Here is a 144,179-nt window from a genome sequence, read left to right as displayed (position 1 = left end):
ATCTTTTTATGTCAATAAGGAGGAAAAAGTACCAATAGGAAGATTTTCAAAATATGTACTGCTAATAAAATGGCTTAAAACAACTTTCCCACCCTTATAAGCTCTGCTATCTCTAATATCAGAAGTATTACCAATGCTTATTAGCAATGGAGCCTACTATAAAATTTATAAATGATTAAGCTATTGTCTCTCTAGCTTTATTTATCAATAACAAAGCAGAAATGTTTTATAGTTAAATCTATGAACTGGTTAACTTATTCTATAGATAGCACACCAGAATGTTAATCTTCCCCAAAATGTGCATATTTAAAAATCAAGCTTACTCTGATTCTCTTATTTTTACCATAGTGAGTGACAGCTTTACAAGTTTTCATACATCATAAAAGTCATCATTTCCATGCAAAACAGATAGCTTTTAAAGCAGCAAACAGAACCTTAAACAAATAATATTCTCATAATGGAAATTCAAGAACTGAAAAGCTTTATACGTACAAAAATGTATCATCTCTTAAAGAACACACTACTATGTATTCTCTGAATAAATAAATGCTTATTAATATGGGACCTCCTTACCTAAAGCACAATTTTATACTTATTTTTTATTAAAATAGGTGTTCATCCAGTTTTGTGTTTCAAAACTATCTGTACACATAGACGTTGTAGTACCTATAATTATACGTGTCACAGACATTTGAGATGTAAATATATCAGGATACTTTAATGGAAATAAATACAAGTATTATTCATACATGCTCTTTGATGTTACCATAAAACCCATAAAAAAATACATCAATCTAGACACATTAAATTCTACTTTCTGAAATTGCCCAGGTACACATAAAATAAAAACTTTAACATCAAAACCACACTAGAGCCAAAAAACAAAAAACAAACAAATAAACAAACCCACTTAGAGCCTCCCTGTAGACTCAGTAAAATCCTTTATTAGTCAGGGCACTTAGGTGGCTCAGTTGGTTAAGCTTCCAACTCTTGATTTTAACTCAGGTCATGATCTCAGGGAGTCCTGGGTTGGGCTCCTCACTGGGCATGGATCCTGCTTAAGAATCTCTCTCTCCCTCCCTCAACTTCTCTCTCTAAAAAACAAACAAACAAAAACACCTATAACAGCCCTATTTTTCCCAAAGGGAGACACACCAACACACATACACATATTGATTCTCAAATGCACACCATACCATATCCCCCACTCATGCTACAAATTCAATTGAGTGAATAAACATCCTCATAGTAGGACAGCTCAGTGCTTATGATGTTAAAATACAAGCTGACTGTCTATTTAAACTAAATATCACCAATGAAAGTTTGCTACAAAAAATAGTCTCTGAGAAATTCTAGCTAGGAAGGCCACAGATATAGTCTCTTCAATTTTTAAAGCTCATATAATTTATTCACTTACTTGTTTAACCAAATATGTGCTGGATGGTGGGCTATATGACTAGGAAAAAAAATCAAAATGGCATCGATCCTGCTCTCAAGAAACTCAGACAAATATTACTAAGAATCTCAAAGATGTGCTTCATACAAGCTTCTTAGGGAATCTACACAATGTAAAAGAGAACAAATTGTTCAACACATAGTAATAATACCACTTCTCATGAAAATTTTCTGAGAAATATAATGTAAAATAACATATTAGCACAATGCCTATTAAACATTTAGAAATTTAATGTTCAATTTTGTGAATTACTCCTTGAAATGTGCTCATTTTTTTCTCTGCATCTCCCCGCTAGACATCATTTTCTTGTTCAAGTTAAATTTCAACCTGAGCACCAGACCAGATATCTCTCCTGGACAACCATTCACAGAGCTGGCGCCTATTAAATTTAGAAGCCAAAGGTTTTAATGCCAAAATTAATTAACAAATAAAGAAAGAAATTAAGAATGAGTAGATTGTGCATTCTGAACAGTAGCAATAAATTAAACCGGAGTTAATTTGAAATAAAATATGACCCCCTCTTTAAGTAATATGTATGGAAATGAATTCTTGTGTGGGCTCATATAAATATATCAACAAATAAAATATAATGACAAACATAGCCATTAGGTTATTACAGATGCTGACTAAAATAAAACAAACTTTAAAATAAAACTATTAGTAATTATTTTCTATTAATAATAATCATCATGACTAACATATGATAATCTTGCCATGAAACCAGATGTTTACATATTCACTCATCATAGAAACCTATGTGGTAGTTTCTATTACAGTGCAACTTTAAATATGGAAAATGGAGATGAAGAGGGGTAAAGTCTATTGCCTGACATTACAGTCAATATAGAATGACTGTAACATTTTTACCCATGTGTCATTTATTCCAAAGCCTTGACTTTATACTGTTATAAACTGAAGCAGTAAAAATTGAGCAAATTATCCAAGATCAAATGGATAACAACAGTGGTAGAGGGTAAATTTAGAGTAAAATGCCAAGTAAAGTAATTTTCAAAGTTAAAGTGTCAAGCAAGAAAAGACAATATCTTGGTAATAATTTCCATCGATAGAAAGATAAGATTATTGTAAATCTTTTTTGATGCAAATAGCATTTGATCAACATAGGTAGTTCTAAAACTACTGGAAATATCATGAAAAACTATATAAGTGCAATAGTAATGGGTGATTTAATGTAAGATCCCCTGTTACAAATGTGCATGTCTGCACACACACACATACACACATACAAGTGCATACAAGTTGTATATCCTTATATATATATATATTATAATATATATATATATATATATATTAGAGAAAAAATATTACAGCAAAGAACTAACAAACCTGGGCCCAGACAGGATAACACAGATCTGTTTCTCTCCACTCATCGTGCTAAACACAACTATACTCCCTGAAAATAATACAGGAGATAGCCAAGGAGGTCTCTGAAAGGCAGAAGAAGACAAATTGGCTTAAAGCAAAGTGGCAGGGCATTTTACATCTCCACTCAACCAAAGGAAGAGACCCAGACTGAAGGTAGAGTCCAATGTAAGCCCAGAACACAACCCAGACAAGCTTACTCCTCTCCTGGATTAAATGAGAGTCCCTATGACAACATCAGGACAGCTTGGTGTCGCTGACATGGAGATCAACAGGGAATCCACAGCAACAATTGGCTAGGAAACTATTTAGCCACATAACCTGAGACTCCCCGCTGCCACCCAGAGCCCCTGGAATGGGCAGATTCAGCCCCAACAAGCCACCTTGGAAGACTTCTGTACCTTCCCCACATGCGCAACAGGACAGAAAATGAAGAATTCATGTCAAAGTCATGGACTGTCTACAATAGGATATCCGGTAAAGGTTTAAGATATATTCTAATAATATAAGCTAATAGACAAATGGATTGTCAACTCCCCCATGTTCTGCATTCTCATGCAAATTTCATCTAATTACCTATACCACATATTAAAAATTGTAACATTTCCAAAGGTAATATTATTTAATATACACTAACTAGAGTAATACAAATTCTAACAGCATGAGAGACAGAGAGAGAGAGAGAGAGAGAGAGATAATAGGTAGACAGATGCTTCCTTTACTGGAGAAAGGTAGCAGAAGCCACATATGTATATAAAAACAATATATTTTATTTTGGGTATTATGTAAATGTGATATTTAGATAAGTGAACATCCAGAGAAGGATTTTATGTACTGAAGGCATTTAAGGGTGATGTGAGAAGAACAATTTTTAATGTCAAACTGTCTTTACAATAGGGAAATTGTGAAGTAAACTGGAAATCTTAATATCTAATGGAAACTTATTTCAGGTTCATCCTAAATAATATAACCCAATTATATAGTCACTACTAACATGTAAAGTCATCAGTCAGTCTTGTTTGTTTCAGTTCACTAAGGTGACTTTTTTAATATCAGTATAAAAAAAAAAATATATCAGTATAATAATTAAATGTATAAATATGACTTAATTCTATACCTTCAAGGCCAAATATATGTTATTTCTATGGTGGTTAATCATGTATATTTTATCAGTTTTAGATGTCTTATTGTTATGAATATATTTATAACTCTTCCTCTATTTAATATATTTTTAATATTTTATTTATTTATTTATTTATTTGTTTATTTATTTATTTATTTATGAGAGACACAGAGAGAGGGGCAGAGGCAAAGGCAGGAGAAGCATGCTCCATGCAGGGATCCTGATGTGGAACTCGATCCCGGATCTCCAGGATCACGCTCTGACCCTAAGGCAGATACTCAACCACTGAGCCTCCTAGGTGTTCCTCTATCTAATATTTAGATTTAAAGGACTTATCTATGCCACTGAATGAGTATCTAACATATTTGTAACTACTTTCCATTTATTATATTTACTCTTTGTTATTTTATATTTCTTGCCCACTCCTTTTGGCTTCACTGGTCTTATGTGAGCATTTTATGATTCAGTTTTCTTGCTTTTCTTAGCATGACAACTACACTTAAAAAAAAATTACACTACATTTAAGTGACTATGGGAGTGATAGATACATGTAACCCAGGGCATTCGATGATGCACAATTATTACCACTGGTCAATTTCCTTGTGGTTTCACAGAACACAGCATCTAATGTGGAGAAAATAAGCCTGTGCATTTCCTCTGGAGGAAACGATGAATCTCATTAGCTGTCCAGATACTGACTATGAAGAGTATCTTGATCATATAATTATAACTTTTATTATTATCATCTTACAAGTGTTAAGATATACCTATAAATACACATACTTTAAAGTCTGTTTTGACTATGGAAAAAATAAAGTTCAACATAAAGTATCCATACATATATAGCAGAAAAACAAAAATTGTGTTTGTGTCTTTAAGGCTACATTTCCAAATTCTTCTGATCAATTCCACCACATTATTTTCAAATGTAGTTTCTGTTCATACTTTCATGCCTATATTTCAAAAAGAATTATCATGGAGTCTTATTTCAAAAATAAATAGGGAGGGGTGCCTGGGTGACTCAATAGGTTACGCGTCTCAGGTCATGATCCCGGGGTCCTGGGATTGAGCACCTGCATCTATCCTGCTCAGTGGGGAGTTGGCTTCTCTCTCTGCCTCTGCCTGCCAGGTACTTTATCTCTCTTTTGCTGTCAAATAAATAAATAAAACCTTTTTAAAAAAAAAATAGAGAAATTTTTTCCTTATTTTTTATAGGGAAAATAGACCCAAATAAAACAAGGAAATAGTCCCAAATAAAAACATAAAGATGGTGAAAAACCTAAACTATTCTTAAAGTCTATCTAGGTCCATTGAAGAAAACTTTAAAATAGTTGATTAATTTCAGTCATTTTATATGTAAGCTGACTCACCCAGTTTCATAGAAATTAGTGGGTAATCACAGAAAATTTAAACAATCTTAAAATTGGAAGGGATAAAATTTGACAGAGACACAGCAGGAGTGATGTTCAGGGTTGGGTAAAGGAAACTTTCAAAAATAATTTAAGGGAAGGGCAGTGGAAATGAACAAACTCTCTATGTTCAATCAACCTGCTAACACTGTGATGCTGATGAAGCGTGTTTCCTTATAAAATTCCTTCATTAGTGAAAATCTCACCTTTAACAAAAGGAGGAAAAAAAAAAAGAGGAACTCCTGCCTCAGACTATTGTTGAGAGGATTAAATTAGAACATGTATGTCAAGTGCCAAGTGCAGCTATATGATAAATGAGGGCTGACAAAGGAGTGAAGAGATATATATCTTCCTAAACAGCTTATCATGTTCTGCCACAGTCTTCAGCTCAGAGAGTCTGGAGTAAAATATATGAATAGAAGACATCAGAAAAAGGCAAAATCTGAATTACTGTGAGTTTGAGCACAAAAAAACAGTGATAGGTGGCTGCTTTGGACATTAAAATCAGAGTAGGCTACAAACAGCCAAAAGAGCAGCCCAAAAGCAATAACAACAACCATAATAGTATTTAGGTGAGAGTTATAATTTTTATACATGCACACACAGACACACACACACACACTCATATGACTTGATATCTTTCTACTTATGTTATAAACACATAGGGTTTCAATTTAAAAACAGTATTTTTGAAAATATCCACTACTCATTTTTACTTGCATACTTATATATGTGCTGTACTATATTGCTCTGAGGTTTGTCATTTTAGTCTATAATGCTTTTGTTAACACACAAATGAGAGATTTATGCCCTTAGTACAAACTTTTAAAAATATACCTTTAAATAATCTAATCTCTCCTTCCCACACTACCTCTACCAATTTCCATGTCATCTTTCTTACAAAACAACTTTTATCTGTAAAACTTAAAACTGAGTCATGCCTTTTAATCTTGGATTTTCAAAAAGTACTTAACTTTCTGTCATTTCAATCCCAGCCATGATTTTTCAGTGAAAATACTCTCTGGTCATAATGATCCAAACAAAAAACAAAATCTCGACAATCTCAAAAAACAAAAAAATTTAATAAGATCTTAAAAAGGAAATTATTTGCAGAGAGCAACCTATCCATTCAACATGATATCATATAATGAAAAGGTTAAAAATATAGAGAAATAATCGCCTCGTAGAAAGATGGAAACATAGCGTGTAATTTTGCATACAGAGTATATACCTAGAAATAATAGATGTCAAGGAAATTATGTTACACCATTTGTAAGAAATGGCTTAGAATATTACGATTCTGTTACAATGTGCCACAAAAGGATGTTCTGTGGCAAATTGTGTATGCATTATTGTTCAAGGTGGGAGATAGCTCCCCTTAAGCGTAGACGTTATGACAATTATTCAGGAAATTATTTCGACTTCTCGTGATTTGTACAGTTGCAAACTGAATAATAAATCCTGGAACTGTAAATTCTATTACCACTCTATCTTGAGATAAACAGAGCATTCTTTAGCTTCCTCTAAGATGATTTCAAGATTCTTCATTTCTCCCTACTCTGTGTGATTCAATAACAAACTGATTTACCTGGTCATACTCTCATTATTTCTAGATGAGATATTCTAACGTTTTAATGTATCTCTAACTGTATGCAAATCTAATCTTGTATAATTTGAATAATCAAAAAATTTTACTTCCCAAAGTTTTCCTCATAATTGGTCCAGATCCCCCAAATTGCTAAGTGGTTTGACCACTAATAAAAGATTTTAAGTAGATAAGAATAGCTGAGACACACTTGGAAAGAGAATATAGACCTTACATGCAAAGTATCAAGACTTGCTATACAGCTATAATAATTATAAGGTAGTTTTGACAAAAAGCTATGTGTAATAGGCAAACAGAGCAGAGAAAAATGATCTTCATGTATCTGAACATCTGGTGTGTGACAAATGTGCTTTGGTAGGTCAGCGGATGTTATAGGCTGAAACGGGTCCCCCGCAAACTTCATATATTGAAATCCTCACGGCCATTCTGCCTAACTCAGAATGTGAATGTACTTGGATACAGTCTTTATAGAAATAATTAAGTTAAAATGAGGTCATGAGGGTGAGCTCTAATCCAGTGCAACTGGAGTCCCTATAAGAAGATGACATTTGGACACAGACACGTATAGAAGAAGGTATAGAAGAAATATGATGTGAAGACACGGAGAGAATGTAAATTATCTACCAGCCAAAGAGAGAGGTTTGAACAGATCTGACTTGACGGGCTCAGAAGGGACACTCCTGTTGTTACCTTCCTTTCTCCTGGACTTCCAGTCTCTAGGACGGTGGGAAAACAATTTGTTGAAGCTGCCAGTTTTGGGTACCTAGTTATGGCAGCCTTAGCAAACTAATTTAAGTACTCTCCAGTCATTTGGGAGATTAGAAAAGATACTTCTATCGAAGCAATCTGTGAAAATATAGGACAGGATTAAAGGTCTATGAAGGAATTTAGATTCATTTAACCCAACTCTGTAATTGTTGCAAGAATAAAACTGGCTTTTTTTAGAGTTTGACTTGTTCAGGAATACATAGCAAACTATTGGTGTGTTTAGTCTAAAGAACTAATCTTCTAGTCCATGCTCTCTCCCACTTTATATATTGTTCTCAGTTGTGGAGTTTGCCCAAATTCAATAGTAGGTATATATCTGTGTTTGGATTATAAGATAAGGATCCACATAGTTATAATCTTGGTTTCTTAATATTTACATGAACAAATGTGCCTGTAGATTCCCCTTTATATAACATGTAGATGAAAATTTTTGTGACAGATCATTTCAAGTAGAAAAAAAAGCAGGTGCAATCCTGGATGTTTTGTTTTGTTTTGTATATCTGGAACAATACAAATGGAGATACAAATTTGTCACGTGATTATATACAATTTTAACACGTTATATATATTCAATAAAAGTTGACAATATCAGGACTGTTAAGTAAAATGAACAGGTGAAATGAACCATACATTAATATGGGAATAATATGGGATTTAATGTGCTATATTTTATTATTTTAAAAAATATTTTATTTATTTATTCATGAAAGATACAGAGCAGGAGGCAGAGACACAAGAAGAGGGAGAAGCAGGCTCCCTGCAGGGATCCCAATGTGGCACTCAATCTTGGGACTCCAGGATCAATGCCCTGAGCCGAAAGCTCAACCACCGAGCCACCAATCATCCTTACTGTGCTATATTTTAAAAAGCATCAGTAAATATATGAATGGGTATCAAGACATTTCTTCCAGAAATTTTCATAGTAAAAAATATTGGAAACAACTTGAATTTTTCCCAGTAAAACTAAATTGAGTATCCATGGTAGGAATATTATGTGGCTATTAAAAGGGAAAACTTATCTTTTATTGTCTTAATGTTCATGAGATGTACAATAAAAATGAAACAAACTCAAGTAAATTTTTTTAGAGAGGAAGAGAGAAAGAGAGAGAGAGGCAGAGGGATAAAGAGAATCTCACAGGCTTCACACCCGTGCAGAGCAGGGCTTGATCCCATAAGCCTGAGACCATGACCTGAGCTGAAATCAAGAGTTGGACACTTAACCAGCTGAGCAACCTAGGCACTCCTAAGTATTTTAAATGTTTATTCCAACGTGCATTTACATATTTGTATGAGCATGGCAAACGTAGTTGAATGATCCACTCTTTGAAGACACAGTTAACAAATGACTAAATTCTTCATTCCTTTGGTACTTGGTGATACTGGGTCTATTATCTATAAATTGAAATAGCGAAAAATATAGAAGATAGATTAAATGATTAAGAAAAGACCTGGGTTTGCTAACAAGAATTCAACAAATATGTTCCTCTTTATCCTTTTCAAATCTTTCCTTCCAATGAGAATATATCTTTCTAAATTTTCTGAGCTTGGAAAATAAAATTTCCCTTTTATTATATTTTGCTTTGCATATAAACATTATCAGATTTGCTGCAGAAAGACAAATTAATATATCAATTGGGAGGATTTATTGGCCATATTAAAATTAGAAGAATGTTCAATACTTAATTTATTAAATAGAGGAGAGACGCTTGGCATTATTATATCCATGTTAAGATAAGCAATATTGCAAACACTTTTGAGATCCAAATTAGTTTTTAATCAAAAGTTAGGAGTAAAGGCGGATTTGAAATACAAAACAAGAAGTAACAAAATTGGATGAGAAACAAATCCTCTTCAGGAGAGAAAGGTAAACTATGATCTGATTATATGAGCACAATTAAAATTAAAATTTGTTATGAGGCAATAATTTTCTTTACAAAACTTAACTATTTGTGGCTGGAGTTTAGATACACACAGTGCACAAGGCTAATTCCAAGAACTTCACAGAGTTACCTTCTTGAAGGACAGAAACAGTAATGTGAATTTACTATGCATTTGCTAAATTCTCCATTCTCTTTCCTCTGGGGTTTAATGCATTGTGACTATCAAAATATAAAAATCTTATCCTTCTAAAGTATTTGGTTTTGATTTAGTAGTGGTTGATATATTTAACATAGTTTGTTTAAGTAATTATAAACTCATGATTGGACACCATTGGAAGCAATTTATAGGTATCTGTGGCTAATAGCAGATTTCTGGAAGCATATTAATTTGTCTATTCCAGAGATAGCCTCACAATCACTGTTCAAAATAGGTGGCATGTTGGAAAAATGCTAAAATCAATCCAATTGTTTTAAGTAAAAAGGTACTCAATGTGTCAAAAATTTTATATAAGGGTATTTCCTACCAATCAAAATGTATTAACAGTTATGGTTTTCATGTGATGACTTTCACAGCAGCAGAAACTCAAAGAAACATATTTAAGTGATTTCTACAGGTAGAAAAGAAGATGGGTCACTGGAGAGTCAGAAATCTCAGCTCTAAACTCTCATATCTTAGACAACAGAGACAATGTGAGGAGGTGTCTTCCTAGAAGCTAATTTGGTCCTCGGTATTACATCAAAATGGACTTGAAGTGCTACACAAATGCTGAGTAGTTTCAAAAGCCAGCTGTACACTTACCAGCAGTTTGACCTGGGACAAAACTCTGATTTTCTCAGGGCATCTGGGTGGCTGCATGTAAGCATCTGCCTTTGGTTCAGGTCATGATCTCAGGGTCCTGGGAATGAGCCCACGTGGTGTCATCAGGCTCACTGCTCAGTGGAGAGTCTGCTTGTCCCTCTCTCTCTCTCTGTACCTCCTCCCACTTGTGCTCTCTCTTCTCTAATAAATAAAATCTTTTAAAAAATCTCATATCTGCACATCAGTTCCTCAATTATTATATAAAGAAAATAAGAATACTCACCTACAGGGTGGTTATACACAGTGATTATTTGAAGTTTTCTTGAGGTAATCAGAGTAATCACCATTTTTTTAAAGATTTATTTATTTACATGAGAGAGAGAGAGAGCACAAGTGGGAGGGGCAGAAGGAAAAGGAGAATCTCAAGCAGACTCCACACTGACTGTGGACCTGACCCAGGGCTCAATTTCATGACTCTGAGATCAAGACTTGTGCTGAAACCAAGAGTGTGATGCTTAAACAACTGTGCATCATTTACGTGCCCCATCATTTTTTTATTAACACAGTTATAGGGAAGCCTGGGTAGCTCAGCGGTTTAGTGCTACCTTAGGCCCAGGTGTGATCCTGGGACTTAGGATTGAATCCCATGTGGGGCTCCCTCATGAAGCCTGTTTCTCCCTCTGCCTGTGTTTCTGCCTCTTTCTCTTTGCGTGTCTCTCATGAATAAATAAATAAAATCTTTTAAAAATCCCAGTTATATTTTTAAAATCAAGCTTTCTTAAATATATGCAAATAAATATTAAAAATATGCACATATATAGAATCTGTCCTACTTACTTAGAGGAAGAAGTAAGGTTGATAGTTCACAAACCCAAAGTAGCTAAAATTTGTAGGAGAAAGTATTGGAAGAGTCACAGAGAAAAAGCTCAGGAGTTCTAAAGAAGGGTGACCCTGAGCCCTGGTCACAGTGCTGAAATAACTGATTCTTGATATCCATATCCAAGGCTGTGTAAAAAAAAAAAACACTGGAAATGATGAAAAATAATGCCCACAGAAATCACACAAACCTATAAATACTCCCTGTCCCTGTCCTTCAGATAGAAACAAAAGACCCTGTAATCCTGTAATCCAGGGAACATTGGGTAGAGACATAAAAGTATCCATGTTAATGGTATAACAAAATTAACCTTATATTAAAGGCTGCTTTAAACTTCCCCCTAACAGATCATAAAAGCAATTTCAAAAAGAATATAACTGATTACTGCTAGTTTAACTGTCGTTGAGGTCAAAAGTCAAAAGTATATATAGGAATATAACAAAATCCATCACCTGATTATCTAAAAACACAAAATTTGACAACCAATAATATATTTCCAGGAACACAAAACAGTAGGAAAATACAACCCATAGAACAAAGAGGAAATAATCAATTCAAACAGACCATGAGTTGGTACAAAAAATAAAAATAGCAGGCATGAGAATTAAATGAGCATTGTCATCTGTTTGCTCCATATATACATGGAAGTAAAAGAAACCATGGGCTTGATGAGAACAATCAAATTTTTAAAAATCCAAATCACACTTCCAGAGATTAAAATGCAATACGTGACGTGAAAATTACCTTATCTGGGTCAATAGCAGATTTGATGACACAGAGGAAAGATCAATGAATTTGAATGTACAGCAATAGAAATTATCCAAAATGACTCAGAAAAAGTCTAGAAAAATCTGTGGACAAAATCAATGACCTGTGAGATGATATCAAATGGTATAATAAATGTGCAACTGAAGGTAAAGGAGGAAGAAGAAGGTGATTAGAAAGTATTGAAAACTCATTGGTCTTTAATTTTCCAAATTTGACAAAAAAATAAAAATGTAAAACCCCAAAGTGCCAAAAGCTCAATTGATTAGAGAAGCCCTTAAGGGCAAAACGAAAACAGGGGCACCTGGGTGTCTCAGTGGTTGAGCATCTGCTTTCGGCTCAGGGCAGGATCCCAGGGTCCTGGGATGGAGTCCCACACATTGGGCTTCCTGGAGGGAGCCTGCTTATCCATCTGCCTATGTCTCTGCCTCTCTCTGTGTGTCTCTCATGAATAAGTAAATCAAATCTTAAAAAAAAAAAAAAAAGGAAAAACAGCAACAACAACAAACTAAAGCACATTCTAATTCAACGGTGAATTGTCAAAAACCAATGATAAGGAGAATTTTAAGAGCACACAGAGAATAAACACATCATGTATACCAGAACGAGATGAGAGAGGAGCAGACAGGTTATATAAGCTAGATGACAATGGAAGCTCATGATTAAGCAAAAATAATAACAATGTGTTTTTGTTTGTTTAAAAGCCATGTACAGGTTTATTGCAAGCCATGTACAGGTTTAGTATAAAGGACAGGAGAAAGCCAATAGAATGCTGTTTTAAAAGTCTTTATATTTTAAATGGCATATTGTTAATTTTTTAAAGTTCAATTGTGATAAATTAAAGACATGTTACAATACTTACAGTAGTAACCCAAACAAATCAAGAGAGGTGTAAGTAATAAAGCAGACTCAAGATGAAAATAAATCACAAAACTACTCTAAAAAAATTGGGAAAAAAAGATTAAAAAGGAAGTAAGAACAAATGAGATAAACAAAAACTATGATGATATTGTATCAATAATAAAAAATAAAATGAAGAGATTTACATTTGGGGAAAAAAGCAATGCCCACTTTTATGGTGTCTTCAAGAAACCCACTTAAATAAGTTAAAAGCAAAAGGATGAAAAAAGGACAACTAAAATGTCCTTTAGTAGGTGAAGAGATTAACAACTATGGTCCATCCAGACCATGCAATACTAGAAATGAGCCATCAAGCCATGTTACGACATGGAGGAACCTTAAATGCATTGTACTAAGTGAAAGAGGTCAATCTGAAACGGCTACATACTGTATAATTCCAACTATATGACATTCTAGAAAAGACAAAACCACAAAGATAACTAAAAAAAATATGGTCATTAATGTCCTGGTGGAGGGAGTTGCAGAAGGAGAGAAATGAATACACACAGGACAAAGAACTTGGCGGGGTGGTGAAATGTTCTGTATGACATCACAATGATGGGTCCATGGCATTATATGTTTGCCCAAACCCATAGAATGTACAACACCAAGACTGAGCCCTAAGGTAAGCTACAGACTCTGGGTGATTATGATGTGTCCATGTAGGTTCATCCTTGGGTAAAGGGGGAAAAAAAAAACAAGAAGCACTGATCTGGTGAGAAATATTGATAATAAGAGGGAATGTATATGTGGGGATGGGGGTATATAGGAAATCTCTGCACGTTCCTCTCAATTTTGTTGTAAACCTAAAACTTCTCTAAAAAAGTGAAGTCTTAAAAACAGTAAGATGTTAGCATGCTAATTTATTTTCTTTAAGTTGGAGGGGCTATGTTAATCTCAACCCAGTAGACATTAGAGGAAAAGATATTGCTGAAAATAAAAAGTTTTTTTCTTTTTTTGAAAGCCTGTTTTTTGTTTTTACTGGAGGCTCAGGTGGCTCAGATGGTTCATAAAATGGCTTCAGAGACAGGGGCTGGGTGGGGTGGGGGTGGCAGGGGCTGGAGAGACAAAAAACAAACGGGTGGGAAAGAAAACAACCAGGAGGAGGTAAGAGTTGGCTGGTTCCTTAGGATGGATCCCTTCCTTCATCCCTTGAGAAATAAGGATAAATTTATTAGAAACACATAACAATTCCAAATATGTATGCACTTAATAATAGAAGGTCAAAATGCATGAATGATAAAAATGTATAGAAATATAGACAAATTAACAGTTACATTTGTTGGTTCAATGCACCTCTCTCATTAATTAATAGAACTAGCAGAAAAACCATTAAGGATATGGAAGACTTGAATAACACTATCAACCTACGTGACCTAATTAACATACACAAAACCTTCCATCCTTCAAGAATACATCCACATTCAAGTGTATAGGGAAGATTTACCAGGAGAAAATATTCTGCATCATAAAATAAACCTTAGTAAATTTAAAAGGATTCACATCATGCAAAGTGTGTCCTCTGACCATGTGGGATTAAATTAGAAACCAATAACAAGAAAATAGTTGGAAATTTTCCAAATATTTTGAAATAAAATAGAACACTTTCTAATTTTTTTTAAGAGAGAGAGACACAGGTGGGCCTGGGGGTGCAGCAGAGGGAGAGAATCATGTGCAGACTCCATACCCAGCATGGAGAGCCCCACCAGGGCTCTGAGGGCTCATCTCATGACCGTCTGAGCCAAAATCAATAGCTAGACACTCCACCAACTGAGCCACCCATGTGCCCCAAAAGAACACTTCTGAGTAATCCATGGGTCAAATAATAAAACTATTATTTGTAAACCCAGAATGTTTCATTCAAAAACCTGTTTCAAAATAGTTATTCTCTCCCCTCCTCCTTTCTTTCTTTCTTTCTTTCTTTCTTTCTTTCTTTCTTTCTTTCTTTCTTTCTTTCTTTCTTCTTTCTTTCTTCTTTCTTTCTTTTTCTTCTTTCTTCTTTCTTTCTTTCTTTCTTTCTTTTTCTTCTTTCGTCTCCTTTTCTTCTTTTCTTTCTCTTCCTCTTCTTTTTCAAGCTTAGTTCTCTAGTTTCTAATTGATTTTGTGAGCTCACAGATGTCTTTCCAAAATTCCTTTTTCTATTTAATTAGCCAGAATAAGTATCTTTTATTTTTTAGGAATCATGTTGGCACAAAAACTCATTAGTCTGAGAGCTTATTTAAATGAACTGTGTAAACAGCATCAAGGTATTGTCCTATATTATATAGAAATCCCATTAAATATTAAATTACAATTAAAGTATTAAACTAAATTATAGTAGAATATATGTTAAATATTATAATTTCAAGAGTTTGTAAGTAGCTCTGGGAAAATACAGCAAAGTATCTCTTCTTGTCAGCAATAAATTATTTCTAGTAAAATTACTAATTCAGGTACTACAGCAATATAAATGGTAAAAGCAATTGGATTTGGGAAAAAAATCTATTTAAACAAGAAATTTCACTTACATTCATTAGTGATAAAAATTTTCAATCCATTAAATACTTAACTTGCAAAAGCTTATCTAATGTATAGATATACCTTACAGTGACATAAAATATTTTTAAATACAAAATACCCCGCAATTTAAAGCCTTAATTTTTAACAGTTTTTGATCTGAATGCAATGTTGTATCTTTAGATCCCCAGTGTATAACTTCCACAAAAAATGAGAATTGTTTCTCTATGTTAAAATAGGAAAAAATAAATTTCTTTTGCAAATTCAACAGTGCATCCATTTGCATGCTGAAGACATTTCCAAGTGCTTTTTTATCTTTGATACAGTTGATGACAGCATGTTGGAAGATTAAAATAAAAACATACAGAAAATAAATTGAATCTTTTGAAATATTTGTGTGTGCATGGTTTTTATTTATACTCCTTTCAACGTACTTTTCTTTTGTGACTAAATATATCAATAATGGAGTACACTTTTGAGACACACCTCACAACAGAGGTGTAATGATTACTTAGCATTAAATAAGTGCTTCAGAAGAGAAAATAAATGGGTTTTCTATTGTGTGAAAGGTAGGTCCCTAAATGCAGTGACAAAATCAAACCAATTCCACAACGCTATTTAATTCATAAAAACTATGCTTTATATGCAGAGAAAAGAAGCCACATTTCAAGATATGATCTTAATTCAATGACAAATGGAATGTCATTACCTCTATAGATTGCAGTAATATTGGTTACTTCATTAGCATTATTTTATTCAATAGTCCTTAACATTTACTGACCTGAATGTTATCATGGTAAATCAATGCTATTAATGATTTTTACCTTAAACAGTGTACAACAATGTTTTCTGACTGGAACCTGTCAACAATGCAGGTTTTGGATTTTTGTTTCTTGGGGTTTTTTGTTATTGTTGTTTTTTATGTCTCTTTGCTAAATAAACCTAAGGTGTGAAGTAATAACACCTGTGTTCTATTAGTACCATTACTATACCCTGAGCAAATATTTTGAGTAAGCCTCCTCAGTTCTCAAATTATGTGAATAGAATTTTATATTCTCTAAATTTGGAAATATTAATATTTCCCATAAACAAAGGTTCTGAAGAACTCTATGAAAAATGAACACATTAAATAAATTATGTGTGACACTACCACTGAATTTTTGTAATGTTTTACAAACAACTGAAAAATACCACAATCCATATTTTGACAACATTTATTCTAAATATCAAGTTTGAAGGGAGATGTTATTTAGAATAAATTGAGAGTCTATTGAAAGTTAAATCTGAGGGCAGGAATTAATAAAACTTACCTGTAAAAGATCATGGTGGATCCAATTTTGATGTTTACACATATTGTGAAACTTGATGTATTCCTTATTATAATGGCTGCCTTACTATGTACAGTTACCAAAACTCAAGAAACTACCTGTTAAATTAGTATATTTGATTTAATGTAAATAAAATCTTAGCAAACTAAATGCATAAATTAATAGAAGAGCCAAGGAAATTTCGAGATTACTAGATCAGATCTCAAAGAGTTGCTCTCCTTCCCATTGGCATAGATTTCTTAATTGAGTTCAAAAGTAGTGAGACAGATAAACCAATAAAAAGACTAGCAAGTCAGATTCTCTGTCATGTTTCATATACTAAGGAATAAATCTCTGTCATTCATTTGACTTTGGAGATCATCAAAGGCTCAAACCATGACACAAAATTCTCATTATCTCATTAGCTGATGATAAATAAGGGAACCAGCAAAGTGTTATAATCAGTTCAACAAGAAAGGAAGAAGCTTGAGCATTAATAGAAAGATAGGATTGCTGGGTTGAGTGGGGAAAAAGCTAACTGATATCAACAGGGCTACAAACCATGGTTTCTGGAATTACTTGTCCCTCTGGACTAAAAACATTTGCATCATTACTGAATATACATCTCACACACACACATGCACAAGATGATTGGTGATGTCACTAAGCCTGGTACTTTAATCAACAGTGGATTGTGAATGAGCTAATTATACCTTCCAGATAATCTTCAAATAGTCTTTCTACTTATAGTATGTTATATTACATATTATGGGTATGATATTCCTGTCCAGGTTTAAATATGCCTCGAGTACAATTGTTATTTTAACTAACCAACAATACAAAGAAGCAAAACAAAAGAAAACAACAGTCCTTCACTCAGTTTTACAACTATATCCATCAAAAGTCAACATTATTATTTGAAACTGTTTAGTCACAATCTCTCCTGACCCCATTGCAGAAGGCCGTGAGTACTTTGATCGTTTCTTTTGCTCTTTAACAAATTTCCCAAATGTGCAATATCTCTTTTTCCCACACAATAATTATACCTAAATTATATAGGAATAAAAATGACCTGAAATTGTATAATCTGTCAACCAGGAAATGGGATCTCAGGAAATGTTTTCTTTTTTTGAATGTCTAATTTTAATTTCTGTTAAAATATCAAGTACTTTTAACTACATGCTTAATAGGAGAGAAGTAAAAGGATGATATCTTTCCTATATTTTTTTCTCTTTCAGCCATCTCTTTAATCTTAAGAAATTTTAAATTTTAGACTATATTAGTTTTAATATTCATAGAAAACTGAACATTCTTTCTGGTTTTTTTGTTTTGTTTTGTTTTTGTTTTTTTGTTTTTTAAAGATCTTATTTAGGGATCCCTGGGTGGCGCAGCGGTTTGGCGCCTGCCTTTGGCCCAGGGCGCGATCCTGGAGACCTAGGATCGAATCCCACGTCGGGCTCCCAGGGCATGGAGCCTGCTTCTCCCTCTGCCTGTGTCTCTGCCCCTCTCTCTCTCTCTCTCTCTCTCTCTCTCTCTCTCTCTGTGACTATCATAAAAAAAATAAAACTAAAGGTTCCTTTTAAAAAAAAAAATAAAAAATAAAAATAAAGATCTTATTTAGGGCAGCCCGGGTGGCTCAGTGGTTTAGCGCCTGCCTTCAGCCCAGGGCTTGATTCTGGAGACCAGGGATTGAGTCCCGCATCGGACTCCCTGCATGGAGCCTGCTTCTCCCTCTGCCTGTATCTCTGCCTCTATCTCTGCCTCTCTCTCTCTCAAAGGTAAAATATTTTTTCTCATTGTTTGGTAAGCCTTAAAAAACTCTTGTAAGCATCAATATTTTGTCATACACTTGAGATGGAGCACAGAAAGGCACACTAGTTCTCTCACACAGGGCTTTCAGTACATTAGCTTCAATATCAAATACCTCAAGTATGAAATGTAACATTAAGTTTTGTTTATACCTGTTTGGAGGAAATAACTAGAATTTGTGTTATGGTCTCCAGTACAGAATTCTACTAATTTAGTGAATTTGAGAATGCAGTGGGATATATATATATATGTGTGTGTGTATATATATATATATGTATATATATATTCATAGTTATATATGTTATAGTTAATATATATTGATATAGTTAGTTAATATATAGTTTATATATATATATATATATATATATATTCATAGTTAAACTGTGTAAAACAATTATTTTCTTTAAAATAGGAGTAATGATTATATCCAACTCCGGATGTTGTTATAATTAAATGAGTTAAGACCCTGACTGCAAGTGAACCATCAAATCTCCACAAAATCAGGAAGGTTAAAAGAAAACTCATCAGACCCTGTTGTTTGTTCCCATCGAGAAATATAAGGATAGATATGCTTCCTCCCATGAACAGAGAGAAAAATAGAAGGGTGGGGAAAAAGAGATGGGCAGACAAGCAAACTGGATAACAAACATTAAAAGGGTGGATAGGGTGACAAAGTGAAGACATTTTCTTAGTCCCTGGAAATTGTTCTATTTCCTTTTGAGACAAGTGGCACTTCTGGTATTAGATCTATAGGCTATTCCCTAGGTCCCTTTTGTGTTTAAGACACTTTAAATATGTTGTTTCACACACATTAATACATATTAAGTCCTATATAATGTATGTTGACAAACAATTTTATATTACATAATTAAATTTATTAATATTTTACATATCAGTTACATAATTGCATATCAATATAAAAGTACCTATATATAAGTGTAAATTATATATAAGTGTAAATTATATAAGTGTAAATTAAAGATAAAGATAAAATTTTGCAGTTTTAATTTATATTTAAGAAAAACAATATTTAATTCAAATATAAAGAATACTTCTACTAATAAAATGAATTATTTAGAAGTATAGTTAATCTTTTGGGATAATGAACTCTCACCATAAGAAAATAAGGAAATGGATACCTACTTTTTGTTTTCCTTTTAAATGATGTAGCATGCCATAGATATGTTGTTTGGTTTTATGCTGATGGGATGGAAAATAGTTTATTTGCAACTTCCTGACTATTATTGTGATATCTACCAAACTTCTTAATATGGAATGAGAATAGTACAGAGAAAGCTGAGAAATACTGACAAATGGGATTAGCCAATCTAATCTGAAGACAGACTAATTACTTGTCATGCTTAAATAAGATTTACATATTAAACATCTTCCATGTTTTTCTTTCTTCTTGACTTCACTTAAACATATTTATCTGATTTTTATATCATTAGAGATATTTAAAAATACCCCTACTGCCCAGTAGATACTAAAATAAAACAGAACTCAGAAGCAATAGTATATCAATAAAAAATTATATATAAGATATTAAACCACATTAAAAAGAGTGAAATATCACATACTTGACTTTCTTATGATCCTTCTTTTTCTCAGAAATGATGACTAGAAGAAAAGAGGGGACTGATTTTGGACATTTTAGGCAGATGAGGAAAGTTTTAGCAAATTGGGCAATGTTGCATTGTTATGAGAAATCACAGCAAGAAAAGAGGCGTTAAGTAAAAGAAAAAATAAGTGGTAATGAAGGAGTAGGGGAAAAAGAGAAGTTATGTTAGGAAAGACATGATAATCTCCTTAACAGGAAGTAAATATGGTTTTTCATATATATGGAGAATTTGTAGCTGTGTGAAATATAAATTCATGCTTCTTTGCTGAATTTCTTCACAGCTTTATTGTTCTATTGTTTTGACAACAATCAAAGTTTGTCATATAACACAGTTCATATGTAACCTTGCAAGTATATGTTCTTTAGGGTCTCTGTAGTATTTTTAGTCACTAATGTGAAAAATATTCAGGTGTCAGTAACACTGTCATTGACTCCATAATCACCTGTTCATATTGCAAAGAGATGTCGATTACCCAAGAGCTAACATAATGAGGATAGAGTGTCATTTACCTTTTTGTTATTTTTTACTATGATTTTTAAGTTCTCAGCCTTTCTGTAGACACATGCATAAATAAAAACATGTGGATCAACACATTTTTGATGTTAGAGAATATAAATCTTATCCTCCTCTGATTTTAAGCTTTCCGACATCAGTGTGTATGGTAGTAGAAAAGATTATTTGACTAAAATGGTGAGCTCTAACATCAAATTGTTACTTGATGACCATCATATATGATTGAAAAAATGACAATATTTATGTCATTGGCAAATGTATTATGGCAGTGGCAAATTGTATTAAATTGATTTGTTAAATGTGTGTTTTACTATTCTGGTTCTTAGAACTGATTTCCTTCTCAACATTTGTTACCATCTAATATCAATACACCATTTTGTAGTTGAAAAGGACTATAATGCCTAATAAGTGTTTTTATATCCTTTAACAATATGCAAAGCAAAGCATTTATATGTCCTCCATGATGTCATTTGATCTGCACCTGTTTTCGAAGGAACAGAGAGTAGATGAATTGGGAGTTCAACTAGGGTTCTTTCCCAAAATTATAGACAATATACTTCATAAATACTGAAATCAAAGTCAAACCTATTGTGTAGAACTTTTGGAAATAACATCATGGTGCCTGACAATAAAAGGCCAACTTGGAATGGAATATATTAAGAAACCAATGGAAGAGCAAAGCATGATAATCATCAAAAAAAAAAAAAAAGTATGAAGAAAACAGAAAAGGGTCCAAGGAAGTAAGCAGAATAGGAAATGCCTTGTTTGAGTTTTACTACATAAAGCAACAAATATTAGTAACTGACATGGTACTATTTGTCAAGAAGACCAACCAGACACTTTAGTGTTGATTATACAAGATAGTTCCACCTAAAAAGGGGCAGTTGTATTTACTGATAAAGATTGCCACCTATTTCTGATATGGCTTGATTTACTCAGAACCTTTGACAGCACCATCATTCAAGAGGTCACAGTTTCTAAATCAGCAACATGGGCTACTATATAATATTTTCTTTGACCTAAAAGCCAACAGAGCAATCCCATGACCATGTGATCCACTGGTCCTACCAATATTATGTCATCCAGAAAGTGGTAATCTTACGGAATGGCCTTTTAAATTAGAACACCAGCACACAGATCTTGACTTCTAAATACTTTGTTCCACCAGAGCTCCCTGGGGAGAAGGCTGATTCTCAGTCAGGGAACTGGAAAGTAGAAGATGATCCAAAACTTTCTTTTTTGGCATAAAGGAAAATAATTGTACAAAAAAAGATGAGTATATGTCAAAAGACTCAGGAGCCCAGCTTGGGGTTGCTGGTCCAACTAGATCAATTCAAGTATAAAAATGAATAATGAGAGCTTTGGATTATAACATACTGAATATAAGTCCATTTAAACAACCATAATATAAATAAATAAATTTTAAAATTAACGGGGTCAAGGGGTCACAAATCTTCCTTGAAGTTAATGCCTATGAATGAATAGAAGATTAGACAGATGGCACATTGATGCTAAGTACAACGGCATACTTTTAGAATACCGTCTTCCATACCAAAGAGGGTAAAGGAGGAACATGGCAAATTTATATTGACGACAATGTGGCAGACACCAACTTGCTCCGGTAATTTAAAAATCAGCAAAGATAGGTCAAAATAGTGTGCCTACTGATGTGATATGCTGAGAAGAGCACCACATCATTTGAGCATAGGTTCCTTCCAAGAACAAATGATCTGAGTCCAATCAAGAGAAAATTTCATATGAGTAAATTTGAGGACCATCCCACAGAATGAAAGATCCATACTCTTAACGACCATCAAAGATAAGAGAAGGATGGAAAGACTGTTCCCGACTTAGGGCCACTGATAGAAAAGACAACTGAAATATCTGTTCCTGGATAAAGTCCATAAAAGAAAATGAAATGTTGTCGGCAAAGTCAGCAAAACTTGAGTGAGAAATGTTGGTTGAACTGTAGCATTTTATCACTTTATTTTCTGCACGAGTGGGTTGTGTAATGTTAGTAAGAGTTCATGTTTGGGGAGATACATATTGGAGGAGTTAGGGCTGATGGGGCAGTGTGGTATGTGTGTCTAAGCACACACAGGAAGAGAAACAGTGATGGAGCAATGTGATAAACTGTTAACAGTTGGGAATGTTGGTGAAGAAAATGTGGTCTTTTTTTGTACTGTTCTTGCAACTTTTTTTATAGGTTTGAAACAAAAAAAATTTTTAAAGTAAAATAAATTGTTTTATACCAAGAGGTCAAACCAAAATTAAATTCACAAAAAGAATTAAAAGAAGGGAAGGAAGAAAAGGAGAGAGGGAAGGAAACATGGAAAAACATTGTCTAGTTAGATAATGATGATCTGCGTCCTGGAGTTTTGACACTAGAGCATCATTAATGATTCTATTAAAAGTAGTATCACCGTGCTTGTGATAGCAAAACCCAGGGGTGATGGGAGGTAAGGAAGAAGAGCACATGAAATATTTCTTCTGTGACTTGAGAGTAGCTACAGGGTTAGAGGAAATGCTGGTCTGTTTGTGAAAGAGTTTATACGGAGGATAATGCAAATATAGATGAGACAAGATATATATTTGGGTTAGGGATAGCATGATAATTATAACTGTCTTCTAAATGATATATAGAGAAAGGGTCCTAAGAAATACAACAGTTAAAAGTTATCAACATGTTAAAAAGAGCTCATTCATTACCCAAAGTATTATGCTACCTTTATTTGGAAACTGAAGAAACTAAGTGTAAAGACAAAAAATAAAGAGACTAAAGATTATCATTCTGGGAAACAGTGATGTAAACAATGTGCATTATTTATTTAGTTTGTGCATAATTTCCTAGTATTAGTTTCAAGATAATTACCTCTAAATTTGAAGAATGTGTACAAAGCTACTTGATTTATGACCTCTAAACAAATAATTTACAAATACATCAAAACTTCCCAGATCACCCATTCAGGCTAAATATGGATTTCTATTTTCTCAATCACTTGTTGGTTTTTAGATAATCAAACCCTAGGATGCATGACTTCGAGAGAAGTCTGAAGAACTCAATTCCATATTTTGTGCTTTCAAGGGACTAATAATAAAATGAGAGGACATATGACCAAATAATCACAAAAATCATATGTAAGAGAGGGAGGCAAATGGAGTGCCCAGTGGATTAGATACTAATCATTTCACATGCAGCTCAGGATCAGAGCAGACTTTTCAAGATAATACATCTGGTCATCTGGAGGAAGGAATGAGTTTTGAAATAGAAACCATCAGGGAAAATATTTGATATGGAAAAGAAATTATATGAATGTGATACCGACAAGAGAAACAAGAACCAAAGGCTGTGTTTTAGGAGCGGTCAGTGAAACGTTTGAGAGTTTAGAAGAAGAATGGGAGATGGTTTTGGAAATGCAGATTAGGGCCACGTGGTGGAGGACAGAACACAGTGAAGGAAGTTTCCAGCAGCAGCAGAGAGCCAGGGAATCAAAGCAGTGGTCTCCATCTGTGCAAGGGCTCAGAGAAAGTTCCCACCCTGTTACCATTCACACCGGCTGGCCCTCAGCCTTTGCTCTCAGGTGCACAAGCAAGCAACCCTTCCAGGCAATCAAGATCTGGAGGATTTACTTGGCTTGCCCTTCACAGCCACTCACCCTATCCTCCACATATGCCCCTACCACCCCTGCCCTGACCTACTACTCGTCTCTTTCAGTGAAGCACCACCCACTAGGGTTGGGGGGGGCTTGGAAAGGGCAGAGCATCGCCTCCCCGCCCCCCACCCAGGAAGCCACTGCTGTCCCATTGTTCTTTGTGCTTTCTCTTCTCTCTTGACCATTTCTGATGTTTTTGTTCCTGCTCTCAATTATTCGCTTCTAATCAATATGTGCACAGTTCCTTGTCATCATCTAGGTGCCTGTTAGCCTTTCTGGTGTTTGCATCTCTCTCCTTTTTCTTGCGTCTCTTTTTCTTAAACTCTTGGCATGCCCAATTTTTGCTGCTGTTGTTGTTTTTAGCACTGACCTGTGCCACTGGTCTGTGCACGAATTTCTTTCTTTAAGGCTGAAAAAGTCACCAGTCACATTCATTTCCTGTAATTTCTGAGGTTTAGATTAGATCTCTTTGTGTGGCTGAGGGAAGCTTTTGAGTTATTTCCAGGTTTGGGGCTGCTCCAGCTGATTGGAGCTATTATGTAAGTGGGTACTTTCTGAAATTGCCAGGGAACCTCAGGAAGTTGTAATTCACCTGAGTGAGAGTAGGAACTTCTTTTACATTGTCTCCAACTTCTGTTGCTGCTTGTTTACTGGATTTTAGCTCTCCATTAAACTATTCTTCCTTTTGCCAACTCCCAATCTTCCATAATGATCTTTCACTGACTCCCTTTGAGATAATCTATTAGGAGAATACAGATATGCATATCAAATACGATGTCTCTGAGTAATCTAACTGTGCCTGAGAAGAGCTATGCATCAGCAGCTTCCCAAAGACCTTACCAATGACCTTCCCTTCTCAGTGTAGCTCTGCTTACACTGAGAGCCATGTAGGATTCTTTCAGATATCCTTCAAAAACCTTTCTCTTTAAAAATGAGAGATTCACATCCAGTTATTTTATTAAATACATATTTGCAAAGTTTATATAGTATAACAGGCACTTTTGTAAGTACTTAGGATGCATTGGTGAATAAAACAAATATCCCTATTGTCATGGAACCTACATTCTATACAGGTGAAGGCAGATCACTGAAATTAAGAAAGGATGAATCAGTTGTACATCATAATATAATCATTGTAGAAAAAAAAAAGAAAAAAATATAGATCTGATTAAGTCTCTACAGAGCCCAGATATTGTAGCTTTCTAAATGAAGAATAATCAGACAAATCATGTTTGAGGACAACTTATTTTGGCAAGTGATGCTAAGAACAGCAACAGGAAGGATAAAGCATGGAGGGAAGGAAATCCAATGGAGATGCAAGTACCTTCCAAATAGTCCTATGGAGTATGTCTCGGCACTGTCCACTCAAGAAGCCAGTGGAGGGAATGCTTCCACACTGGCTCTCATCAGACATTAGAAAGGGACAATCCCTGAGATGTAATGTCCTACACCTGTAAGTCTATGCTACAGGTGAGCTGGGTTCTGCCGGCATCTCAGGATGAAGTGAGGGTCAAGCACCAGAGTGAACGTGGCAGATACATGGTGCTATCAGAATATACAGCTGAGGGGAAAAAAAAAAAAAAAAAGAATATACAGCTGCACAGAATTGGGTTGCCACAGCAACGGCTGGAGTAAAAGGAGGAGGGGGCACAAGAATCTGAGGTCACGCCCAACACACAAGGGCTGTGGAGGCTGGGATTTAAATATGATGGTTTTATGTATGTCTCACTGAACAATGAGATGTGATCAAAGGCTTCGATTAGGTAAGAGAGAGAGTTATATGCACATGCAGAGTAAGAGCATTCCAGTTGGAGATAAGAGGCTGCACAAATGTTTTAACCTTTTTGACCAAGAGCAGAGGGTCTAGTGAGGTTGGACTTATGATTTGTGAAGCCAGAATAGGGCCCTACAAATAGGGTCCTGATCAAATAGGGCTCTTGTAAGAATTTAGACTTGCATTCCAAGCGAAATAGGAAAACACTTAAGGCTTTTTCAGGCAAAACGTAACATGTTTTGCTTATTTTAGAAGTTAAATTTTTATTTTTAAATAAGAGCTGATTCACATGCAATTATTAGTAATAATGCAAGAGATCTTGTCAGCCCTTCACCTAAGTCTTCCACTATTAACATTCTGCAAAACTTTAATATAGTATCACATGCAAGATAATATCCTACTTAAAAGCCACTGATCTTATTCCTATTTTCCTACTTCTCCAGTTTAATTGTCATTTATATGTGTGCATAAATCTGTGTGGGTTTGTGCATTTACAAGTGCCACCAAGATACAGAATGACTCTATCATTGCAAAAATCCCTTCTATCACCCTTCAGTCACCACACCAATCTCCCTTGCTCCCTGTCTATCCCTCTTCCTCACCCCTGGCAACCACTCAATCTGTTCTCTACTTCTGTAGTTTAGTGATTTCAGGAATGCTGTGGAAGTGGAGTCATACTGTAACCTTTTGAGATAGTGTTTTTTACTGAGCATCATTTTCTTGAGAGCTATCCAACACTACATTTCCCTGTATGGCTGTATCCTGGTTGGTTTACCCATTCACCTACTAGAGGATATATGGGTGTTTTCTGGTTCAGAACTATTATGAATAAAGCCACCATAAACATTCATTTACAGGTTATTTCATGAACCTGAGTTTCCATTTCCCTGGGATAAAGGCCCAAGAGTGCTTGGACATATGGTTACATGTATGTTTATTTTGTGAGAAGCTTCCAAACTACTTCCAAAGAGGCTGTACCATTTTCTTACCACTATCAATGTACGAGTTAAACAGTTTTCCCCAACTTTTAGTGTGGTCACTGTTTTTATTTTATCCATTCTGATTGGTGTACAGTAATATGTTGCTATGTTTTTAAAAGCAGGGTTATTGAGACATAATTCAGAGGTTTTTGTCACTGCTGCTTTATTAAAAAAATCCTTATAAATATTATAAAACCAATCATTTTAAAATGAAACTATTTGTGAAATATTGTCACCTATATCAGTACATACTGTCCTACTTGCCTCTGAAATATCCTATAGATATCACCTAAAAGAATAAAACTGCATATAGAAAACAAATGCATGAACACAACTCTCCAGCGAGACTGATATTTCTTTATTTTAAAAGTTTTAATTAAAAGTCTGTATAGATTATGGCAGGGACTTATATTTCTTTAAATGACTTTGATTTATAGACACAGGTTGGGAGCTGAAATGAGACGAGATCAGGAGAGGCAATTCACTGAAGCATCTGGTCATCTACTTCTATTCCAGCCTCAGGACCTTTAATTGCAGTCTAATTGTGCAAATGGGGATTGGACTGACTTCATGTCAGATTTTCTGCAGGTGACAGAGGAACAGATACATTCTTTACCTGAGAACTGTGAGAACAGTTCACTCTCAGATATATAAAATCTCTTACAGAGCTTATTTTATCTGATTACATTCTACCCTATGCGAGAAAATATGATGAAACCACACTTGTGGTTTGCATTTCTACTAACAAAGCCCAGGCTTGAAGGCAAACATTTTTCTCACTTTAAAATTTCCTGGTTGTCATTTAATGAGGGAACCAATGCAAGGTTTCCACAACAGAGCTGCTTTCAAATGTATTTTCACAATTTTGTATTCTATCTTATGAAGAAACAATGGCTTAAGAAAACACTGCTGATGCATTTTTTGTGTGTACATTATACTTCTGAGATAAGACGGTATTTAGCATTTTACTGGCTACTTCTTTATTTTTACCTTGTGTAAATATGCATTAAGAAAGTGAACAAATATCCCAAAATACACTTGAAAGAGCCCTGACTGGCAGGAGCTTTAGGATTTTATCTAATCCTAAAACATTAGTAATCACATAAATTTGACCAAGAGAAATGGCACTGATGGAATGTCTTTTATATGTTAAGTACTGTCAGTAGATTTTCTACCTAAAAGTAGAAACTCATTTTAACTCTTAGGACCAATGTGATGATGAATTGCAGGGAAGCAAGTATGTTAATGAGAATAATAAATAGACTCTAAACGTAAGGAACTAGAACCATTTTCCCAGTTTTAAACTTGGAAATAGCAGGTGCTATTCTGGGAAGTTCTGTAAAACCATATGTAAAGTCTAAATAAGCGTAAACAAAACTCTGAAAAAGCAAAACATATTTTTTTTTTTACATTTAAAATAGATCAAAGGGAGTCAGGTGCATTAGAATCCTCCCGTAAGCCTTTTCATTACAAATGTTTTCTTAGACAGTTGCACACAAGGGCTAGGTTTTCACTTTTGAACTCAGCCTCCTACTGCTACTTCACTGAATAGTGATGCGTATCTACTAGACCAATCAAGTGATTTCTCCAAGTGTTTGTGAATAGAGTACAGCCTGCTGATTGCTTGAATGAGAAAACTTCTGGGTGGTTTCCTTCTAACCAGTGACGGAAATTGGAAGGTAAACCGCTTAGGACAGATAAGATTTTATTATTATTTTGCTGTTTTACTATTGTTTTTTTTTTCATTTTTAAGGACCTGACTTTCTAGGATATCATAACCTACTTTTCTTAAATATATATATACATATAATCAAGAGTATGTGTCTTAAGTCTAATCCACTGATTCTCAATACTCATTTTAAATTAGAATCACCTGGTGATAAAATCTATCAGCACCTGGGCACACTGGTTTCCAAGTTTAATCTCTGAGATGCCCAGATACCAGTAAACTATAAAATATCTTCACATAATTCCTCTTTGAGCACCAGTGGTCTAACCATTGATTTAATGATCATTTGCAGAGTGAACAGTGTGTGAACATCCCTTTTTGTGCCATCAAATACATGTTGGCCTTTCAGAAAAGGTATAAGGAAATACTTAACGCAGGTTACAGTGAAAGAATGGACCAGAAGATAAGTCTAGCAAGCAGCTATGGAAGGACAGAAGGATCACACACTAAGGAAGAGGAAAAAACAAAACCTTTTAAAACACAACACAACAAAACAAGAAAAACTATATCCCAGAAGTTAAATGTAGAAGAAAGGGTTGATTTTACTGTTAGGTCAGAGGACATGAGAGCAACATTCTATGCTGACTGAACTGACTCACTTAAGTCAAAAACAATCTCATTATGCAGACAGGACCTCCTTGAATACTTGGGCAAGAGGGCACCGGCACCGAGATCCATGCTCTGAAGAGTCCATACATTACAAACATACTTACACAAAGTGGATTCGAAACCACATGAGCATATCTGTCCCTCAGAAGGGGTTGGATTCCAGCATAGATGAGGCCCTGGGTAGGACAGCAGTGCATTCACCCATTATAACAGGGACCGTGGAGAATACATGGCTAAATATGTGCATAGGTTAGCATATGTAGCAGTTAAAAACCCATGGAGGGGGATTCCTGGGTGGCTCAGCGGTTTAACGCCTGCCTTTGGCCCAGGGTGTGATCCTGGAGTCCCAGGATCGAGTCCCACATCAGGCTCCCTGCATGGAGCCTGTTTCTCCCTATGCCTGTGTCTTTGCCTCTGTGTGTGTGTATGTGTCATGAATAAATAAATAAAATCTTAAAAAAAAACCTGTGGAGGTTTGTTTTCTCATTATTTCAGCTATTTTCCAATGCAATAACGATTAGTAAAGGAAGTAATAATGAATGAATAAAAAAGTACTGAATTTCTCAGAGCTTTCTTAACAAACTAAAATTTGCTTCAATTCTCCTTGTTCTATTAGTATAGTCACTTAAGAATAGAGAATGACTGAAAAGTCACATATGTACCTTGGAGAAGTAGAACCCAAAAACAGAGTGAGACTGATAGGGAATTAAGATATGACCAGGAGAACATCTCTCCTCTCACAGGCCATTCCAACCAGCACTTCCTAGGTGATGCTTGGCCTTATCTGTTACTCATTTGTATAAGGATCATTAAGTTTCACTTAAAAGGTAAACACCAAAAGGTAGGACATATAACTGTCATGAGGCAGGCCTAAGTTAGTCTGAGTATATTATCAGATGAATAGTACTCCAATGGGGCAGAATTCTGGAAGGAATAAAGACACTGAAGAGTAAATTTCAACAATACCTATAAAGAGGGATCATTATCACTGGGAAGAAGACATTGGGTTGAAGGAGGAAGAGGAAGAGGGGGAGAAAGAAAGAAGCCTGGGTCTCTGAATGACTGCAGAAAGCAAAGCCCACCTTTCACACTATGACATCCACTTTGCACCGTTATTTGAGAGAACAACAGGCTTGTGTTTGAGCAGGAACACAATTGAGACCATTGTTAGAGCAGGGCACGCCCTGTGACACTACAGCAGTGAACATTCAGTGAGTGATTCTTTTGTTCCAAGTGCTATGTTAAAATCTTAATATGCATCATCTCGTTCCCAAAACAAAATTATGTGTTTGGTATTACTCTGATGTCCATTTTACAGATGGACATTCAAGAGCTGGAATATTTTCCCAAGGTTACATGGTTGAGGAACAGAGCTTAGAATCATCAACTACTTAAGGCCAAGTAACCGTAGGATGCCATCCCTTCCTACCTAACCACAGACCGGTCCTGCAGCTGACACAGAGAGAAACTGGAAGAAGGAAAGTAAGTAAGAACCGGGCTTTTTGACAACTAAATTCTGCAAAGGACATAAGAACTGACAAAATAAGGAGAATTAAATACTGAAGACAAATTCTGCCTCCTTTACACTGTGCCTGAGACCAATGATTGTACTTAATGCGGCTCTCTACCCGGATGCTTATACAAATAACCACAGGCCAATTAAAGACACTTGTGAACAAGTGATTTTATTAAAATGTATTCACCTGATGAAATCTTCTAATGCCTGAAGAAAATGAGAGCTGAGTAGAATATGCAATTGGGAACAATGAAAATGAAATTGACTATTTTGAAGCATAATTACTTATGATAATTTAGTTTAACACAATATGCTCTATCAGCAAATATTTTCATAGTAATATTATTATTTACTTCTCTGAAATGCCTGTCTTATTATAATAAGTATAAAATAGTCAGATATATGGACTGAATTTAAAGATTAGCAGTTAGATGTCCTTGAAAATTATAGATTGTAGACTATTGGAGGTATATTTTAATTTATATCAAACATGAAGTACTTAAGACACCTCTAAAGACAGTCATTTCTCACATACAATCTTACTATTCGAAGGAAAAATGTGAATAATAGGTGTTTAATGAATATGACACTCTTAATACTTAATATTCATAGGTATATGTTACATATATAACAATTTATATTAAGTCAAATAAATTTTTCTACTCCCTTAACTGGGTGACACTAATAGCAAGACATATTAAAGTGAGTGCCCTCAGAGAAAGAACATAACAGAGGAGGTACTGAAAATATTAGGGAAATTCATTTTCATTTACAGGATACCTCTTAAATTTGTCTTCTCACTTACGTATAAAATGGAACATTTCGTTGAGTATGGAAATAAATTACTTTCTATTAAGTAATATTTCATTGTCTAGTAAATAAAATTTTCTATATCAATTTTGCAGGTATCATAATGTTCAAATATGCAATGTAAACAAGAAGAAAGCCAAAATAAGATATTCTAAACCCTTAAAATAATGTGAAAATAATCTTAAATAAGATGTAAAATTTAACACGGTCAAATACAAAGTCCTCATTGTCTCCTCCTTTCTCCCAATTTGTTCTAAAATTCTGAAACATCACACACTGTTTTGTATAGTCTGGATAACCTTGCATGTTCTGACCTCCTGTCACTATATCAAGAATGGAATGGGGAGCCATATGGGGCCAACCAGAGGCTAACCTAGATGTTACAGACACCAATTTTGATTAGTTGGTGGCGACTACTGAACCTGAAATGTCCTCATGACTTTGGGTCAGTTTTGGTCATTTTCACTGCAATACTCTTTGACTACTGCATGCCTACTAAGTCTGGCAAACCTGTGAGTGTGCAGAGAGATTGGAGGTGCACTTACAAAGCAACTGGACTCAAACAGCTAAGCTGAGAAGTAACTATCAGAGAGTAACTGAGCTGAAAGTCATCCGTTCCAGTGACCCACTTCTCCCAATCTCTGCCCTTTTAGATTCAAGGTAGTCAGGGCAGGTTTCTATATTTGCAACTTACTCTACACCATTTAAGAAATTATTATTTAAAGAAAATAAAACAAAAGACCCCACAAAATTAAATTTGATAGCAGTCACTGTGAACAAAATCTGTAAGATTCAGGTCATAAATTTTGTGAGATAACATCTAAAAATTAGGGCAGGTCTAAGTTGAGCTACTGGAAGCACAGAGTAATTTAATATGAATGTGAATAATAAAAAAATACTCCATCTCCAGAGGACTAGGCTAAGTCAAGGATATATTTTATAATCTCTTATAGAATGTAAATGTATTTATATGTACAGAATTAGTATTGAGGAAAATAGCAAAATAAAAAAGTGGTTAATAAAGAGACAGAAACACAAAATACACAAAACAGAGTAAGAAACAATATAAAACTAATAATAAGGTAGATAATTTTGATCCCTATGATTATCAGGGTCATTTAAAAAACATAGCTCACATACTTTTCGAGAGCATATGTAACTTTCTCCATAATTGGCCACAATTTAGTTAATAAAGCTTCAGTAAATTAGAAAGGATTGCCATTATTCAGTGTTTGCTCGCTGACCCTGATAGAATAATTAGTTACAAAAAGGGTGGGGGGTGGATCTCAAAGCACTTTAGAAACAAAGTAAGTTAGTTCTAAATGACCAAAAGAACAAAATTAAATGAGTCACAAATAAAACTAGAAATATATTTTTTAAACATTTTTTTAAAGATTTTATTTAATCATGGGAGACAGAGAGAGAGAGAGAGAGGAAGACACACAGGCAGAGGGAGAAGCAGGCTCCATGCAGGAAGCCCGACGTGGGACTCCATCCCGGGTTTCCAGGGTCATGCCCTGAGCCAAAGACAGCGCTAAACCACTGAGCCACCCATACTGCCCCTAGAAATATATTTTTTAACCTGGATGTTAATAAAAATACATTAAAACCTATAATATGCAGGTAAAGGGTTGCTTACAGAGAAATTTATAGCCTTGTCAAAAAATTTTAAGAGCAATGATCTAAAATTTCATTTTAAGAAACTCAAGGAGAGTAGCATCTAAGCCTTATTACTTAAATACTAACAAAATAATAACATAATAATTGCAAAATAATAACAGAAATAAATAAAATTTACATCATAAAATAGGAGAAAATTAAGAATAGTGTTTGTAAATATTAATTAACTTGATAAACCCAACTAATACTGTTCAAGTATAAAATCAAAAGAAACCAAGAGCACTCAGCTAGCTCAGCTGGAAGAGCCTGAGACTCAATAGAGAAGAAAACCCAAACATCAGGCATCACTACATATGCAAAGAAAATACAATGATCAACTTTCAATTAACAAGTTTGAAAGTGAAAATAAAATGAAAAATGCCTTGAAAAACATAATTTATAACTTGATAAAAGAATAAATAGAATTCGAAATAATTTAATATCTATTAATGAAATAAAATTGGTTATTAAAAACTTTCTTATGGTGAAAAGTTCATGCTCGGGTAATTTCATCAGTAATTTTACTAATTTTCAAAAAGTAATCCAATATCAGTTAAATATCTGAAGAGAACAGAAGAAGAGGATATTTTCTAATTCATTTTGTATCACAAGTTTTAACTTTAATATCAAATCCTGACAAGGATATTGCAACAAAAACAAAGGGCAAATCCCTCCTTGTTATAAACATAGATGTAAAATCTTGACCAAAATATTAGCAAATCAAATCCAGTGATGTAGAAACTCAAAATCCATCATGACAAATTGGGAGTATTTTACAGGAATAGAAAAATATTTTAACATTTGAAAATCAATTGATAAATTCTCCACATTACTAGGAAAAAAGGAAAAAAAATATATTCTTATCTTAACAGAAGTGCTGCTGTTAGTATTCACCATAGGGAACTTCTTTAATAAATAAGCCTCTGAAAAAGAAAAACAAAAAAATTAATTCAATGATCCATAATAAAAGATTATTTAAATTATTTTCCCTTAGGGAAAAAACGAAAAACAAAACACAAAACCCCTGCATCCTATTGCTGTTTCTATTTAGCATGGTATTGGCTATCTTGGCCAGTGAAATAAAGATAAAAGAAATAGAAGAAAAGCACAGGAAGGAAGAAACAATATATTCGGTGTGGTTATGATTGGATACAGAGAAAATCCAAACAAATTATATAACAATAATTAGTGAACTAAAACGGTCTTGATATATCATATCTAAATTATCTTTGAATTGTCCAAAGTTAAAGACAGAGAATTTTTATGAAATATCATGGCAATCATGAAGAAAAAACTATAGTTGATATGTTTGTTGTTTTTTTTTAAATAAAGCTAAGAATATTACTACCAAAAAAAAATCAAATTTGCTATGAAGTGAATGTTTGTGTCCCCCAAAATTATATGTTGAAACCCAATGTTCTCAATGCAATAGCATTAGGAAGGGAAGTCTCTGACAAGTGCTTAGGTCATGAGGTTGGAGCTTTCATGAATGGGATGGTAATCTTAAAAAGATCCTACAGAGCTCCCCTAGTCCTATATCCTCACTAGACATTGAATCTGGCAGCACTTTGGACATCCCAGTCTTGAGAACTGTGAGAAATAAACGCTTATTGTTGCTTAAACATCCAGTTTATGGTATTTTTGTTATAGCAGTCTTAATAGATGAAGATAGAATTTTTCAAAATCATGACATCATATGGAGTATCAGTCTACCTTCCTTAAAGCTTCTTTAGGCAGATGAATATTTAGATATGATTTTTAAGGAAGATATCACTAAAAAATTCTGTGAATCATTGATTAGTGAATTAATTGGGACAAATTTAAGAATTGGTATATATAGATGGTAGTTTAAGACATGGAAGTGAATGAGATTAATCCAAGAAAAGTATGTAAGTGAGAAAAATAAAAGCACAAGAGTAAAAGAGCATCTTAACTGCTCTCTGCCCAAAAGAGGCAATACAGTTTTTTACATGTAGTATTTCATGATACAAAGGTAAAACGGCTAGTAGGCTAAATTGTTGTCCACCAAAAATTACTCAGATAAACATGACTTTTGCATTTTGTTCAAAGTTCACTAGGAAAGGTGACTCAGAATTTGTTTTGTTGTTGTTTTTAAAGATTTTTATTTTTTTATTCATGAGAGACACAGAGAGGCAGAGACATAGGCAGAGGGAGAAGCAGGCTTGCCTAATGCAGGACTTGATCTCAGGATCCTGGGATCAATGCTCTGAACTATAGGGAAAGGCTCAACCACTGAACCCCCAGGTGCCCCGGAATTTGGGTTTTCTAATCTATTCAAAGATCTGTGTAAGATCTTTTGTTTTCTATTAATTTTTTTGTACCAGATTTAACTATGACAAAATTTTATGTATATATATAAATATATATGTATATATATATATATATAGTATACAACATGATGTTTTGATACATGTATACATAATGAAAGGGTTGAGCTAATTAATATATCTACTACCTCATAGTTTTATATATGTGTGTGTGGGTGTATAAAAAATATGTGAGTGTGTATATATATGTGTGTGAGAACACTTGATATCTACTCTCATTAAATTTCAAGTATACATTATTAAATATAGCAAACTTCAAGTATACATTAAGTACAGTCACTTTGCTACACATTAGATCTCTAAAACTTCTATATCTTATAATTGAAAGTCTGTACCCTTTTGCCAAATTCTCCACCCCACCCCACCCCACTCAAACTCTTACAACCACCACATATAGGTGGGATCATACAGTATTTGTCTTTCTGTGTCTGGCTTATTTCAATTAGCATAACATACTCCAGATTCATTCATAAATGACAAGATTTCCTTCTTTTACGTAGCATGGTAACATCTGTGCTGGGTTCTATCTATTATCTCTCAGCTTTACGTTCTCCTTCTGCATATGATTCTCCATAACATCAAGATTATAAGTCTACCAAAAAGCAAAACCCAACGCACAAGCAAACAAAACGAAGAGCAACAATAACCAAACTCTTTCTCCATACTCCCTCCCATGAGTGAGCTGCCTCTCTAACACATCCTGCCAATGGAAGTCAACAAAAGGAAGGAGTAAGAAAGAAAGCATCATTTGTTTTTTGGTTCCTAGTGATTCCTGTGTTAATAACAGAAGCACTAAGGGACCTGAGGGTGACTCCAGGGATCTGGGCTCTCAGCAGGAGAGCGGACCCCCATTCTTCTGATCACGGGTGATGCTCTTCTAATAGCAACTATGCTGGCAACTGGGACCTCCAGCAGTTAAATGGTCTGTGTGGGCTGTTTCCATTCAAGCTATAAAAGCCTCATGATTTTTGATAACAACTTTCTCTTCTCTTTAGCTCCTCCAGCCTTTCCAACCCAGCTGCAACCAATTCCTATGTGAAAATTCCCTGGATTAGAAGAATCTAAAGTAGTTTTTGTTTTCCTGACAGGACTCCAACCAATATAAGAATATTGAAGCAGAATGACAGGGATTCTGATCAGTTATTTTACAGCAGGGACTCAAATGCTGAATTAAATTAGAAAATGCATAATTCACATATGATATGAATTCAGTAAATACTATTTCCACTATTAGTGGTCATTATCCTCATCATCCTAGTTACAGGAACTAGCTTAAAATGACCAATTTTTAATTCATATAATTTTTCTCTTTCTTTTGTCTATTATCATTTTTAAATCAACAATATTGGAATGGTTACTCTTTCCAAATGATATATTCCTAAATAAACTTTGTTTCCTGAAAATTGTCGTAGATCCTATATCATGTAGTTTTATAGATTTCTGGATGTAGGAGTTTTCTGGGGATTAAAGAGCTTTAATCTAAATCCTAATATTTTCCTCAATTGAGGTGAGAAAGATAAACTCTGTATTTCCTACATGTGTATGTAGAACAATTTAAAAGCACTCTGTAGTTAAAAATTAACATATCCATTCATTAACTCCTTCCTCCCAAGAAACATCAAGGCAAGGAAACTGATGTATTGTTTTCGGTGCATCTAAAATAAATATTTACTTTAAAAAAATGTTTAAATTTCTGGAGTTCCCCTAAAAATAATTAGTTCAAATCAACTATTTTCATATTGTTTATGTAGACACATCTATAGATATAGATACTCACCTCACTCTAAAATAGTTCAAGTGATTAAAAATCCAGATATCTAGTTTCCCAGGACAACAAAAATAATCAAGAAGCAATATGTTGAAGAAAACTCAAATGAGAATGTTGTTGTTTATAAAAAGAGTAATTAAATGACAAACTCAATATAAGTCTCACAAGATTTCAGAGTTGGACTTTCATTCTGTCACACAGACAATATTTTTAAAAAGTTGCTGAGGTCAGAAAGTGTTTGCTACATAAATTCAGAAAAAGGCGAAAACCTAGCCCAACTTTATAGAAAATATGCCTCGCAAATTTCATAATGGGTATTCTTTAGGGGCCAGGCCCAAGACATACTTGATACAAGAGTGTTGTCAGAGCTAGCTATTAATGGGGATATTTAGGTTTCCAAAGGAAGAAAAGCTAAAACCAGTGTTCCAGATGGCAAGTTATTGTGAATGCTTGTTTCTGTTATAAAACACACCTGACCGCAAGGCTAAAAAGCTAATAAAAATGGCCATATGAACCTTCATAAATCAAAACATATTTATTTCTCTTGCAAGGTTTGTTTTTTAGGGCAGGAATACCATAAGTGAAACCCATTAAAATCTGGGGCATGTTAGTACTAGACCATATATAGTAAGAACATTGTACATAGCGTGTGAGAAAGTTCTCCTGCTGATTTAAATGTCTCATATGCTTATACAAACATTTTATTACTGAGAATTGCCAAATGTGGACATTTATTACTGCAGATGTAACAAATGGACTAGAAAATACATTTATGGACAACTTGCTTAGTCCTGAAACCTAAGACATTTTTGGGTCTCAAAAAAAAAAAAAAAAAAAAAGGCCAACTGCTAATGCTATTGTATCCTTGAAGGCAGAAAGTGGAGTTTATGGAGGGTGAAATAAGAGTTACTAAATGATGCAGCTCAACTGCTTTTACTATTTAAATGAAATGCAAAAGAGGTTGATGGGGAACTCAAGAGTGAAAAAAGGTGCCTAGGCTATAAGAAGTTTTCAGGAATTCAAGGCATTGATCTCAAATAGGTCATGACATTTCATAAATCAAAATAAATTGATTTCTTTCCTTTTGCCATTTTAGCAAGTGGAAATAAGAATTTAAAAAAGATCATCGACTCTATACATTTGGTACTTGTAAAATTAATGTATTGCCAAGCTTTGTTCATAGAATTTCCGAGGACATCTAATGAAGATACCTGACTATATTTCTAAAACAGGAGTATTTATTTAAAGAATTATAAACGATATTCAAAGTACTATTAAAAAATCGAAGCACATGGGTGGCTTAGTGGTTGAGCCTTAGGCTGAGGGTGTGCACTGGAGTCCTGGGATGGAGTCCCACATCAGGCTCCCTGTGGGGAGCTTGCTTCTCCCTTTGCCTATGTCTCTGCCTCTCTCTCTGTGTCTCTCATGAATAAATATAATATGTTTTAAAGAGATATATAAAATCTTAAATATAAAATCATTTTATTTGAGTCAAATAATATATTTCCAGGTGTTCCTTTGATGTGCAATTTTAAGACTTTACTCGCTAGAATCAGGATTATACCAGATTTGTAGAGCTGCTTTTATCACCAAAGAAGCTCAGTTCTCCACAAATGCATTTCCATTATCAAGAGTAATTCTTCTTCCATGCCACTGTATCCTTCACAATATAAATGACACACCCTTAATCTCCTGTACCTACATTTCTATCGTTAGTTACAGAAGTAGAGCCTGTCCTCCTACATGTATCCTAACAACCATTATTGATTTTGGTACTAACCCTCTTTGAACAGAATTAACTATAACAGATAAAATTATGGTAAAAAATTTTGAGCATGAAAATAAAGTAAATTAATTCATGAATTATATAGAATAAAAGGAAAATACTTATATTTTCAGGCAGTTTTTCACAGTATATATATACACAGGTGGGTTGGACTTTAGAAGTGACCCTTTAATATAGTGTGATTTAATTTTACTCAGTTTTCGTGATCTTCCAAGTGAGATTTCTTTTCAACAGTTCCTTCATGGAGGAAGGAGGAATTATGGTTTAATGAGCACAGGGTCTCAATTTGGAAAGATGATAAAGTTCTGGAGATGGACTGTGATGATAGTTGCTCAGTAATGTGGATGCACTTAAGGCCACTGGACTGTACACTTAAAAAAGTTAAAATGGTAAATTTTATGTTATATAAATTTTATCACAATCTTGAAAAACAGATAAAAGTATAGCTTTTTATTAAAACAGAGTCTGTAGCTTTTGGAACCATTTCATTTTGCTCCTCACATCAGTCTTGTGACAATAAAAGATTCTTCTTGTCTACTGTTTCCCCTTGGTTATGAAAAAGAGTCATTAGAAAAAGAGCTATTATCAATTCAAGAGCTGTGGGAGTCAAGTCCAAGTATTTACATTCAGAGACATTTTGAAAAAGTCATACTCAATGACACAACATGTGTGCATCATCACACTGGATGATGCCATCTGCAGGAAGGCTGGCTTAGCCATGAACAGGGTATAATGATTTTTTTTTCCTACTCATTAGCAGAGAGAGGTCGTTTGACTCTACATGTGATGGTACACTAAAATAAAATAGATGTATCCTGAAGCAAAACCAACATTGTTGGGAATTATGCTTTCATTCATTCATTCATACAGAATTTACTAGGAGCCAACATTAAGTGATGGTAAACAAGATAAAATAAGACACAATCATAAAGTTCACCACTTACTGAATGAATGTACTTTTCATATAAGTAGCTTTTTTAGCACCAAGTCTCCTGTGTTTAACACCAATCCTGTAGAGATCCTCCATTTATTGTCTCCAGTTTGTGAAATAGGAATAATAGTTGGATTTGTCTACCATTTGTCTACCATAATGTATGCATTATGGTGAGGATTAAGTGAGATAATCCATATAAATGTCTCATTATCTGGCACAAATTTACAGCCAACAAATATTAGCTGTTATTTTCATTATTTGCAGTATTATTTAACACAGGATAAAATATCTAGCCATTTACAGAAAGAACAGAATCACTAAACTTAAATATTTTTAGCTGACTTATGACACAAGAAATATCTGGCAGAGAATTTCAACATGGATATTTGCATTTTAGGTAAAAACCTCTCTAATCAGTAAGCATAGTTAAAGAGAGCACACTAAAGCCATTATAAGAATAAGATCAAAAAGAAGATAAATTATTTCAGAATATATTTGTGAATAAGATAGGAATATATGGGATAAATGGTAATTTGATTAGTGAATGTGTACCTAATTATGTAGCTATACCCAAAGGATAACGATTAATGAATTAATATCAACTGGAGGAAATTTGCTAATGACCTGAGTCAATTGTCCATCTTACATGTTTTATTAATCCTGCTGTTTAGCATATCCTATGGGGCTTACCTACTGAATAAGCCATTGCTATCAAATGATTTAATTATATACAACAGAAACAAGAAAAATCTGAAAATAAATAACTTCCAATCATGGCACAAATCTATTAAGATGAAATTATGTAGATAAAAATGCATATTGCTGGACTTGTATCTAAATATTCCAATAAAGAAGTTCAAGGATCCTCGAGGGAGGAAAGATTTACTCTCTGACAAATTATTTATCCCCTGTTAGAATGAGTAACAATATTCTTCTTGGGTTATTTTGAGAAATAAAGGAGATATATTCTATAAAATACTTTGTGAGGGGTGCCTGGGTGGCACAGTTGGTTAAGCGTTGGACTCTTGGTCTTGGCTCAGGTCATGATCTCATAGTCTTGAGATCAAGCCCCACGTGGGTCTCCTCACTCAGCATGGAGTCTGCTTGAGATTCTCTCTCCTTCTCCCTCTGCTCCTTCTGTTTGTGCTCTCTAGATCTAAAATAAATAAATCTTAAAAAAATGCTTTGTGAGATCCCAGGCAATAGAAATTATTAAATAATTGTTAAATATTTTACATAGCAGAATGTGAGGGGGGAAAAGAGTACACTTCTTAGTTTTATAGCTCAATATAAGCCAATGATATAAAGATACAAAAAATAAAATTCTTTTTTTTAACTGCATAAGATAGAACAGACAGGTAAGGTGATAAACACAATTTCTTCTGTAGCATACAACCCATTATGTAGTGCCATTTTTTGAGGAAGAAATTGAAAAGCTGGCACATATTTGAAAAAAGTATCATCAAAATGGTTATAGGTTTGTACCCATGAAGTAAAGTAAAAGTTGAAAGATGCACAGAACAAAATTTGGAGAAGACAGAATTTCAAAATAAAAATATGATTTTTTAAAAATACTTTTCTATAAAAATTTCTTTTTGACTATGCACTGATTTCTTTTGTTTCTCTCTAAAGTAAACAAATTAAGTAAAGGTAGTACAGATGAACATTTACAGTTTACAACAAGTAACTTTTTAAAGAGATCCCAGTTATCTCATTGAGGTTGTATAGAATTTTGAATGTACCATATTATGATTTATTTATACTATAAAAAATGATACAAACTACTGGGAGATACAGAGCCCCCTGAGATACAATGGAAACTATTTTTGCAAACCATGAAAGAAAAAAAACACCCAATACATAGTATGCTTTATGCTTAGACCCTGTAAAATTCTATAGAATTCAATAAATCCAGTTTAAGAATCTTTCACTCTGGTCATCTTTATTATTTTATTAATTCTGATTTTAAAATTTTCCAATATGACCAAGACATGATGTAGCAAACAGCATTTAAAGTGTTTTGATTGAGTTTTATTCTGTTGCTTATTTTTCTAGGGGATAATTCCATGATCACAATAAATAATATGGTTTTACATGACATACTTGTATTACTATAGTAACAACAATTTTCCCAACATTCCATATCTAATGAAAATATAAAAAATATATCCAAGCTTACAGAAATTTTAATTCTCAAACAACCTCTCTGAAAAGATTGTTTGAAGAATTAAAACAATAATGTGAGACAAAGTGGGATATTTGAGCCAGAAAATAATGGTACTTACTAACCTACTTAAAGTAAGAAGAATTCCCAGGCAATAGCTATTCAGTGGAACTGTATCTCCAAATCAGATATTTCTAATAAAACCAGTTAAAATTATGCATATTTTAATATTTATAAGTTATTCAGCCAAAATTATTTGTGTATGTGTATATATTTATGTATTTTTAATGTTTCAAGGTTTTATTTAAATTCTAATTAGTAAAAAAAAAATAAAAAATAAATAAATTCTAATTAGTTAACATATGGTGTAATATTAGTCTCAGGAGTAGAATTTAGTGATTCATCACTCACATAGGTGTTGACCTAGTGCTCATCCCAACAAATGCCCTCCTTCATCCCCAGCCCCCCCACCTCATCTCCAGCAACCCTCAGGTTGTTCTCTAGTTGAGTCTGTTATGGTTTGCCTTTCTCTCTCTCTCTCTCTCTCTCTCTCTCTCTCTCTCTCTCCCTCTCTCTCTCTTTCCTTTCTCCTATGTTCATCTGTTTTATTTCTTAAATTTCACCTATAAGTGAAATCATATGGTATTTGTCTTCCTCTGACTGACTCTACTTGGCATAATACACTCTAGCTGCATCCATGTCTTTGCAAATGGCAAGATTTCATTCCTTTTGATAGCTGAGTCATATGCCTCTGTGTGAGTGTGTGTGTGTGTGTGTGTGTGTGTGTTTAACCATATATAAATACACCACCTCTTCTTTATCCATTCATTAGTCAATGGGCACCTGGGCTCCCTCCATAATTTGGCTACTGTTAATGTTATAAACATTAAGGGTGCATGTACCCCTTCAAATTATTTTTTAAATATCCTTTGGGTAAATACCTAGTAGTACAATTGCTGGATCATACGGTAGTTCTATTTCTAACTTTTTTTTAAAGATTTATTTATGTATTTATTTATGATAGACATAGAGAGAGAGGCAGAGACACAGGAGGAGGGAGAAGCAGGCTCCATGCCACGAGCCTGATGTGGGACTTGATCCCAGGACTTCAGGATCGTGCCCCGGGCCAAAGGCAGGTGCCAAACCGCTGAGCCACGCAGGGATCCCTATTTCTAACTTTTTGAGAAACCTCCACGCTGTTTTTGGCAGTGGCTGTACCAGTTTGCATTCCCATTAATGGTATAAGAGGGTTCCCTTTTCTCCACATCCACACCAACATCTGTTGTTTTCTGTGTTATTAACTTTAACCATTCTAACAAATGGATATCAGAAACTGCAGAAATACCTCAAACTCTATAAAAATAATTCTTATTCTTTTTTTTTTTTAATAATTCTTATTCTTAAGCAAATTAAAATTATGGTTTGTGGAAAAATTTTTAACTCATTTTTTCTTATGTATTTATTCTTCTAAATGTTGGTTTATGTTAGCTTGTCATGGTACAAATGTTTTTTTTTGTTTGTTTGTTTCACTCATTTATATATTTTTCAGCTGGTTTCAATTAATATGTGGTGATGTTTGCTTGTGCGTGGAGTGTATATATGGAGAGTGGGGTGGGTCAGACATTCTTACGAAAGCAAATTGTGCTTATTCATATGCCAGTTTCTAACATCTACAATAGAACAAGAAGAGAGCACACAATGTTTATGTTTGTTGGTGAGGACAGGAATGGAGATGATGAAGAACACTCTTTTTCTGCCTCTTCCTTTTACCTCCCAGATCAGCCTAGGGTATAGTACTCTAGGAATATGATTTTCATTATTTTCTTGCCCTATTCAACTTCAAATGTGGTTCCTAGAGGGTTATGATAAAATTTTAGAAGATGAGATAGCTCACTCATCTTAGAGATACAAACCTTTATAAACAGGCACAATTTCCTTTTATATATATCTGTTTTTGTGCATGTGAATGCATGCGTACCTAGAACTTTTTTTGTGAAGGAAAAAAATAGAAAACAATGTTTCTCCTGTTTCCAGATTCTTATATCCATGCAAGGAAAATTTAGGTATAAATTTTCTCCATGACTCTAGCTACTTTTTTCCAGTCATTCAATTTTTTAAATTACATATCTGATACCTTGCATGATCTCATCTCAAAATGCAAACCTATATTTTCTACTCTGAGCACAAGGAATTTGGCAACTGAGCCAGAGTGCTTCTATTACCAGTACTTATTATTTATACTTTGACTAATAATGATGGTGGACTAGAGCAAGCTGGGATCTTTCTATCCAATATAAAGCCTTTGATTCAGAAAAAAGACAAAAGAATATAATTACATGGTCTGTATTCCAAGAAAACTAGATATTTTTAAACATAAGCAGAAATTAGCTTAAATAATGATATGTCAGGATACAAAGCTTCTTGAAATTTTTGTTTAGTCTTTTGCTTCAAATTTCTTGGTCATGATGTGCCAGAATTTTTTTTTTTTTAAAACACAAAGTGCAGACATGCTACTTGTTGAGATTTTTCTCTTTCGGCATATCTTCAGGTCCTGTGATAAAAATTTAAATCATCACAGATAATATATTTAAAGTTGGTTTTTTAAACTACAACTTTCCAGGTTTTTATAAGGAGAAAATGATTATTTCAATGCACATTGTGATTACTTCTTTAGTCAATGATTGAGTGGTTATATATTGATTTACTATACATACTGAGCAATCTCTCTTTTTTTATTTATTTATTTGAGAGAGAGAGAGAGAAAAGAGAGAGGGGGATCAGAGGGAAGAGCAGAGGGAGAGGTACAAGCAGATCCTGAGATCAGGACCTGAGCGGAAATCAAAAGTTGGTGGTTTAACCAACTGAGCCACTCAGGTACACATATGTACTAGGTGCACGTAGAAACGGATGCGAGGTATTTTCTGGCAACCAGGATTTCACAAATAAGTGAAAAGAGAAATGTACAATTGAGTGTTTTAAGTAGTTTACTACAATAATGCTATGAGTGGAGAGTCATTTCACAAAGGAGGGTGTATATCTCTTTCCAAATTTGCCTGGAAATGTCCAACAAAGGGAAAAAATGAAACAAAAGAAAAATTGGGTTTTGCTAACTATGGAAACACTAGGCAGCTGAGTGATAAGGCATTCAGGTCAAATGGTTAACATGGATTTTTTTAAATATTTTATTTATTTATTCATGGGAGGCACGGACTGAGAGAGAGAGAGGCAGAGACACAGGCAGAGGGAGAAGCAGGCTCCATTCAGGGAGCCTGACGTGGGACTCAATCCCAGGACTCCAGGATCACGCCCTAACATGGATTTTTTTGAGAGAGAGTGACAATTTCAGTACAGTTTCAAAACAACATTCAAGTAAAGTGAGATTTAACAGGTAGATTTGGGAAGTCTATGAAAGGCGCCCTACTGAATATGCAGAGGAACTTAAATTGTGTGAAATTAGTTGAAGCTTACACTAGTGTACTGATAAGTGGGGCATGATATGAGCTACAATTCCACAGGGTATTGGACTCAGAACATTCACAGACTTGAGAGAATGCTGATGTTGGTTCTCATTTGTCTTAATCTAGTAACTGGAAACTTCCTAAGTAAAGCCACTGACATTTATCTACAACCTCTCCTACTTGCAGAACTCATCAGAGAACTATGGTAAATGATAAACCTTACATACCCTCTTTAAAATTCACGGGATCCCTGGGTGGAGCAGCGGTTTGGCGCCTGCCTTTGGCCCAGGGCGCGATCCTGGAGACCCGGGATCGAGTCCCACATCGGGCTCCCGGTGCATGGAGCCTGCTTCTCCCTCCGCCTGTGTCTCTGCCTCTCTCTCTCTGTGACTATCATAAATAAATAAAAATTAAAAAATAAAAATAAAAAAAAATAAAATTCACATATGGGCTTCAGGTGTCCCACACTAAAACATTTGATCAATTTATAACAAGGAAAAATACAGATTAACTAACCTTGTTACTGGAAATTATGAAGTTTTATTTCAGTTAAAATGCTTTGTCATAGCTATGAAGAATGTCTATTCCTTAAGGGGAAGTGAAGATTAAGGTTTTCCTCCTCTGGGTTCTCTGAGGTAAATGAGGCCAGAGAAAAATAAATTGTAGAACTTGAAAAGACTTTCTTCCTTAGGTCTATTTGGTTTGCCTCTTAGAGCTTGGTTGAAGAAAAGCTATACATACATTTCTTTCAAATATAAAAATAAATTCATACTGTAATTAGCAAAACACTACTGAAGTATATGTCATATATATATAAATATATATATCCTATGTTCTGTGTAAATTATGTAACTATGAGTCTTTCTCAACTTTAATATGTGTAAATTTGTTTCTTTATAATCATACAACATGTCTTTTTCTTCAAGTTCTCTATTGATAAACTTTCCCTTTTTTCTTCTTTTTAGAAATAGTTTCTCTTTTTTCCTCTCCCTTCTCTTCTTTCTTTTCCTCTTTTTTTGGCCAAATTAATTTTTTTTCACTTGTCTGTGTAGTTTCCTTTGGTTCGTTTCATTGATTTGTTTGTTGTCAGTCACACAAACAACACTAAAATAAATTTCCATATACAAATTCACTTACATACGGGGGCTATTATTTTTGTACAAGGCAGTCACAAAACTTTGATCACAACATGAAGTTTATTTTACAAGATGAGCTTTTAATTTTAAAAGAATTGCAATGCAATTTTCCCAAATAGCAGTAGTAATTCACACTTCCTTTAGAAAGAATATGAGAAGCAATGGATGCTACAAAATTTTTCCTTATTGATCAATTTGATATATTCTGATTTGCTTTTGCTGAATTACTAAATCACTTGAATGTTTTACTCATTTTGACTGGGCATTTAAATTTATTGAACAGTGATTTGCCAATTCATGGACATTGTTCATCTTACTTTATGGTTGATCTACCCCCACTATCTTTGTATCATAAATATTAACTTCTCATCAGTTGGGAAGTTTTTTTTTTTTTCCTTAAATAAGTTTGGAGAAATTTTAGCTCTCATTTATGACGCCTTGAATATATATACTGAACTGTAAGTCTTTAACTCGTCGGCCGTGTGGTATCCTATCCTTATTGTTGTAGGCTCCATGAATAAATAAATAAATATATATATTCATTATATATATATCATATATTCATTATATATATAAATAATACTGATTTTTTTGCTTCTGTTTTTTTTTAACTCTCACTCTCTTGATTTCTCTCACAATTTGTCCCACCCATACTGCTTTTCAAGTCAGTGAACTGATCATTATTCAATACTTTTTAGATTTTATTTATTTATTTGAGAGAGAGAGAGAGAAGGGCAGAGTGGGAGGGAGAGATAAGGAGAAAATCCTGAACAGACTTTCCCACTGAGCACAGAGCTTCAGGCAGGGCTCAATCTCAAGACCCTGAGATTATGACTTGAGTTGAAACCAAGGGTTGGATGCTTAACTAACTGAGCCACTGAGGTGCCCCATTACTTGGTACACTTAGGTCAAGTAGAATACTGAAGACTTCCCTTTGTTTGACACATCTCTTTCCTCACCCCATACACCATCAGCTGACTCTAAAATATAGTCTGACTACATCCATGCTCTCAGCTCAGATGTCACCTACCTGGTGGAGCTTCCCATGCCAGCCAATACCACCCAACCTGCCTTCTCATTCCCACACCCAACAACAGCATTCTCATAATCACTTCCAAATGCCCTGTTATTTATTTTTCCTTTTAATGTCACAATGTAAGATGATCACAGATAACTAATATGTTTAATGGAACTATTAATTCCTACTGTTGAAAATAATATTTAGCTATAATAAGTACTCATTAAATATTTACTGAATGGATTCCCTAAGGTTTCTACATAGAAGATCATGAATCTACTGTATGTGTACATGTATGTATGTGTATGTATAGAGAAATGGCATGGCTTCAGAAAATAGTAATTTGAGTTTTAAAAAATCCTTTCATCTATGCATTTTAAATCTGAGCAACTATCTTTCTTTAAGATAATTTATATCCACTAACTATTAATATAGTGCTGGCCTCCAAATTACCGTTATATGCATATTGGACCTCTTCTTTCTGATCATCATGTATATAAGTTGAATTATGTACATTTAATTTCATATATAATTCAATACATATTATATAAATTATATATGATAAATACATTGAAGATAATTTTTATCTCTTAATCTGATACTATACTAAATCTTTTTCACTGGTGATAATATCATGAGTTCCACCATCCAAAATATTAATTATCTCTTTAGCTGTATCTAATCTATGTTGAATTCTTGACTGGAGATTTATTCTACTTAAATGCTATTGCCAGAGATGAATCAGCCTTCAGAGATTCTCCCAAACCATTTCATGTTTATCCTTCCTCTTGTGGTCCAAAGAGACAACTATCCTGTTTTTGATTTTGCTATCCCATTTTCCTTTTGTGTTTTATCATTTTGCTGTTATTTTGATAATGAATATATTATTACTTAGTGACTAGGTCAGAGAGGGATCCTCAAAGTGTTAACTCACAACAACACCTTGACCAGAAATTTAATGAGAAGAGACTCTGACACATCAACATGTGTTATGAGTTGAACTGTATCCCCAAAACACGTTGAAGTCCTATCCCTCAGTGTTTATGTGTGGGACCTTATTTAGATATAGGGTTTTTGCAGATGGTCACATTAAGCTGAAATCATTAGGGCAGGCCCTAATCCAAACTGACTATGTCATTATAAAAAGCGGGAAATTTAAACATATGGAGAGATAAGCATATAACAATATTGATATAGATACATATTAATATCACTAAGCCACTATTTACCATGAGCCATTTGTGATTATAATATTTTTTAACTGGTCTGTCAAAATGCTTCCTATAAGCTTTGCATATATTTAAAATATATATACACTGTATTAATACAGCTTACATAAAAAATAAAAGTTCTATTTGCAACAGCCAGGTTTAACTAACAAATCATTTAAGGAGCTCTAAATACTATCTTGGGAATACTTCCTACTTTCTGGAAAATACTTTTGAGATGATAGGTTATCACAGTTTTACCTTGATATGCCTTCCACTTCTTCCTCAACTTGATTCTCACTACAGGCTAAAATAAAAGGAAACCAGAGAAACAGGAAAACAAAAATAGTTGTGATGACATCTGAGAACTCAATCATATTTTGTCCAAGCTACTTTCTTTAGCCTTCCAGATTTTTTATCTATAACAGAAAATAGACATTAAATTCTATCTTAAGTTCACAGCTCTCTCCTGAAACTGAGTGACACAGAGCATCAACCACTTGATAAATCTTGAGCTTCCAGCTTAATTCCCCTCCTGTTACCCCCAGTCCTACTTTTTTCCTGACATGACAAGTAAAGCAAAAGCCGAAGATTTAAAAAATCTTCCAGAGAAAAATAAAAGGCATTTACCTTTGTTATTAGAAGTAAATTACTATCCTGAATCATAATGTAGAAATATAGGGCAGATTTTTATTCCTTTTTATTATCGGTGCTGAATTATTCAGTGGTATCCATTAGCAATATGATAACATGGCAATTTTATATTTAGACTTCTTTGTAGACACCACCAGCAGCTTGCTTTGAACACCTGACAAGTTGACTGTGCACTGACTTTGTAATGATTAAAATTAGTGACCAGGATAAATTGGTAAAACCTAGTTTTACATTTCAAAAATCCATGCCTAGAAAAATATTCTCTCTTAACAGTGTCCATATTTTGTCTTCGTTTTCTTTTCTTCTTTTTCCTTCCCCTCCTCCTATTTTATTGTTATCATAATTACTATGATGATCACCAGTATCATCAAATAACCAAGAGTCAAGAATGTCTCAATTAAGTTTAAGAATCAAACCGTGTCTTAAAATGCTATTTTTTTCTCATAAAGTATTTTTTAAAAATCTGAGATGGCCATTTTTCCTGTTTAGTTTCTGATTTTTTTAAAGGAAGTATACATTTTTCTTCATACACCTGCACTATAATTCATAAACTGTCAAGCAAATCCTTTTGCACTTTTTAAAAAGCTGTTGCTTTTTCTGGTTGCTTTATTGCAAAGGTACCAAATTTAATCTTGCAGATATGAAATCATTTCCATCTGTCTGACAAAAAGTAAGTTTTCTTCCTAAGTTTTACCAGAAGGTTTTCTCTAACTTACTTTGCTCCTATAAGTAGAGATTTTTAAAAAATGCTAAATGGAAGATTTACAGGCTACCTCAGAATACTGCGGGTTCAGTTCTGGACACCACAATAAAGCAAATATCACAATAAAGCCAGTCAAATGAATTTTTTGATTTCCCAGTGCATGTAAAGATTATGTTTACACTATACTTTATTAAGCATGCAAGAGCATTATGTTTAAACATGTACAGAGCTTAATTTAAAGATATTTGATTGGAAAAAAAAAACTACCCATAATCTGAGTTTTCAGCAAGTCTTTTGCTGGTGGAGGGTCTTGTCTAGATGTTGATGGCTCCTGATAACTGGTCAGGATGGTGGTTGTTGAAGGTTGGGGGTTATCTATGACAATTTCTTAAAATAAGGCAATAATGAAATTTACTGCATTAAGTCTTCCTTTTATGAATATTTGTCTGTAGCATGTGATGCTGTTTGATAGCATTTTACCCACAGTAGAACTTCTTTTAAAATCGGAAGTCAATTCTCTTAAACCTTGCTGCTACTTTACCAACTAAGTATATAGGGAATCCTTTGTTGTCATTTCAACAATTTTTACCAGGAGTATATTCCATGTCAAGAAATTTCTTTGCTCATCCATAGGAAGCAACTCCTCATCTGTTCAAGTTTTATCATGAGCTTACAGTAATTCAGTCCCATCTTAAGCATCACTTCTGATTCTAGTTCTCTTTCTATCCCCACCACATCTGGAGTGATTTCCTCCACTGAAGTCTTAAATCCCTTAGTCATTCATGAAGGATGGAATCAACTTCTTCTAAACTCCTGCTAATGTTGATAGTTTGGCTTCTTCCCATGAATCATGAGTGCTCTTATGACATCTAGAAAGGTGAATCTTTTCCAGAAGGTTTTTAATTTACTTTACCCAGATCTAGCAGAGGAATCACTATCTATGGCAGCTATCACTGAAATTACTCCTTGATCCATGGGCTGCAGAATGGATGTTGTGTTAGCAGCCATGAAAACAACATTAATCTCATTGTACATCTCCATTAGAACTCGGGTGACCAAGTATATTGTCAATTGTCAGTAATATTTTAAAAGGAATCTTATTTTCTGAGCATTGAGTCTCAATAGTGGGCTTAAAATACTCAGTAAACCATATTGTAAACAGATGTGCCATCATCCAGGCTTTATGGTACCATGTATAGAGCACAGGAAGAGTAGATCTAGCATAATTCCTAAGGGCCCTGGATTTTCAAATAGTAAATGAGCACTGGTTTCAACTTAAAGTCACCAGCTGAACTAGCCCCAACAAGAAAGTCAGCCTGTTTTTTGAAGCTTTGTAGACACGCATTGCTTTCTCTTTTCTAGGTATGAGAGTCTCAGATAGCAACTTCTTCCAATATAAAGATGTTTCATCTACACTGAAAATCTGCTATTTAGCGTAGCTGCATTCATTTATTATATCAGCTAGATCTTCTAAGATGACATGTGATAGCTTCTGCATCAGCACTTACTGCTTCACCTTGTGCTTTTTTATGTTACGGAGACAGCTTCTTTCCTTCTTCATGGACCAACTTCTGCTAGCTTCAAAATTTTCTCCTGCAGCTACTTCACCTGTCAGCCTTCACAGAATTGAAGAAATTTAGGGCCTCCTCTGGACTAGGTTTTGGCTTAAGGAGTGTTGTGGCAGGCTGATATTCTATCCAGACCACTACAACTTTCTCCCTATCAACAATAAGCCTGTTTCATTTTCTTCTCTTTCATGTGTTCATGGTACTAGCATTCTTAATTTCCTTCAAGGACTTTCCATTTGCATCACAACTCTACTAACTGTTTGGCATGAAAGGTCTAATTTGGGGGCTATCTCCACTTTTGACATACCTTTCTCACTAAGTTTAATCATTTCTAGCTTTTGATTTAAAGTGAGAGACATGTGATTCTTCCTTTCACATGAACACTTAGAAACCAAAATAAGATTATTAGCTGGCCTATTTTCAATATTGTACTTCAGGGAACAGGGAGACCTGAGGGAAGAGAGATAGATGGGGCAAGGCCAGTCGATGAAGCAGTCAGAACACACATAACACTTGTCCATTAAATTTGTGTTCTTCTACGCTGTCTTCTATGTCCTATATGAGAGCTGTTCCTGGTGCCCCAAAATAATTACAATAGTGACGTCAAAGATCATAGATGACCATAACAAATATAAAAGCAATAAAAAAGTCTGAAATATTTCAAGAATTAACAAAATGTGACAGGGACACAAAGTGAGCAAATGCTACCAGAAAAATGACACTTACAGACTTTCTCCGCTCAGGGTTGCTACAAACCTTCAGTTTGTAAAAAAATAAATAAATAAAGTATCTGTGAAGCAGAGTCAACAAAGAGCAATAAAACGAGGTATACCTAAATGTTTTTATATATAGATAGATTTTTAAATTTATATAGTGGAAATAAAAAGGAATATAGTATAAATTCTACATAAATCTATGGATACAATGCATCCAAATTATACAAATATGAAATATTTCACTATATAATCTCTGTGTCTGTCTCTTTCAGTAATTGGAATATTAACAGTGATTATTTTTGATTTGTGAAATAGTAGAGTTTTAAGTTCTTCAATAAATTTGCTACTGTGCTTTTTAAACTTTCCACACATACATTTCTTTTATATTATTAAATAATATGTATTAAGATTGTGATATAAGTGAATATTCTACATCTTTTGAATTAAAAATTTAAAATGATTTTCCTAAGAAGTGCAATGAATAAGTACATATTTTCACATAAAGATCGTGAGAAATGAAACACAATATTTACTTTCTTATATTACAGTATTTAATTTTCATATTTTATTTAATGTGTCATGCCATTATTAATTTCAAAAATTGCCATTGTTCAAATTTGCAAAATATTTAGGTACATTCTATAAAACCCTTGGGGATTTAACTTAAAATAATTCTATAATTGCTAGAATGATTTTACTTTCTTCAAAGTCAAGTCAAAGCAGTCCAAGAATCTTTTTTTAAATGGTTTGTTGTTCTACTTACTTTTCTCATTGCAAATTAGCATGATTTCTCTATTTGCTTTTATTGAAAGAAAAGTTCAATTTAATGAGGATTATGTTGTTGATAATAATAATTTTAATAATACTTTTAAGAACTCATTAATTGAGAAGTGTCCTGGAAGTGCTCTTTTAATCTTTATTTTATAAATAAGGAATTTGAAAGACTTCATTATTTGCATATCAAATTATTTTTGGAAGCCTCTTCTTTTTTCCTAAATCAGTGTGCATCCATGGGAGGTTTTAATTCATCTTTCAGTATGGAATGTAATCAACATTTTTCTGACCATTGCATTAAAAGTGTATTTAGAGGAATTTATTTGAGGCAAAGCAAAAAAGCCTTGTTTAGATACCCTTTATTTTGCTTTCATTTTGACCTAGGTACAGAACATGCTCAAAAGTCTATAATTATACAATGACCTTGAATTTATTTCAGTTGATACATAGTTCATGTATGTTTTATTGGTCACACATCTAACAGATATTACTTTCTAAGCAATATTTGGGCAAAATGCATTATACCTCATAAAACTTAGTGTTCTGAAATCCCAGGAATATATTTCATAATTCAAAAAAAAGTTAAAATACTATAGTGTTTAAAGACATGCTGAAATTCTTGGATTATTCATCACAATCAATCCTAGATTATAGACTAAATTTCATAATTCCTATAGCACTGTTTGTCTAACAAATATTTAGAAACTTTTTCGTTTTTTTTATTTTTAAATGCTTTTTAGAGATAGTCCCTAGTATGTTCGATGACTCTGAATAGCAGTCTTGAAATATCTGAGGAGCAGCACGGAGGCCAATATGGGCATAGCAGAATAAACAGGGAGGGAAGTGGTAACATATGAATGGGGAGCAATTGTGAAGAGTAGTGATGTCCAGTAGATATGTGAGTAATATGCATTAAGTTTAAACTTCTAGTGTCGACATTAAGTAATCAAAATAAGATCAATTAATTTTAATAATACATTTTATTAAGCATAATGTAGCACAAAGAAAATTTCAACATGTAATTGAGTAAAAATATTATTAATGAGATACTTTATATATATTTTATATACTTCTTATATTTTTTATATTTTTTTTCACTAAATTTTCAACACTTTGCTATTTGGACTAGCTGTGTTGTAAAAGACATAGATTCCTAACCCCTATTCTGAGTGAAATAGAAAGCCTAAGAAGACTTCAGGGCAGAGATGTGGCCAATTGAAAGGCATGTGTCTTCATGGATTGGAACTAATATTGTTAAAATGTCCATACTACCCAAAGCCATCTACAAATTCAAAGTCACCCTCATCAAATTCCCAATGGCATTTTTTTACATATGTATGAATATAACCCTAAAATTTATATGGAACCACAAAAGACCTCATAGCTAATACAATCTTGAGATAGAGCAAAGCTGGAAGCATCATACCCCTTGATTTCAAAATACGTAACAAAGCTTCAGTAATTAAAACAGTATGGTACAGGCTTAAAGAGAGAGAGCAATGGAACCGAAAGAAAGCCAAGAAACAAACCATTCATATACAGACCTTTGACAAGGGTGCCAAGAATATACACAACAGAAAAAGCATATTTCTTTGACAATTGGTCTTGGTATGCGCATGCAAAAAAATAAAAACAGATCCCTACCTTTCACTATTCACAAAAACTTACCTCAAAATATATGAAGGACTTAAATATGAGCCCTTAAACTGTAAAACTTCTGGAGAAAACAGAGAAAAGCTTCTTGATGTCTACTCTTTTAAGTTAAGGAGTTAAAAATCACAAGTTTGAGTGGAAATTTTGCACATGTGTGTTGTGTTTATCTTGCAGTTAGAGTACAACACTGTAAAAGCCAAGATTCCAGAACCAGCTGACCCTGGAAATCAACCTCCTGTTTAAATCCTCCCCTTTCATTTATCCCTCTGTACCTAGTAATTACCTCACGGGCCATTCTGGATAAAGGTCAGTCACCATTACAATTCCTTTCTCAGACAGGGGAGTTTTTCTTACTTTAGAAAGCACTTCAAAAGAAAAGCTTGAGCTATAAGATAAGAAGAGGAGAACCTCAGGAAATCTAATACAAAGCCTGTTTTTTTATAATAAATACATAATAAAAGGATAATAACAGGGTGGAGACAGAAAGCCTAGCTATGTTTGTTAGAAAAGCTTTTCTGAAAAGATATAAATTATGGGAAATTTGAAACCAGAAGAGGTTTAAGTTATATGAAGATTTCTGGGAATAACTTTCCAATTAGAGAGAACGGTATGTGTGACAGCATAGTTAGGAAAAGCTTGACAGTTTTCAAGGCTCAGGGCTCACAATAGCTCTAGAAGTAGAAATTATGGCCCCAAATGTATATATAATATAAAGATGCAAATTTTCCAAAAAATAATTTAAATACCTTATTTTTCTAACATAAATATATCTAGTCTGAATAATAATACTTTATTTGTGAGGCACTGGGTGGTTCAGTCAGTTAAGGGTCTGCCTTGGGCTCAGATCATGATCTCAGTGTCCTGGGATTGAGCACCAAATCAGGCTCTCTGCACAGTGGGAAGTCTGCTTCTCCCTTTCCCTCTACCTTACCCTCCTGACTTGTTCTCTTAAATAAATAAATAAATAAATAAATAAATAAATAAATAAATAAAAAAAAACTTAAAAAATACTTTATTCATATTCATTTATTCATCAGTAAATGTTAACATTGGATGAAGATATGTAAAACATCCTCAAGAAAAGGCAATATGTGATAATTTTTAAAATTTTCATACAAATTAGATCATACAATAATTGGTTACACTTGTATCTAAAAGATAAATATTAGTACCTGCACTTTTTAGCTTTTGATGATGATTTTAGAATTTCTACAGTGTAAACTATGTTTCTACAACTACATGTGAATTCTAAAAATAAATACTATAAATATCCCATACATATTTAAATGTTGCTAAATAAAATACATATTAGCATATAAATGAATGAAAAACTGAATATGAGACTATGCTAACTTTTTAAAATTTCTTGAAAGACATATTAATTCTAACTAACATTTGTCAATAAAAATACATATAAGGCGCCTTTAAAAAACTGAGTTTGACTCTCCTTCTCTTCACAATGAAAGATGATACAAGGATTTAAAGATGGGTGTCCAAAGAAGACAGTTGACTGATGAAAATATAAAGGCAGGTATGAAAAAAGTCACAGAGTAGACAAGTAGGCTCCAAAAAGTGTCATTATCTGAAGATAATATACCCAGAAAAATTCAAGAAAAGAAATGCAAACTTTGAGAACTATAGGTGCTGTAAAGTGTAAGGATACACAAGAAACAGAAAAAGTATTTTTCCCTGCATACTAATATAAAAATATCTTTAAATAAAACATGAAAACAAGAAAATCCCCCTTAAAATCACAATAGATTCAAAATTTTATTCTTTTATAAAATGCACTCAAATCTTAAAATACTAGAGATTTTAATGGTCAGTTTTATACCTCATTATTTTGCTCCCCAACAAAACCAAATGTAAATTTTATTTTCTTTTTTAATTTTTTTAAAAAAGATTTATTTATTTTAGAGAGACAGTGCAGGGGAGCACAGGGGTCAAAGCAGAGCGAAGAGAAAACGTCTCAAGCAGACTCTGTGAGCTCAGAGCCCCATGCTCGGCTTGATCCCATCATGGCCCTAGGATCCTGACCTGAGCCAAAACCAAGAGTCCCACGCTTAACAGAATGCACCACCCAAGTGCCCCAAGATACAAATTCTAAAACTTAAAAGTAAAAACTTAAATTTTAAAACTCGAAACTTTATTTATCTACAGCAAACTTAAGTGTATAAATTATAAGTTTTGGTTATGTTTTTGCTCCTCTTGGGAGCACAAGTTATTGCATGAAGCTGTGGCCTGCTTATTTTCTTTGGTCATTTCAATAAATGATCCTGGAACAATTGGTTATATGAAAAAAATGTATTGGGCCTTTATTTCAAACTACATATAAACCCCGTTTCCTAGAATAATAGAGTGAAATATGAAACCCGTATTTATTTGAATAAACTTTAATAAATTTATTAAGCTCTAAAATAAGCAAATCTTTTATCAAAAGACAGCCTCCCACAATACAAACTGCAGACTGAGAAAAGATATTTGCTACATATACAATCAAAAATACTTGGATCCAGAATATTTAAAGAACTCCTACTATTCAAAAACAAGATGACAGACAGTCTCAGAGAAATATACACAAATATTTAGACACATACTTCACAAAAGAAGAAATCCAAATGGGCAATACATTATGAACAGATGCTCAGTTTTCTGAGAATCAGAGTGGTGAATCCCCAAGGATATATCTTTGCACACCCTGTAGATTGGCAAAATTTAAGAGTCTGAATAAAAAGGAAATGTTTTTGAGGATGTAAATAAAAATTCTCACGTATTGCTGTGAAATGAAACTACTTCAGAAAATAATTTTATTTTCTTTTTTGTTCAGAAAATAATTTTAAACAAAATCAAAGATATTTATAGCCTATAACCAATTTATTTTGTTTATAGATACATACTTTAGAGAAATTTGTATAAAGGAGCATGGAGCTGCATGATTTTTAAAGACCCCATATTGATAATTATTCAAATGTTCACCAAAATTAGAATAGATTTTGCCATATTCAAGACAGTAGAATCTTGTTTTATAAATGTTAAGGTAGCTAATAATATAGAGTATTTACTGAGTTCTTTCTAAGTATCCTACTAAGGACTTGCATTTATTAGCTCATTGGGATCTACAGCAAGTATAAAAGGAAAGTGATATTATCCCCGTTTGATGCATAATCCAAATCAAGGTATACAGTGCTTAAGCAACTTTCTAAGGTTATAAAACTAACAAATATGATAAGAATGCAGGAAGTCTAACTTTAGAGCCCTTGCTTTTAATTGCTATGCCTTACAACCAAATTGCATGCACACATGTAATGAGACTGGGACTCTCAGTACCAATCAATGTACTTTTCTGAATTAAAATTTGACTGTGTTAAAGAATGTTCAAGTGTGCATGCCATTTAACATAATAAGCCTTATCTAAAAAGCAAGCATAACAAATATTCAGAGCTCTAGTTAAGTGTATATGTATAGTGTATGCTTATTGCGGAAAGAATGTAGCAGGCTTTCAGATCATTGGTTTCAACATATTTTCACAAGGAACAAAATCATAGATAAGGATATATTGTTTCTATTTTGTGGCTATACTTTAATACCTTATGTAGTAAAGCCTTCTATAATAGATTGTGGGATAAATGGCTATGTGTATATTGGATGGAAGAAAGTTTCATAACAGGTGATTATTTCCAATTCCAACATTTCATCAGTAATAATAAAATAATAATAATAATAACAATAATAATAATAATATAATAATATAAAGTGAATGTCAATCTGCATGGTTCTGACCTTGGCATTTATCTATGATATTTTTATCAGGTATTTAATGAGAGATGAATACCATCAAATTTAGGTTTTACAAACTTGAAGAGATTGTGAAAATTCTAGATGACAAAAATCAAAATTCAAAAATATTTTGAGGGGCACCTGGGTGGTTCCATCAGTTAGGTGTCTGACTCTTGATGTCAGCTCAGGTATGATCTCAGGGTTGGGGTGGAGCCTTAGGCTCTGTGCTCTGGCTCAGTGGGAGTCTGCTTCGGGATTCTCTCTTTCTCTCTTTCTGCCCCTCCCTACAGCTTACACTCATGTTCTCTCTCTCTCTTTCAAATAAATAAATAAATATTTTGACAGGATGGATAGTTAAGTTGAATCTCATGAGAAGAAAGCTAAAAAGAATCAGTGTCTGGTTATTACTCTTATTCCATCCCTACCTCTACCCCCACATCATTTTCCTCCCAAAAGGAAAAAAAAAGTATATGTCAAGTGAAATTGATCTTCTTTTGAAAAATATATAAGAAGATTTTAGCTAACATCCTGGTCAAATGAGCCAATAAAATTATATATCACATTCTATCTTTAATGTTGTCTTGCATATATTTTTGGAGTGTTGTCATCTAGTTCTTGCCTTCAACCTTAATCGCATGTTGATATGTCCCACACATAATGGCTTGAAATTGTATCTGATTTTCAGACCTCAGCATACAAATGCTTAAGGATTACAGTGGGATTTATTTCAGGCACTTCAAATACCAAATGTCTATCCAAATAGTGTCAACTACATCTGCTCCTCTTTAATTTCTATTCTGGTCATATAGCATCAGCTAATATCACATATGCTATAAACTCAATCACCTTTATAGTCTCAATTTCCCTTCTCATGCACTCCATCCATCACCAAATGCTGAACAGCTTCTTTGAAAACCACCCTTCTTCTTTATCCCACATTAATTTAAACCCTCAGGAACTCTAGTGTCTCTGCTTTCATCAACCCCCCATGTTCAACCCAGTCTATGATTTAAGCCATCATAGGAGTGAACTTTCATAAATATAAAACCTAAGGATGACAGTTCCCTGATAAAAAATATTTTCACCGCCTGGTCCATTCTCCCCTCCTTCCATTTGCTTTAACTTCAGTTGACCTTCCTCCAGGGATCGCCTCAGCTGCAGAGAGACAACTCTCAAAATCACACCCTTCTTGGAATGTCCTAAATCCTATGTCCTATATTTGGAATAATTTTAAGGGATCAATTTATATACAGAGCTCCTCTAGCTGGCTAGGATAGAGAACCTACATGACATCTTGTCTTCCCCCACTGCCCACTCTTGCTTACTTTCCCTTTCTTTGCCCAGATACTGATCCCAAGGGTCCTCCCTAATACTATCTTACACATATATCAATGTGTTTCAAATTCTACTTCTAGGGACTCCAACCTGTGGCAGTATGGGATTGATATAATGGATGCAACGCTTCCAAAATTCTCTGCAATGATTATTCCAACCTTCCATGTGTTTGCAATTGTTAGCGTCTCATTTAAGGAAGTATATTAACAAATACGAATTCATTTACCACAAAATTATAGTCATGCTAAACCAAGACGTGAGTCCTAGAGGAAAGGAAGCCAAAAATAGCTGTCTTCAATACTGGAAATATAATATATATTTGATATATAATTATATATATATATATATACACACACACAATATATATATGTTATATCTACTCAGGAAACAGAATTATGTTAACAGAGAAAATTTAGGGACACCTGGATGGTTCAGCAGTTGAGTATCTATCTTTGGCTCAGGGCGTAATCCTGGGGTCCAGGAATGAGTCCCACATCATGCTCCTTGTGGGGAGCCTGCTTCTCCCTCTACTTGTGTTTCTGCCTCTCTCTATGTGTCTCTCATGAATAAATAAATAAAATCTTCAAAACAATACAGAAAATTTAACTTAAAGAATTATCAAGGATAAAATGTATTAGCTAGGAAACTAAGAAGGAGAAATGAGAACATGAAGATAATAGCATAGGAGCAAAGGGGAAAACAGCTACCACACTTAGAGTCAGGTTGAAACTGTTAAAACTTAGAGCTCAGATAAGGCATCAAGGACTCACAGGGACTCTGAAAAGGGGGCTACTCAGCTGACACAGGAGGCTCTGTAGAGGAGGTGAAGCAGGTGGGACTGAGGAGGGTTTGCCAGTGACCAGACTGGTGCTGAAAATACTGGCTCTGGGAATGCTGGAGAAATTATGGAGTGGGTTCCAATACCTTCACCTGAATCTTTGCTGCCTTGGCGGAAAAGGAGCACTGGATGGTGACAGCAAGAAAGTCAGGGAGACCAAACTGCCAGAAGCAATTTCCTTTTCTGCTTCAGTTTGCTTCTCCTTTCATCAAATCCTATGGACAGACCATACCCTCAACTGGCGATGCCAAAGTCTGACATCACAAAGCCAATTTTAGAAGGAGGGCTTTGAAGTCAGAAGAATAGTTTAATAATTGTCCGCTCCCAGGCTGTTCCAGAAATGCAGCCTAAGAAAAACTCATTTTAAGGGAAAAGTGTCTTTTCCCCTTTCCTCATGTTTCTTCTATGGGAAGAAGTTGAAATATAGTTCCATTCTTCATCTTTCAACTACTCAACTCTCAGAGAAGAACTGTCACCACTCTGGCAGGTGAATCTCAGAGAAGGAAAGGAACATGATTGACCAAACCATTCTGGGTGTCTCACAGTAAATGTGTCCTTTGAATGCATTCTCAGCTAACTCATGAGGGAAACTCACCAGGACAGGCAATGCCTCTGCAGGGAGGACAGAGTCTGCGTGGATCTCCTGTGATTAAGTGAATGAGTTTAATGCAGTGGACGAGTTATTAGAAAATCTGTGTGATCGCATCAAATTCAAGCAATATCCTCCAATCTAGTTTTATCTTCAACATAGCTAACTTATTTTGTCTGACTCCTGTATCTTGTATCCCAAATGTCTCAGACCTCAGATGGGCACAGGAGGACCAAGGAGATTATTCACTGGCCTTTTAAATATCCATTCTTATTCACAGCTATACATTTTCAAAGACTAAATTGGCCATGGAGGCCAAGAACTCCTTTTTCTTTAGAGTGCTCCTATGAATTCTCTGCTTTGATAGAGTTCTTTCTTTCCTGTGGAAAGTTTCTATACCTCAAATCATAGTAAAGTACATTGTACCCATGGTTCACCCAAAGAATAAAGATACTATAGTGAAATCATATACATTCCTTAGGAAGTAAAAATCTGGAATTTTTAATTAAGAAAACTAGGGAGAAAAACATGCAAATATATATTGAAATTGCTTTTCCTCTCTGCTAAAAGACTACCTTCAGAGCAATAACAACCTCTCATAATGTATCCATAGTGTTCTTATAACTAATTGGTATTTCAAAATTTCAAAACCCACAATTTGTAATGGAACATCCAAACGAACAGTAGTCACAGTAATAGTTTATAAATGGTGAGTTGATATGAAGTTGGTTCATTTTAATAAGTAGTCTTTTGCTATCCTACCTTGAGTTTGACTCTTTCTTGGTCATTAATATTAGCAAGATCAACATGATTAAATCTCTGTATGCTTCTCTCTATAGTAACCCTATAAAGAGATTAAAGATTTTTTAACCACAGACATGAATCATTGAATTGCTCCATATTCATTTCTACCACAAAAGCGCAATAATCAAAGTGATCTGAGATCAGTGATCTCAAAGCAATTGAAAATATTAGATAATTAAGCTTTGCCTCTGAACCATGTAAATACTCTCTCTCTCATTTTGGTGAATTACATCAGGCAGAAAAATGAGAAATTTAACATGATCTATTTAAAAATACAAAAATAATATGAATTTTAATGCAATTAAATTTCTATAGCCCTGCTATGCTTTCCCTCCTTGTGTTTTTATGCGTGGAGCTATTATTTCCATTTCAATGACAGATATGAGTCCAACTAGTAAATTGAACGTCTCTCTTTTATTAGAGCATCTTTGTTATTATAAGTAAAATTGAGCTGGTTCTCATTCAAATCTACTGTGTCTATGAAACAAGGTTTAGTCATGCATTAAATGAAGGTTTCAAATAACATTATGCTGGGAATTTGTTACATGTTAAACACCAATAGTTTTCTTACAATATGTTTATTGGCATAACAGTATATGCAATAATAAAATATAATAAAATTTTATAAGGCTTCATTCATACCAATGGCTCCCACAGCCAGAGTTCTTCACATGGTGAGTATAAAATTAATAAAGAGAATGAATCTGTGGAAGTAGCATATAAAAGATGTGAAAGGCTCAACATATTAAGCAGTAAGGTATGCCAGATCTGATTCTTTTGGCAAAATTATAGTACTAGTGTTTTAAAAATAGCTTTGAAAAAGCAAACTTTCAGTGATTTGGAAACAACTATGTGCAGGTGACCAAGAGGAAGGGGAAAAAAAAAAGTACAAACAAAAGATTTGAATTACTCTTTCAGATGGTACACACAAAAGTTGTTTGGATAATAAGATCAGAGCTTTTCTGCCCAAATGCAAAGCCCTGAAGGGTGTTGTTCCCTAAGAGGAATCCCTTTGGGCCTGGAAGGCTTTGGGGAATTTACATTATCTCATAGAAACTAAATCATCCTTGATCACACAATTAGAAGAATCAATTCAGAAGATATTGAAAGCAAAGTCACTCTCAAAAGCACACCCAGGAAATGTCTGAATGGGTAATTGGTAAAAATATCAACAAAGGGAGAAGAGGATGCAAATTAGTCAAAGATAAACTTCATGATAATACCTGGATCTAGGTGTCTGAATAAGATTAACTATAGCTATAACTACCAAATGGCACAGTAGCATTATAAAAAGCTTAAAGAATATTCTCTTCTTAAATCTTTGTATCAATGTACTGTAACTAATATGTTTTTTCTAATACTGACTTCACAGCTGTACTGGTAACATTGTAGGCCCTGATGGTCTGAGCAATTACTGTAAAGCTAGATCTAGTTATTTGCAAACATTCTATTTTCAGATTTCTCTGGAGGGAATCAGCCTTTTTGAAAGCTTGAATTTTTCAGCTGTTAATAAGTCTCATATTCAATAATACTGTGGTAGGGATGTTATATTTACTAATTCTAGGATCATCTGTTTTCTCACACATAGGCATTGTTTTCCTGTTAATCTGATGTAGGGGTTATGGCAGTTCGGTTGAAAATAATAATAATAATAATAAACCTGGTTGCCATAAAATAGCCCAATACTCCTCAGAGTCAGCAAAGGAAAGAGAGAGAGAAACAATTTGCTAAACTGATCATAGAATAATTTACTAGTCAATTAAAGAACACTTTACTGCAATGCAAAGGGATTTCAAATGCTGATGAATTACACTAAGATTGCTTTCTTTATTTGCATTGCAAAAAAAGGCAGATCACAGTTTTCTATAAGGAGCTTCATAATTTTGTAATTTTCTAAAGCCTGAACTTTTATTTTGACACAAGGGCCATGTTCATCTGAAGACAGTCACTCTGGTACTTTCCAAGTGTGCCACTGAGAAATTGAAATTAGAAATAATATATTGCCAGATGCTACAATCTAAGGAGCCTTGTAAAAAGCAGTACTCAGGTATCACTTTGAAGAACACCTGTTAGACGTTGCATTTGAAATGAAATGCTATTTGAACATTTTAACTTTTAAGCACGATTTTTGATTTATTATAATTCACAACTATTCCACATAGGAACTTTTCATAGCAAGCTAAAGACATGTCAGTTTCTGATGTTCACTTTGTAGAAATAGTGACCGATCGTAGCTGCCAATTACATTTGATCGGTGTTGAAATATGCCTAGTCAATCTCTCATGTTTGGTTTCTGCTCTAGAAGTTTGATGCATGAAAATATGGAAATAAATAATCTTCTAAAAATATTTAACTTTAATATTGTAATGCTCTAGTGTTGAGATCTTAGAAGAAAGCAGGGCTTTTTGATCTAGTACCAATACTATGCTGTGTCAGTTCTAAGGGAGGATATGTAGCTTGAGAAAAACTTGCAGAGATTGTAATCCTAAATTTTTACCTAAATGGAACTGTATGATCATATAATAAAAGTAGATATATAATGCTGTCTAACTTGAGTATCAAACAATGTAACTAGGTCAGTTTTTGAGGTTGAAGATGAAAGTGTCTTAAGTCTTTTGATTGGCAATTGTCTCAACTGTATGGACTTTAGCTTTTTTTTTTTTCCATTTTTTTAAGATTTATTTATTTGAGAGGCAGAGAGAGCAGGAGGAGGGGCAGAAGGAGAGGGAGAGAGAATCTCAAGCAGACTGTCTGCTGAGTGGGCTGAGCAGGAGCCAGCTGCAGGGCTTGATCTCACAACTCTGAAATCATGATCTGAGCCAGAATCAAGAGTCGGATGTTCAACCCACTGAGCTACCCACATGACCTGCTCCTCATTTTTTTTTTTAAGTGCTGTACTGACCTAATTTTTGAGGCACTGGCTAGGCTAGAGACTGGTCCCTTCCTCTCCTCAAATAGCTGATTAAATCTACAATCCAAGCACCTCCTTGCTGTCCTTTAACTTGCATACACCACCCCAAGCCACTCTGAGACCAGGGAACACACAACTAGTGACAGCAGCCCCTATGCTCTTGGAGTCCTCAAAATTATTCAGATTACTAAAACCTAGCAAACTCCACGCTGTTTGCCACACTTAGGATGCCCCTAGAGCTGCAGCTTGCTGTTCTCTTGTCCTCGTCCAGCCCCACGGATGCTGCGCAGCAGCCTCCTCTCCTTCGGAGCTATAAGAGAGCTCTGCCTTTCATCTGGGAGTCAGTGTGCTGCATCTCACCATCAAAAGAATCTTTGATTCTTATAAAACACTAGGCAATTCCAACTACTCCATTAGGGTAGTGTATTTCTTCTCAAATGAAACCCGAAGTTCTATTAACTAAACCTTGCAGGTCTCTATGGGAAGAACGAATTGAAAAGGGAGAAAGTAAATCACCAACAGTTTTGTGTTTGTGTCTTTTGTCATCAAGGTCTATTGTATAAGAAAAACAGGAAGCAATGTTTTTATTTTCTTTTTAAAATTCTAGTGCCACTTCTCATGGTCCTTCCTAAGGCCCATACTCAGGCACTAAATTCTTTAGACCATTAAAATGGAATCTATTTTCTGGCTGCATTTATTTTTGTCTAGAACTACTCCATTGTAGTTATTTCAATATCTAACCATCAATTTTCCAATATCACCATCCCTCAGAGGGTTGATGTATCATCCATTATACCTCACCACCACCTCCAGTGGCATGCCCTAGACCTCAGTCATTTCTGAAAGCCATGTCCCCTCCATAATTACAATGTAATGTCTTCCACCCTATGACCACCATTTCCAGTTTTTCCAGGTGACTACCTCCGACCTTCACTTCATTTTAAAAAAGATTTTATTTGCTTATCCATGAGAGACACAGAGAGAGGCAGAGACACAGGCAGAGGGAGAAGCAGGCTCTTTGTGGGGAGCCTGATGTGGGACTCAATCCCAGGATTCCAGGATCACAACCTAAGGTGAAGACAGAAGCTCAACCACTGAGCCACCCAGGTGCCCCTCCTACCCTTCAACACCCTTTCAATTTAAGTAAGACCCGCAGTCCATTCATTTTACCTCCTTTTCAAAGTTCTCCTCCACTCTTATGACCACACTTTCCTTCTAGCCCAGTGTAGACTCCATGTTCACCAAGTCAATGACTGCAGTGCATATATTCACTCTCTTGCTTGCCAATTTTATCATCCTATTTGCCTAGCAAAGCAATAGCCGTAGTTGGGACTAATTTTTCTCCAACTCTGTGCCTAAAACAGCACAGCTGAATTTATTCAGAGAAAACACACAGAAAAATGCAGGTTCATATTATCTGTAATCTCTAATTTTCTGTATTGACCTCTTAATGCTGCCCACTATCCTACTCCATTTCTCTAGTCCATTTATTCTCCATTCATGGAAGATCACTTTGTTATCTTCTCTCTACTCCACAATTCAAGACCTCTGCTCCTGGCATTCTCTGCTTTATATTCCATGTGGAAAATAAAAGCTTTCAGAAATAGACTAAGCCACATTTCCACCACCACACATCCTCATCTAACTGTACCTTTGCTTTTAACTGCTCTTGATTTAGAAAAGTGGTCCCAGTTCCTATATAATAACCCTCCCCTTGTGTACTAAACACTGTTTCATGTGGCCTCAGCAAGAGAAATTCTCTTTTGCTGTCCCCTCTCCATCATATAAAACAGAAATATGATTCGAGAGTTCCCTGGTCTCCTTGTCTACAGCCCCTTCCCTACTCTTCTCTCTTGAACCCTGCTCAACTGGTTTTTCACCATCATCATTCTACTGACTTTGGTCTTCTCAAAGTCCACCAATGGCCTGAACTGCTAACTATAGCAATTGTGTGATCTTCATTTCATAACATCCCTAAAAGCATTTGAACAAATTAATCAATTTCTTTTCTCTAGAAATACCTTCCTTACTTGCATTCTAAGCTAACACATTTTCCTGATTTTCTTCTCTTTGTGCTTTTTTTCATGTTCAATTTCCTTTGGTGTTCCTACCTCATCACTGCAAGCTCTAAAGTTAGATAAGTAGGCCAATCTATACCCATCTTCTTTACCTTCTGTCCACTCCTTCCCTCTGTGAGTTCATCTCTTACCATCAGTTTAAAGGTGCTACAGGTTTCCCAATTATAACTCCAGCTTGAAACTACTTGGACTCTATTTTCAATACACTTTTAACATTACCTCTTGGATATATAGCAGATCTTTCAAAATCAAATTCTCTACCTACCATGCCAAGTTTTTGTCTTGCTTTCTAATTTTCTCCATCTCAGTCCAGGACTGCTGCACCTCATTAACTGCTCAGATGAAGAAACTTCACCTCTAAAGAATTCTTTCTGTTCTGATCCACATCCAGTCCATATGAAGTTCTATTTCCATAATACTCACAGACCTTCACCATTCTACTATCAATACTTCTCACCTTGATTATTTCAAATGCCTTCTAAATGGTCTCTTTGCTTCTGCCTGCCTTTTCTCCCTGTTTCTTCTCTCCAGTTACTCTATACACACCAGCCAGGGAGGTGTTTTTGTTGTTGTTGTTGTTGTTGTTGTTGTTGTTTTTATTGTACAACTGATCACAACACTCCTTTTTTATAAACACTCCAAAATTTTCTCACTTCATGTAAAATAAAAGGTCAATTTCTTGCAATGTTTTTCCAAAGTTTCCACTACTCTGTCCTTCTACCTCTCTCCTCCCTCACTCTACCCCAGGCATGTTGGCCTGTGTTGTATGTTCACCATAGGAGGCATGCTGTCACCTCAATGCTCTACTCACAGATGGCTGCGTGTTTCACTTCATTTCCTTTGGTTCTTTGCTCAAATATAGCATCTGCAGCAAGACCTTTCCTAATCCCCAAGTCAACTTTAAATTACTAACCTCTCACCATTAGACTCAAATATCACCATTTCTTTTCCTGATTTATTATTAGCATTACATCCTGAGAAGCATACATTTTACTTGTTTAATTATTTTCTGTTAATCCTTCTTCCACATTTCCCCTAACCTCTGACATACATCAACAGAAAGAGGATTTTGCTCTTTGAGTTAACTCTGACAACCCCAGTGCTTAGAAAATGCAAGGCACTCAATAAATATTTCAGGATCTCCATGACATAACTCTAATTTGGCTTCCCATTTTGATCCAATATTGTTCTAGACAAGGTTTAAATTCCAGTATATTTTATATTTTTAAATATTTTATTTATTTATTTATTTGAGGGTGGGTGGGAGCAGAAAGAGAGGGAGAGAGAGAGAATCCCAAGCAGACTCTGTGCTGAAATCAGAGCCTGAGACAGGGCTTGATCTCACAACCTTGAGATCATGACCTAAGCAAAACCAAGAGTCATGTGCTCAGCCAACTGCACTATCCAGGTGCCCCTCGTCTATTTCAATATTGACTGAGTAGTCAGTCAAAATTCTGTTTTTTCCTTTTGTCTAAAAGCAACACTAAACCTCACTCTCAGTTGCTTTATTTCTAATTGATACTTCTATCTTTTAGATTTTATCTGCTTCATAAATATTTGTTTCTTTCACTAAATTTAACTACTTTTTAAACTTTCATAATTTTTAACATTTTCTACAGCATTTTAATATTTGCATAGTATATCCCTTTTTCATCTTAATTTTTTTCTGATCTTTCCTAAAGTGACTATTTAAGACAATATATTTATTATAATCTATTTTTATACATTTTAATGTAGATGCATTGATTCAAAAGAATATCCTCAAGTACTTTTAGAAGTTAGGAAATAATCTATATCTGATACTGATGAATGCATAATATAGAAAAGAAAAATATATAACTCTCTCTCAAGGATGCAAACTGACATATAGAACAGTAAATAATTTTATTTATTTTATGGCACAAAGGAGGTGGTAGTAAATTTTCTCCTTTGTGCTATCCTATCTATCTTTATGATTTGAAGAGAAGGATTCTACATGAAATGTAAAAGTTTTCCATCTTTCACTTATAGTAGCTCTGAATTGTTAATTCCAACCTATTTTAAAACAAAAATCATGATCAATAACAATAATGAGGATATTACTAGTAAATATATGCACAATATTATACATGCCTTTATATAATATTTTAGCAAGTTTATGTTATTGGTAAATCATTTAATAGCAATTGTGCTCTGTTTAGTATTTTATAAAACAAAGAAAAATCTCCAGTTTTAATAACAGCTCATATCAATTTTCTTTTCTTTTTTTTTTTAAGATTTTATTTATTCATGAGAGAGAGAGAGGCAGAGACACAGGCAGAAGGAGAAGCACGATCCATGCAGGGAGCCCGACGTGGGACTCGATCCCAGGATTCCAGGATCACACCCTGGGCTGAAGGCAGGTGCCAAACCACTCACTGAGCCACCCAGGGATCCCCTCATATCAATTTTCAAAGTATTTCTTGCAGTGTGTCACTTCCTTATCACCCATAGATAATGTTAAAATAGGAGTGAATCATGGCAGTTCTCATATATGAATGTACTAAATGTCAAAGTGTAGGTTTTAATTTAGAGTGATGGATTTATGTAAACCCCTTGCTAAGAATTTTTAACAACCATATTGAAAAGACCATATTAAAGTGAAAAAATAATATAGAATTATCTGATAAGGTTTCACAATGAACTTTCTAGATGCACCATGAAGTCTTGGAAAAACAATACAATAATCAAAGAAGAACGTAAATTTTTCTATGTTGTCTAGTATTTACTTTATGGCATAGAAGCCACTTGTAATAGTTGACATCCTGTGACAATTTATAAAATGAAATAAAGCTTGCTACTTCAGGTGTTGAACAAAATGACTGTGCTATTTTCACCTGAATTCTTATGAAACAAAATATCATTTCATCATAGAATGACCCCCATACCCTGCAACTTTTCAAACTTCACTTTTACTTTGATTACCAATTTGTGTCAGAAATTATAGAAACACATCACCATCCACATCCTCCTCTCCCATTCCTAAACTTACTTTGCCAGTAGGATCATTATGTAACTAGACCTGTTCCCTCAAATATGAAAGAGAAATCTCTGGCTTTTCTCTAATAAAGATGCCAATAGCTTCAAAGGCCATTCTGTTCATCCCACGTAAACTGGGGTGCTGTGAACTACCACAAAACCGAAGCAACTGAGACATTGTTTAAAGCAATGACTCACCCTTTACATTGATGGCAATTTGAATAATAAATCTTTGCTTTGCTATGCCACTGAGATTTTGTTTTTATTGTTACAGAAATTAACATTAAGTACTCTCTCTGGCTAACATAGCAGTTAAGCAGTTTATTCATGCAGACCTAATATGAGATGGGTTTTGCATAGACAAAAATAACTCATTCTATTTTGATGCCCACAATTGAGATTCTTCGTTGGAAAATATCTTATAGTTATATTCTTATATGCTGATATTCAAGAAACTCCATAGTTAATTTTAACTGTTACCAGAATGGAAATAAAAGTTATAAGGATAAGGCAATCAAGGTCAAATAATGAAATGTTAACTGTGAAAAACTCTACTTTTAATGAAGGTATTATTTGAATAAGTTAACTTTTCCAAAGCAAAAAACAAAAACAAAAACAAACAAAACAACAACAACAACAACAAAACCACCAAGAAACAAAAAACCTCAGTATGAATGTGTTGACATTTGCTTGGCTAAAAATCCAAAATACCAGATCCTGTGAAGCAATAGACTTACCCACAAATTGCAAAGTACACAAAGACACTAATTGCAGTAACCGCTCTTTAAACAATCACGTAGAAACGTATCAGTGGATAAGCTGTCAAAGAAGTTCCATTTAAGGTTTTCATGAAAACAAAACAGAAAAAGAAAGCCTCTTTTTCCAAGGAAGTAGACAATATAGACTCTGTCTAATTATTTTCGGTGTACTGGCTGTTTACTGAAGGAAAATGTTTATCTAGAGAACAGGTGAGATGTGAACTATTTAAATGCTCACATTTTGTTTTTTAATTCTAATTTCAGTAGTTTATGGGCACACAAACAGGGATTTAAAAAAGAGAGCACCAACGATTTTAATTTCAAAAGCAGACTCATGGAAGCACAGTGAACAGCCACTGCTCTCTCAGTTCTACCGGGCACAGCCCATTATTTCTCCATTTCAGACATCCTGGCAGGCACAAGTGATGAACCAGATGATAGGTCATTGACATTTGCATAAAATAAGGGTGACTAGAAGTGTCATGTATGTCATTCAATGCAGATTTTTAAGAATGGCAACTAGAGTTACAAATGGGAAATGTGTAAAAAAAAAAAAGGGAAATGTGTTACAAGTCTGTGTATCTAATTTAAATTGGGATACAATACAGAAAAAATTGTTAGGTGCTGACAATTCCGTATCTTTCAGATTTTGATTTTAAGAAAATAACATACAGCCCTCTGCCTTCAGTTAAGATCTAGACATCACAAGCGGTGGCCCTACGTACCCTAAGAACAAGAGTCAGATGGAACACCAGCCTTTTCTACCCACCACAGAGCTGAGGATAACAAGAAACATAATAAAAACAAATTCCAGAAAGTGTGAAGGCTTTGCTAGGAGAGAAGAGTCCACACATGCTTTCTTTCCTGCTGAAATGGCAGGTGTGGGAAAATATTCTCAAGACAAAGGTAAAGCTAAAGTATCCTAAATTTTAATAAATTTGTACTATCCAGGTGTAGGCTGATACGGGAGATTAGAATCCTGAGGAGTTACAGCCAAAGACTGAGTCTGTTCAACACACCATGTTTTCTTGTGTCCTCAACAGACAGAATCACACATAACCCTCCACAGGCTGGATCAGGGCAGAAGGGCCGAGAGATTTCCTCCTCCTCTCCCTCCTTCACTTTGCTTTATATGCACACAGCAAAGGCCAAAGGCCCGTATAAAAAGCAAAGAGAAGTCTGGGGTGTTGCCAGTGCTCATAGCCTAAGCCTTGATAAACAAGTATTGGTCAGAGAATATGTGAAGATAGTGATAAATGCAATAAAGCCAATTCCACATTAGGTCAATCCACTCCACATTGATGCTTCAAGACAGAAAAGACATGCTTTTTGGAGGGGGGGAGGGGGCTAAATAATACTTATATTAGTCTATAATGTTCTTTCACATACCATGTCTTTTATTTTTTTTAAAGATTTATTTATTTATTCATTCAGAGAGAGCGAAGAGAGAGGCAGAGACACAGGCAGATGGAGAAGCAGGCTCCATGCAGGAAGCCCGATGTGGGACTTGATCCCGGGTCTCCAGGATCACACCCCAGGCTGCAGGCGGCGCTAAACCACTGCACCACCGGGGCTGCCCCATACCATGTCTTGAATAAAACTGAGACACATGAGACACAGATACACACAAAGATGACCTATATTAAAAAAAAAAAAGTTTGTATCAGATACAAAAATCATCATTTTCTGTCTCATATATCTAAATTTTATTCAATACATCTGTGTAATATATTATATATATTGTTATAGAGGCTATTGATGTTTACAGGGAAAATGAAACCATATATTATGAAGTCCCTGACATACGTAGAAATAAAATATATAAGTTCTTTAAAAGGTTCAACTAAAAATGAATTATTTTCAGATTGACAAATAAATGTTACAACTCTCCTTTTTATATTCAATTTTTGTATTGAAATAAAATATAAATATACTCTATGAAAGGATGGTATATGTTTCAAGGAAAAATTTTGGAAATCAAACAAGTTTTTATTTTTGAAGGCAAAGAGCCTCACTCATATCTTGTACATTCACTAATACCTTAAAACTAGAAATGATAAGGCAATTTGATTTAAATATTATGTGACATCTTTATTTTATGTTACTACAAATGCTGTTTTCAAGTTTTATTATAATAATATATTTTATCTTAATAATAATAAGAGCTGTCAGTGTAAATGACATAGTTTAGCACTGCATACATATTTCTTTACTCCTGTAAAAGCAAACAACATACACCAGCATGTATATTTTTTCAGCTTCAATATCAAAATTTCATTTGTCCTGAACACAATACTAATATCAAACAAAGGTAACAGGGGTTGTTCTGATTTGTGTGAAGAATTAAGCAAAGATTTCTTAGATAGGACATAAAAAACTCACAACATAAAAGGGACTATTGATAAATTGTGTTTCATCAAAATGTAAACTTCTGTTGTTCAAAAGACAACATGATGAAAATGGAAAGCCAAAGGCTGGGAGGTAATATTTGCAAAATATATCTGATTAAAGACTTGTATTCAGAACATGTAAAGGACTCTCAGGGCTCAATAAGAAAACTCTTGAAAAGGCATTTACCAAAGAAGAGCTATGAGTAATAAGTAAACACATGAAAAAGGTTCAACATTATTAGTCATTAAGCTAACAAAAATTAAAACAAAGATAACACCACACATGTATGAGGAAAACTAACTTTAATAAAATTGGATAATACCAAATACTAGCAACTCAAACTCTCATAACATTTTTATTCTAGAAAATGAAAAATGGTATAGCTGGTTGGGAAAGCAGTTTGGCAGTTTCTTTTATAGGCAAATAAAAATGTGCCATAGGATTCAGGAATCCCAAACCTAGGTTACTCACCCAAAAGAAGTGGTAACATATGTCTACACCAAGACCCATTGTGATTATTATAGTTAATAGCCAATAATTGTGGTTAATAGCCACAAGCTGAAAATAGCATGTATGCTGTTAATCAGTAAATGGAACAAATGTCATAGTACAGCCAGAAAGTGAAATATGACTCAGTAATCCATAGTATTGAACTGCCTAAAAATGCAAAAACATAGATAAATTTTTGAAAGTATTACTTTAAGTGAAAATAATCAGACATAAAAGGTTACACAGGCTATAATCCTTATTCTATGACAGTCTGGGAAAACGAAACTACAGAGATAGAACAATAGCCAGGTTTTACCAAAAGTGGAAGAGGGTGGGTAGGGTAGGGAGATTGAGTACAAAGAGACATGAGAGAACTTTTGGGGGAGATAGAAATATTCTATATTTTGACATCAGTGGTGGTTACGTGAATACATATATATATATATGCATATACATATATATATGCCAAAACACAAAACTGTAAGACAACAGACTGTATGGATTATACTGTGTGGAAATTATACATTAATAAACATCATAAAAATGTATATATTAGATTTTTAGTTTGTTTGGGTTGTCTTCAGAAGCTATTCAAAATGTTTTGGGCCGAATCCCAACAATAAACAGAGAAAAGGAGGTTGTTCTCAATGAAATGGGATGGAATATCTGGTTTGTTCAATGTGATTTTGCTGCTATGAAACTCACACTGGTTTAGTTACACAAAAATGTCAGATGTAGGTTAACAGGTTTAATCAAGAAAAAATTCAAATCATTCAAGTATAATTTGGAATCAAAAATTGGCTTCTGCTTTGGTCATAAGAGCCCAGATTTGTAAACTTTTATATTTCTGAATAATAGTTATTTATAAAGCTTTTTCTAGAACACTCTCAATATTCCACCCATATTTTGGAAAACCTAATTATTTCGAGTCTATATTGTGTTCTTGAAAATACACAACCACATATATGTGCATGATCTCTTTTTCTCATAAACACATGCACAATAAGAATAGTTTAAACTGTGCTATTCTATTAAACAAATCTTATATGTCTGAAATTCTATGCATATATCACCACTGAATTATAGATTTTTTATTTATTTATTCATTAGAGGGGGGGTTGCAGAGACACAGGCAAAGGGAGAAGCAGGCTCCATGCAGGTTGCCCGAGGTGGGACTCGATCCCAGGTCACCAGGACCACACCCTGGGCTGAAGGCAGTGCTAAACCGCTGAGCTACCTCGGCTGCCCACCACTGAATTATAAAATAAGGTTTTCACACAAGTTTTAATTTGTTTGTCAAACCATTTGATTAAGGCCTATCTAATATAAATTCTGTTTGGTTTTTTTTTTTTTTTTTTTTTTGGCTGGGTACAGTATACTTTCTTTTTTTTTTTTTAATTTTTATTTATTTATGATAGTCACAGAGAGAGAGAGAGGCAGAGACACAGGCAGAGGGAGAAGCAGGCTCCATGCACCGGGAGCCTGACGTGGGATTCGATCCCGGGTCTCCAGGATCGCGCCCTGGGCCAAAAGCAGGCGCCAAACCGCTGCGCCACCCAGGGATCCCACAGTATACTTTTTTGATGGTACATGACAAGGTAAGGCTCCCCAAGCCCCTCCCCTTCCTTGGGGTCTGGGATGTAAATTGGAGGTCAGGAGATTCTCAGTGTGTTGGGGGATTAAGTTGGGGCAGGGACTCCCCAGCAGCTGAGGGCCTCTCTCTTCCTCTTGTTCTTGCTGAGGCTGGTGGTTCAGGAGGCTCTTACTCCTCAGAGGCCACGTGGACCATGAGGTCCACCACCCTGTTGCTGTAGCCTCATTCATTGTCATACCAGGAAATGAGCTTGACAAAGTGGTCATTGAAGGCAATGCCAGCACCAGCGTCGAAGGTGGAAGAGTGGGTGTCACTGTTGAAGCCACAGGAGACAACCTGGTCCTCAGTGTAGCCCAGGATACCCTTGAGGGGGCCCTCCAGTGCCTGCTTCACTACCTTCTTGATGTCATCATATTTGGCAGCTTTCTCCAGGTGGCAGGTCAGATCCACAACTGACACGCTGGGGGTGGGGATATGGTAGGCCATGCCAGTGAGCTTCCCAGTGAGCTTCCCATTCAGCTCAGGGATGACCTTGCCCACAGCCTTGGCGGTGCCAGTAGAAGCAGGGATGATGTTCTGGGCAGCCCCTCAGCTGTCACGCCACAGCTTCCCAGAGGGGCTGTCCACGGTCTTCTGGGTGGCAGTGATGGCATGGACGGTGGTCACGAGGCCCTCCACAATGCCAAAGTGGTCATGGATGACTTTGGCTAGAGAAGCCAAGCAGTTGGTGGTACAGGAGGCATTGCTGACAATCTTGAGGGAGTTGTCATACTTCTCGTGGTTCACGCACATCACAAACATGGGGGCATCAGCAGAAGGAACAGAAATGACCCTCTTGGCCCCGCCCTTCAAGTGAGCCCCAGCCTTCTCCATGGTGTTGAAGACCCCAGTGGACTCCACAACATACTCAGCACCAGCATCATCACCCCATTTGATGTTGGTGGGATCTCACTCCTGGAAGATGGAGATGGACAAGTTTCCTGTTCTCAGCCTTGACCGTGCTGTGGAATTTGCCATTGGTAGAATCATACTGGAACATGTACACCATGTAGTTGAGATCAATGAAGGGGTCATGATGGTGACAATATCCACTTTGCCAGAGTTAAAAGCAGCCCTGCTGACCACGCGCCCAATACGGCCAAATCCATTCGCTCCGACCTTCACCATCGCGTCTGGGGGATGTGGCTGGCACTGCAACCAGAAGATGCGGCTGTCTGTTGAATGGGGAGGAGCAGAGAGCCAATTCTGCTGTTTTCATTTTAAAGTAAATGAAAGAGTAAAACAACTAAGATTTTGGTAGAAAGCATACCAGCTCAGTTCTACTTTTTGTTTTGTTGATGTTATCTCTTGGTTTTTGTTCATGAGATTCTATTTTTTGGTATTCTTCTTAATTTCAATTAAAAGTCATACATGTTATATATAAAAATGTAGGAGTTATAGATGGCATCAAACTTCTCTAAGGGTTCACCTTTCTTCTGCTAGACAGACAAATGGAGTGGAACATTAAAACAAGGAATGAGCAGTTGGACAGAGCTGAATTTATGGAAAGCCTGAGACCCCCTTATACCTGATAGACTTTTTGGATTTTCATAAATAGCCACGTTTATTCAACTTGGATCTTCTGCATAATCCCAATTCTAATTTCTGGTTTCTTACCACTGTGAGATGCCAGAAAACTCTGCTATACATCATAGAAAATTAGTATTTTACTCCCTCTCCCACCAGGTACAACTTAATAATTTCATACAATCTCTTGGGGAGGAATTTGGTGTTTTGATTCCCCTTATATCACTGTGGGGTTTTTTGTTTGTTTTGGTTTTAGTTTGGCCCTTAGAGACCCCTAAGACTCCTTAGTTTTTCTCCATTTCCCAGAAGGGGTTATCTGTCTAGGTAAACCCCAATTCTCCAAGTTTGAGGTCAGAAATGGTAAACATATGTAGAAATCAAAATAGCAGTAGGTCATCAGAAAACTTCTCTGAAGTCTTCTCTTCAAAATTTTATCCATTATACTCTTTATTTATTGCTTCAACTTATACTGCCTTAAATAGATTGGTTTTTAATATGTCAATTTTCAAATGGTTTGCAGGGAGATCAGTTGTCTGTCATGTTATTATAACCTACAGGAAGGTAAATATCTAAGGATCTTTTAACTAAAAAATTCCACAAATTCCATTCCAAAATATGTTTATTTAGTTGTCTTAATATGCACACAGCATCCACATGAAAGTAACTAAACAACTAAAATCTTCAAAGTAAATTCTACTGTACAAAGAATTTTAAACTGTATGTACATTTTCTGGTCTCTAGATAAATTGCCTACCTGCTCATGTTGCTTAAATGAGACCTCTCCCTCATTTAAATAGAATATAAATCAAAACACCACAGGTAGGTAGACAGATGATAGGTAGGTAAGTAGGTATGTAGATAGATAAATCATGAAAGAGAGATAAAAGATGATTGAAGGAAGTAAAATACAGAAAGCTTAACTATATTAAAATAGGATACTTTAGTAAGAGAGTCCAAACCAGGACCCAGGCAACTGGGTTTCAAAGACTGAGTTTTTCACTTTATCAAATGTTTCATGAGAAAAAGGCAATATAGTAATTTTTAAAAACTTTATTAATTTTTTTAAACTTTATTAATTTTAGAGACAGTGTGTGAGTAGGGGCTGGGAAGGCAAAGGGAGAGAGAGAGAGAGAGAGAGAGAGAGAGAGAGAATCCTCAAGCAGATTCCCCAGGGAGCAAAGAGCCCAAGTAGGGCTTGTTCCCAGGACCCTGAGATCATGACCTGAGCCAAAATCTAAAGTCAGCTGCTTAACTGGATGAGCCACTCAGGAGTCCCTAGATATTAATTTTTATTAGAGATAAGCATTAGAATATGCAAATATAGAAAAGATTAAAAAAAAAACCTAAGGTCCTTTTAAAATATTTTGGTACAAAATCAGTATCTTATCTATGGTGAATAATGTTCATTGGGCTTTATCCACAAAACCCAAGATATGAAACCACCAAAGAATTCATCAATCCATCATCCCTAGACACATGTGAATGTGTAAGGGAGTAAAATTCACCACCCCAAAATATGTCTCTTTGGCATAAGGATTATTGTATGCTGATTATTTTTTATTTAAATTGTATTTAATTTTTAACTACAAACACAGGAGAAGCTCTGAAAATCAAAGGTTGTTAAATAACCAATATAAATATGTACCGATATAAAATTATGTACCTTAGGTTAATCATTTAATTCTTCAAAATAAGCTCAATATTCAGGAAGATAGCATTAATCATTAACTTCATTTTGAGACTAAGTCATCTTAGAATATTACTTCATATAGCAATAGAATAGAAATATGGCTGTCAGATTTTTTTTTTTTTGCAAATATAGGTCAGTGTATTGCACATATAGGTCAGCTCCTCTCCTTTTTTCTTTTTCTTTTTTTTTTAAGATTTTATTTATTTATCATGAGAGATACACAGAGAGAGGCAGAGACATAGGCAGAGGGAAAAGCAGGCTCCCTGTAGGGAGCCTGACATGGGACTCTATCCCAGGACCCTGGGATCACTCCCTGAGCAGAAGGCATACGCTCAACCACTGAGCCACCCAGGTCTATGGCTTCTTCTTGTTCCATTTGTAATTTTTCTAGAATTGGGTTGCCTTAAGGAAATTCAATGAGAATAATTATATATTATGTAATGGTTAGAAAGGCAGTCAAGTTTAGGATTACTACCCAGTGACTACTCAGATGAGACCATTCACCTTTCAGTAGTTATTTAAATGGCTCTAGAAGGCTTCATGGATGTATCAATGTCTTCCTCTCTAAGTTTACAAGCAGATCATGTCGACCTTTCCTATCCAGCTATAAAGATATATTTTTGCATGGAGAAAAACGCAAAAGCTTCAAATGCAATGGAGTAGTAAAGGGAAAGCTGTTTTGCTTGCTTAAAAGTACAGGTCATCACCTTTCTGCCTGTGATGAGGAATCATAACATCCTGAAAGTTGCTACTTGCCATTGCTACTATTCTGACTCATCCTGGGCATGTTGCCTCATTAAAATAATTAATCTACTTGTATTCAGGTGGAGGCCAAATTCTTAAGAAACAAAACAAAGCAAAAAAACGAAAACAACAACGTGTGGGGTTCTTTATATTTTTCCCCTAGCTAAATTAGATGTTTTAGTGGAAGAAAATAATTAGATAATTTTTAGTAATATCTGATTTGCAACTCCCTGCAAGTGTAGTCAAAGTGGTTCAGTACAGAGAAAAAAGGGAATCATTTTAATGGGGGCTATTGATCTATGTAAAGCAATAATTAAGATAGACCTTCTGAGTTTTAGTTGCAAAGACTTACTATGTTTCTAATTGCTATAACCTTCAGGGAACATCAGAAGGATAATAGCGCCATACAAAGGTTAGGACAGATTTTAGGAATTTGCTGTTTAACAGAATATGATGTGGCAAAAGAAATAGCATCCTAACACAAAATAAATCACCTATTTTTATTTTTTAACAATGACAGCTAAAAAAAGTGAAATGAAATTTGGATTTAAATTTTAATTATAAATTAAGAAAAGGCAAGCTTCTTTAATACTATCACAACTATCACTGGAGACAGCAAAGTCTTAGAAAACCATTAATATTAAAGTCTCATAGCTTCCTTTTTTTTAGATTTTATTTATTTATTTATTCATGAGAGACACGAGAGAGAGGCAGAGACATAGGCAGAGGGAGAAACAGACTCTTCACAGGGAGCCTGACATGGGACTCGATCCCCAGATCGAGATCATGCCCTGAGCCACCCAGGTGTCCCAGTCTGGTAGCTTCCTAAATGCATATTGATGGGGAAACTTTTTTTCACAAAGTTAAAGATATTTAATGCATGGACATGCTTTTTATATTTTGGAATATTAGTAAATAATTTTCAAATACAAAATACCCCACAGATGTCTCTAATACTGTTATTCATCAAAATTTCAAGATTATTAATCTAAGGTCAGTGCTTGAAGGTGTCAAGGAAAAGCACTAAAAAGAGTTAAATGGGCCAGGAACACTTCATTCAAAACTATTGTAATAGAGATTAAAGTCAACTCCACTGAAAGAAAAAGCTAGAGAGATTTTAGATTCAAGGATGTGTCAGTAGAACATTACTGGAGGAGGGAAATATGGTGAATGTGATTAGATCCTCTGAGTTTGTAACTGGTGAGGACTGTAATAATTGTAATAATTGGTGAGTTGGGCTCCCACCCTCCAGAAAGACAGGGAGGTGGGGATACTATCATTATAGATTCCACTTCAAAGAGATGGCTTCCAGGTGTTTGAGAAAGACAATCCTGGGTTATAAAATTTACCTGAGCCTGGAGAAGATTTACATCAAAAAGGGACAGAGACTTTGCATTACAAGAGTTTTGTAGGGATTCTTGGGTAGCTCAGTGGTTGAGCATCTGCCTTCCCTTCCACTCAGGGCATGATCCCTGGGGTCCTTGGGTTAAGTTCCTCATCAGACTCCCTGCAGGGAGCCTGCTTCCCCCTCTGCCTATGTCTATGCCTCTCTAGGTGTCTCTCATGAATAAATAAATAAAATCTTAAAAAAAAAGTTTTCTAAAGCAAATGCTCTAGTTAAGTAAGATGAGAATATTAAGGCCATCTTGGTAAAAATAAAGACTTCTAAGTTACTTATTAAAAAATCAGTCAAATGGGTAAAGGGTAGTTCTTTTCTCTATTTTTTTAAAGTTTTCTTTTTTAATTTTAGGAAGAGAGGCATGCATACCCATTTGGGGAAGGGGGTAGAGAGAGGGAATCTTCAAGTAGACACCCCATTAAACTTGAATTCTAATACTGGGCTAGATCCCATGATCCATGATGTTATGACTTGAGCTGAAACTAAGAGTCAGACACTTAACCAACTGAGCCACACCCTAAGTGTAGTTATTGTCTATCAGTTTGTATTCTGAATATGAACTAGAATGGAATTTGTTTACTATAAATCTTTATGAGTAGATATTCTAAGATAATTTTTGCTATTCATCCATCCTAAATGATAGCAAAAGAGTTAATTCAAAATGAATGAGATTTATTGAAGTGTATTAAATCTCATAAACAAACTTAGAACTCAGATATGAGGCTACTGACTTGCATCTTTTGTGAAATTTAATTTTGGGATAACTGACTTACTAAAATGTTGTTGTAGAGAGAGACATCATGGGATGTACCCATAAGGGTACACTATTGATATCACATGCTCTAAGCAAAGTATTTGCATTTTAATACCTGCCCCCAGCCTTTGTTTCCATTGCTCCAGTCACTGAGCCCCTTGAAACAAGAGCCTCTTGAAGCAAGGCAGTCAAAGAACATATTCTTAAATACTCTGCTGTGTGAAGAGAATAATTTTCATTCTAGAGATAAGGATGGAAGATCCTGAGTCCAATGCCACAATTATATGAAGAGGCACATTTCATATTGTTTTTACTGTGTCAATTATATTCATGCAGGTTGATATTTCATTATTCAGAGTTTTTAAGCAGCCAATTATTTTTAAGTTTTATAGCTTTCATTTTTCACCTCTTGGATTTTTTTTTATTGAAGTATAATTAACATACAATATTATATTACTTTCAAGTGTACAACATATTGATTCAACAATTCTGTATACTATTCATTTCACTGCAATAAGTGTAGTCACCATCTGTCACCATACATTATTACAGTATTATTGACTATATTCCCTATGCTGTACTTTTCATTTTTGTGACTTTTTATTTTATAAACAGAAATTTGTACCTCTTAATCCCCTTTATCTATTTTGCCCACCCCCCTGCCCACCTCTCCTTAGGCAAAAAACAGCAGTTCGTTCTCTGTATTTAAGAATCTGTTTTTTAGATTCCATATATAAATGAAATGATACGGCTTTTCTGTGACTTGTTTCATGTAAGCATTGTACCCTCTACATCCATCCATGTTGTCCCAAATGGCAAAGTTTAATTCTTCTTAATGGTTGAGTAACATTCCATTAGACACACACAAGTCTCCCGCATCTTTATCCATTCATCTCTCAATGGACAGTTGGATTGTTCTCATGAAATCTTTCTTGAAGTATTTATTCACTCTCTGGGAAGGAATATAAAAACTATGAAGATGATGAAGAATAATTCAAAGAGGATGAGGTGGAGGAGCAAGAGAATAAAAAGACAACTTCTGTTATGGGTACATTCCTGTTTTCCAAACTTTCTCTAGATTGTTGAGAAATCAATGTATTTACAACTTATTTTTCCATCACTATTTGTTCTTCCTTCTTTGTCCTCCCTTGCATGTTGTCTGGCTGATTAGATGTTAGATGTTGTGGTTTTAACTTTGACAAGTGATTGTAAAATTTCCATTGTAGATAATTGTTTCATTTCTTTATTTTTAGTGGCCATGAACCAAACTATATCCATATCAATCTATACAGCACCAAGGCAATTAAAGCTATGAAATAATAGGCAAAAATGATCAGGTAATTATTATTAGCCCTAAATCTTAATAGTTATTCAAAAAAAACACCTATAGCATCTTAAAAATACTTATCCCTATGTGAAATTAAAACCAGAAATTATCTGCAGAATTTTAAACCATGATAAATCTTTAGGGTTCTTATTCACAGCTTCACCCTCTAACCAAAATTCTCCAGTTCATTTGCTAATCACAAAGTCATTTCTGCCTTAAAAAAATTATTCAACATGTACACAAGTGAAGCTGATTGTCATGGGAATTTTTGAGCAAATTATTATTTGTCGCCCCTCTTACCCACTCAACAAAGCCTCCAGATAAACAGTGCCCCTGAAATTTGCCAAGACTAACATGAAAATCTTTCTATATCACTTGCTTAACCTAAACTTTGATATCTTTAAAAGATGAGTTTTTCTGGGTAAATTCTTATCTCAGGTTTTAAAAGAAAGAAAATGCACTTTACTTCAGTTAGTGGAGGAAAAGAATCAGAAACCAAAAGTTACCAAATTGGTTAATGGAGAAAGTATACATATTTGATATATTTAATAATAAATTTTAATCACAAATAAAATAAGTGTAAATTGACACACACAAGTTAAATCAGCTTGATTATTAAGTTAAACCAAGATATTTTTATGCCAATAATCTCTGGTATTGGAAGTCATTTATCAGAGGGCATGAAAATTATAAGATATATTAAAGGGTCTTCTTCACTTCAGCAGTTAAAACTCTATGATTTATTAGTATGTTTTAAATGAAAAGTAGAATAACTAGATAATTATTAAGGCTTCTGTGGAATCTATTAAAAGTATAAATATTAGAAAAGAATGCTATATACTCTAAAAGAACTCCTAAATGCCACATCATGTTCTTGTAGAGTGCAAGGCCAGACTTTTAATAGCCGGATGGTGACAGTGCATATGCATCTAAGGGCAAAGCACATGCAGAAGAAGCTAATTAACATCAAACACTAATTAGTCCCTCAGTATTTAGCAATGAAGTATCAGCAGCTGTCTTAGATGCCATATGCTAATTAGCATTAATAAACTTCAGAAATAATTGTCTCCATTGTTCTATGTCATAATACTCCCTCTAATTGTACTTTGGAGAGCATTGCCTATAAATGGTAGCAAGCATTCCATTGCATTGCTTGAAGTTTAATGAGCAATTTACTGTGACTTGTGGCATTAGAAGAGAATATATACAGGAATGAGAAAAGATTAATGCCAATTTTTAAATCCATAATTAAGTTGTTGGCTGGTACTTGTGTGTCTGACTATTCAAATATTCAGACAGGGGAGATTGCGACTCTGGCTCCAGATTATCTTCAGGGCAATAAAATGTGAAGTTTAATAGAGGTAACCGGAGTCCCTACCTCAGCCAGCAGACTGTCATTGTTTCCAAGACCAGTTTAGTTTCTCACTGGAAATTGTGCCATCACATTTGAACAATGTAAAATGTCCAAGAAAGATACTCTTTCTTTGGAAAGAAAACTACTCTAATTTTCCTAATTTCAGCAAAAATCAGCAGAATGTATCCTGGATAGTATGATATGTAGGAAATACAGAAGATAGCCATTATATATCTTGGAAAATATTTAACACTACAATAGTTTTCACTGGTTATTGTTCCAGGAAGTGGTCTTCAAAGTAAAACATCATGGGAGTGAGGTGAGTACCTACAAATATGTAGATACCAAAGACTATTGGATATGATTCTTGACCTTAGGAAGTCTGTGCTGTAAACAGAGGAATTAACATGTAGTATGCAATAACATTCTAAAAAATTTAGAATTATTTTGTATAAATATATACCTGGACCATTTTTAATAATTGAGCAAATAGAGTGGGACTATAGAAACTATGGGTTATACACAAATCCAGGCAATGGTATGACCTTTACATCAATTTCTATAGGCCTTTTTATTTGAAATTAAAAAGCAATAATTGGGGGCAAATTATTTAAAGTTTCCAGAAATTAAATGAATTATTTCTTTAATAAATGCCATGAAGAATTATAATGTATATTTTTAAGTATGTTATTTAACAGTTATGTAAGACAAAAAAGTCTATGTTAAACCCCCTGATAAGTTATTAAAATCAAGTTTTTATTTTCATTGATCCTCTAATTGCCAGTATATACTTAGATTATTTACCTAAAACTGTATTTTGGTATATGTGCAGCCAAAAGCAAGAACACTCTAAAACTGCATTTTACAAGAACCATAGCCTTTATTACTGTATGACCTTTTCCGATAACCACTAATAACTTTAAAACATTTAATTTGCTCTTTTAAATTTCAGCTAATGATCATTTAAAATAATAAAAGAAAAAAATTTGGTCACTAAGAAATACCAAGAATATCTCCTTGTATGATATCCACCTAAAATCTCAAGAATTTTATATTGGTTGTTTCTTTATATTATAGATGCAATAACTTTTAGAACAGATTATGTTCTGTCTTTGATCTGGCCACTAGAAGCTTAGAGCCAAATACTGTATCTTCATTTATCATATGGGATCATGTTTTGCATTTACCTGGGTTAATGGTATCTCTGATTATTTCTTCATCCATAGGTTTATTGCCCTGACTTATTAATTTTGTCCTTTGGAGTTTTAAGTAAACATTTAAACTGCATTCTAATTCTTTGTGTAAATTAAGTGACCCATCATTAAATGCAAACAGTAAAAACTGCTATTAATTTCAAAATGAGATATAATTTGCAGCATTTTTATAATTTATGTTGATTCATAAAGGATCCTTGTAAATTGACCCTGTAAAGCTTGCCCTTAATTCATAAATGCTGAAAAAGAATTTTGAGAATTCTTTTTAAAGGCTTAACAGGGTTAACTGCCATTGATTAAATTCAAATATTAAGAGTAAGATATTTTATAGAAAAAGTTCTGAGACAATGTATCATTGGATATTATGAAAAATTTTTCCAAAGGGACAAACGTGTGCATGCACATTCACACACATTCCTAAATATACAGTTCATATTTTACATCTACTACTGAAATAGGCCAGTTCTAGATTAGAAAGAAGGGGCAGGGTTGGGGGAGGGGAGAGGGAGAGAGAGAGAGAGAGAGGAAGGAAGGAAGCAGGGAAAAAGAAGAGGAGGAAAGAGAGAGACAAGGAAGGAAGGAGGGGGGAGAAGCCATTGGTTTGGTTGCTGGTATAAATAATAAAATGCTCCCAAGAGCCTCTGTTCTCAGACTTGTTCTTTTAGAGTGGCTTGGGAAGCTTGACTAGACATTGCAGTATGCTCTCTGTTGTCTTGATCAATCGAAGCTTTCAGGCAGGTAGCTACCTGACAGTGGTTGATCTTGGAATGTGGGTACTTACTAATCAATATTAGCAAATCCTGTTTTGTAAGATCCTTCTGGACTACTGAGTCATAGGGTTAAGGAGTGAGATAATCATATCCAAATTACATGCTGATTCCTAGTTTTATTAATCTAGTTGACTGAGGTTCTGCAAGCTCACCTGTATCTTTTTTGGGATGTAATTAGTGTCTCTGTGCTATCACTATCATTACTATTAACAGTAATGCTTCAAATTTATTCAATTCTTTCTATGAATTGGACAACACATTAGCAATTTTAAATAATGTATCTCTTTCTATTTTTAGAACCACCTCATTCAGTAGATATCCCTGCTATTATTTTCATAATCCAGATGATAAAGTATAGGATGTGAAGGCAGAAAATTCACTCAGGGCTTTGCAACTAGCTTGACCTTGGACTCAGAACTAACTCAGGAAGTGGGTTCATTAAATTCATTTTATAAACAATCTTATATAAACACTATATTTGGCTGTTTTACTCTAATATTTTTGGATAACTGTAAATAGTGCATAAAATCCAGGTGGTTTTCAATCTTTTTATTTATAATTTACCCATCCTATTCTTCTACTAACTTGATTTGACAACTAGCAAAAGTTATTTTTAGTTCTAAATAATTATCAGTTTTTTTTTTACATTAAAAACCTCTATTTATGTCTTCAGATAAATAATACATGCCACTCTGATAGGTCAGGCTTCACTATTAGTTGTTCTTCTATATGGCTAGCAATTATTATGATGGAAGTCATTATTTATTGCCAAAAGTGCTTCATACTATTATCCACAAATTCATTTAAATTTCTATCTGTGCATTTTAATTAATAGCATAGCATATAGGAGTCTCCTTGTTAATCAAGTTTGAAAGAATGTAAACAAGTAAATAGCTGCATGTCTTTACGAATTACAAAATAAATATGCCTCTTCATCAAGATTGGTTTTCTCAAGGTTAGTAAATATGGAAAGGTGTGCTTATATACTCCTTCTTATAAGTGAGAAACAGATGATTCAGAAATGCAGAGTAACTGCAGAGTAAAAATCCCCAGATCTTTCTGGATAACAATTAGTGCTTATGATAGCAGATTGATACTATGTGTCAGTTTCTCTCTCTATCCCATCACATTATATACACTATCAGCAAGTTCCTTGATGGCAGGACCTATATGAGTTATTTATCCTGGCAGTTCCAGGGCTGCAGCAGTCACCATCACAGGGACTCAAAATATAATTGGGCCCTAAACTTAAAAGTGCCAAGTAGTAGAAAAATAAAGTACCTTTTACTTAGAAAAGATATTTACTTCCTTGAGAGAATATACTGAAATTCCCAAACATAAAGAAGTGAAATGACTATGAAAACATTGTGGGTAGTTTATTGGTAGAAATAATTTCTCAATTTTAAAATACTTAATCTCATGTAAATAATGCAGGTAACTTTGAGTTTCATATGAAGGCTGTTATAAGGATTTTGGAATAGAATTTGCTGGTTTTCTTAGATTAATGATTAAAATCACATAAAAATGAAAGAGTCAAGAGATTTTTTTCTTGACAAGGAGAATATGTCTTATTTAATAGGCAGAGGGGAAAAACATTTTACTCTACCTTACAAGAAAGTAAAATGTACAAATCCTTTTTCCCAAAATACATAAGCTATTCTGTAAAAATACCTTATTCCTTCAGCATTTAAACAAGAGCAGAGATTTTCAAGGTTACTTGTGCAGTTATAATTTATTTCCTAAGAAAAGGAAATGTAATCGGCCTTATTTATAAATGCTACCATATATCCAGGAATTATCAGCAGATTATTTAGATTCCAGTTATTAGAGTCTTACATTATTTAACTGAGAACTGTTTTTTTTCCTAGTTGAATATGTTTCAATTTTAAAAATATTATCAATCATGTGATATTTTGCTTGATTTGAAACAAAATGAAGCAAATAAAGCTATCTGCAGGTAGCTGAATGAGCAGCATATTTAAAGAAATAAAAATCAAACATCAATACTATAGTTCTTTTGCAAAATACCAGATCTACATTTGTTATTGTCATGTGTTTCTTCTTCCTAATATTAGAATAAATAATTCAAAATTTTTAGAAAAAGTATTTCCCATAAAATAACTAAGGATTTTTTGGATTTAATAGAGATTTATAAAATCATTTCTCATATTTATGGTAATTTCACAGTTTAAAAAAATTATTTATTTATTCATGAGAGACACACAGAGAGAGAGGCACAGACACAGGCAGAGGGAGAAACAGGCTCCATGCAGGGACTTGATTCTGGGTCTCCAGGATCACACCCTGGGTCAAAGGTGGCCCTAAGCCACTGAGCCACCTGGGCTGCCCTAATTTCAGTTTTTATGGCATATCATCTGTAAGCATATAGCAAGATACTGATGATTGTCAATGTTTGACATAATTGTTTCCATCTATTAAGATCTGAATTAAATATTTAGCATTATGTTGGGGTATCTGTGGTAAATATTATTAGCATTCAGAGAACTTGTGAGTTCTCTTATCATTGTGACACTTCAGATTATATTTTCAGAGGAATAAATTATGTGGATGTAACATAAACCATAGTGATGATAGTTAGCAATACTGTATTGTACATGCAAGTTATTAAGACAGTAAATCTTAAAAATTATCACCACCAAAATAAAAGCTTTGTAACTGAGGTGATAAAACTGTTAATTAGCCTTAGTGTGGTAATCACTCCATAATATATACAAATATCAAACCATTACATTGTACATCTTAGACCTGCACAATATTATGTCAATTAAACCTCTATAAAGCTGAGAAAGCAAACAAACAAACATATATTTTCCCTCAACTTTGAAGGTAGGGATGGTCATGTGGCTTGCCCTAGCTAATGAAGTTTCAAACTATAATGTGCTACTTCTAGGTGGAAGTACTTAAGAGCTTTTAAGCATATTAATCTACATGTTCCCTTTCCCTATGTTGGTAACGTCTAATATCTTCATGTGAAAAGGTAGTATAATAAGATATTACAATCCCTGCTAGCCTGGATATTTGAGTAACAGCAATGAGCAGGGACCCTGTGATGATATATGTAATATATGTGGCTTTTTTAATAACTGAAGTATTTCAAGTCCTTTATCAAGTGCTTCTCACAACATCGTCACGCCTAGCTTTATTAGTACTACTATGTTTTAAGTGCCTGAATTTGCTTTAAAATATTTTTTAAAATTACAGATTTTGTGTAAACGTAACATGTCCTCTTGCCTAAGACAGTATTTATTTAGCATGCTCATGAAAGATACTTGCTTTCTTATTGCTTAATATGCTCTGTTTCTTTTTTAAAAATTCCCTATTAGTGCACATTTTACAAGTGATTATCAAAAATAGATCATAAGCTGAACATAAAAAGAAAACAAAAAGTGCTTATGGAAGAGGAATGCTCTATATCTTCACTGAGTATATATTCGTCAAAACAGTATATATTCATCAAAACTTACTAAACAGTATGCTTAAAATAAAATTTATTTTTGCATTAATTTATTATATTAAAATTATTTAAAATAATCATATTTCAGTGAATGTGAAAAATAAGTTTAAGAAATGCATCCTGTATCAATTAGGATAAAATAATTATCCACCTTTAAGAGAAAAACACAAGTTTCCTGAACTTAATAATTTATTTATGAATTTTTTTCTTTTTTTCTTTAAATAGCACCATAGAAACTTTTTGGTTGCAGCACGTAGTATTTCTTCCTGATATATTCATTTTGAAGGACTCAGTCTGATTATTACTATTGTTTAGTGTAATTAAGAGTGGAACTCAGGCTGGGTATTTTAAAAAAATTCATTTTTTATTCCAAACAATTTGTCCTAATCTTAAGTAGGTTTATAATATATCTGAATTTGCAAGTGTTTACATTTGGAAGCTCTGAACTCAAGGCCACTTTGACAGCCACTTTTAGTGAATTAAAAAAATAAAATTACAATGACAAAAATAAATGTGTAATATTTTTCCATTCTTATAATGGATAAGAAATTTGGCAATCCAGCTATTCTACATGTTCCACTGAAATTTTAATTAACTTAAGGCATCTACAAAGAATTCTTGGCAAAATTCTCATCTTTTTAACATTCCTTCTCATATTGTAGTAGAGACACCAGAGACTTCCCACAACCACCTTGCAATTCTTTCAAACAGATAGGATTATAATCACCTCCTAACTCACAAGGAGTCTGATTAGTGCTAGCCAGTGAGTTCTGGGAAGTTAGGAGTGTCACTTTCAGGTTAAAGCATTGATTTTCCAATGGGTTCTCCAGTTCTCTACTAACACTTTAACCAAAGGAGCCTAATTGCTCCATAATGCTGGTGCCTTTATTGCAGTTTTATACACTAACAACAAACTATCAGAAAAAGAAACTAAGAAAACAGTTTTAAAAAATAGAACTACCCTTATAATCCAGCATTGGACTAGATATTTATTCAAAGGATACCAAAATACTGATTTGAAGGGATACATGTGTCCCATTGTTTTTAACAGTATTATCAGCAATAGCCAAATTATGGAAAGGGCCCAAATGCCCATCAACTGATGAATGGAAAAGGAGATGTGGTATATATACAATGGAATATCACTCTGCCATCAAAAAGAATGAAGTCTTGCCGTTTGCAATGACATAGATAGAGCTAAGAGTACTATGCTAAGCAAAATAAGTCAGTTAGAGAAAGACAAGTAACACATGATTTCACTCATATGCAGATTTAAGAATCAAATCAAATTAATATAGTGGGGGAAAAAGAGAGGCAAATCAAGAAACTGTCTCTAAACTTTGGAGAACAAAGTGATCATTACTGGAGGGGAGGCAAGTGAAATGGAGGGAATGGGTTAAATAGTTGATGGTTATTAAGGAGTACACTTAAGTGATGAACACTAACTGCTGTCTGTAAGTGACAAATCACTAAATTCTATGCCCAAAACTAATATTGCACTGTATGCCAAAACTTGGGGGGGGGGGATAAAAAATTAACCTGGAAATTAACCCAAAACTTGGGGGAAAAATGAAAAAATAAACCAACAGAAAATAGTTCCATTTACAACTGCAGCAAAGAGCAAAATACCTAGGAATAAATTTAACCAAGGAGGTGAGAGACCTGTATACTTCAACGTCTTTGAAGTATACATTGAAGAAATAAATTGAAGGAAACACAACTAAATGTTGTTAGAAAGTGGAGGAGGGACAGTAAAGAGTCTCCAGATTGAAAAGACACTTTCAGACCGAAAAACAAAGCAAGCCACTCCATACCAGTTACACAGAGTTTTATTCAGGCAGTACTCAGTCATTCTCCTCCCTCCATTCTCTACAGCTATTCTCTACCCTGTTCAGGCCTTATCCTACAGCTTGTATAAAGCAAGGAGCATGGTAGTGAGGTCCCAAGGTAATTATCTACAGGGGCCTTCTGTACACTGGCCATCTCTACTAGCTATCTAAAGTGGAGCCTTTTTATGGAACCACAAAAGGTCTTAAATGGCTGAAATTATCTTGAGGAAGAAGAATGAAAGTGGAGGTAACACTCTCCCCGATTTCAAACAATATTAAAAGGTATAGTATCTAAACAGTATGCTATGGGCATAAAAATAGAGACATAGATCAATGAAACAGAACAGAGAGTCCAGAAAACAAAACAAAACAAAATAAAAAATAGCTAAGCATGTGTGGTCAATTAATTTACAATGAAGGAGGTAAGAATATACATACACTGGGGAAAGGACAATCTGTTTAACAAATGGTATCAGGAGACCTAGACAACCATATGCAAAAGAGTGAAACTGTATCATTATCATGAACCAGATACAAAAATTAATTTGAAATGGATTAAAGGCTTGAATGTAAGACTTGAAAACATAAAACTCCTAGAAGTTCTCTGTAAAGATTTAAAAAAATGATAAATCTTTAACCAGACGCGAGAGAGAGAGAGAAAGAGAGAGAGAGGACTCACACAAAATCACAAATGAGAAAAAAATAACCGACTCTATAGAAATACAAACAATTGTAAGACAATATTATGAAGAATTATATGCCAACATATTGGACAACCTAGAAGAAATGGATAAATTCCTAGAAGCCTATAATCTACCAAAACTGAAGCAAAAAGAAATAGAAAATTTGACCAGACCAATTACCAGCAAAGATACTGCATTAGTAATCAAAAAATTCCCCCCCCAAAAAACTCTGGGACCAGATGGCTTCCTAGGCAAACTCTACCAAATATTTAAAGAAAAGTTAATACTTACTCTTCTCAAACTATTCCAAAAAATAGAAGAATAAAATCTTCCAAATTCATTCATTAAATCAACATTATCCTGACACTAAAACCAGATGAAAATGCCACACAAAAAAAGAGAATTATAGACCAATATCTCTGATGAACATAGATGGAAAAATCCTCAACAAAAACTAACAAACCAAATCAAACAATACATTAAAAAAAATCATTCACCACCATCAAGTGGGATTTATTCCCAGGATGTAAGGGTGGTTCAATTTTCACAAATCCCATATGTACATGACATCAACATCAATAAGAGAAAGGATAAAAACCATATGGTCATTTCAATAGATGCAGAAAAAGCATTTGAGAAAGTACACCATCCATTCATGATAAAACCTCTCAACAAAATTAGGTTTAGAGGGAACATACCTCAACTTAATAAAGGCCTTGAATGAAAAAAACACAGGAAACATTATACTCAAGGGGAAAACACTGATAGTTTTTCCTCTAAGGTTAGGGACAACACAAGTATGTCCATTCTCATCACTTTTATTCAACATAGTACTGGAAGTCCTAGACTAATTAGACAACAGAAGGAGAAAAAGTCATCCAAACTGGTAAGGAAGAAGTAAAACTTTCACTCTGTGCAGAGGACATAATACTATATGGAAAACCCTAAAGACACCACTAAAAAACTAGTAGGACTGATAAATGAATTCAGTAAAGTCACAAGATACAAAATCAATGTACAGAGGGCCTAAAACAATAAAATATCTAAGAATCAACTTAAAGAGGTGAAAAGCCTATACTCTGAAAAGTATAAAATATTGATGAAGTAAAGTGAATGAGACGCAAAGAAATGGAAAAACATTCCATGTTCATGGTTTGGAAGAACAAATATTGTTAAAATATCTATACTACCCAAAGCCACCTACAGATTTAATGCACTCTCTATGAAAATAACAGCATTTTTCACAGAACTAAGATAAATAATTCGAAAATTTGTATAGAATTTTTTTTCCTTACAATCGCACTTCACGCTTTTATTGTTAATTTTCTTCACATGGCAGATACAGAACCGCTCTCCTCCGCGATCCACACCCACACCCGAAAACCACCCCTGACCGGGAAACACCACTCTCTAGAAGACAACCCCGGCTCTGTGACTAGGACATTCCTGGCCCTTTCCGCTAGTCTGAGCGGGATGAAGGCTGACCGGCACGTTCACACATGCAAACAGGAGCATCCCCCCCAGCCCCCACGACATTTTCTGGGATTCACCATCGGTTGAAGTTGACTTTCAAAGCTTTGGGTTCGGGAGCCTTCCTTGCTGCTGAAAGAGAGAATCCTCAAGAACTGAGAGGCTGGGGTACAGTTTATGAGTGTCAACATCTAGAGGACGGAAGTGTCTGGTTAGGATGAGGAACAGCCACAGCCTCTCATGCTTGTGAGGGTTGAGACCTCAGAGGACCTCAATTACCCAAAGGGAACTTGAAAAAGAAACAAAACAAAACAAAAACAAAGAAACAAACAAAAACAAAACAAAAAACAAAACAAAACTTAAACTATCAGAATTCCAGACTTCAAGTTGTATTACAAAGCTGTAGTAATCAAAACAGAATGGCACTGATGCAAAAATATATACATAGATCAATGGAAATAAATTCAGCCTTCAAATAGAATGCTCAGAAATAAACCCACAATTACATGGTCAATTCACCTTTGACAAGGAAGCAAGAATATTTGGTGGGGAAAAGATAGTCTCTTCAAAAATGGTGTTGGGAAAACTGGATAGCTATAATCAAAAGAAACTGGATCACTTTCTGATACCATACACAAAAATAAACTCAAAATGAATTAAGAATCTAAATGTGGGATATGAAACCATAAAAGTCCTAGAAGAGAGCACAAGCAGTAATTTCTCTGACATCAGTTGAAATAGTATCTTTCCAGATGTCTCCTGAGGCAAGGGAAACACAAACAAAAATAACTATCGGGACTACACCAAAACAAAAACCTCTGTACAGCAAACAATCAACAAAACTAAAAGACTGTTAGTTTTTCTTTTTTTAATCTTCTCCTACTGAATGGGAGGAGATACTTACAACTGACATACACAATAAAGGGTTAGTATCCAATATGCATAAAGAACTAATAAAAACCAACAGCTACAAACAAAACAAAACAAAAAAACCCACAATACAATTAAAAAATTTGTAGAAGATATAAACAGACACTTCTCCAAAGAAGACATACAAATGGCCAACAGACACATGGAAAGGTGCTCCACAAACTCGTAGACACACATGCGCATGCACACACAGTAGAATATGAAAAAAAGAATGAAATCTTGCCATTTGTAATGACATAGATGGAGCTAGAGAGTATTGTGTTAAGTGAAATCAGTCAGAGGAAGACAGATACTAAACAATGTTACTCACACATGGAATTTAAGAAACAAAACAAATGAACAGAGAGGAAAAAAAAAGAGACAAACCAATAAACAAACTCTTAACTACAGAGAACAAAGTGATGATTATCAGAGGGGAGGTGGGTGGGGGATGGGTGAAATAGATGATGGGGACTAAAGATTACACTCATGATAGGCACTGAGTAATGTGCAATGTATAGAAATGTTAAATCACTATATTGTATAACTGAAGCTAATATAACACTGTTTACTGGAATTAAAAAAACTTAAAAATATATAAATAAAGTAAAAAAAATGGGCAGAGAATCTGAAAAGACATTTTTCTGAAGGAGACATACAGATGGGTGACAGACACATGGAAAGATATTTAACAATACTCATCATCAGGGAAATGCAAATCAAAAGCACAATGAGATATTCCCTCATATCTTGCTTTTTATAATAACGAGCAGTTTTCTTTTTATTATCTAAAACATATGTTTTAGCCATTCTAGTCAGAATGGCTAGCATCACAAAGATAAGAAATAACAAGTGTTGGCAAGGATGTGAAGGTAACGAAACTGTTATGCACTATAGGTGGAAATGTAAATTGGGCAATCACTATAGAAAATAGTATGATGGTTCCCCTCCAAAAATTAAAAACAGGACTACTATATGATCCCCAGTTCCAATTTTGGGTAATTATCTGAAGAAAACTAAAACACCAATTCAAAAGAATATCTGTACCCCTATGCTCACTGAAGCAGTATTTATAGCATTATTTACAAGACATAGAAACAAGAAGTGTCCATCTATTTATCAATGGATGAAAAAGATTTGAGATACATACATGCACACACAAATACACACAATGTAATATTATCCATAAAATGAATGAATCCTTGCCATTTGGAACAACATGATGGACCTTATGATTATTACACTAAGTGAAATAAGTCAGATAGAGAAAGATAAATATTGTGTGATTTCACTTATATGTAGAATCTAAAAAACAGAAAACAAAACTCATAGATACAGAGAATAGACTGGTAGTAGCCAAGGAGAGGGGGCTGGGATGATGGGAAAAATGGATGAAGGGGATCAAGAGGTACAAAGTTCCAGTTACAAAATAAGTTATGGGGATGTAATATACAATATGATGACTACATTCAATAATAGTGTATAAGAAATTTGGAAGTTTCTGAGGAATTAATCTTAAAATGTCTCATTACAAGGAAAAATTGTAACTTTGTATGGTGATAGTAAACTAGACTTAATTGTGGTGATCATTTTGCAACATATGCAAATGTGGAATCATTATGTTGAATACCTGAAACTAATATAATCATGTATGTATGTTAATTATTCTTCAATAAAAATAAATAATATTTAAAAATTTAAACATTCAATTTACCATGTTTCATAAGTTATATTTATTTTAAAGGTTTATTTATTTATGAGAGAGAGAGAGAGAGAGAGAGCACACAGGGTATGGAGTGGCAGAGGGAGAGAGAAATGCAAGCAGACTCCACACTGAGTGCAGAGCCCATCTCGGGGCTCCATCTTAAAATCCTGAGATCAGGACCTGAGCCAAAACCAAGAATTGGATGTTCAACTGACTGTGCCACCCACGTGCCCCATGTTCTGTAAAGTTATCTTTAAAAGTACCCCAATATCTCAGTTGTAATGACATGACCCTGAAAATAGGAAGAAAATTCTGGTTTCTGAAGGCAAATAACTAAAATAAAATAGACTTCCAATTTCTTTGAATGCCAAACTCCAAAACAACAATAACAACAAAACCCACTCCTAATTAAAACAAAAACAAAACAAAATAAAACAAAACAAAAAAAACCGTGATTTACTTTTTGTTGAAATCTGCCATTAATTTCTTCTAATACACACTTAAGTTCCAAATATACCTCAACTAAAATTTGGAATATTGTAAACACTAGTCCTAGAACAAGAGTAAAGACCTTGTGAGATATACTCCTCAAGACTTATTGAATATGTTAAATAAATTGAATCTTATGGACTCTGATAAGTCATTTATACCTATAACATAATGCAATGTTATTTATCTTTATTTGCATTTAATAATGTGCATGTAATAAAAAACATAGTTGGTGTTATAATTTTTCCAGCATTAGTTTTGTTGTAATTAAGAGGACCAAAATATTATATATCCATTTTCTGGGATTAGGAAAAGTATTTTCAAATTTATAATATATATAAGCAAGTGATTAAATCCATATATTCTAAACCTAAAGCAAGGTTTTAAAGACTAATACAAACCAAACGCTGGGTTGTACCCTAAAATTGAAAAACTAGACAGTAGATGATAAGAAAAGCAACCTCTGAATTGCTGGCAGTTATCCTTGCAAATTCACTCGATGTTAACCTGAAAAAAGTGACCTGCTATGTTCTATAGTTTTATTATTTTTTAAAGGGAATCAAAAAACAAAAATAAATAAATAAAGGGAATCAAACATATTCTATGTGTTAAACCACTGATCCACTCAACAATTTTAACTTTATTTAAAAATAAATTACAGAGTTCACTATTAAGTTATCCTAAGAAAATATCATGAATAAATCCATCTTTATATGTTTTTGAATATTTTTGAAAACTTGGTGCAGTTCATGAGTAAGAAAATAAAACTTGCTATTGTTACATACATGAACCATTGTAGTAGATACATCTCAGGAGGTATGTACCATTTTTACTATATTCTTTTATTGCTACTGTTCCTGTTGCCACAATTGTCACCTAAGGTCCCATGTATAAGCCATGGCTATTCAGATAAGCTTGGGTATAGGATTGCATCTTTTAGGTGCAAATATTTTTTTTTCTATCTTGATATACTTCCTCAATGAAACTAAGATGAACCAATATGTGACTAACTTTTTACTGCCAAAAAAAAAAACCCCTGAGTAAAAAATACTTTCATGTTGTTAAAAGTTAGGATGAGCCAACATCATTTTTCCATCATAATTTATTAAATTAAAACAAATTCTTTTCCAGGGTGGAAACTGAAAGAACTCCCAATGGCCAAAGCTGGAATAATTTGAGCTATGAAATAATTAAGGATAGTTTAGGATTATAATTTAAAGAGTAAAATAAATTCCATGAGTCCACAGTGATATAAATAATGTATTAAGAAGTAATTGAGAGAGGAGCACCTGGTTGGCTCAGTCATTGGAAAGCACAACTCTTCATCTCAGGGCTTGAGCCCCTCATTGTGGGGAGTATTTATCTACTATTTAAATTAGATTAAAAAGAAAGAAAGAAAGAAAGAAAGAAAGAAAGAAAGAAAGAAAGAAAGAAAGAAAGAAATGGGAGATAAGGGACAAAATCTTCCTTTCAGAAAATGTCTAAATAATAAGTGTAAAAGAAGAGATCTAGAAAAATCACTATCCGAACATTGCAGTAATAGTTGCTATAGGTAAGTAAGAAAAAAGTGCATATTTACATATTGTCAACATATCCCCCACCAAATATTTATTAATTGCTGTGATACATATGCCTACAAATTCCATGATACTCCTTTCTTCTTCAACATGACCTAAGTTTAGCAACTGACTTGTAAGAAATAGAGCATGGTAAAGGAGAAATACTAAGTTTACAGTGGCAGGCACCCCCTTAACCAAGTGATCATGATTTGTATGTCAACCATAACAAGTGAAGTTATCTTGTTCTTCCTCATAGTATAAGAACACTTACATCCGTGCTATTTTTCAAAAAAAAAATTCAAAACCCCAGCTCACCCACACACACACACAAAAATCAGAAAGACCCATGTTGAGGGACAAATACTACGAAGTACTAGAGCAATACTTCTCAAAAGTTTCAAGGTTATAAAACACATGGAAAGACCAAGAAACCAACTTATACTAGAAATAAGTACATGTGTTGAAAAAGATGTAATGTTGTATCCTAAATTGAATCTTGGATCAGAAAGACATTTGTGAAAAACCTGGTGGAATGTAAATAAACTCTGCACCACTATCAAATCCATTTTAATATGTGTATGATGGCTTTTAAAAATAAGATTAATTGAAGCTGGGAGGAGGATATACAGAAACTCTGAACTATCTTTACAACTCTTCTGTAAATCTAAAGTTACTCTGAAAGAAAAGTCATTTTTGTTTGTTTTAAAGAGTGAGCTATTAACTATACACAGATATTAAAATACATATGACAAATTGTATACAGGGGCTCTTGCATGGAGATATGACTTAACAACTCTTAAAGAATGTTATTGGTTGAGAATTTTAAATCATATTTTTTCATGAAAAATGTTTTCCTGATGTCTCAGAAGTTACAGACATAGCATGACATTGCTTGATACAGATTATAGACTTTTACATGCTTTTGTGTCTAAATGGATGGAAGTAGGATGGCTAAATATTTTAAGAAAACATATATACCTTACCAATTAAAGACAATATTAACTATGTCTCCTGGCAATATTTATTATTTCAAAAGCTCATCACTTCTCCTCCTCATAAATCTTACCATATTTATATTTTATTGGAATATTATCTACTTTCTTTCTCCAAAAGTTTTGGTTTTGTTTTCCTTTTTCTCATCCTGCTTTAAACAAACCCTCTCTACGTTTTCTTACAGACACCACTCTCTCATAAATCATTGAACTCAAGGCTATAAAACTGGTTTACCTTAACCAGATTAATCATCTCAATCTTATCACCTTGCTCACAATCCCTGACAGGCAGCTTATCATTCTTTAACCTCACAGTGTAGTGCTATCCATTTAGTTCTGTCTAGAGGCCAACCATGGGAATGACCTTGCCCATGGTACATTTTTACAAATCTAAAGGTAACCTAAGTTTTTAATTATAAAAAATGTAAAAAAAATAAACAGAAATAAACACACAGCTATTTATACACACACATATAGAAACATATGAATAAGGCTATTATTTATTTATTTGTGAGAGTATATATATCATAGCTCTGGGTAAAAGACTGTATCAGTGCTCAAAAACTACCCTACATATTTTTATCTCAATTATTAATTACACTTCTAATGATTAGTATCATCAGTAGAGTTATTGATTCTACACTTTTAACAGAGGACAAATACTTTCAAAATATGCTAATAAACCAACTGTTTGCTATAGTCTTGGTTGATGTAATTGTGCATTATGTATAGTTCATCATTTTATAGAGCTCTAAGGTCAAGAGTTATAACCTATTTTAGTACAAATGACCATTTATTTCTATTATTTCCACGTATGGCTTCATCTAATTTGAGAGTCAGATAATGAGACAGTGGAGGAAGAAGAGGAAGAGGAGGGTGCGGCAGAAAGTGGGAGCACAGAGGTCCAAGAGGAGTCAGAAGGTGGAGAGAAAAAGGGAGAACAGTCAAGAAAAGAGGTGGAACAACAGAACAATGGGAGTCTGATTTCATAATATGCCAAGCTCTGGTGCTTTGAAAATAATTTTTCAAATCTCACTAAACAAATAGGTTGGAGAAAGGGGGCACTAAAGATTCTAAGTGGGTAACTGGACTTTTGTAGTAAAAGATAACAGTTTTTGAAATGCTATTATTCTGAGATCAGAAAATTCACCCATTTTCAAATCAATAAGAGAAACCTATTACAAGGCAAATATACATTCTGGATTTTCCTTGTCCTGGGATATAAACTGCCTAACAATTTTTTTTTTACACTTTAGATATATTAGTTTTATATATGTCTGTGTGAAAAACTACCACAAAATTTAGGATCTTACAATAATACACATTTGTTATCCCATGGTTTCCATGGGGAAGGAGTCCCAGCAAAGCTTAACTTGGTTCTCTGCTTGGAGTCTTATTACAAGGCTGCAATCCAGGGGTCACCAGGCTAAATTTTCATCTGGATACTCAACTGGGAAAGGTAAGCTCCCATATTTACTCAGGATGTCAACAAGACCTTCTCTTAGAGGCTGATAGAGGATCCCACTTCCTCAATGACTGTTGGCGGGCACCACTCTCAGCTCCAGGCACCTGCAACTCTCCATAAGTTACAACATGGCTATTTGTGTCTTCAAGGCTAGAAGGAGAATTTCCTTGCTCCAATCTACTAGATGGAGTCTTAGAACAATAGCAGGAGTGGCTTTCCTGTCAATGTGGCCATATTCTATTGGCTTAAAGCAGTTACTGGTCCCACTCACACTCTAGGAGAGGGGATTATAGAAGAGTATGACTCATCAGGGGTCAGGGGTCACCCTAATCTGTGTCCTCAACACCTGAATATAATAGAATCCTACCTTAAAACTCTCATTCTGAATTTCATACATGTTTTTATTAAACTATATTGCTGAGCATATTGACATGGAACTACTTAAAAAACACACAAATATATTTACTGTTTGTTAGGGCTAAACTTTGTTTATTCAATGAAAATAAGCTACTTCATTTCTATGGTATTTTAGTGCACTTATTAGCATCAGATGTCTACAGTATTTCAAAGAAAATCTTCAGAAAGGGGGATTGCATTTTGCTTTTTCACTTTACATTCACTCTGCATATTTGGAAACATTCTGCAGGCACCCTTACTAGGAAAGCACAGGACACCGAGCTTCACTTCATCTTCTGCTTCTCTGAATCAGGTTTCATATGTTCTAGGGCTTTCAGGAATATTTCCATCACACTGATTCCTTCTATTTTTTCTTGTTTTGTTTTCTGTTTTATTTAGCAACTAATTGGCAGCAACAAGAATGGTCTAAGGTATGGCAGAGGCCATTCCAACTATGTCTTGGACAACGAGGCTAACTGGACCGGAATTCTCAGGTCAGATGCAGCTTTGTGGGCTGATTTGTGTGTGAAAACCTCATATACCAGTCCCTCAGAATGTGGCTATCTCTGGAGACTGAATCTTTAAAGGAGTGATTAAGTTAAAATGAGGTCATTAGGGTGGGCTGTAGTCCAATATAATGGTGTTTTTAGAAGATGAGGGAATATGAACACAGAGGGAAGACCTCATGAGACACAGGGAGAAGATGGCCATCTGCAAGCTATGGAGAAAGGCTTCAGGAGGAAAACCCGCTGACACTTTAATCTTGAAATGCCTAACCTTCAAAACTATAAGAAGATGATTTTTTTTTTTTTTAATTTAAGCAACTCAGTCGGTGGTAGTTTGTTATGGTAGCCTGAGCACACAATACACACCAGTCCACTGCTTCATATAAATTCAGTTTTTTTTTTTTTTTCACAGCTTGAACCACAAAGCTTTTGACTGGTGATGGGGGTTGTCTCAATCAGCCTGTCAGATGCAAGAACTGTAGCCATGCCCTACCCCTGGGGCTGCTCCAAAGACCTCAGTCAAAGCTGGACAAGATCTCCTAGTCTCAGGCCGTGGTCTCATCTGCCATTCATCTCAATTAGGATGTAGACGAGGGAAGAGAGAAGATGATACGCAAGTCATTACAACAAGAGCAGCTAAAGCTTCTTTTGTGATTAGCCAGTATAACTCAGTGTTAAAAAGAAAAAAAAATTTCAGGTGTATTCATTTATAAATTAAATCTGGGAATTTACAGAGTCAAAGGCTCGCCATACCTTAATAGAGTCACAGGTGATGATTCTGGAAGTAAACGCTTAGTTTAATTTTGACCAGCACCAGACCCAGAAAGCATGGAAAGTTTCAGTAGTAGCTTAACTCACAACACAGAGATGAAGATGTGAAGGCCAATGGGGGGACGGGGGTGTGTATGAAGGAAAAAAAAAGTAAGACATTAATATTTTGACACTGCCGATTATTTCACAGCCCTCCTGATGTGGATGTTATTATTTATATTCTTAATTAAGAGCTGCTTCTCTGGCAACAAAATCTCATGAGAAATCAAATGGTGTTTTACTAAAAAGGCCTTGAAGCATTCTACTTGTGTGACTTATATTTTGAGAAGCAAACCTGAGTATCCCCCCTGGTTCCCTCTTTATTGTGTTCGGCCGTACACGTCCTTGACGTCGAGTGATACTTGCATGCTCAAATAGCAGGGCATTTCTTTGATGTTGCTCTGTTTGCTCCTTGTTCCCAGGGTTGGAAGTTAATAAACCCAGAACACAAATAATAATTTAAACTGTGTATCTTTTCTGCCAAAGGAAACCTAGATTTCCGAGATTGTTTTTTAGTAAGTTTTTTTTTTCCCTGAGATTGTTTTTCTGATGAAGGAATCAAGAGAAGAACTGTATTTCTAGAAACGCAGTGATGAAATATGTAATATCTTATATCATGGACCATAGTAATTTACAAAACAATCACTTTATAATTGTTACAAGCAAATATACATGTTCCAAAGGCCTCACAGTCATCTCTTGAGAACCTGGAGGAATAATAGGAAAATTTCTGTGACTTCTTTCCACTTGAAGTATAACTTCTGGTGAAATATCTGAAGATAATATAGCACATATGGTTATAATATAGAAACTTGCTAAATTAAGAGAATAGACTAAAATATTCTGTGTCTTTTCCCACATACACTATTTTTGTGATATTAAATGCTCAAATTTTCAGGAATATAAAATAAAATATACATTTTAAAATATAAAGTATATATTTCATGTTTTTTAAATAAAATATATTTATATAAAATGAGTTAATAAGTATATTTATATTTAAACAAATATAAAGCAATAAAGTAGATAAATATACTTTATATTTATTCTATAAATATAAAATAAAATGTAGTAAAACATAAAATATATATAAAAATAAAATATATAAAATAAAAATTCTGATAGGAATAAAACTTTCCTCTAAATGCCTATCCAGTATATCTAATTAGGTTTAAAATATAATTTACCACACTTCAATACACAAGATAGGTTATTTTTAAGAGATTAAAAGATTGGGATATAGGTGTGATAGTCCAAAGGATACCATTTAACACATGCATTGTTCTCAACGGACATTTTCCTGAGCCAACTAATTTGGAAAATATGTGCTGTGGTGTCTTGCCCATCATGCCCCAAATGCAGCTGTTGTTTTATATGGTTACTTAACTCAGATTTCATATCAGTGAAGGCACCTATCTAAAACCAAGAAAGTAGTCTTTTCAAAATGATTACAAAACAATATAATACACAAAACTTTGAGAACAAAAATGAATATAAAAATCAAAGAATTATGTTGGTGGGCTCACATTTATTTCCCTGATTTGGTTTTAGCCTTTATTTTTTTTAAATATTTTATTTATTCATTCATGAGAGAGAGAGAGAGAGAGGCGCAGAGACAGGCAGAGGGAGAAGCAGGCTCCACGCAGGGAGCTGGACGTGGGACTTGATCCCAGGTCTCCAGGATCAAGCCCTGGGCCAAAGGCAGGCGCTGAACTGCTGAGCCACCCAGGGATCCCCCCTGATTTGGTTTTAGTATTTCCCATACCTTTATATACACAAAAGTCTGATCCCTCAATAATACATACTTCAGAAGATGGTTACAAATTTCATATATAGGAGGTTGCAATTAAAATATGAATAGCAATGTGTCAAGTAACTTTCTACATATCTTGGGGCATAATTAACACATAAAAATGTAAATGAAAAACTCTATTTTTTAGCTCACCAGTTATTTCAATTACAGTAAGTGCAGGTTTCTCAATTCCTAATTTTTTGAAGAAGATTTTATAAGTCTTCATCATAAAATTTCTCTACAAGTTTATACTTTCAGTTGTAAAATTTGGATTAATTGAAGAGCAATGAAAAGGAAGTTACTAGCTTACTAAAACAGCCCCTGGAAAATCCCTTTGCTAATGAAGAGCCTGCTGTGACCAAGTTTCATAGACTTGAGCATCCTGCCTGGTCTGCAAATATGCCCTGTCACCTGAATTCTTAGCTTCTGCTCCATCCTTTTATGCAGTTTGCTAGATAATCTCTTCTTGGCAAACAAAATAAACATGAAATAAGGAACAGAACTTCTGAGAACATGTTAGTCATTGTTTTTGACACTTTAAAAAAACTGTTTCATAACGGTGTTTTTCAAGTTTACAGAAAAAGTACAGAAATCAATGAAAATGTGCCACTGCCGAGATTTAAAGATTATATCATCTTCTTCATATATATGTATATATAGATTAAATAAAGTGTATATAGAAATCTACTTACTCATCTGAGTATATGATTTCAATGTATGTTAATATGTTAATATACCAATCTTCATATAAAGAGATTACAAACTGGTTTCCTTTTTTTTCTATGTGCTTAATTGTATGTGTTTAGGATTATGATATAGGTTGTATTTTAAGTTCTTTAATTGATCTAATTTTAAGTTCTGTTTAATGGACCTATAAAACCAATAGCTGAATTACTAAACCAAGGTTTTGATATTGTGTGAAAACAAATTTTTAAATAGTTACCCATTTAAAATTTATTACTAAAAAGATTCTAGCTTCACATTAAAAATGTTTTTTTCATTCTAGGAAAATTATTAAGGTAATTAAAGAACACAGAGTAAAACTACTATTTCAGAAGTCTTTGCAGAATCAAACCTATAAATACAGAGAACTGATGAATCCAAGAGGGAAATGGTTGAAAGAGAGTAGGAAATACAGACTGCCAGTTATGGAATGCATAGGTCAGCAGAATAAAGGGCACAGCACTAGAAATATGGTCCATGACATTGTAATAGTGTTATATAGTGACAGAAGGAGGCTACCCTTATGGTGAACATAGCATGATGTATACCTGTCAAATCACAACCTTGTACACTTGAAACTGATGCAACATTGTATGTCAAGTATACTAAAAAAATGTTAAAAATAAATTTCATTTAAAAATCTTTGAACGGGGATCCCTGGGTGGCTCAGAGGTTTAGCGTCTGCCTTCCACCCAGGGTGTGACCCTGGAGTCCCAGGATAGAGCCCTGCATCAGGCTCCCTCTCCCTGTGTCTCTCATGAGTAAATACATAAAATCTTTAAAAAATTAAAAAATAAATAATAAAAATCTTTGAACATTCTTGGCATCACAATAAATGTCCACCTTCTTTGTGAAGACTGCTTGATATCATTTACCAAAAAATTTGAAAATAGGGCAGTCCCGGTGGCCCAGCAGTTTAGCGCTGCCTTCAGCCCAGGGCGTGATCCTGGAGAGCAGGATGGAGTCCCCAAGTCGGGCTCCCTACATGGAGCCTGCTTCTCCCTCTACCTGTGTCTCTGCCTCTCTCTGTGTGTGTGTGTTTCTCATGAGTAAATAAATAAAATATTTTTTTAAAAAATTTGAAAATAATTTACTGATATACTAAACAGCTAAATAAGTGTTTAATCTCACAGAGACAATTCACATGACTACAGTACTTTTTTACTGGAATACATTTGGCAAGGGAAGCTCAAGGGAAACATTAGCAAAATTAAACTGGTAGTGAGTATCCTTTCCTTTTTTTCTTACAACTTTTCTCAAGGTTCCAGGGATTGAAAAACTACCCTCACCTATTACACATTGTATCTGACTGACTGAATATTACTTGCTGAATGGTAGTTTGTTTCACAAGTTGTACTGCTTGTTGATTGCATGTCTTCCAGAACCTGAATTTGAATTAGCACCTGGTGCAGAGTATACTCCTTGTTCTATGTCATGGTGATTGAGCATGGATAAACTCACCAAACTAGTTAGTGTCCCTAGGTGCCAGAGCAAATATGGCACATTCTTAATCTGTCTTTCCTCTTCCTGCTTTTGCTTCAAACCCTATTTGCTGGGATCCCTGGGTGGCGCAGCGGTTTGGCGCCTGCCTTTTGGCCCAGGGCGCGATCCTGGAGACCCGGGATTGAATCCCACATCAGGCTCCCGGCGCATGGAGCCTGCTTCTCCCTCTGCCTGTGTCTCTGCCTCTCTCTTTCTCTCTGTATGACTATCATAAATAAATAAAATTAAAAAAAAAAAATTTAAAAAAAAAATCCTATTTGCTGATTTTTTGGACATAACTAAATTTGGCTGATATTAGTAAAGAAGTCACCATGTAAGCCATGAAAGAGCAAGTGAGATTCTATTCTGCCTTGATCACCATCAATCAGTTTGTCATTTCAATCTTGATGGCTGATTCCTCAATCCAAAATAATGTTGTAAACAGAAGATAAAGAAAACCATCGTAAAACCATGGCACAGAAAAAGAATTGCTGTGAAAGTCACATTTTGATAAGTAGGCTTTGTTTCCTTATCAAAAATGGAAAGTGGCAATAAATACAAAATGCCCACTTTTATGATATAAATGAAATACTTCTTGTAATACTATTCTAGATAATTTACGTTTGAATTTATTCCATCTACATTTATAATACAATTTGGTTTTTGCTTACTCATTATCATAAAGACAAACGTAAGATGAAGAGAGTGTAAATAGCACCAAACACAAGTGAATAATAGCAGTAACATATGACAAAACTTAAAAGCTAAAGGCATGTCTATTTTTATAATTCACATGTTAAGTGGAGAAATACAGAACATTAAACCTTTATACACTGAGCATGTTTAATATATAAGTTTTTTTTTTTTTAGATTTTATTTATTCATGAGAGACACAGAGAGAGAGAGAGAGAGGCAGAGACACAGGCAGAGGGAGCAGCAGGCTCCATGCAGGAAGCCTGATGCAGGACTCAATCCCAGGACTCCAGGATCACAACCTGAACCAAAGGCAGATGCTCAACTGCTGAGCCACCGAGGCGCCTCAATATGTAAATATTGATGTAAGTAAATACAGTGGAATTAAGAGGTAATATGGCAACCATAAGTTTAATACTAGTTTTGTGGGGGTTTTTTTTGTTTGTTTGCTTGTTTGTTTGTTTTTAAGACTAAATGCTGTCTGATAAATATCCTTTGGTTAAACAAGTTGACAATGCCAGTCAGCTTCTATCTTTTTTAAAAAAATGAGGTATTTTTACATAAACGTGGTTGTTTTTCAATTATACACATATAGAATATGCCAACTTCAATTTAAGGAGAAAAAAGCAAAGCACAATGACTGCAATAAAAAAAATTAGAGAAATAAAAATTAACAAAATCAGTATAAGAAAACAAAAGGGACAACACATAGGTTGATATATTTCATATTTCATATATATTTTTATGCTTATGTACTATGTATGCATTTATAACATTTTTATTACTATGAATAATTGGATATTTTTAATAGGGTTATCATAATTATCAAGAATAATAAATTTATATAAAGTGAGGTTCACTTGCAATATGTCAAGAAAGCAAAACAATTTAATGTTCCAAAGTGTTTTGGAAATCACTATATCTCAATCCATCAGAATGAGGTTGCCTTGCCTAGTGCTGCACTTCAAGAAATGTTATTTGGTTAAATTACTCCTTTAATTAAAAAAAAAAATAGAACCAACCAAAAAGGATTTGAGGATTGTACTCAGAGTTTAGAATAATATAGCCCACACCCACACATGTGCACAGACTCCAATCAAATTTCCTTTTACCTAAAAGGGTAATGTAACACAATCATGTTCTACATGCACATGTTTTTTCTTGTTAGTGGGTTTTTGGGAAAAAGAGTTGTTCTGGGTCTCAGAGTGAATTTTGAAAGGAATCACCATTCAGCCTTGATTCCAGGCTCTTAATCCAGTCACAAGATAAATGACAGATTATGAGTTGATTGTTATAGTCTGTACACAAGTGATTAGTTGCTTTCCAGTGTTAAGAATTTGAAAATATAAGGATATGTTCAACCATTGCTGAATTAATCCTTGAGTGCATGTACCTCTGGCTTAAGATAATAGCTAGGAAAAAATGGTGTTTCTTTGCAAATGATGCATCACTTGGAGAGTTTACAGCTAGCCATCTTACTTTGCATTTTAATTTTGTCATTTCTGTAAGATACATACTTTGGAGATATGTTGACTCTGGCATGATCCAAAGGATGAGAGGCAATGGTATGAGATTTCTCAGGATGTCATAACATAAAAGAACCCCAGATCCAATGGCATGAGTCTGTAGGTGGTGGCTATAAAATCATTTTCAGACTCTCACCATTGCTTTTGGAACTTTAATTGTCCAGTTGACATTTATCCTTATATTTGTAGGCCTAGTACCTGATATACTGCTTTTTGATGACTAACCAGTGAAAATGGACTGAATGATTCTGAAAGTAGGACGAAGCATGATTACAGTTATTCTTCTGAACTATTCTTGCTTTTTACCTTGATATTTCGTTCAAACAGGTTAATTGTTCCATTACCAATTAATAGCAATCCTGCTTTCTTATTTTAACCCTTCAGGCTAAGTGTCTATTTTAAATGACAGTGCTTATCAGTGCTGTTACCTGCAATTTGGGGGAAGCCATGAGGAAAAAGACAGCATCAAACCTTCCTTATTTTGAGTATGAGAGATAGAAGACCTTTATTTTTATCTTGATCATAGTAATAAATAAAGTAAAATAGAAGATAGAACAAAAGGATTTTATTGAAAGTTAAGCTACATCAAGGAGCTCAGTGTTCAGTGTCATAAAAATGAAAGCTACAATTTGCTTTGATAATAGTTGGGATAATAGATATGATATATGGACATTTTAAGGAGAGAATTATCATGTCCAAGTGACAATATCAATCCTAGAAAACAATGTTATTAATTAAAACAATGTAACCTTTTTTGACATTAACTCTTACCAGGTTAAAATATGGCTATCTTGTCTATAAAAACATATATTTAGTTTTCTGTAGTAATTAGAAAATGTTATCCCAAAACAAATAATAATTATCTGCAGGAACATGTTCTCATGTCCTCTCTACTTTCTTAATGGAATAAAAATAAACAAAACAAAAAGTTAAAAGAAAGAAGTAAAAACATAATGTATATGTAGGTTAACCAATTTTAGGCATATTTTTATGATTATATGCTGTGCAAATAATTGCTGCATTTTGGAGGCTTAATATATGTAAGAAATTGAACATGCAGCAGGGAAATAAGTTACCAAGAATAATTACCAAGAATGTGGGTGTGTGTGTGTTTTTAATCACGGTTTATTTGCAATATGTCAGGCATGTTGTTTGGTTCTGTCTCTTATGTCTCTTAATTTTTAAAAATATCTTCAATCTCTGACATCTAGTCTATATTTCAGGTAATTTTTTACTTCTATATTCCAATTTGTAAATGTTTTATTCATGTGTTTCTAATCTGTACAATCTGGGCAGCCCTGATGGCTCAGTGGTTTAGCACCACCTTCAGCCTAGGGCCTGATCCTGGAGATCCGGGATTGAGTCCCAGGTTGGGCTCCCTGCGTGGAGCCTGCTTCTCCCTCTGCCTCTGTCTGTGCTTCTCTCTCTCTCTCTCTCTCTCTCTCATGAATAAATAAAATCTTAAAAAAAAAATAACAATCTGTAAAATCTGCCCATTAGGTATTATAAAATGAATTTGCTTTACCCTTTAATATAAGTCTTTTAGAATATTATTGAATTAAATGTAAAAATCTTACTGAGAAGGGGCACCTTGGTGGCTCCCTTGGTTAAGTGGCCAGCTTTTGATTTTGGCTCAGGTCATGATCTTGGGGTCCTGGGATCAAGTCCTGCTTCGGGCTCTGTGCTCAGGGCCAAGTCGGTGTGAGTTTCTCTCTCCCTCTCCCTCTGTCCATCCCCCTGTGTGTATTCTTTAATAAATAAATAAACAACCTTTAAAAAAAACTTACTGAGCATCCTTTCATTGACCTAACATTGACAACTGAGTATTTTAATTAAGCACAATATCAAATAGTGTTGATTACCCACCCAAGAGGTAACATTCCTTCTCTTTTGATAAAATTAATTCATTTAACAAGTATATGTTAGGAGTGTTCTTCTAGTGTACATGATGTAACAAAGATAGTTACTGCCTTCATGGAACTATATTCTAATGGGGGTGATGGAAGACAAGTGTAACGAAGAGAAAAATTATCTGTAAAAACAGTAAAAAGTTGTAGCAGAGATAGGGTGAAAAAAGAAGTAACCACTGGAGGTATGACATTTGAAAGAGAAACAAATTAAGTGAGGGAGTGAGCATGTGGATATCTGGTGGAAGAGTCTTCTAACTATAAGAAATGTGATGTAGGGTCACCCTGATGAGTTTAAGGAACAGGGCACAGCATTTGTATTTTATGTGAATTCATGGGACTGCATGAGCATCTAAGTTAATGGGTGCAAAAAAAAAAGAGGTAGATTTGAATTCTAGAAAGCTCCAAATTTAGATTATTTTTTTTACCTCTTTTTTTTCCCTTTTTGTTCAATTTATTCCTATTCTGAATTTTAGGCAATACTACAAAAAGTATTATTGAAAAATTTAAGTTCTGCAAAGTTTGTAGAAAATTCTGTATTACAAATGTAACTTTTTGAAGATTAATCATGTTCTGTAAAACTTTTCTAATATCATTTTTTTCTACTAGCTAGTTTTCTTGTGGATTACCGAGGATTTTCTAAATAAACACTCATTACCTGTTACTTGAGACAATTTAATATCTTCCTTTCTGAACTGTATGCCATTATTTTTAATTTTTATTTATATGGTTATTTTGCCTTCTTCCACAGGAAAGGACAATATTACACTGATTAGAGGTAGTAAGAGTGGATATTGTTTCCTTGTTGGTAATATTATTAGAAAGTCATCAATATTCCTGAGTATAAAGTTATCTGAAAGTTTCATACAGATGCTTCTATTCATTGATCATATCTAATATCAAGCTATATTTTCAACACAGTTTTTGTTTCATTATTTAAATAAAATTATGCTTTTATATTTTTGGTTTGAAGCACTCTTCTTGTGTTTGTTTGTTTGTTTTTTAAATATATATAGCACCTGTTCTTGTGATACACATGCAGTATCTTTTATTTTTCCTAATTTTGTAGTTTTGTAGTTTTCTTTCATAGGTTTTCATCTGTCAGTGCATTGCTCTCATTTCTCTGGAACTCCAGTTTTCTGCTTTTTGGGGTCGATGTTTTTCCTTGAATGCAAAGGCAATAGGGCATGGGAAAATAGAAAGCTAATTGTTAAAAATTCACTTATCAAAAAATATGTGTTTTATATAAAATTATATATGTAAAATTATACATGCATATATATACATATACATACACACACATATGTGTGTGTGGCATGTGTGTGAGAGAGAGAGAGAGAGAGAGCGTGAGCCCTGTAAGACTGTAGGCGGCACTGAGGACAAAGTAGTGCACAAAACAATGCAGGGGGGATATAGCTATATAATCAATCTTGTGACATGTGGGTAATTCTACATAGAAAAAGAAAGGGAGAACAATAGGAAGTAATTATTTATAAGGCATTCATGTGCTAGCCCCATAATAGAGTAGGCTGGGGACTCAGCAGCTTATTTGAAGGACACATAAATAACCGTTCGTTGATTATAGTCTCTCTTTTTTAACTTAGACATATTCCCCAGAGAGGAACACTGCATTACATGCCAGAGCAGAAAAGGCTTGGCGGCTAGAATTCTGGAAGTCTAGTAGGGCAATACGCATACATTTGTTCAAACCTCCCTCTAATCCTACAGCACTTCTCCCCTGGTCCCTCAGTGGCTGGTTTCCATTTTTCCAGAATCCCTCAAGCTCAGCCTTTCTGAAGATTCAACTTCTCTTTTCCCACAAAACTAGGAAAGACAACAGTGGCTAAAAGAGCCAGTTGCTCCATCCTCGTTTCAGCATTCCCCTGAACACCTAGTTTTGTAGGAACAGGATTCCTTGATTTTCTGAGCCTTTCAAAGGTTGTGCTACAAAGAGGCTCACTTCTTGTTTCCTCTTGTTACAGACATTTAGGTTTCAACTTTCTTCACCTTGCTAAATCAGTTCCTATTTATCCACTGGTCTTAGTTGACATCTCTCCTCTAGTGTTGATCTCTTTTCCTGGGTTCTTTGTGAGGGCTTGTGTCTTTTACTCCATTTTCTGTCACTTAAGTGAATATTGAGAAGGAATACAGGAAAGTGGGTTTCCTCCATGTTATTTGTACAATTATTCTAGAATGCAAATTGGATCACTTCCCTCCTACAGAAAATCCTCCTTGGTTCCCACTCCTCTGAAGATAAAGCTCAAACTCTTTAACATGGCCTTTGATGTGCTTCCTGAGTTGACACCTGTAATAGTCATAATAGTAATTACAGTAATATAGTAATTACTATTAGTATTGTCATGCTAACATTTACTATCACTAGGTGCCAGATACTGTATTATCTTATTTAATCTTCTAAACACCCTACTAGAGAAGGACTTGTTTTTAATCCCTCTTTTACCAGTTCCAGAAAAATAGGCTTTCAGAAGCTATCTCACCTACCCAAGATAATGCAAATGGCCAGTTATTGGACCTAATGAATTCAATCGTATTCTAGACTGATTAAATATGCTGGTTTTCTACACTATTCTACAGCTGCTAGGAAGCTATGGTATGATGTGGTATGAAATAATATACTGTAGTAGATAAATAGCATAGTGAAGGATGAGACCGGATAGGAAAGAATAGGATCTGGAAGTGTGTGCAGAACATGATACCTGCAGTACAGTGCTCATACCTCTGGCTTAATCATTTATCACTTCATGACTTAGAATCTAAATTCTATTTAACCTAAACTCCTTTCAGCTTTTCAATTTTTCCTAACTCCTTGTCCTTCTTTCCCAAGTCATGAATCAGGAAATTCCAGGTGCATGGCATGAAACACTCCCTAACACCCACACTCTTCCAGTTTCTTTTCTTCAAATCTAAAAGCAATGTCCCAGTTAAGAAAATGTTTCATTTCTATCAAGCACTTAATCACAATGTACTGCAATCACCTACGATATGCCCCCATTTCTCTTAGTTTCTGTTTCATGAAGAATCATGTGTTTCTTCATCTTATATCCCCATTACTTTTCCTTGTCCTGGGGGAGTGTCCTATATTTCTCAGTGAGATTATAATAACTGTATTAGTTTCCAGTTGCTGCTGTAACAAATTACTACATACTTAAAGGCTTAGACCAAAATCTGCTTCACAAAATTAAATAATTTGCAGTCAGGATGCATTCCTTTTTGGAATATGTTTTCCTGGCTTTCTGGTTTCCCTTATCCTTGGTCTGTGGGGTCAAGTCTCTTCTCATATCAAACCACCTAACTGATTCTTGTACTTTCCTCTTTCACTTTTAAAGAGACTTGGGATTATATCAGGCATACCTGGATAGCCCAAGATACTCTCCCTATTTTAAGGTCAGCTGATTAGCAACCTTAATTCCATCTGTTACCTTAATTCCCTTTCACCATATAAACTAATATAGTCACAGGTTCCTGGGATTAGGAGGTGAACATTGTTTTGCGTGCGTGCACACATGGGCATAACATGGCGGATCGGGGAGGAGCATTATTCCACTTGGCAAGACAAATAACAATTTGATTACCTGGTCTGAAGAAATAATGTGTTTTTACATATATTACCTGAATCAATCTTCATAAATAACTCCTCAAAATGGTTACCTTTATCTCAGGTTTGAAAACAATGCACTTCAGAGGGCAATTCACAAAACTAAGTGCCTAAGATCTAGTAGTTAGCTGGAGAGCCATGATTCAATGCAAATGGAGAATCCAATGCTATATGCCTTTTAATGATTTTTTTTCTTTGCCCAAGATTTCTTACTCCTTCTGTGAAGTATTATTCTATTGCTCTAGCCATTAATTTTACTCTGTGTCATGTATTGTATAGGATTCTTTACCAACAGGCCACACATAGTTTTTCTGGTATAATTGCCCTCATGGAGCCAGCTACTCAAGCCTTCTATAATTTCTTCTCTCTTTTAAGCTTAATAAATACTGTCACATGCTGTCAAAAGCACTTAGTCTAATCTAGTACTTTAACTGTACAGTACTACCTTCTGACCATGATTTAAGGTGTTTTCTGGTTTACAAGATGATTTTATGTAGTATGAATTAAATAAATATATAGTAAAATATGTTTCTAATACAAATGTTGTATATATAACATATATAATTTTATCTAAATCAGAAATACCTGTGTGTTAGACACTTAGAAAAGCAACTGAAATCTAAAGAACTGATTTCCCCTTTTACTGCATTTGTTACATACAGATAGATGATGGACAATGTTGAGAGTCAACACTCCTCAACAGTTAAACTGCACAACAGGGAGTATGTTATCTTATTCTTTGCTCTATGCCCCAGAACCTAGACCCCACAATGAGCATTGGTTACCATATTCAGGTATTGGAGGGCTGTCCTAACAAAGAACTACAAACGAGGTGGCTTAAAACAATGCATTTATTTTTTCACAATTCTTGGAGCTAGAAGTCTGAAATCAAGTTGTCAAGATTGCTGCGCTGCATCTGACACTCCTGTAGGGGGGAACCTTCCTTGCCTCTTCCCAGCTCCTAGTGGTTTGTCTCATCCATAATCCTTGGAGTTCCTTGCCTTGCAGCTGCAGTGCTCCTATTGCTGCCTTCATCATCATTTGGTAGACACCAATGCCTCTGTGGATCTGTGTCTCTACTCTTCTTACAAGTATATCAATCATACTGAATGAAAAGCCCACCCTACTCATCTATGACCACATACTAATTTAACTCATTATATCTGCAACAACCCTATTTCCAAATAAGATCACACTCTGAGTTTCTGGGGGTTCCTACTTCAACATATCTTCTCGGAGGATGCAATTAAATTCATAATAGAGATATAAATAATTAATAGTTGAGTAAGTTATGTAGTAGTATATAAGGGTCTGTTTAAAATACTTGCATAATACATGTAGACACAAAAAGTTTGCCACCTCCATTTTGAACTATTAAAATTAGACCTGGCCTGTGCTGTATACCAGTAAGAGTGGACCTTTAAAAATAAAAGACACACAATGCAGAGACAGTAGGGAGTGCAAATTAAAAAGTGTTGAGATCCGTTGTTCCCTAGGCTGTTTCTGCTCTTCAGATGATATTTTAGTGAAAATGTCCTCAGTCTCAGTCTGTGAAAGCAATCATCAAGCCAATGGCAACACCAATCGTTGACTTTTCTTGCAGCTCCAAGGCCAGCCACTTGCTGATTTCACCATTCCTTCCATGCTTGCTAATAAGTGAGGAGCAATTATATTATATACAAAGGCAGATTTACTGTGAAGCTAATGAAGATTAAGCTTCAGGGCCTTCCAATTGCATGGGCTCCTTCCAGGGCCTTGTACCTAATTTAGTTTTAGTAATGTTGTATGCATTTTTAAAAGATTATTGCCCACACTGCATAAGCTTCAGGCCTCACAAAACCTGGAACTGTCTTTGAACAAATTCTAGGGATAGCCAATTAATTATCTTACATTTTGATTGGCAGGCTTTTAGTTCTCCAGAAATGGTAAAACTATTCAACAGAAATGTCAAAATGAAAATAACACATTTTAAGCTGACATAATCAGAGACTATTATTCTGTACAGTGCCTGACCAGTACAATACCAGCCTCTAAATTTTTTTGTTCTTTGTTTTGTAGATGTGTGGTGAGGGTTGTTACATTCAGTGAACAAATTAAGAAGTGTGAACCTCTCCGTGAAGGGGAGAGCACAAGCCTCCTCATCAAAGGAGGGGCTGTACACTGCTCAAGAGTCCTATTCTTGGGGCCACAAACAGGCACATAGAATTTAGGTCATGGAATGGAATGGTTAACAGGCTAGCCTGGGAATCTCATTGAATTTTCTTTTTTAAAGAACTAAGTGCTTCAGAAACCAAAATAATGCCTGTTAAATGGTGGAATTTCAAAAGTTGTGACGCTCTAGGACACAAATGTTCTTGATAAAAGATTGTGATGAGCACTTCCTAGATCTTCACACAAGGTGTGGTCCAAAGAGCTTGCTCCACATGATCCGACTCTCCATCTTGATCTATTCTATCTCCCATGTTCCCACTTGCTTCTTATCCACATCCTCTTCTATCTTGACCAAATGTTGACCCTAATCACTTATTTCTAGTTTAGATTGTTTACAAAAACTGTTGACATTCATTCATACCTTTATCAGGCCTTCGTTCCAATTTCAACTTCCTGTTGAGGCTACTCTGGTCATACACCTTAAGGCCTGTGCCCCAAACCCACCCACAAAAATCTCCTATTTTCTTTTATCAAAACCCTCCAAACCACTAGGATGCAAAGAGAACTTAACCCACTGGGATGCAACAAGATTACATGATTTGTTTAGCAACACATGCAAAAGTAAAGTAAGAAGTAGAATTAGTGTAGTTATCTGTCCTATTTTTCTTTCCAATTTAAGTAGGCCTTACATAGAATCTTTCTTTTAAATAATTCCCATAAATCTTTGTTTTTCTAGAGGATAGCCACTTCATGAAAGATCCAGAATAGAAACTGCTTATTCAAAGGAAGAAAGAAGAAAGAAAGAAAGAAAGAAAGAAAGAAAGAAAGAAAGAAAGAAAGAGAAAAAGAAAGAAAGAAAGAAAGGAAAAAGAAAAGAAGAAGAAACTGCTTATTCCAATAGGGACCAATATTCACAGCGCTGCTTAATTCAGCTTCCATGGAATGCAAAAACATATTTTGCAATGCAATATGCTCATTACTTATTACATGAATTAAACTGCTACCAGTCATCAATATTATTACCTAACTAGAAGCACAACTCAACTTTTATTCACAGTTCTTTTCAGATAGTATCAACTATTTAAATATGCCACTTTTCACTATAATAAAAATATTTTTGGATTTCAATAGTACTCATTTGAATTCATTTTGCTCATACCATATGCCCATATTTATATTGGCTATATTTTAAAAAAATTGCTACTTTGTAGCTGAATACTTCTAAAATATATTTCTATAACTGAAATCATTTCCTTAAACTGTGCTTTTAATCTAAACTCTTGATCTAACAAAATAGATTTAATCAACTTTATATTAATAGCTGCCACCAACACTAACAATGTGTCTTCTTATAACTAGGTATCATTTTGGTCTCTGTTTTAGCAATATATCAGCAGCATTATTTCGATTCTATTTCAATACTGTATTTCAAAAGTTTGGAAAATAGTGAGAAGTGGCTATAAGAAAATTCTGCATTTCTCCCTAAAATTGCAACCAGTCTCTGAGTATTTGAGTTCCATAAGCTGTATGGGGAAAGTAAGTTTTGCCTGTCTTTTCACTGTTAACCTAGACTCCACAATAATATCAGGTACATGGTATGTGCTTGGTAAATTTCCTAAATGATTGAAAATTTTAAAATGGCACCAAGATTGAAAATTTTAAAATGGCACCAACTAGTGATGGAACTATTTCTAGAGAAGCTACTTTTAATTTATCCTCAAAAGATCTCATTTTCATTTTGAAGTAATCATATTCTCATACAATACACATACATATTGTAAACCTTTGCAGATCTTTATAGATTATGAGTGAAACATTGTTAGAAGGTAATTCATATAAATTGCCCCAAGTAAAATAGTCAATGTTCTGCTCAGTAGCATGGACTCCAGGGCACCTCATCAAAATAATGCCAATCCTCACACCTTTCCACTAGCTTCTATAAGCGATGGCACAACCAGTAGGAAATACACACTTGATGTATTCCAGCACATACAAATACAGCAAAATTCACAATTATTTAAAACTTAGAGGATCTGTGACACCGAGTACCTGCGTAGCAGCAAAGCTATTTATTTTTTAGAAAATAAGTGATACCTCCCAAAGGACCACACTTCCAGTAGGAAGAAACTACTGGATTATTTGTAGAGTTCTAACACACTGATATGATGTTAGAATAAATTAAAGATTTATATTAAAACACCTGCTCACTGAGAAAAAAAAAGTATGAGGAAAATTGAAGTCGGCTCATTGCAGAAATCTAAGGAACTAATTTTTATATGTTAATAAAATTCAGCCTGAGTAGTTCTATGTGTTAAACTTGGGGCAAATGTCTCTTTACTTTGAGAGTAAAGTCCCAGCTAAAGAGATAGTGTCAGGACAGGATTCACTCTTCACATCAGTTAGGATTTTTTTTTTGGGGGGGGGGGGGCATTCATCAGATTACAGAGTGATACTTAGAAGTAATAGAGTCTTAACGAGTCTTGCAAGAATCACCAGGGACGATGGTAGAATTTATTGCATCCTCCACCGGAGCAAAAATTAACACACTTGGAACTCCCAGCCTACCTCAATCCACAACCTCATAATGCACATTAAAGATATCTCTCTCCTTTTTTTTGCTTTCCATGGGACTAAAAAAATATCACAAAGACAGAAATCATCAGCTTCAGAGAAGAGTGTTTGAAGTTTCGCCTACAAATATCTGAGGTGGCATCATACCTGTACATGGATATTTGCTAGTGGTGGATTTCCTAAAAAAATATGCCTACTTAATAAGTGTCTCTTTGGAATAGCATTGGTTTGGTTCTTGAAGGGACTGGCATTAATACATTGGTGGAACTTGGGAAAAGCTGGGAAAGTAACAAAAGAAAAATTGCTACATGTGTTGGAGATGGAGTCATCAGTGTCCATCTAAGCCTGATTTTGAAAAAGAGAAACATATACTTTGTTATTCTCAATTTCAGCATACTAAATAAGCCCTTAATACTTCATATATGGACTATACAGAACTATTTAAGTTAAAAGTAAAATAATTCTTAAGTATTTTCTTAGACTTTCTTTTTTTTTTCTCAAACCTTTTTTAGGACTACTTCTAGGGTCACCAGAGAGAAATGTTCATAATACACAAAACCTGACCTTTGTGCTAACTCGACAAACCAGAAAACTTACAAGTGTCTGTGGCCTACTTTGCTTCTGTGAAGTAAAAATTCACTCTGGAAAAAAATATATCCACCTTCAGCCTAAAGCATCTATTACCATATATGGCCTCAGCATTAATCACTCTTTCACCAGACCTATTTTCCTCCATTTAATCCCTCCTGAATTGGTCTATTTCTATCATATATATGTCTCAATATGTCAAATTTGTTATTCTATTTTTATATCTGTTGATTTTTTGCTATATCTTTCCTCAGAACAGTGTCCTTCCATTAATTGTCAATATCAAATATTATACATATTCATAAAATTAATTTTATTCCCTAAATTGTAAGTCAAATGTCTATGATAAATATTCACCAGATATCAACAGAAAGTAATAATTACTTTTGTATAAACTTATACTCTATTTCATATGTAGTTCTACTTAGCCCTCAATTAGTTGGACTTTGCAATATAGGTAATCATTTCCTTAACTACTTTCTCTACAAGGATAAGAATATTTTGTGGAAAAAAAAAACTGAATTATTACTCATTGTGTTTTTATTTTCCCTTACTGCCTTGTTGTAACTTCACATATTTTTTGACAAATCTTAGGCTTAGGTTTACAGGTATTGTGAGATAACTCCAAAAGACTTGGTACTAAACGAGAATATGTAGTGATCTAGCTGGACATTCTATAAACTCAGTCTGGGGGAACTAACTGGGTTACACTGGTTAGAGAAATATATTATTTAAGTATGTTTGACATTGGGCCAACTGGCCTCAAAATCTCAATAATTATTTAAGCAACATTTAGGAAATAAAAATCCAATGACAGGATGAGCCATAAATCTGGGAGATTTAATATTGACATCCCACAGATATGGGGCATATTCCCAAGATAACTGTACATAATAGTCAACATGCAAAACAAAGATTGGAAACTAAAGAATGCTTCTGTCCAAAGGATGATGAAACATAAATAACAGTGTTGGAATTGGGGTGGCTCTGCAATCTTCAAATGAAATTACAAAGAAAAATAATAAACATGGAATATGATTAAGTCAGAAAGTCATTTTTGTTGATTGGTCCAAGAGGGGTGTCAGAGGAAGAGGAGTTGCTTTATGTAAGAGCCTTCCTTCTTCCCAGGTCAAATCTACAAAAAAAGGAGATTCTTCATGAGTACAAAATTTCCTATTGTCTAAGTGAGTATATTGATTATAAGCTACCCAAGATGGCAGGGGTAAAGCTGCAAAACTGTTTCTCCCCTATGTTAAGAAAGGCTTTGTGAACCATACCTGACCCTGGATACAGTTGGGGAGTGGGATGCAATTGTGGGAGTAGAGCAGGTGCTGCCAAAGAGTTGCTCAACAACTCTGGAATTACTACTTCATAATCAAACAATTGTGGAAATTATATCACATTTAAAAACTATTTTTACTATGTTGAAGAATATTATTATCAATATTAGAAAGACAAATCATGAGCATTTACTGCTACTTTATTAAATTAAATAAGATTAATATTGCTAAGAAAACTTCTATGGGACTTCTTAAGTGAACATATCTAAAATGCTGTCAGCTTCGTAAGAATAACACCAAGGACATTAACTCATCATAATCAACACCTTACCCTTCTCCCAAACTTAATTCTGTGCGTTAAGTAGGAGCAAACATTACCAATATTAGAGGTACATTCATTTTTATTAACATTTTTATTAATGACATGTACCATATGGAACTCTGTAGGTAGTATAAAATGAGATGTATGCAAATGGAATTAGGCAATTAAGCTACCATTGTGTAAGAGATGACATTTATTTGATAACTACAATTTGAAAAAAAAATTATTCAGTTATTTATTCATCAAATATTTATTAAGAACCCAATACATTAAAAAGAATGTCTTGGAAAGTTAAGATAAACATATAGTAAGGCATAGTCTCTATCTTAAAGTTTCACAATGCACAAAAAAAAAAAAAGATCTTTAGACAGAAAATAAAATTGATTAAAGAATAAAGTCTAGGATGGAGAAGTGATGTAGAAATAAAATAATTAAATCTATCCACTTGGGATCACAAAGGCTTCCTGAATGATACTATGTTTGAGATGAATTTTTAAGAATAAAGTGAAAGTACAGTTGGACAAGATTGGAAGGAAGAGTGTGTATTAAGTCAAATGGAGCAGACAGCACATGATACGTAAAAAACTTGTGAAACAGCACAACTGCATTCAATGAACTTGTAAAAGCTTGTATCAAAGAGTACAATGAAATAGTTTTCAAGATATGTGTAGCTGAGGAGATCGTAACAGAAGCAAGATGTTGCAGGGTATTTCCGGCATACTGATGGGCGGAGATTTTATTCACAAGGCAAGTGTCAGCATACTTTCTGTGTAATAGGTAACTACTCAACTCTGTTCTTATAGAATGAAAACAGTCATAGACAATGTATAAATGAATGTAGAAGATTGTGTCCCAATAAAGCTTTATTTATCAAAACAAGCCACGCGATGGATTTAATCTTTAGGCTAATAACATTTGTCAACTCCTGTAAAGAATTGGTAATAACAAAATGTGTTGAAATAATTATATTAAGTATAAAAATACTTTTGTAATTTTATAGTGGATGGACAGAAAGATACCAGATTGAGTTAGATAAATCATTTTTCTAGTAATAAATACATTTTTGATAGTTCAATGCATTGCGATGATTGAGTATAAAGACTGAGTTAGACAACATTTAGGAAGCATAATCAACAGGACTTTGTGTTTAGTTGATATAAGAGGGTACGGAAGGTGCTAAAATCATGGGATAGTTGGTAGGAAGTGAATTAAAATGGAAGAATAAATTTGAAGTGAAGAGTTAATGATAAATTCAGGATTAGACCCTACAAGTGATTATAGTTACAGATGAGCTTATGTTATCTGTAATAGCTGGGATCTCAGAAGACATATCTTGCTGTATTGATTTGGTGACCATTAGCCTGATATTGATGTTAAAATCTTAAAGGAGATATTACATAGAAATAAGGTATGGAAACCGATAAATCCCATAGTGACATCTATTCATAGCAACTCTTATTTATAGTTTCTCATTAAATAATAAACATGAATTTTCTATCAGAAATCTATTCTCCTATACTCTGAGTTCATGATATCAGATCAGATAGACTCTATCCCATTCAGAAATGGACCCTAATTGGTCTAAACTAGCAGTTTTCCATTCTGACTGGTCCTTTTACTGGTCCACTAGACACAATCAGCAGTGTGTGGGTGTTTAGAGGAAAGGATGCTACTGGTATAATTTCCCTAGGGTAAGGGATGCCAACTGCCATCGAATGCTTAGACACTCCTGTGCAAAGAACTGTCCTACTCAAAATGGCCATTGTCAAACAGTGACCTATACTAGTCAGCATCCTGCACTCATTGTTATGGTCCTCTCGACAGGAATTTGAATTATCAGAGCCAACCTGTGGCTGAACATTTACTCTGGGGCTTCATGGAGAGCCACCAGGCAGTTTTCCCTTAGGTTTATACTTGGAAGCTCACAGTTTGGCTCTGTTCTATTCTTCCTAGCATATTTTTTTCTAAAAAAAAAAAAATGAATCTTATACATGGAGGAGGAAAATCAAGTCAATCCTGGAAAAAGAACATAAGTACATCTTGGTAACATATTTTGATTAACAAAGTGAAACTCAGCCTACCCTTAGATTATTCTGTTACTTAAACTAATAAATTCTCTTTTTGCATAAGCCAGTTGAAAATATATTTTCTACAAAAAAGGAAAATCTGAAAAGGAGCCATGAATAGAGAATCCCAGGGAATATAAAAATGTAAAGTAAAATCAGAATAATAGGACGGAGAGGAAGAAAGAACCAGAAATGACCAGTAACACAGAAGAACCAGGAGTAATAATTTTATGAAAACCAGGGGAGAAAAAAATTTAAAAAGAAATGGCCAACAGTGTCATCTGCTCAAGGATAATGAGACTTGATGAAAAAGTTTTATATATGGCAATAGAGAAACCAATGTCCAAATCTGCCAACTTCATTTCAGGTGCAGAAGCCAGATGGCAACTTTACTACAATTGCTTTTTGGACCCATCCAGTTATGTACCTACTTTTATCAAGACGTGATGAGATTACTTACACAGTACAAGGACATAAAAAGGATGAAGAATTACTGATATTAAATGTCTGGTTGAAATGTATACAGTTCACAAAAAATAATTACTTGAATCATAAATCCATACACTAATTCATATATGTATATATACCCTAAATATCGAATGCTATAACTATTATTCACAATTATAGTGATGGGGGGGTTAATGACAAACTATTTTTATGAGGAAGTTAATGTAACACTAAGTGGAGTCAGCTTGAGAAAAGTTTTTATACCTCGATTTCATATAGAGCCTTCTCTTTTCCCCATTGTCAAACACATTATTTATACTGCTCCTCCAGTGATGTTCCGGCTCACTCATGCAGCATGGAAATTAATGTTGAGTTGTCACTTGCTTATATAACCTTGCAGTAAATAAAGAATAGCAGATGGCACATCCTGAGATGCAAAGGAGGTTATCTTAGGGATGGGTTGAAGAGAAACTGTTTCTATGGGACTCTGAAAGAGTACTTCGCTTAGATTGAAAAGAGAGTAAATGAGACATCAGAGAAGGAAGACAAGACTTCAAGAAAACAGGATGGAGAAGAGTGTAACTCCAAATGATAAGAAATAGATTATCTTTCCTAGTGATTGATCTGTGGGTGAACCATGGGTTCACCCACAGATGAGTGAGCAAGTCAGGCCAACTATTTGCTGAGACAGCCACTGCCTGTTGTGGTTTGGGATAAGTGAGACTTCCTCAGGAGATTCTGATATGAACACCATGGAAGTTAGAAGGGTGATGTGCAAGCAAAAATGGCATGATCCTCTAATACTAAGCAATTGTAAACTAGGTCATACCCACACATAATCAGGAACTTTGTAATTATGAGGGAGAAATATGCCGAAACTCATACTGACTAGGGAGTTAATGATGAATTATATTAATTAAACTTATTAATATAATCCTAGGGGGTCCTATAAGTTAACTTCTTGGAAAATCAATACCTGGGGAAAGTCATGCAAGAATGCACCATAAATATTTGAATCTGACATGATGTTTTAATAGCAGAGATCTCCCATATTGCTCCATGTATAATTACTCAAATTTTAGACTCTTCAATTACTGTCTTCATTAACAATAGTTTCAGAGTTACCATCCAATTTGTGCACATTGTTGAAAATAAAGTAATGGTGTATTTCTCCTTTACTATCCAATTGTATATATAATTCAGGATTATTGCTGACAAAGAATAACTTCTGAAAAGTTAATTACTTGAAAAATTAACAGGACACAAGAACCTATAGTCTTTGATAATTTCTCTGTTGTCCTATTTGCACTGAACTTCCCTACCTACCCCATGGCCAAAAGACCTGTGTTACACAGTATTTGCATCAGACCCACTGGCAATTAATTGCCCTGTGCAGCCCCTTCCTCCGTCACAGCTTGAACATAGTTTATTTAGCATTTCTTTCAAGTCCTTTTTCATAACAGAAGTTGTTTGCTATAAAATCTATGCTACGTATTGTTACAGAGCCCTTCATTAGAACTATATCCACACACACGACACACACACAAAAGTGGATCAAGTTTTACTGGATAATAATGAAAAGAAATAAATACTTATGGGAGTTAAAAGGAACCACTCTCCCTTTCTGATTATTAAATATCCAGAAACTCTGGTACGTGTAATACATGCTACCTTGTTTCTGGAATTGGAATATGGGGAAATGTTCCCTCTATTGCTAAGAGATAACTCTCAAGTACTGGGGAAGGTTCATGATAGAGGCCCATTGCCTGAATCTCATTGTTTCACTTGCCAATTCAGGAACACATAAACCAAATGATCAGAATTCAGTTATGTGTGGGAAGGCTCCCCGATCTCCATTCTCTCTTTAAATCATCACAGCAAATTATCATTTCATTGTTACAGGACAAAATGGATTTCCTACAGACCAAAACTTAACACACAGTTGAATCATTTAATGATTTCCATTACCTGCTTATTATCTCTTGAAGTGAATTTCTTTACTAAGACTTTAATACTGAGTTCTGTCCCTGTTATTGTCACAGCCCATTTATTTTATGAACTTGCTTTCTGTCATGTACTGCTTTGGGAAAGTCATAGGCATACCATAAAAATACATATATTTTTTGTATTTTGGGTTCTCTCAGAGGCAGATACCGAGCCAAGAATCCAAGTGTGTGTAATTTATTTAAAAAGTACTCCCAGGAGATGCTAGCAAGTGAATGGGAAACAGGATAGAGAAGTGGGAGAAGCCAAATATGCCTGACACTATATGAAGGCCTAGGAGTAAATAAGGCCTAGGAGTCATTCTTCTTTGAGACAAATGAGCAGGATGTTTGTACTCCAAGTTAGGTAATCATTAGCTAAGAGCATCCATAGGAGGAGAAAATGAACATAAAATTCTAGCCACTTCTGATCCTCTGTGAGGGAGCTCTAATGGCCCAAAGTTATCCCCTAATGAAGTTTGTAGGGGCAAGGAGTTAGTAAAGCACACAGGAGCCTGGCGGGAATGATGGCATGCAGGACTGGTAAAAAAGGATCAAAGCCAACCTGATGAAGCAGAGCTCTGGAAAGGTGGTAAAGAGCTCCCCCAGAGAAAACCTACTTAACTGATCAAAATTAGTAAAGTACAATCATTTAAAATCTCTGGAGATTAATCAAAGGGCCCTTCTAATAAACTACAACAAAATCTACAGAACTAATTAAGAAGAGTAGGGAGCCAGGGCCTCTGAGCTGGGTGCTGCATTCATCTGTGATGGCTACATGGTGAAGAGCTATTTCAACAGACTGAGCAGCCATGGGGCAGCTCCCTCAGCTTCAGGCTGTGGTAGAGTGATTCCTAGTGGATGTGGCATATCCCACCTGGCCCTATCCTGAAGAAGATCTATGCTGCACTAAATTGAGGCATGAAAGGGTAGAAAGGGATCCATTGGCTTGAGCCTTATGTTTGACATTTTAGAGGTATGAACAACTTGGTATTTTTAAGGATTGTGGGACTGTGTGGTGGATGCTAATAAGTGCCTCTGATGCATTATAATGAGTAGATATGAGTTTCAAGACATAGCTATCATCTTAAAGTAAGCTATACAAGACATGTAGGGATCCATGACTACATTTTTTTTTAAGAGAGAGATAAAGGAGGGAAGGGGCAGAGAGAGAGAGAGAATTTTAAGCAGGCTCCACACTCAGGGTGGCGCTGAATGTGGAGCTCTACCTCACAGCTCTGAGATCAAGACGTGAGCCTAAATCAAGAATCAGACACTTAGCCAACTGAGCCACCCAGATGCCTCCTATGACTACATTTTAAGAGACTCTCATCACCTGCAGCTGGAGAAGTGACAGAGCAGAAAGCAGGCACAGTACTCAATAGAATGAGCAGTCGAATTTCAGAGAAGACAACATATTTAGGCTGTGCAGATCCCTTCATGCCAAAGTGAGGGCCCAAGAAAGGAGTAGTCCTTATACTTGAAATGGGGATATCTCAGTAGAAGTCTAAATGTCTTAATCCCTCGAATTTCTCAGCTTGTCTAAAAAGTATGCTTGTAAAAGGAAATTGTCATTATTGATTAATTCAAATGACTATTATTTTCTACAGGTTAGGACTTATGGTTGGAAATGATGTTTCAAAATGGTCTATTATCAATAGGATTAATGGGTCCCAGTAGAGCAGAGGCCAGATGGCAACATTTAACTGTCAGAGGCAGGGTGGATGTAATTACCATATATGGTGGCATATTTGGAATGACAACCAGTTTGGAATGGTCAGGAGCTTACAGAGATATATAGTAGTGGCTAAGAGACTATGATGCTCTTACAGGCGATATAGATAGGCACCCAGCCACATTATCACTTAAAGTGAGTAATCCAAAGACATGAAGAAAGGATTAACTGAGAGCAGCCTCTCCAATGGAACGCCATGTGACATTTGGATGTAGTTTTTGCATATAAATCCTGCCATTTACATGGAACCATGTAATAACAAGGTTATCACAATGAGCAAAACCTGAGGACTAACACACACAACTGCATATCTCTACTTGGATACCCTCTGTTTTGAAGAGGAGAAACAGAAAGACAGGCAGACCAATCCCTGCCCAAAAACTTTTCCTTAAAATATTTTCATACTGCAATAAGAGCAAAGACATAATACAAATAACACTCTTTCTGGGGATCCCTGGGTGGCTCAGCAGTTTGGCACCTGCCTTTGGCCCAGGGCACGATCCTGGAGTCCCAGGATCGAGTCCCGCATCGGGCTCCTGGCATGGAGACTGCTTCTCCCTCTGCCTGTGTCTCTGCCTCTCTCTCTCTCTCTGTCTCTCATGAATAAATAAATCAATCTTAAAAAAAAAAAAAAAAAACAAATAACACTCTTTCTCATTGAGCTCTCAGATCTTATCTCTATCCATTCTCCCTTTGGATGCTTAAAATATTGGAAGAGGGTGATTTTTGAGAACAGAAAAAATGTTTGAGTGTGTTTTAATCTTAATCTGTTTAAACTACAGTGAATTTTATTATATTAATCCAAAAAATTCTAATATGTTGAATGCATGAAACATTCTTTCTTTATTTTCACTCTAAAAACACTACATTCCTCTGTAAACAGTAATAAAGGACTGACATCTGTGATGGCACATTGTACTAACAATACTTCAATTATCTACTTTGATGATTGCTCCTTATGTCTTTACAAAATGCTTTGCTCAAAATCTTAATAAGCAGTCCTTCAGACATAAAATTCATGTCTTCTCTCTTGAATAACTGGCAGCAACTTTGGTTGGAATGGCACATGAGATATTTTTTTAAATTTTTAATTGCAAATATTGTAAATATAAAGATTGTAAAAATAAAATATTTCATTGTAAATATAAAGTTTTAACTCCTTTATCTTGTTTATTTTTATCAATGCATGTTCATCTCACTTTGTCAGTGCCATAAACTATTTATAAACATTTCAAATTATGTATATTAAAGTGTTGATTAATTCAGTTTCTAAAAGGTAGAGTTAATTTTCCTAGTGAAAAAGAAGTGGAGTGGCAAATACATCTGAGGATTTTTTTTAAAGATTTTATTTATTTATTTGACAGAGGGAGCACAAACAGGGAAAATGGTAGAGGGAGAGGGAGAGGGAGAAGCAGACTCCCCACAGAGCGGGGAGCCAGATGAAAGGTTCAATCCCTGGACCTTGAGATCATGACCTGAGCCAAAGGCAGTCACTTAACCAACCAGGCGCCCCGTCTCAGGATTTTATTGATAAATTTCACTGCCAGTCATGTCAGTAAAGGTAACGCAATATTTATATACTTCCACATTTTTTATATATAAAGAATAATAATCTATAACACAGTACTTTATGAAAAATCATATTAAAGATATTTGAAGTGATTCAAAATAAATTTTATGGTTATCTGAAACTAAATTTAAGTTCTATCATGAGAAAGTTATTTTATAGCATTACTTTTTTTTTACAAGATGATTGTATGTGCTACTTATGTTCTGCTTTAATTTTCTGTCAATAAATTCATGTTTCAATAAAATAATACATAATTTTCTACTAAAATATACAATACTTAGTAATGTTGCAACTCAATGGCAGCAATAAATAATGGAAACTGATGTGAAAATAACCTGCAAATAAGATTTAGCAAATTGACTTATGGGAGTGGAATGGACATAATCCTGACTTATGACTTGAATGTGAAGAAGGCATTTCCACTGAACATATGCAAAACATTGGGAAATTGTCTAAGGTCTCTGGGCTTTAAATTTCTTTTTAACTCTAAAATTCCAAAATCTGGGTCACAATCATGTAAAGAAGGGAATTTTCTATGTGAAATATTTATGACTCAGATCAAAATGTGTACCATATCTGAGAAACTTGGAAACATCTGGAATCAAATTCTTTAATTATAAGTAAATATAACTTGGCCAAACCCTAAACAATTTAAGAATGAACAGAAATAAGGGGCAGTTAGCAGCAGTTTAAAAATCCATTCTTTTATTTTACCAAAGCAACCACCTTAGAAAAGAAAGATAACCCAGCTTTATTCTTTTTAAACATGCTAATGATAGACCACCAGGCAATGAGTCAATGGCATGTCTTGTGGGAGAGTCCTTACTGATGGGATGATTTGAATAGAATGTACCTGGTCTGTCTTGGCTGCTTTATATCAAAGAAACCTGGAAATTACAGATTAATGGGAATAACTTCCCCAAAAATATCAGGTAAGCTATGTAAGTCTAAAATGGTGCTGTTTCATAAGAAAATATTTTCTTTCCATATAAATGAAGTGACTATATACATTACTTGAAGATTTCACATGTGAAAATATTTATAAACTTTATATGTTAAATGTGGGCCAGGATTTGACATAGTGGGAGTAGTAGTGGTAAATCTGGAGACCTTTTTCTGGGTTGGGTAAGCTCCTTGTGATGACCTGTATATATGAAATTATCAGTGATGCTTTATACTAAGTAAGTCATCTGATTCCTATGAACCTAATTTGACAAACTGGTATTCTGTGTTATTTCAAAATGCCAACAAAAAAGGAGTTTTCTATCTGAAATATCTCATACATTAAACAACAAATGTTGGAGAGGATGTGGATAAAGGGGAACCCTCTTACACTGTTGGTGGGAATGCAAACTGGTACAGCCACTCTGGAACATAGTGTGGAGGTTCTTTAAGAAGTTAAAAATAGAGCTACCCTATGACCCAGCAATTGCACTACTGTGTATTTACTCCAAAGATATTGATGTAGTGAAACACCAGGACACCTGCACCACAATGCTCATAGCAGCAATGCCCACAATAGCCAGACTGTGGAAGGAGCCATTATGCCCTTTGACAGATGAATGGATAAAGAAGATGTGGTCTATATACACAATGGAATATTGCTCAGCCACCAGAGAGGACAAATGCCCACCATTTGCTTCAACATGGATGGAACTGGAGGGTATTATACCGAGTAAAATAAGTCAATCGGAGAAGGACAATCATCATATGGTTTTGTTAATATGTGGAATATAAGAAATAGTGAAAAAGATTATAAGGGAAAGGAGGAAAACTGACCAGGGAAAAATTAGAGAGGGAGACAAACCATGAAAGACTCCTAACTCTGGGAAACAAAGAGTTGTGGAAGGGGAGGTGGGCGGGGAATTGGGGCAACTGGATGACAGGCACTGAGGAGGGCACTTGATGGGACAAGCACTGAGTGTTATACTATGTTGGAAAATTGAATTTTAATAAATAGTATATATATATATTTTTTTTCTGAATTATATTTATATTTATTGCCATGAGGTATCAACAAAGATTACTGTTTTATTTCTTTTATACATCAAATAAATATTGCTAGTAAGTATAGAGATGTTTGGGAAATATTTTTCCTAATAGTAATACTAATAGTTAATAATTTTTCCTAATAATGTTTATCAATCATACTAAATATTTGAACTACAAAGTATGCATCTGTTTTTATTAGCAATGCAGGTGGTATTGACCTCAACAAACACGCAAACCATAGTGATCTTTTTCTACTATTATTTTACATTTCACCATCATTTATACAATGAGATACTTAGCCACTTAAATACATTCATGAAGTGATATAGGCAATTCTTGTTTATAACTACTACACATTAAATTGTTACTAATGATATAATCAATTGGGGGATTCAGTGATATTGAGGGAAAAGGAATTTGAGAGTTCTCCTGCTTTATACTTAACCCCCCCCCAAAAAAAAGACTTTATCAAGTTAATTATGACAGCTTATGTTCAAAAACAAAATGTAAAATGATGTGTTAAGAATGCCACAAGGATGGGACACCTTGGTGGTTCAGTGAGTTGAATATCCAACTCTTGAATTCAGTGCAGGTCATGATTTCAAGGTTGTAGGACCAAGCCCCATATTGGGCTCCATGCTCAGAGAGGAGTCTATACGGGATTTCTCTCTCCATCTTCCTCTATCCCTCCTCCTGTTCATGTTGTTTCTCTCACTTTCTTTCTCAAAATAAATAAAATCTTAAAAAAAAAAAAAAAAGAATGTCACAATGAGGACCTGAGGTTATGTTTTATATACCTGAAATAGAATTCAAACATTATCCCCAGAACTCTAACACTTTAGATATGCAGGCATAGGAAAAGTTCAAATCTGTATGATACTCAACTAATCACAAAGTGTTTATATTTACGTATGCTCATAAAAATAGTCATCAAAATTAGTTCTCATTTCTTTCAGAAAATTAGTTCTTGAAATAGTCATTATAAGTCATTATTTTAAAAAATAATTAAAATTTTAAAAATTCAAAAATATATGCTTGCAAATTTTGTCAAAGTTCCTTTACTCAGTATCAGCTTCGGTCAGTATGTATATAGGTAGGTTTATGTTCTATATTTGGCAAGTCAATGATCTGATTAATGTACATCTAGACAAAATATGCTTCTCACTAGAGTCATATTTTGGAACTTGAAATATATATGATGACTTTGAAAGCTATATATGTTTTATAAGTTATAATTGTATTCAGCTAGATGTCTTCTGACAGTTAAAGATGGGAAGTTCCTAAAACATACATACATATACATGTATATATTCAACATGTTTTTATATAGAAATATATATATTTAATGATGAAAAAATACTCAAAAATAGTTACAATTATTTACTCTTGTTTTAAGCTGGTTCAACACACCGAAGTAATAACATAGCTATGGTGCCAAAAATAAAACAAAAGCAGAAAGCAACTATTCTAAGAAAACTTGGTCAGGTCTTCTAAGTGTCAGCAGTTCTAAGGACACTTTTATACTCTTAAGGTTGACTGAGGACCCTAAAGGGGCTTCTCTTGTGTCTCTTATATTTATCAATATTTATTGTATTAGAATTAAAATGGAAATATTTAAAAATACTTAATCTAAAATAACAATAAATAAGAATATGTTAACATAGGTAATATTTTTATGAAAAAATAGCCACATTTTCCAAACATACATACTGGAGTTTGTGTAATTATTTTACATTTTGGTAAATCCCTCTAAGGTCAGCTAGAGTCTCCGATCAGCTTCTCCATTTGATTTGTTGCAGTATCACTGCCATGTAGTTTCTGGAAACCTTAAGTATATACTCACAAGGAAGATTAATGGAAGAGACAAATAATACTTTATTATTATTTGGAAAATAATTTTGACTTCTATGATATCTTAAATGACCTCAAGGACTCCTAGAACTCTACAGATCTTCCTTTCTTAGAGAACCTGAGCCTGAAATCATGAGCACCGAAGAATAGTTATTACAAAACCTCATCAAGTTAAGAACACTAGGCATGTTCTTAAATCTTATGATATTAGGGACAGAGAGTGAGACATCCTAGCTGATTTCCGTCTGGTGCCCAGTGACCCATGGTCATTGAGCTATACTCAATAATTCCAATAAATTAATATTAATATTCTTTAAGTTGTTTTCTTTGTATCCAAATCTATGATGTTTGGATATTCGTACCTGACTATCCCTGAGAAAACTAACGCTTATTTTTCACTTTACTTTTGAATTTTTCTACCAGAAATCTCTAGAGTGCATGTAAGTACCAATATTGCTCTCTACCCTATTGTGGAATCTAGACAAATTCAGTGCCTGAGCAGGGCAGGTTTGTGCACCAAGAGGCAGACCATGAACAGCTATCAGTTCAGAAGTCTGTGTAAGAAATAAGCTTCCAGGAGCTTGCATTCCCACCACCTGCTTTCTGAACTCACAGCCAATGCTCCTGCTTGCAGTGACATCAATATCTAAGGAACATAAAGTATTCCATCTGCTCTTCTTCATCAAGGGGAATGAAAAAGGGCTATTTTTATGCCATGCGTACCATGCCTGTAATGCAGTCCCCAGCCAAGACTGCTATCACCTAGTAAGACTGACTGAGTTTGAACTGAGTGACTCACTTACCAGCACTCTATTAAACTTACCATGCCTGAAATTTCTCAACTACAAAAGGAAGATAACGTGCCTATCTAATAGCACTGTTATGTTAGAATATATGTGGCCCAGAGTCAGAGAGTAACAAATGTCACCTGTTTGCTGTACTTAGGTCATTTCTAATAATTTAGCTCACTACTATGTTAAATCTCACGGCTTTTACAGCTTTATTAAAACAAGAAAAAGAAAAAGAAAGAAAAATTAATCACATATTTCAGAATACACTTTGGTAGTTGTTATTTTAATGACTTAAAATTGTGGAAAGGCAGATGAACAGGATTCTTCCTTTTTTTTTTTTTTTCATTTTTTTTTCAGGATTCTTCCTAATGTTCTAAAGAGGCTCAACATTTTTTCTAAGGGAAAATGCAACAAAACAAAGTGTTTGTAGAGCAACAGATTGAGTAATAGCATCCAGAATTTGAAATTATTATTTTTCTTACCTCCATTCAAATCCCACTCAGCCATATCATTTAAACATTTTGCAAGGCTTCATTCCATTCGGTGGTATATGAAAGCATAATAGGTGTATGTGTGTGCTTATACATATGTGCGTACTTGTGGGTAATGAGCAGGATTCACCATGTCAAGAAAAACTCGGTCCTGGTGGCTTTTATTCTCGTGATTGCCATTTAAGAAAACTTACCTGAACAAGTTCTGAATGTTCGCATGTAAAATGGGAAGTACTTGTAATCATGTCCTTCCTTGAAAATTAGAGAGATTTAGGGAGATTTAAAAAAGAAGATGCAGTATAGCATATGCATAACATACTCAAAGACCTGTGAAAACCACAAGAAACACAACCTAGATACAATTATCCTAACAAGTTATGTGACTTACACTTATCTCTGCTTTATTAAATATGCTTTGATAATGATTGTGAATTTTAGTGAGCTAGTATGTGATTTTAACCACAGATTATGGTTTATTGATAGTTGGTACCATAGTTTATCAGTAATCACATACAAATAGAAGTTTTTATTAATAAAGACTTTATAGCTTCATTTTCAACTAAAAACATGTCAGTGTAACTCATAGAAACCACAAATTTACTAAGGAAAGCCTGGAGCTAGAATGGCTAATGCTTCAGAAATCAGGTTATAGCACAAAAGTGGAGTTTGGCATATAATTCATACATATATATCCAGCCATCCACATATTTCACAAGCACCTGCCACATATCAGGTAATACTAAACAAGAGACAGGAAACCTTGCCCTTGCTGAATGTACTCTTTTCTTGTGTGTGACAGGTCAAAGAGTTTATCCTGAAACAGAAGAGTTTCAAGAGAATCCTACCACTTGTGGAGGTCCAAGGTGGTCTAGTTATGTAGAAGGACATAATTTCACAAACATTCTCAGTAGAAAAGCATGTCTTTAAAAAATTCCAACAATAAAACTCAAGCTTAAAGATCATACTGCTGCATCGCTGAAGTACTTAAAGCTTACTTTCAATTCCTAAAAACCAAATGTACAAAGTGAGCTTTGGTGACATTACCAGTACTCTTGTGAGACCAGTCCACTCAAAGAATTATCTATTGCTTTACCTTAAAAAAAAAAAAAAAAAAAAAAGTCACCCAGGGTGACTATTCCTTGAGAAGATGAAAGAAAGCAGCTTTTAGAGACAAGTGGAGCAAATGGCCACAAAAAGAAAGATGAGGTGCCAAAAGCATCAATGTTGTCAAGAGATAGGGTGACCCAAAAGATATGGAGGAGGCCTCCAGTGTAGAGGCATGATCCTTACCTGGGGAATTAGAGTACATGAGGTGTGGTTTGGAATACAGATCCATTATCATTAGAACAGTTGCATTTATCCTATAGATTTGCATTAAAGATTATGGTGCCCTTTTTTGGGGGAGTAGGGTAGGATGAGAGAGGAGTAAGCAATAGAATCTTATATATGTTTGATCTTCAAAGAATGTTTATAAAAAACAACTTGTCGATATTTTAAAAATAAGAATGCACAGAATTCTATTTATTGCTTCTCTTGTTTTATCATTTCAAAGCGGCTTTTATTTTGAGATAATTGTATATTCATGCATTTGTAAGAAATAATAGATTCTGTACATGCTTTGCCTTGTTTCCCTCAAGGCTTGTATCTTGTAAAACTGTAGTGCAACATCACAACTAGGGTATTCACATTGATGCAGTCAAGATACAGAACAGTTTGAGCCCCCTGCCCAAAGAAAATTTCAGGTGTTCTTCTCTTATAGCCACATTCACCTTCTTCTCCCCAGCCCTAGCCCTGTCCCTAGCTTTGGCAACCACTCATCTGGTGTCCATTTCTCTAATGCTCTCATTTTTAAGCATGTCATAATAAATGAAATCATATACTATTGAGTTTTTTTTTCCACTCAGAATTTTTTCCCTGGAGATTCATTTCAGTTGTTGCATTTATCAACACTTAATTCCTTTTTTCTGCTAAGGAGTATTCCATGGCATGGATATATGCAGCATTGTTAAAACACTCTCCTACTGAAGACTGTCTGGGTTGTTTCCAGTTTGGGGCTATTGTGAGAAACCACATTCATTTGCACAGATTTCTTAGAAATATAAATTTTAATTTCTTTGGAATAAGTGCCTAAATGCAATTGCTGATCATATGGTAAATGTATACTTTAAAATATTGCTAAGTTAATTTTGAGTGGCTGCATCATTTTGCATTTCCAGCATCAATGCATGTGAGTTCTAGTTTCTCAATATCCTCTTCAGCATTTCGTCTTGTCACCATTTTTCAGTGATATTGATAGGTATGCACTGTTATCTCAGTGTGGTTTTTATTTGTATTTCCCTAGATTCTCTATTGTATTTTCTTTTATATATTGTTTTATTCCTCAATGGCCTTGAGATTAATAATTTTTCAAATCATTAAAAGTTAACATTCTTTCAAAAGGAATGGGAAAAAATACTTAAATGTCCAAATTGCTTGGTTTCAGTGGGAGTTCAAGTGATAAGCAGACTCTGGAATGAATGAAAGTGTTTGTTAATCCTGATAATATGGATCTTGGGTGGATACAACATTCAGTCCATAACAGATACATGTATATCAAAAGACTTCTCACATGAGTCTCCCAAACATGTGGTTGTAATCAACTCAGGTTCTATCTTCAAGGTCCAGACAAAGATGGCAATGCTCTATGACTTCATCACCCATCCTTTGCATGTCTCAAAAATATAATCTCAGATTCTTATAACATTTACCTCTTTGTTGCTCTCAAAACAATATTTCTGTTAACATAGCCATTCTGCCCCCACAACTCTAGTTTTTAACAAGCCAAACATTCTCCACAGATACAATGATAAATGTAGGGACAGAATCAAAATGTCCTTACATTAGTCTTTCTATTTTATGCAACTAGTTCTGTTTAAAAAACATTCTAACATAAAGATTACCATTTTCAAATATTATTTAGGATAATAATATAATAATAATATCCTATTATTTAGGATAATCCCTATCCTATAAATTCAAAACCTGGAAACATCCTTTCCAAATCTTTGTTTTCATTTTTCCTAAGGGAAATGTACTTTTGACTCATTTTCCCTGTCTAAATCAGCAACTATCAGGGATCTTATCCTAATTTCATTGCTGAGATAAAACCAAGTATAAAGAAAAAATGAGCATGTAAAAGTAATAGGTGAGAGATTAAAAATTAAGGACTAATTGAAATAATTGTTTTCTATTGACAGAAGTTCCTGTATTGAGACCATTTGAGCATGGATAGGATTTATCTGTATACTGGTTTAATTGAAATTTTGGTGTTTTACATGGTAGCTGATTTTACAATTGAAAAGAGTAGAAATTGGCTTTGTTAATATTCACCTTCCTTATTTTTCAGGAGCTAAAATTTTGGATATTTAAGCTTTTAAGTCATGAAATTGCATCTGTTTTTCTTCTGGTCTGTCTCTACTGCATTCTTTGAGCTTGTAACTTTAAGAGAACTACCTCAATGTATATAATCAATGGCAAGTAGTGTTCTTCTCTTCTTCACCTTTTTCTCATAGATCTCCTATATAGGGATAAAGACCCAAAAGGGGACTACAATTTGAATATACTCCTAGACCAAACACAAAAACATCACATAACCCAAACTGGAAACTGTCCTGGTTTCCCCAAAATGCTAATTCTGACCTTAAGCTAAACTTAAGCTTTCTTCCTGTCAGCATGATTTTACAGCTTCCTAAATAATTAGCTACACACAAATCAAATTGTGCAATGAAAATAAAGGTAAATTTCTAGTAACCAATCACAAGAGAAAACAGTGTACTTACCTGGAAGCATAGACAAAGTATTCATACACATGAAGAATAACAGGTGGAACCCCTGAGTGTGATCTTACACAATTTAATTAGAACAAAATAGTAAAATAAAAAGCTTGTAAAATCTATCTAACAATAGAAAACAAAGTGGCTGCCATGATCATTGGTACAGAACTATAATTAACACCTGGGTGGCTCAGTGGTTGAGCATCTGCCTTCGGCTCAGGGCGTGATCCTGGAATCCCTGGATCGAGTCCCATATCTGGCTATCCAAGGAGAGCCTGCATCTCCCTCTGCCTGTGTCTCTGCCTCTCTCTCTGTGTCTCTCATGAATGAATAAATAAAATCTTTAAAAAAATCTAAGAGTATTACATATAAAGTTCCAAAACACATACATTCTGGAGTGGTCCCAAAAGAGACATATCTCAGTGAGTTAACTGGTAAATGTCCCTCTCGTCTTTCTCTCTCTCTCTCTCTCTCTCTCTCTCTCTCTCTCTCTCTCTCACACACACACACACACACACACACACACAGACACACACACACACACACAATTACCCTTGCCTGTGTGTACATTGATTTCTTGTTGTTCACCTCCCCAAACCATGCTGAACCCAACCTTAGTGTCTTCATTCCTGAAAACTATGCGGTTTCTCTCCAGTTACTTTGCTGGGGATAGGGAACTATTAGTGAGACAACTAAAAACATTTCAGAATATTGGCTTCCTTCTTCCAACACTGCACTCTGTCTGATGGATAGAAACCCCTGGGACACAAAGCATCCACATCAGTAAGAGGACAACCCAGCACCAGCGCAAGACCAGGCTTGGCTGAGAGAAGCCCCTCATCTCTCAGGAGACTTAAGAGGTCATGACTTCTAAGCTGAGCTGTAACTCCTGAAAGCTATATTTCCAACCACTTTGAGTTTAATGTTTCCCTGTTTGTAAACAGTTTGTTTCTCACTCAAAAAATATTCATTTCAAATAAAGCTCCTTCAATTTTTTTTTTAAATTATTTTATTTGACACAGAGAGAAAGAGAGAGAGGGCAAGCACAAGCAGGGGGAGGGGCAGAGGGAGAAGAGACTCCCTACTGAACAGGGAGCCTGACCCAAGGCTCCATCCCAGGACCCTGAGACCTTGACCTGAGCCGAAAGCAGACATGAGCCACTCAGGTACCACCTTCAATTTTCTCTTGACAAAATCAATCAATCAATAATCAATTTTCTCTTGACAATCAATCATATAAACTAATTGTGTTCCTTAGAAGAAACTATATCCTTTCAACTTTAAGATGGTGTAATCAATTATTTCCAAACCCTTTAAAGATACCTGTAAATATAGGCAAATGGAGCACAGACTAGCACTTTGGTCCTAGACACAGGTGCTGAGATACATAATGAGAGTCAGGCATCTTGACCCCTAATCTAATGCTTTAGACAACAGACCAGCTGCATGCTGGCAATCAGGCAATCACCTGTAGTGCTAACAGGCATTGAAAAAGGCCTCAAACACAGTAAGTAAAAATTATGTTGACATCTTTATCTAACCATTAACAGAAAGAGAGAATTTCCAACTTGTTCCCTGAACATTGCAAAGTGAGGACAAAAATATGGCATACAAAAGGGTAGGGGTGGAAAGAGAGATAAGGGAGAGGAAGTTCAACTGGAAAATACTTTGAAAATGAATAAGCTTCAAAATTATTAATATGAAAGAAAAAATACTTCTAGATCACTTAGAGAATATACCTAAAATTGACTAAGAATTGCATCTCTTCTTTCTCCAGATATTACGAAAATGTATTTATATAAATGAACAACAAATACAATGTGTGAAGCAGAGTAAATATTTAAATAGAACAAATCCTATATCATGACACAATCAGCAAGTTTGCTATTATTAGCCACAAGTTCCTGCACCAGCACGGAATACCTCAACTCAGGAGGGAATTATGGAAACATTTATGTATGAAAACATCTTTTAGGCTATACCTAAGACCTAAGACCAAATATGCAAAGTACAAATCTTATATCCCAATAGTGAAAATAACACAAAGTCTGTCAAGGAACAAGGTATTTCCTATTCTCTGAAATTCTTAACTGCATAGGCTATCATAGAAGACAGTATGCATGTCTTTAGAGTGAGCCCATTATAACAAATATGAAAAATATTTGAAAACATAATTTTATTGAACATGTCATAAAGATTATAATACGTTCAAGGAAATAAATTACCTGCAAGGAATAACCCTGTGGTATGTTGGTGGACTATTTTCCTCATCTGTTGATAGAAAAACTCAGAGTTGGAGATCCCTGGGTGGCTCAGCAGTTTAGCGCCTGCCTTTGGCCCAGGGTGCGATCCTGGAGTCCCGGGATCGAGTCCCACATCAGGCTCTCGGCATGGAGCCTGCTTCTCCCTCCTCCCGTGTCTCTGCCTCTCTCTCTCTCTCTATGTCTATCATAATTAATTAAATACATCTTTAAAAAGAAAAAGAAAAACTCAGAGTTATATTTTATACATAAAAAATTCCTACCTACAATAGCCAGCCAAACTCAATTAGATTCTGCAATGTCATCATTTTTAAGTTCAGTATTTTCCAAATATATTTAATGATGATGAAAAATTACCAAGATATATATTACACATATTACAAATATGTAATTTCCAAAATGTAACTTTTATGCTACAGCTGAGCCTATATTTCATAAGGATATGAATTAATGTAAAGCAGAAACTCACACAAACACAAATACACATACAGGAACTGAGGATACAATTTCTCCTTTCAAAAAGTAGCAATTATTCTTTACTAAGATTCCTTGCAAACATTTTTTAAAAGAGAGAGACAAACCAAGAAACAGACTCTTAACGATAGACAACTCCTTCCAAGAAGGGAGATGGGGGTGTGGGTTAATAGGTGACAGGAACTAAGGAGTGCGCTTGTTGTGAAGAGCACCAGATGTTGGATGGAAGTGTTGAATCACCATATTGTACACCTGAAACTACCATCACACTGTATGCTAACTGGAACTTACATAAAAACTTAAAGTAACCTTCACTTCCTCTTTAAAAAAAAAAGGAAAATTGTCAAAACAGAATAAGCAACGATTTTTTTACGCTCCAAATGTATTCACTTGAGATAATAGAACATGTGTGACTACTTGGTCCTCAGCAGTTTTCTCCATCTATAGGAAATATGTTCCAGAAACAGAAAGCCAAACCATACATATCTCAGGAAAGTATTTTATTGCTAGTGGCAGTGTAGTCAAAAGTTTTGAAACTCTGCTCATTATGTGAAGAAAGAGCTTAACAAGCATGCATGAAATACTGTACCTCCTCTAACTAGCTTCTCTTTCTGGATTTACTGGGTTTAATGAATCATTTAACAAAAACAGCCTAACTACCCAGGCATGTAAAAGTCAGATTCATTCATCACCAGAGCCTTGACCACAGGGACAATGCAGGGATATCTTACAATTTGAAATGAGAATTCTACCATTTCTTGCAGGCACAACCTCCCACAGTCCAAGTACTGGTAATGGTTACATAATGCATTTTTGTCCTTATCTGTTACCTTTTACACATTTTTTTCCTTCTGTCTCATTTTTCTTTCAGAAAAAAAAATCTTGTCATTTTGTGGCAAGCTTCTGAAACCTAGGGTGCTACTTCGCCATACATTATCTGAATGGTAAATGAATGTATGAAGGAGAAAAACACGGGGAAATATGAAACAAAATGAATATTGATTTTGGTGAGTTGGGGCCCTAAATACCTCTGACTAGGTCGAGGACATCCCAGGTAATACCATTATGAATGGAACTGTTACCAGGTTCCCTTCCTGACCAGAGTCCTTTTTCCAACATAAGTTGCTATTATAGGTTGAACTCTTCTGTGTAGAATGATAGAGAACAAATCTCTTCTCGCAACACACCGATAGACATAATTATAGCAGGACTGATAAACCTAAGAGGGTCTGCATTTACAGGGAAAAGAGAGCGTAGGCAGATCATGCTTTTCCCCTTACTGATGCTTGTCTTAGCACATGAAAAGCAAAACAAAACAGAAATCGTTTTCATTTCACTAATGTAGGCATCAGAAAAGTTGAATTATTATCATATTCCTGCCAGTTCCTGTCCATAGGCCCAGGAAAAGGCAGCTAATCTCTCTGGGCTTCAGTTTCTTTGTCTCTAAAATTGGGATATTAATTTTGACATCTGAGGGACTGTTTGAGAATGAAATGAAATTTTATTTCTGAAATCGACTTGAAAACACTTAAGTGCTATACAAATCTAAGTTATTAAACTTTTAAAGATATGAGATGAGTTGAAGCTGACAGCTGACGGAGGTAGAAATGGGTGTTTAATATTTATGTTAAACCTAGAAATTTCTATAGCCAGAAGTGCAAGAGAGAATTATTATCAAGTGTGTTCCTAAGTTCTAAGACTGTTCAAAATGACATTTCTGCCTGGCAGCTACAGTGGAACTCACCCAGTAGATTCTTCAGGGAATGGTTTACCCTGGTGTCACCTCAACAAGGTGACTGAAAAATTAAGACAGAAACATAGTCAGTGATTATCCCCTCCTGTTTATCTTCTGGCTCAAATGCCAGGAGTTTGTATTGGTCAGTTAGTTGATTCATTCATCCCTTTAAATCCATAGATGCTGCATCTAGACACAATTGTAGTTTCCAGCTTCCAATTTAGGACTCTGCCTTTGAATCCTCCCCAGTAATAACAGCCATCTTCCCACACAAAGACAAATACTGTTTAAAAAAAAAACTGTGGAAAAATGACTGGTGTGGAAAAGCAGGAATTTGAACATTACATAGTGGGAAAAAAATACATTCTGTCCTCACCATCCATAACAACAACAATTACAACAACCCACTGGGGTGGAAACAAACAACTCTGGGACCAGACACCCAGGTCATTGAATTAGCAAACGTACAACTGGAAGAGGGACCAATTCCTTCCTACTTTTCCTTTCCTTCCTATTTTTCCTTTCCTTTTTTTAAAAACACATTTTATTTATTTATTCATAGAGACACAGAGAGAGAAAGAGGCAGAGACACAGGCAGAGGGAGAAGCAGGCTCCATGCAGGGAGCCTGATGTGGGATTCGATCCCAGGTCTCCGGGATCACACCCTGGGCTGGAGGTGGCACTAAACCTGCTGAGCCACCAGGGCTGCCCTACTTTTCCTTTCCTTTCTCTTTTCTCTCATCTTCATTTTTCTTCCTCTTGCCTTTTCCTTTCCTGCCAAATGTCTAACTCCCATCCCACTCTGTCCAGTGATTTTTCTTTAATGATGTTTTCTCTTTTTCTTTGTTATTTGTCATTATTTCCCCTCCTTTCCTCATTCCTTTTTTCTTTTGACTTACATGTAGAAATTATTGGGTCACTCTGGAAAACAGGGTGGAGTTTCCTCAAAAAAGTTAAAAACAGAGCTACTCTATGACCCAGCAATTGAACTCCTAGGGGTTTACCCCCAAAGATACAAATGTAGTAATCTGAAGAGGCACCTGCACCCTAATGTTTATATAAGCAATGTCCACAATAGCCAAACTATGTATTGAGCCCAGATGTCCATCGACAGATGAATGGATGAAGAAGATGTGGTCTATATATATACAACAGAATATTACTTATTTGTAATTGTTGTTGTCAAAAGTTGTCAAAAATGAAACCTTGCCATTTGCAATGATGTGAATGGAACTAAAGGGTATTTTGCTAAGTGAAAAAAAGTCAATCAGAAAAAGACAATTATCATATCATTATACTCATGTGGAATTTAAGGAAAAAACAGAG

At 34.6% G+C, this 144,179-nt stretch overlaps 3 long non-coding RNA genes across 4 annotated transcripts; all 3 read left to right on the top strand.

Moving 5' to 3' along the window:
• The first annotated feature begins 30,681 nt into the window (after positions 1-30,681).
• LOC140599009 (uncharacterized) lies at positions 30,682-103,453 on the top strand. Of its 2 annotated transcripts, none has more exons than XR_012001579.1 (4): positions 30,682-30,937; positions 69,916-72,321; positions 102,079-102,173; positions 102,598-103,453. It is a non-coding gene; the product is annotated as an uncharacterized lncRNA (long non-coding RNA). The 2 variants fall into 2 exon arrangements; XR_012001580.1 differs by having other exon boundaries at positions 30,705-30,937; positions 69,916-70,037.
• On the top strand, positions 75,722-99,833 carry LOC140599010 (uncharacterized). Its single transcript, XR_012001581.1, has 3 exons — positions 75,722-83,379; positions 85,007-85,042; positions 94,034-99,833. It is a non-coding gene; the product is annotated as an uncharacterized lncRNA (long non-coding RNA).
• A 645-nt stretch (positions 103,454-104,098) lies between the features above and the next one.
• On the top strand, positions 104,099-122,525 carry LOC140599008 (uncharacterized). The gene is made up of 2 exons (XR_012001578.1): positions 104,099-108,050; positions 117,622-122,525. It is a non-coding gene; the product is annotated as an uncharacterized lncRNA (long non-coding RNA).
• The last annotated feature ends 21,654 nt before the right edge of the window (positions 122,526-144,179 follow it).

Source organism: Vulpes vulpes, chromosome 5, assembly GCF_048418805.1.
Source record: "Vulpes vulpes isolate BD-2025 chromosome 5, VulVul3, whole genome shotgun sequence".
In the NCBI taxonomy this organism is placed as follows: Eukaryota; Metazoa; Chordata; class Mammalia; order Carnivora; family Canidae; genus Vulpes; species Vulpes vulpes.
This window is presented reverse-complemented; position numbering and strand designations above follow the sequence as displayed.